We start from the raw sequence: 144,179 nt of genomic DNA, 5'->3' as shown, positions 1-144,179 counted from the left end.
ATAGGAAATTATCGAGACGCAGGTGAGAGTGATCGTAGGCTAAGGGGATAGCGATTTGATAACCATCGAGAAAGTGATAGGTCAGCTTCGTTAATCGACCTCATTATAGTTAAATTTAGACTCGGTGGAGGTATACCGTAAGAAGGGCAACACTAACTAGCATACAAGGTATGCAGAACATGAGAAGGAAAAGTTTCAAAGAAAGAGAAAGTTTACATGAAGTAACAGGGAAAAAGCAAGAAAGAGGAAAACAGACTCGAGGAAGACATTACGACAAAAGAAAAATAGGAGGGCTTAAAAACCTGGAGGATGGTTGCTCTGAACCGTCCGATCGAGGGCTTTGGAAAATGGGGATTCATCATGACTGTTGAATTCGAAAAGGTTGTTGTCACATTAAGCCTAAAAGGCCATCTGTCACATCACTCATGCGACGACATGTAAAGGTGGCATGTGGCATTTGGTTACAGATGACATTAATATGAATCAGAAAAAGCATGATTACAGAGCATGACCAAGCATGATTGACATTAATGGGTGAAGATGTGAATGATTTTCAAGAAATTAGGGTGATATCAGTAACAATTAGAAGACATTATAGTCAAGGCAGATATCAGCAAAAAGTCAAGAAAATTGGCTAAGTGTGGCACGCGACATAGCCGAACAACAACTATAAAACTGTTTGTGGTCTTCACTAACAGCTGGACGGTAGCTATAAACCCTTGAGTTAAAAAACATTGAAGCCGAACGACTGCTATAAATCCTAGAACACCTGGTCAGGAAGAAAAGAACTCCCTGATATACTAAGTGTCTAGTCAGTTGGACTTACAACCTCATTCGATTAGATTTGAGGGGAAGACTTGTGATGCAGGGATGAAGGGGGGGCACCAGTGGGTCAAAATAAAAGAAAAGCAGCAGATGTGGAGGTCAAAGTTAGAGCAGTCAAAGGCCCCAACCTAGGAAGCAAACTAATTAAGCTGAGCGGCGACATTGTCTGTCCGGCCGAGTGCGACCACCTGGTCGGCCCCAGTCGTGCCCGAATGGCCGCTCTGGGAAAGCTCATGATTAAAGCTGATAGCTAAGCAACAACTCCCCCAGACCGCTGCCCCCAAGCGGGAGGCATGTTTGGTCAGATAAAGGGCAACCCTCTGACAGCAGTATAGCCGAATAGAATGTAGGACAATGGTTATGTGCATTATGTTCGGACAAGGACTACTCGACCGAGCAATGGTCGGTCGACTGCATGTGGACCTACTAACTATCTCATCATATCCTTTTAGGAGTTTATGTCGTTGACAACAAAGCATGTCCACTAGACAAATTGTACTTTAAAAGCTTCTAGGCTATCACATCAGAAAGTTACATGGTTGCTTAAAAAATGGCGCCAGAGACACTTTTTGACTTATCTTTTCCTAGGACATCTAGGAAAACATGCCTACGCTTTGAGATACGTGCACAAACACTACAATGACACTATAAAAGGGGGTTTTCATCTACAGATGGAGGTGTGCGCAAATTTATTTTCTACATGCTCTTGTTATTGTTCTTTATTTTTCCACTCACCTGAAACTGACTTGAGCATCGGAGGGTCATCGTCGAAACCCCTTCCCGGTTTGGCACTAACGCCTCCCTGTTGTAGGTATACGTGGAGTCCTCGTCTCTTCAACTTTCCAGCCACATTCCCAGCTTTTCATCATCTCCGTTTTTGGACAGGATCAAATAGAAACCTGCAATCATATTGTTCAATCATTCCTAATATATTATCTCTAAGGTATTAACGTCGTGGAAGGATGTTAAGTTGTCACCAAGATATTCGTAGTTCAATCCTCAGTTACGATGCATTTGTAGAGATTTTTCTTCAAATAGGACGTGCAACCATGAGATGCTGGACTTCTGGGCCAACTATCATTAACGCTTTCCGATTTACCCTAACGAAGGATGGAAAACTTTCTTGGAACTAAACCAATCATCCCAAGTTTGATGCTAACTTGGTCATCGATTTTTCTAAGGTATTAGTGCCAACACTCTGAGATGAGATGTCATAACAAAAAAATTGTCATTTAGCGATGAAATTAGAGACGAAATTATACTTCCGTCTCTAATTAGAGACGAAATTATACTTCCGTCTCTATTTTGGCCGTTTTAAATTTTAAAATGAGTGAATCCGTAAAGATTAGCGCCGAGAATAAATTATCCGTCTCTAAATAGAGACGGACATTTTGATTCCGTCTCTAATTAGTGATGGAATATTTATTCTATCGCTATTCAGACAGGGAATTAAGCCCCGCTGAGCGAGAATATAGAGACGGAATTATACTTTCGTCTCTAATTAGAGATGAAACTAATAGTTCCATCTCTAACTAGCGACGAAACTCTTACCTCCATCGCTAGGTTCGGGATTTAGGGCACAGAACCCGTCTTTGACCTCTCCACTTCGGCATCCTCTCTGTCTCTAGCATTTCTCTCCGTCTCCTCCGACGTCCTCTCCTCCAGCACTAGAACAATTGTCGGTGCTGGACTCTGTCTCAGCTCGACATAGTCTTTTCGTCATCCTCGCCAACGAGCTTCTTTCTTGCAGAGTGTGCTCCCTCGCTAGTGATTTCTTTTTTCTCCTCAATCTCTCTTTTCCTTTGTTGTTTCTTCTCTTTTTCCAGATCTAGATCTATTTTTTCCCTCTTATTGCCTGTTAATCAATTTCGAATCATCTCCTCTATCTTTCGTCTGGGAAGATCATGTGTTGTTGCCCGACGCATTGGATATGGTCCTACACTTCGACAAATCATGCGATCCATTCGACTCTTGGTGAATCAAAGTCGAGTCGGTAGGCATACAGATATCAGAGGATTTGAGAGTTTTGGTATAGTTACTTGTGGGATTAGCAGCAGTCTGTTTTGACGACAAAAATTGAATTTTTCTCTCTTGATCCTTGTCCATGTTGGTCACTAGGTCATAACCTGACAATCCTGTATACTTGGTCTCGGGGATGGCATGACATTGTTTAAATGCGACATATATTCTATTGTTAGAAGAGTTCAAAGAAAACACTAGTGAACCTGATAAAAAATGATTTAATTGATTGAATATTATATATGATTTTCTTGCATAGAGCCCAATGGAAGAACATGATTCATGTAGCTTAGCAAAATATTTAAGATGAACATGATTTTTTTTTTGGGTTGTGCTTTGCCTAGTGGGCAAAGAGGATACTCACTCTCGCTCAAGACTCTCAATATAAGATAATATTTTAGAAAAAAAAAATAAATGAGTCCCTAAAAGAAAGAAATAATGACCATTATGATTAGTAATTAACATCAATCTAGGGTAGAACTTGTAGTTTTAGGTTAGAATAATTGATTTCTTGTGAAACATAACTACTTTAGACTCCTAGCATGGACCTAGTAGTTAAGGGATAGTTGTAATAGTTTTGACGAAAATTACTCTAACATGGAGTGATTTGGTCAAAATTTTTACAAAACTTAAAGATTATGAAAATGGACCAAGGACTTTGAAAATGACATACCTTATCTTAGGGAGCCATAAGATGGTCTTTCTTGTAAAAACAAAACCAGTTTAGCTACTACAGAAAGATCCTATAGACATTTTTAATCAATTATTAATTTCTATAGGACCTAATACACATATGATTCTATTCGGGTTCATTTTAACATAGTTTAGCTAGTTGTAGAATTTTAGCCTAGTATGATTGCTTTAAAAGGACAACTTCTTAATTATATACTTAATATTTTATATTCATGGTATGATTTTTGAATACATTGAATCATATGTGCAGTACCTCTATTATATTAATTGTATATTACTAAGTAATCAATCTTATGTTTATTAGGATACAATGTACATGAACAAAGATTGAATGTACAATAGATTAGAAAATAGATTTATCCGAGATGAATATTTTGCTGGAGTTGAAGAGTTTGTGAACTTTACGAAGAGTCATCCAGAATGTATGGATGGTGTCACATTATGTTGTCCGTGTAATCATTCTAAATGTAAAAATAAAGCTTTCCATGATGAGGATACTATCAAAGTACATCTATGTAAAAAAGGATTTGTTCCAAATTACTACAACCAGTACTGTCATGGAGAACTTTATTTGTCTCACCGTATTGAAACTTCGGTTGCTTCTTCATCAGGCACAACTCCTTTAGAGAAATCATCATCTAATGAGAATGCAATGCAATCAATTGTTTATGATGCTATGAATGTTATTGATCATTCAAATATAGATGATGTACCAACACTTGAAGTTCAGCAAATGTATGACATGCTAAAGGCTAGTTAAAAAAAAGTGTGGAAAGGGATTTCGTCTGGTCATTCCCAATTATCAGCTATTGCAAGATTATTGAACATAAAGGTAGAACATCATTTTTCAGAAAGATGTTACGATGACATCTGTTAATTGATGTATGAGTTACTTCTTGCTAATAACATAATGCATGATAGCTTCTATAATACAAAAAAGTTGGTGAGAGGTTTAGGTTTTTCGGTAGAGAAGATTGATTGTTGCATTAATAACTGTATGATATTTTGGAAAGAAGACAGTGAACTGATTGAATGCAGAATCTGTACTCACCCTCATTGATCCGGCGGTAAGAATGGGGGACCCATTTTTTGAAGGGTCTCAGCTTGAGGACCGATGAAGGGCTGACTAAGCGGTTAATGGCCACGTCGAGCAGCTGAGTAAGTCCGAGCGGAGCTAGACATAACTCATCCAAGGGTTTGGATTTCCGAGGCCAAGGCAGGAGGATCGAAGGGCCGAGCGGGATGCCGCTCGGCTGGAACCGAAGGGCCGAGCGGGTCGTCCGTTCGGCCAAGATAAGGGCGAGGGTACAAAGGGGGCCGAGCGGCCTATGCGCTCGGCTCGGGATATGGGATATCAGCTAAAGCATGTCTGATGATTAGGCCGTACACAAGATCGCACGATGGAAGACCTTGCCGTCACATCATGGAAAGGTTGATACAGTAGCAGTATGGCCTCATGGACATCTTCCTGACATATCCATATCTGGGCATGGCCCTTCTGACAGACCCATACCTGGGCATGGTCAAAGGCAGGTGGTTACTTTGATTGGTGCGCCCAGGCTTCTTCGGGAGGTCTATATAAGGCCTCCATTTCTTCACCGGAGGTATGAAAAATCTTGATCTGGAGACCACCTTCTTGTTATTCCTCGCCTGACTTGAGCGTCGGAGGGCCGTCGCCGGGACACCCCTCCCGGCTCGGTTTTGCTGCAGGTTCACCGGAGCACTCGAGGACCCAGCAAGGAGCGCCACATCCCCAGCGTTGGTTGACCCTTGGTTCGAACAGGATCAAATTGGCGCCGTCTGTGGGAACGCACCTGCATTCGAACAGGAACAATGGACGAGGCTGGACGACAACACACCGTGACGCTTTCAACAGAAGAACTCGATGCTCTAGTCGAGATGAGGGCCACCAAACTTATGGAGCAAAAACAAAAAGCATCAGCCGAACGGCCGGAGCAACAAGCAACATCTGCGTCTGGTGGCCGAGCGGAAGCACCTCAAGCCACCGTCGCATTCCATCGGGCCTTATTTCGCACCCCTGAAGCCGCACCAGCTCGAAGAGATAGAGGCTCTTCTTCAGACGAAATGCCAAGGCGGGATGACAGGAAGGGGAAAGCTCCCCGAGCGGACTCATCTCCCGAGCGGATCAATCGTCAATTCTCGGAGGTTATTCTGCGAGACCCTCTACCCAAGCACTACGTGCCTCCGACGATCGGCGAGTACAACGGAACAACGGACCCGGATGATCATCTGGGTAAGTTTGATAACACGGCTACGCTCCATCAATATACAGATGGAGTAAAGTGTCGCGTCTTCCTTACAACTCTCTCGGGATCGGCTCAACGGTGGTTTCGGAGGTTGCCGGACGGATCCATCACTAGCTTCAAGGACTTCCGAACGGCCTTCCTCCACCACTTCGCTAGCAGTCGGCGTTATCAGAAGACAAGTGTCAGCTTGTTTGCCATCAAGCAAGAGTCGAGAGAATCGCGAGCCTACATCCGCGATTCAACCAAGTGGCGATGGATATCCCACCACATCGGAGGCGATGATGAATGCCTTCACGGCCTTGTGGATGGGGACTTCTTCGGTCGCTCATCCAAAGCCGCCCGAGATTATGATCATATGCTACATCGCCACGAATACATAAACGTGGAAGAAGCCAAGCGGAAAAAAACTCCCACCGAGCGGGCACCTATTAACGCCGAGCGGCAAGACGCCGCTCAGCCCACCTAGAGGACCGAAGTCAAGCAATCCGATCCCCACGCCGGTCGCACGTCAAGAAGTGGCCGCCTCAAGCCAAAAAGAGGTGGACCCCTATGTTCGCTCCTTCCACACGAATCGCACAACACGAAGGATTGTCAAGTCTTCCTTCGTGGCCAATCCGCTCCGGAATGCGAACGGTCTCCTCCCATCGACAGGAGACAAAGGACCCATGAAGCTGACCGGACCCGCACTAAAAGGCGACATCAACAGATACCCGATCGACACCGATCTCCGAGACAGGAGAATCGCCGGGCGTCCAGAGAACGGTCACGACCGTCCGCTCGGGAAGAGGAAAACAGAAGCAATACTTCCCGGGGCGAGATTAACGTTATCGCTGGCGGGCCGACCGGAGGAGACTCCAACCGAGCCAGAAAGGCGGGCGTCCGACAGCTACAGATCCACGCAGTTGGTTGTAGCCAAGAGCGGACAAGTGGACCGGAAATCACTTTCGGGCCCGGAGACTTAGAAGGAATAGACGTGCCCCACGACGACGCTCTGCTCATCAAAGCGGTAATAGCAAATTACACTATTCATCGCGTATTTGTTGACACAGGGAGCTCGGTCAATATTATATTCAAGAAGGCGTTCGATCAGCTGCAAATTGATCGAGCCGAGTTGCTGCCCATGATAACGCTGCTCTACGGGTTCACGGGTAACGAAGTGCAGCCGGTCGGACAAATACGGCTGGCTATCTCATTAGGGGAAGAGCCGCTCAGGAGGACGCGAACAGCAAATTTCGTGGTGGTGGACTCTCCCTCATTATACAACGTCATTTTGGGACGACCGGCGCTCAGTGAGTTCCAGGCGGTCGTCTCCACCTTCCACCAGAAGATAAAGTTCCCCGTGGAGGACAAAGTGGGAGAAGTACGGGGTGATCAGTTAGCAGCTCGGCGATGCTATATCGAGATGGTCCGAGCAGAATCCAACTCTGCTCAGAAGGCACCCCGAATCGAGGTAAATGCCATCACTGAAAAGCCGCCCTCTTTAATTTATGAAGAAAAAGAGGAAGTACAGATTCACCCGACCCGATCGGAGGCTACAACTTTTATTGCCTCTGATCTGGAGGAGGAACAGAAGGAGGAACTGATCCAATGTCTCCAACGAAATCATGATATCTTCGTCTGGTCGACACATGAGTTGCCCGGGGTTTCGGCAAGCCTAGCACAGCATGAATTGCATGTCCGACCGGATGCTCGGCCAGTGAAGCAGAGAAAAAGGGATTTCAGTGCCGAGCAGAATGCTATAATCCGGGCGGAAGTAGAAAAACTTCTGGAGGCCGGCCACATACGCGAGGTGCAGTTCCCGAGCTGGCTGGCCAACGTGGTATTGGTCTCCAAGCCGGGCGGCAAGTGGAGATCCTCTGCCCCGGATAGATCAGCTGGTGGACTCTACGGCCGGCTGCGAATTAATTTGCATGCTTGACGCCTATCAAGGATATCATCAAGTGCCGCTTGCCCGGGAAGATCAAGAAAAAGTAAGCTTCGTAACGGCCGACGGCACATATTGCTATAATGTGATGCCGTTCGGATTGAAAAATGCCGGGGCCACCTATCAACGCTTGATGAACAAGGTGTTCAAGGAGCAGATCGGGCGTAATCTGGAAGTCTATGTAGACGACATTCTTATCAAATCCGTCCGAGCGGCCGATCTCTTCGAGGACATGGAAGAAACCTTCCGAACGCTTCGCAAATATGGAGTCAAGCTAAATCCCCAAAAGTGCCTCTTCGGAGCAAAAGGAGGGCGTTTCTTGGGATATATAGTGACCGAGCGGGGAATTGAAGCCAACCCCAGCAAGGTGAAAGCTCTGCAAGACATGCTTCCTCCCAGAAACACAAGGGAAGTGCAGCGGTTGACCGGCCGGATAACTGCTTTGTCCAGATTCATCTCCAAAACCGCCGACCGGAGCCTTCCATTCTTCAAGATCCTGCGCAAGGCTACTAAATTCCAGTGGGATGAAGAATGTGACCGAGCTTTCGGAGAATTGAAGACATATCTTAATTCTCTGCCAGTGCTAGCCAAGCCGATCGGGGGTGAGTCACTGTATATTTATTTGTCGTCAACTGAGCATGCTGTAGGCTCAGCACTTGTGAGGGCAAGCGGCGAAGAGCAGCCGGTGTATTTTCTAAGCCACATTTTAAAAGATGCTGAATCTCGTTACACCGGGCTCGAGAAGTTGGCCTTTGCTTTAGTTCTAGCCGCTCGGCGCCTTCGACCGTATTTCTTGGCTCACACCATCATTGTCCGGACGAACAGTCCACTCGGAAGAGTACTGTTAAATCCAGAAGCGTCCGGACGGCTCATCAAGTGGACGACAGAATTAAGTGAATTTGACATCCAATATCAACCCCGCTCGGCGATCAACGACCCCTCCTTGGCTGATTTTGTGACCGAAGTGCAAAGGCCAGAGCCGGAAGCTATGTGGAGAATATATGTGGATGGATCCTCTACTCGGCTCGGAAGCGGGATTGGAATATTGCTGCTCTCACCTCAAGAAGAAAAGATGCACCTATCCGTCCGGCTGGATTACAAAGCTACCAACAACGAAGCAGAGTATGAGGCCCTCATAACCGGATTGCAGGCAGCCCGGCATGTGGGTGCGGTCGGTGACTCTCTGGACTCACTTGGCTCAACAACTGCACCTTTGAAATCAAGGTGTTAAACTTTACGTTGAGGCCTTTGAAAACTCAAAGCTACTTTCCGAGAGGTTCTTATGAAGATCCCGAGGAGAACCAGGCCACGAGTTAGCCAAACTGCAAGTTCAATAACACCTTGCCATTCGAACCAATTGAAAAAACTGGTGGCACACGTCGATCGGATGCAGGCCTCACGTTTCAGCGAGGAGGACACCTATTATAGAATTCCTCCGTCCACCACACCTCCGATGAATATGCAGCCCGACTCCTCAGGATAAGAGCCGGTCGGTTGACACTCATGGGAGATCAGCTGTACAAGAAAGCGTTCTCGCGCCCATTGCTGAAATGTGTAAGCTCGGAGGACTCAGCTTACATCCTCCAGGAAGTACATCAAGGATCATGAGGGGGTCATCCGGGCGGGCGCTCATTGGTCAAGAAAATCCTCTTGGCCGGATACTTTTGGCCAACTTTACAAACAGACGCTCGGACAGATCTACCTTTCATGCAGTATCACAACTTCTCCCACCGAGAAGAAATGAAGGCCGTCATGCCTTCGACCAATGGGGAATGGATATTGTCGTCCATTTCCGATGCGGACAAAGGAAATTTTACTAGTGGCGGTCGACTATTTCTCCAAATGGGTGGAAGCCGAGCAAAGATCATGAACAAATGGTTAAAAATTCATCGCAACACATCATTTGTCGGTTTGGCATCCCTCGTCGACTAGTGTCCAACAACGGCAGTTCGGAAGATGTTAGAGGATTGGTGCAAGAGCTACGGCATTGAGCAACATTTCACATCCGTGGCCTATCCTCGAGCAACGGTCAAGCCAAGGGAAATTCTCGTATCCTGCGCTCGGCTCGACCACTTGGGAGGAAGTTGGCGATGAAGTGCCGAGCATTTTATGGGCCATCCGAACAACTTAAAAAGGCGTTACACCTTTTCATCGTGTACGGAGGTGAAGCGGTCATTCGGTTGAGGTCGCGAGTCCATCCGGTCAGTTATGATGAAGGCAATGCCGAGCGGAGATATGGAGTGGATTTGGTCGACGAAGAGCGTGCCAAGGCATCCGCGTGATGGCGTACCATCAACGGATGAAGCAAAACTACAACCGGCGCGTCATCCCCCGATCATTCCAGGTCGGCGACCTTGTCTGGAAGAAAGTCACGCCGGTCGGCGACGTCGGCAAGCTTGAAGCTCCATGGGCAGGTCCCTTCAAAATCATCGAAAAGCTCCGCTCGGGCGCGTATTATTTGGAGGATGAGGACGGTCGGCAGTTAGATAGGCCGTGGAGCGCGAACCACCTCCAGCCTTACCGGGCGGGGTGAAAGGTGTGCCAATGTAAATCATCCTATGTACTTTTTTCAACTAATACTGGAAATGCAGAAATGAAGAATCAAGAGAACAAATATAAGGCATTGGCAAGAAACGAAGGCCACGAGCCGCTTAGCCGGAGGTAAATGGGTCGAGCCAAGCGCTCGAGGATCAAAGACCCAGTACCTTCCGGATGGAGATAAATTATCCGAGCCAAAATGCTCGAAGCAGACCCTGAGCCGTTCGGCCAGGAGTACGTTCTCCAAGCTGGGTAAAAGGGGCATATGGATTATCCGAGCCAAGCACCCGAATAAGTGAAGGCCTCCCAGCCGATTAGGTTCGCAAGCAAATGACCCATGCCGTTCGGCCGGGCACAAAGACTGTTCAAGAGCGAGATAAGTTATGAAGGCCAAGGTCGCTCGACCTGGTAAGGAGTTAGCCTTGAAGGCCGTCTAGCCCAGACGTTAAACCGTAGAGCCGCGCCGATCGGCTATAAACATCCGCGCCGACGAGCACCGTCGTTAAAGATCGAGAGCCGCGCCGATCGGCTATAAACATCCGCGCCGACGAGCACCGTCGTTAAAGATCGAGAGCCGCGCCGATCGGCTATAAACATCCGCGCCGACGAGCACCGTCGTTAAAGATCGAGAGCCGCGTCGATCGACTATAAACATCCGCGCCGACGAGCACCGTCGTTAAAGATCGAGAGCTGCGCCGATCGGCTATAAACATCCGCGCCGACGAGCACCGTCGTTAAAGATCGAGAGCCGCGCCGATCGGCTATCAACATCCGCGCCGACGAGCACCGTCGTTAAAGATCGAGAGCCGCGCCGATCGGCTATAAACATCCGCGCCGACGAGCGCCGTCGTTAAAGATCGAGAGCCGCGCCGATCGGCTATAAACATCCGCGCCGACGAGCACCGTCGTTAAAGATCGAGAGCCGCGCCGATCGGCTATAAACATCCGCGCCGACGAGCACCGTCGTTAAAGATCGAGAGCCGCGCCGATCGGCTATAAACATCCGCGCCGACGAGCACCGTCGTTAAAGATCGAGAGCCGCGCCGATCGGCTATAAACATCCGCACCGACGAGCACCGTCGTTAAAGATCGAGAGCCGCGCCGATCGGCTATAAACATCCGCGCCGACGAGCACCGTCGTTAAAGATCGAGAGCCGCGCCGATCGACTATAAACATCCGCGCCGACGAGCTCATGATCGTTCACAAGTACCAGATTGATTAATGTCGGTCGGCCGTCGGTTTGCCAATACTTCGCGTGCACTGAATGCCAGCAGTATGGTTAAGCGCTAAGTGCAAACAATATGGTTAAGCGCTAAGTGATTTTGAGGAAGCGAGTCAATTGATTAACCCGATCGGTCGTTTAGTAGGAAACCCGGGGAGCCCAACAGATTATGCGAATGAGCAGCAACGCATTAAAAAGGGGCAATGAAAGGCAAACAAAAAATACAAGGCGCATAAGGGAGCCGAACGGCACGTACAATAAAGTTTTTGCATCCGCCGAGCGGATGAAATACAAAAAGCACTTGCAAGAACTCGCCTCACTACGGGTCTTCAAAATTAAAAAAGGCGTCCGGGATGTCATCAATCATGGCCGCCAGGTCGGAGGCGGGAATATGCATTCCCTCGGGAAGGTGGCCACCCTTCTTCAGGTATGCCAGGGTGACCTTGACCGCTTCGGCGAATGTAGAAGAGACATTGTCGCCGAATTTCGCGTCGAACCGCTCCGAGTGGAGATATTCTTGGCGCGCCGCTGCTAAGCGACTCGGCTCTCCCTCCTTATACCTTTTAAGCACCGCCCGGGAGGCAATTAGGGAATCTTGGACTGCCTTCAAGTCCATCGCAGCTTTTGTGTGTTCGGCCGAACGGATCTCCCGCTCGGCATTCAGCTCGGCCTCTAGCTTTTTAGATTGCTGATCTAAGGCCCGGACTTCAACTTTCATTTTATCCAGATCAGCAATCGCCCGTCTCTTCCGGCCACTGGCGCGTTTCACGTCCCCGTCCCGCTTCTTCACCAAGTCTTCGAGTCGGGCCACCTCTGCAGCCAGATCAGCAGCCTTCTTCTGTTCGGCCTCGAAAGTTTGTTTCTCCCGCTCGGCCGATGGACCCCCTGATACTTGGAGTTTTTCCAGGAGATCCTCCAGCTCGGCCAACCGGTGGCTGGTGGCGATTTGCTCAGCCCAACGCTGTAAGGAAATAATAAAATCAGGAGTCAAACAATAGCATGGCACATGAAGAAAGATGAATTTACCTGTGTGGCCTGCTGCATATTGTTATCGCCGAGCTGCTTGGGCGTCATGAGGGCCACCTGGATCTGGGCGTCCTCGAAGAGCTTGGCGAGCGGACCAGTCAGGGTTATTTCGTGGGCCGGGCTCGATGGCCGGTCGGCAGACAGTAAATATTCCTCCGATGGGAATCGGAGGGTGGTCTTGATGGTCGGATGGCCGGACGGCGCTTCTTCAGTTGCCGCCGCTTGTTGCGAAGACTCCCCTATGGTGGAAGTTTCACCCAACCGACGTAAACGACGACGAGTCCGGGGAGGAGAGCCGGAAGGCTGTGCGGTAGGCGAGGCCGCTGGAGTCCCGATCTGTGATGGCGTGCGAGCAGGCGAAGTTACGCCGATCGGCACCTGTGGTGCTCCCTCTTGTGGCGGCGGAAGGCTGGAGTCTCTTCGACGCTTTCGCCGAACTTCCAGTGGTGGATCCCCGACCCGAGGGACCCCCAGCTCGGCGGGGGCTGAGGAAACAGGATCCGCCTCAACCTCTGTTGAAGCGGATGGGGCAGCATCTGTTTCAGGGGCGGACTGCGCCCCCCCCTCTCCCGCGTCTGCCGGGCGGCTGGGAATGAGACCCCGCTCGGCGAGCTCCTTTTTGGTGGCCGCCTCAATTTCCACGGCCTTCAGTTTCAAATGAGCGGTAGCCTTAGAGCGCCACATGACTTCAGCTGCAGTAAACGAAATTAAAATCAATTAGACAAAAAAGACTAAGAGAGTAAAGAATCCTTACTCATGCGGACGGGGAGATTTGCCCGAACGGGAGACAATCCGAAAATATACAACACCCCCTTGAGCAGCAGCTGATCGATCTTGTATCGCTGACCGGACAACCAGTTCGCCGCATGAAGATAGGTTGGATTTGCCGAGCTCCGGCTGAGTCGGCACAGCGGTCTGCCATTTGGTTCGGAATGCTGGCCGCTCGGGAAGTCGGATATAAAAGAAAAACTCCTTCCAGTGTTTGTTGGAGGTCGGCATATTGTCAAAAAATTTAAAGCCTATTCTACTTTGGAAAATAAAAGTCCCCAGCTCGGATTATTTGGGGTAGAAGAAGAAGTGGAATATTTTATGGTCAAGAGGGATACTGTGCAGCTTGAAGAGGACGACCATCCCGCTCAGCAGCCTAAAGGAATTCGGCACAAGTTGGCCGAGCGGGATGCGAAAATAGTTGCAAACCTCTAAAATAAAGGGATGGGTAGGAAATCTAAGGCTGCCCTGGAATTGGTCTAGAAAAAAACAAATGGTGCCGATCGGGGGGTCATGGGGCCGGTCAGTCGGGTTAGCTACAACTATTTCATAGTTATCGGGAATCCCATATGTCCGAACAAGGCGCCGAGCACCCTCCTCATCAAACCGACTCTCCATGGTCAGGTACCAAGGGCCGTGAACACCAACAGCGGGTTCGGAGGAGCTTGCCATCTCGAAGGAGCAAAAAGACAGCGAGAAATCGAAGGAATGGGAACAAAGGAGGCAGAACAAGTTGGGAAGGCCTTGTAAGGGAAGGGAGAAGCTTACTGAGGGAAGGTAGACAGAAAGGATCACCAAAGAGCCGAAGACCACCAAGAGGAGAGAGCTGGGACGGCCGGAATGATGCAGCAGCAGCGGGCACCTTCGACGGAGAATACGCGATGAAACAGAAAATGCGGCGTAAAAGGCGAAGACGAGGGCTTTATACAAACGAGGCTGGTCAGCCTCGTCCGTCGGATGCAGGTCACGGAAGACGAAGTCATCATCTAGCCGTCCGTTTCAAAATGACCAGCGTCCCATCGTACGGATCATCACCGCCACGCGAGAAGAGCCACGTGACGCTCTGTCGCCAGGCACAATTAATGCGCCCATACCGCGCATGCTTCGACTTAATGGAGAAGATTCGCGTGATTTTCGAGAAGATCTAGATAAGCAAACATCCATGTTGAGCGACAAGACAACCGGAATGAAGAGCCGAAGAATTTGTGAAGGTCGAGCGTGGATATTATAAGCTACGGAGGCGGCGCCGCTCGGACACATATAGTCTCCGGACTCCGCCTCCTTCGACTAGACTTGAAGGGAAGGCAAGTGATCCCGTAAGAATGGGACCCATTTTTTGAAGGGTCTCTGAGGACGATGAAGGGACTAGCGGTTAATGGCCCGCGAAAGAGTAAGTCCGGAGCTAGACATAACCCATCAAGGGTTTGGGTTTGCCTGGCGGGAGGATCGAGGGCGGCGGGATGCCGCTTGAACCGGGGCGGCGGTCGTCCGTTCGCCAAGATAAGCGGGGTACAAAGGGGGCCGAGCGGCCTATGCGCTCGGCTCGGGATATGGGATATCAGCTAAAGCATGTCTGATGATTAGGCCGTACACAAGATCGCACGATGGAGGACCTTGCCGTCACATAATGGAAAGGTTGATACAGTAGCAGTATGACCTCATGGACATCTTCCTGACATATCCATATCTGGGCATGGCCCTTCTGACAGACACATACCTGGGCATGGTCAAAGGCAGGTGGTTACTTTGATTGGTGCGCCCAGGCTTCTTCGGGAGGTCTATATAAGGCCTCCATTTCTTCACCGGAGATATGAAAAATCTTGATCTGGAGACCACCTTCTTGTTATTCCTCGCCTGACTTGAGCGTCGGAGGGCCGTCGCCGGGACACCCCTCCCGGCTCGGTTTTGCTGCAGGTTCACCGGAGCACTCGAGGACCCAGCAAGGAGCGCCACATCCCCAGCGTTTGTTGACCCTTGGTTCGAACAGGATCACTCATTATAAGCATAGTAGTCGAACACCAGGGAAGAAAAAATAAAAAGATTGCATGGAAAGTTATTGTAACGACCCGGCCCCTCGGCCCCTTGGACGACCCAATTAGGGGCCCATTTGGTGGCCCCTTGGCGGTCCCTTGGGTGGCCCAACTAGCGGCCCAACTGGTGACCCCTTATGTCGTCAACCGACGACCCTCGGCCGTGTCGTTACTCACTAGGTCTTCCCACCCCTGGCCAGTGGATTTTTGTCTTCCCCAGGATTCGAACTCTAGACCTCCAGGCTAAGTACTAGAGTTTATGAATCCTGGTAGCCAAGTGGCGCTCACTTGGCTACCAGGATTCATAAACTCTAGTACTTAGCCTGGAGGTCTAGAGTTCGAATCCTGGGGAAGACAAAAATCCACTGGTCAGGGGTGGAAAGACCTAGTGAGTTTCGGCACATTTTTATTGTAACGACCCGACCCCTTGGGCCGCCCAACTGGCGGCCCATTTGGTGGTCCCTTGGGCGGCCCAACTAGTGACCCCTTATGTCGTCGACCGACGACCCTCGATCGTGCCGTTACTCACTAAGTCTTCCCACCCCTGACCAGTGGATTTTTGCCTTCCCCAGGATTCAAACTCTAGACCTTCAGGCTAAGTACTAGAGTTTATGAATCCTGGTAGCCAAGTGAGCGGCGCTCACTTGGCTACCAAGATTCATAAAATCTAGTACTTAGCCTGAAGGTCTAGAGTTTGAATCCTGGGGAAGGCAAAAATCCACTGGCCAAGGGTGGGAAGACCTAGTGAGTAACGGCACGATCGAGAGTCGTCAGTCGACGACATAAGGGGTCGCCAGTTGGGCCACCCAAGGGACCACCAAGGGGCCGCCAAATGGGCCGCCAGTTGGGTCGCCCAAGGGGCCGAGGGGCCGGGTCGTTACAGTTATGTATTATTTTCTGTTAACTACTAGACTCCAACGCTTGTATGCATCTACTGCAACAACAAGCTACATGAGGTAACATCATAAACATGTGCACGAAGAAGGTATAATGTGTCATCCTTGTGACTCACTTGCATGGAAACATCTTGATACAACATTTTCCTCATTTGCAATGGAACCACGTAATGTGAGACTCGGACTTTCTGCAGATGGATTTCAACCATTTGGTCAGTCTGGATAGCAATATTCATCTTGGCCAGTTATAATAACATCTTACAACTTACCGCCATGGATGTGTATGAAAGATGAATTCATGTTCCTTGCTGTACTTATTCCAGGACCAATTAATCCAAAAGAGAAGATTGATATTTTCTTGCAACCTCTGATTGCCTAGTTGAATGAATTATTGAATATAGGGTCAGTGACTTATGAGTTACAAACAAAACTAATTTTAGATTGCGTGCTGCATTATTATGGACGATCAGTGATTTTTCAGTATACTCAATGTTGTCGGGATGTAACACAACTGGTAAACTAGCATGCCCACACTGTATGACAGAGTCTGATGTATTTTTATTACCCTGCAGCGAGAAGGGTAATGATTATCTATCATTTTAGTAAATATCTGATGATATTTTTTTTTATGTAAATAGGAACAAATTGCTATTAGGATTGCACAGGCGTCTCAACCTAGTTTAGAGGGAGGTGAGGAGTAGACTTTATCCACTGACCAGATAAATGAAATTTATTATGATGTGGTTGGTGGAAGGAAAAAGACCTCCACCCTCTATGGTCTTGGGGCCCAGGCGAGAGTTGTATATGATCAGGCGATGACTCCCAGGACCAGGGGTCGTCCCAGCACATCATCGAGTGCATCTGAATCATCTGCTAGAGTAGATGCCATAGAGCAAGAAAACGCAGATTTGAAGATCCGACTCTTGAGCCTGGAGGTAGAATTTTGAGCGGAGTGGCAATCACGATTGGATCTTGAGCAAATTGGGCGGGATATGCAGGCCTTCTTGGCTCAGATGAGTGCAACGCCGCATCGTTTTGCCTCTCAGGAGACTCAAGACCCTAATAACCCCCCTGATCCGTAGATTGCCATAGGTATCTTGACATTTAACTTTTTTTTATATTTTTTTTGTTCAATAATGAAACTATCTCTAACATGGTATTATATTTTTTCAGGAACTTTGATATCTATACAATACCATCATTATATATCCAAACTAACATTCAGGTATGTAAAATAAATTCATAATATTAAATTTAATATGTTACTCATAATTGTGAATTAGTTTGTTATTTGTTTTATTAATAATCTATCGTATTAAAATTTTTGCAGGATTGATTACTACTCGCTAGCTTAGGATTAGATTTTCTTTGCTATAAGGTGTTGTATTATGTTTTAAATTTCAGATGTTGTAGTACTATACATTCATGTGTTTATGGTTGGAGATGTTTAGATATTTATCTTTGTTTTTTGATTGTATATTTAGTTTTAGTTTTAGTTTTGTGCTTGGATTATTGTTGTTGGAGATGTTGTGGTATTATATTTATGGTTGGTTCGATATTTACATTCATATGTTATTTTGTATTGTCATTGTCATGTGAATGTAGTGTTGTTTGAAAACCATTGTATGTGATGGTTTAGATTGATATGAAATGTAAACAGGGACGAATGCAGAAATAAAATTTAGCTACCGGAATTTTTAGGTATTAGAGATGGAATTTTAATATTCCGTCTCTAATTAGCGACGGAATATTAAAGGTCCGTCACTAATTTGTCCCCGGAAATTACTGGTATAACAATAACTAGCGACGGAACTTTAATTTTCCATCGCAAATTAGAGACGGAATATCATTGAAGCATTTTATATCTACTGGAGCATTTTATATCTACTGAGAATGGATCACATGATGTATTGGAACAACCATATCAAGAGCATTGTCGTGTTAACTTTGTAGTAAAAGGTGGAATCTGCCACTCCAACGACCCTTTACGATTGACCCCACGACCATCTGTGAAGAGGTAAATTAAGAAGTTATAGTTGGCCACTATGGAGAGGGTTGTTTGATCGACTTTATCGAGAATTGACTCCAACCTATTATAACAAATTCTACCATCCAATTCGTTTGCAAACGTTTATAGTTTAAATCGTTCAATGAGTCGATAGGGTTGTAAATGAATCAAATATTTATGAACAAATTTGGAGTTCGACTCGATAAGAGTTTATTTATGTTCATTTAATATACATAAGATCAATTAAATAAATAAATTTGAACAACTCATTAAACTAAACAAACAAACTTGAACATATATGTATTCATCTAGTTAATGTTAGTGAACAATATTCATGAACCATGTACATGAATAAAATTCTATGTTAAATAAATAAAAAATAAAATAAATAAATAAATAAAATTTAATTATAAAATTTAATAACTAATCAAATAAATAAAACTTTTAAAAAATCAAATAGACTTAAATTAAGAGTATTAGCATCTAAACTAACCAAAATCCAACTGGCTTTCAAACTGTTCGACAAATGCACACGTCAGTAAATGTAAAAATACATATGCATAATTCAAAGACCGATGGGTATAGTTAATTAGGATGAAAGCAGAAACAGTAAACCAAGATGACATCGAAGCACACGTACGTACATATATCCATATTATATTAAAGCACACTGAGAGATCGATGGATGGATCGATCGCCGTTTTTTGATTTTGAGGATGAAGACGGGGAAAGAGATCGATATATATATATATATATATATATATATATCATTCAGAAGTTTAGGTTTGATATATCTAGCTAGACAGGAACAGGAACTGTGCGTTGCTTTTCGTTATAGCCGTCGTCGTGGGCGTCGTCGTCCAGCTCCTGGGCCATCTCCTCGAGCGAGATGCCCTTGGACTCGGGCACCAGCAGCGAGAAGGCGAGTCCGACGAAATTGGTGGCGGCGAGCATGATGAGGGCCTTCCTGACTCCGAATCCCGCGGAGTAGCCCGGGTCCCTTTCCGAAGCGTGGGGGCTCTGCGAGGCGTAGAGGAAACCGATGGAGCCCACGATGGCCCCCAGCTTGCCGCAGGCGGCCGAGATGCCGTGGCACGTCGACCGCAGCCGGGCTGGGAAGATCTCCGCAGGCACGATGAAGGTGGTGCTGTTGGGCCCGAAGTTGGCGAAGAAGAAGGTGAAGGCGTACATGATGATGAAGCCGGCGTGGTTGCCGGAAGTGGTCCAGTGGTGGTACGGTATGGAGATGCCGAGCATGAAGACGGTCATGAAGAAGAAGCCCATGATCTGGATCCAGAAGCGACCCAGCACGTCAATGAAGGCGACGGTGAACCAGTAGCCTGGCACGGTGCCGCAGAGCGCGATGATGGTCTGCGCCCGCGCCACCTTGAACGCCTCCTCCAGCGCGCTCAGCGTCCTCGCCTTGGGGATCCACCCCACCGCGCTGAATATGTCCTTCTGGAACAGGTTCTGGCTGTAGAAGGCGATGTCGAGGAAGAACCAGGTGGTGGTCGTCGCCAGCAGGTGGATCCCGTGCCGCCTCAAGAACTCCTTCGAGAACAAACCGAACTCCGGCTTCTGCTTCTTCATCACCCGCGCCGCTTCCTCCTCGTCCACGTCCATGTTAAGCACCTACATACTCACGTATATACATATTTCAATTAATTCGGTCTATAAATTAATTAATAAAAATAATCAAAAATTATTTAAATATTAATTAACTAAATTAAATCTAAATTTTACTTAAATCAAATTTATTGAAAAATAATAAAAAAAATTATATAAAATTAATATTAAATTAATCGAATTAACTAAATGATCACCAACCTTGGACATGTCGGCGGCGGCCTTCTTGGCGTTCTTCTCAATGAGGGCGGTGTAGCGGGCGGTCTCTGGCATCTTCATGCGCCAGTAGTAGGTAATGGCGGCGGGGACGGCGCCGAGCATGAGGATGATGCGCCACACGTAGTCCGCCTGCGCCGGCAATGATCCCACAGGGTCGACTTCGTAGGGCGGACGCGGGTACTTGTTGTTGTAGGACGAGGTGACGATGAGGGAGACGATACCTCCGACGAGGATGCCGAACCCCTGCATCGAAAACACGGCGGCGATGAAGGCTCCCCTGGTCTTCTTGTTGGCGTACTCCGACATGATGGTGGCGGAGAGCGGGTAGTCGCCGCCTATGCCGAAACCGAGCCAGAAGCGGAAGAAGCAGAGCGTGGTCATGGTGGTCTTGGCCCTGTGGCCGAAGGATAGGCCGGAGCAGACGGAGCACAGCACCATCAGTATGAGGGTGACTCCGTAGACCGACTTCCGGCCGAGCTTGTCGCCCAGCCAGCCGAAGAAGAGCTGGCCGGCTAAGGTGCCGCAGAGGGCGACGCAGGTCACGGCGGCGTAGACGTTCGCCGGCAGTATCCCCGGTTTAGGAGAAGTGTAATCCGTGTAGTAGATCCTCCCGAGCAACTTCGTCAGGAGCGAGATGCTGAACAAGTCGTAGGCGTCGGTGAAGAACCCCATGCCGGCGACGATGATCGCCGTGAAGTGGTACCATTGCGTCTTCGCGAGATCGAGGGTCTGCAGCAGGTTGTTTCCCTTAGGCTCCCCCATGAATTAATATATATCGCTTAATTAATTAATTCCACTTATTCCTCTGCAAGACAACAGCTTGAGGCACTGCTCCATCTTATAGCCCGAAATATCTCCGAGAATATGCTTTATCCGATCCTCTTCTGATAAAAATCCACGTCGCATTCGCAGCTTTCATTATACAGTCAGAATCGCTTGCGGATATATTGGGGAAACCGAAAAAGAGACAGTTGCAAAGTCAAATGATATTGTATTGGATGGTGGTTCGGTTGGGGATCTAAATCTGAGCTGGTGAAGATTTAATATGACAGAAATGACAGCTGATGATTCGTCGACGTGTGTGCTTGCAACTCTGCAGATGGAGACTGTGAATTGGACTCTGCATTGCGTTGAACATGTGGAAGTATTATTTTAATGATGATAATTGATAAATAACAAAGTCGTCGCACCGTTATATATATATATTATTCACAAAAGTTTGTGGTTTAATTTGATTGCATTACATGGACATTTCGGTTTTGGCATCTGTATATATATATAACAATATATATGCCTTACGTAATGCATGAGATGATTATTGTCTCCATTTTCGAAGTGATTGTCCAATGCTAATTAGGGTAACTTCTACCTGGAAAATGATTTCAATGGGTAGTGCAAGATCTCTTTTTTCTATCTATAGTCATTGATGTGGGGAAAGTTACAACCTCCACTTGTTTGCCATGAGTGTCAAGATATATGTCCACGTGGAAGGTAAAGGTGAGGATAGCTCCAGGGTTGTCTAGATTCCCTAAGGCCTAGGGAAAAAAAATTAAAAAACTTTTAATATATTTTAAAATTATTTTTCAAGTTTTTTTTTTTGAATTTGGGATTGATAATGATTGATTTAAAAATAATATTTTTTTTTAAAAAAAATAAAATAGTATTTTTATATTAAATTTATTTTTCTCATTAATATTTAGAGTTTTTTTACAATATTATTAAATTATTTAATCTTTTGTAAGACCTTATCGGACTTAAATGAAATTTTATTAATTTTAATTTTAAAAAATTCTGCGCAAGCATTTTACTTTGTGTTATATGAATAAAAAAATATCTGGTTTATATTATTATCGAAGAAAAAAAAGAAAGAGCGAGAGAAATATTATCAATGAGAAAGAAGAAGGGATTCTCTGAGAATATCAGAGGCGAGAGGACATAAATGTATAAAATTATTGATGAAAAAAGAAAAGAACACGGAGTATTGATGAGAGAAAGACTAGGATTTCTTTTAGAGATACTGAGAAAAGAGTTTATTAAATTTTATAAGATATATAATTAAATAAAATAAAATCTTAGTTAATTGTAATTAGGAGGATATAAGTGTAAGGTCATATGATGTAATTAATGAGTTAGCACATTTATTAACATGTATGCTATAATTAATTAATAGTAAGGACCTAATTTAATTTTTTAAATGTCTTTACTTAATTATTTAATTAATGGGCCTCCATAAAATTAGGGTGTCCCAAGACTATGGTGTCATGATAGGACATCCAATTAGTTGTCTCCCAAATACTTACGGTTTAATCTCTAGTTATAGCGTATTTATAAAAATTTCAGGACGTACAACCAAAGGATGCTGACTTCTAGGTTGTCTGTCGCGTGTGCTTCTCGATTTATCCTGGTGGCCAGTGGAAAAATTCCGTAGGATCAGACCAGTCACCCCAGAAATAGCCCATGAAACTAACTGGGAACATTATTTTTTTCAATAAAATTCGAATTCTAGACATAAGCTTTTGTGGCCTATGCCTTGAGTCGAATCTGGATAGCTCAGTTATATAGGATGAGATCATAGGACTACTTCGGCTAAACACTTCCGACCAGCCATGCTCGCCCGAGTATCACTCGAGCATGGCGCTAGGGGCAATGGCACTCACGACCGATTGTGCATGCCTGGGTATCACCTGAGTAAGGCGCCAAGAACAATGTCACTCACTATCACCTGAGTAAGGCACCAAGAACATCACTCCTGACCGATTGTGCCCATCCAAGCATCACTTAATCATTTGGACATCACTTAAGATAGACCAATCGAAAGAGACTTCATTTGAAAGATATGAAAGGGCAAGGATATAAGGCCTAGGATCATCCGAACGTTAATTACTAAAGTCATATACCTAGTTTTTCTATTGGTTATACAATACTTATGAGATATTTTCTCAATATCTCACACACGATAACATTATATGTCTCAACCATTGTATTATTCCGAGATTATCAAAATATCCACTATCAATACATTAAAGAAAGTAAACCATTAGAAGATAAAAACAAAATCGCGTCTAATGATTATTCATCATTAATACCGGCCGACAATTATTAGACTCTGTGCTTGCAAGTTGCAACTCTGCAGATGGAGACTGTGAATTGGACCCTGCATTACGTTGACCATTTGGAAGTATATATTAATTTAATGATGATAAATAACAAGTCGTCGCATCGTTTTATATATTTAATTCACAAAAGTTTGTGGCTAATTCGATTGCATTACATAGACATTTCGGTTTTGGCATCTATATATATAACAATATATATATGCCTTACGTAATTTTATGATTATTGTCTACCATTTTGGATGTGATCGTCCAATGCAAGGACGGATTTAGAAATTAGAATGGTACTGGACTATAACTTTAAATAGAATTTTTGTCCTAATAATGATACAATATATATATAATTTAATTATTTATTCACATATAAAAATAATTTAAAGTCATAAAAAAAAGATAAATACACTCCCTTATTATATGGGTAGAATTATCCTAAAGATTTGTCTACTATCGATTTTTTTTAGTTCATAAATAACATGAGTAATTAATTAAATAATTTAAATAATTTAATTTTATTATTATTAAATCATTTACAATTTACATTCTTAATTACTTCACAACTTAAATTCATATTTTATTTTATTTTTAATTATCAATGAATTAAAATTATAATCAATCAATCAAAATTTTTCTTCGAGCTTTTGAATTACAATATTTAATTAATTAATTTGTACTTTTTTTCTTTCTTTTTCTTTAGAACCAATAAAAATTAATTCGTACTCATTTTTAATTAAACTTTTCTTCTTCCCCCTTAGTTTTCTCCATCGCAATGCAAACTAGTGGAAACTCTTGTTGCTTTTTTATTTTCACTTCATCTTCTCCCTCAACAGAACTTCAGAACCTTGGAGGAAGGAAAACTTCTGTTACTTTGTCTTCTTTCCCCTTCGTATTCTCCCTTGCGATGCAAAACTAATAGAAATTTCAAAACCTCAGAGGATGAAAAATTTCTGTTGCTTTTTCTTCTTTTCCTTTCATCCTCTTCCATGTCTTGACCGGCGCTGATCGCTCAATAGAGGCAACCAAGGGTCGTCTCCAGAAAATTGGATCGGAGGCCTGGCTAATTTTTATATGACAGTCTTATATAATATTTTTTAATTAAATATAAAAATATTACATATGAGCTGATAATTAAATGTATATTATTATTATCAATATTCAATATGCTACATAAATTTATTAAATTAAAAAATGACATATATAGATTAAATGACAATTTCAAATTGTGAATTGATTAAAATTAATAAAAAGGATATATTAATAATAATAATAAAAAGACTTGTTTAAGATTTTTTTTGCAGAACAATTAAAAATAAAATATTTTTTGGCCTGTCAAAAAAATTGATCCATTATCAAATTTAATAAAACCCTCAAATATAAATATAAAATTTTAATAATATGGAGGCCCCTAGAATAGGAAGACCCTAGGTAACTGCCTAGACTACCTCCCCTAGAGTCGGTCCTGCAACTAAGGAATGATCTAAAAAGGACTAGGCTATAGCCTAGGACAACCCTTGCTTGAATCCGTCTTGGTCCAATGCTAATTACGATAACTTCTACCTGACAAATGATTTCAATGCATGGGTAGTGCAAGATCTCTAATCATATAGTCTGTTTATAACTAATTAAGCACTTGAGTTAGCTTAACTCATCATTATAGAGTACTCGTGCATTTGTATGTTTGAATTGGATCTTGGTGGATATAATTTGATATGGTGAGAATAAGATGGGACTCTTGAAGTTAGGTTCGACGTCAAAAAAGTAGGTTGATATGATGGTTAAAGTTAAGAAGGAGTCAATCCTCGGGGCTAGAACAGTCGCATATCTTGGTCGATTGGGCTGGCCGGTTGGATCGCTGGTCCAGTCGAATCCCAATTCCCTCAGAGTTAGCTAAACCTCAGGTCGTATTAGTGCCAAGCCAAAATGAGTTAAGTGTTACTGTCAAGTGCTCTGGCCAATCAGACCAAAGGTCTAATCGAACACGCTAGACAAATTGCTCAGTTGAACCGAACTCTATATTCAAGTGTAGTGCCCAAGTGCAAGATGAATACCTAACATAAGGTCTAACTAGACATCTTATCCGAGCGGATGTCGAATCTCCAACATAAACCCGGATGGACTTAGCGTCGGTTGGACTTACAGGGCCCAATGCCCCACTTCTTCAGTGTAAAACTCTCAACATAAATCCAGGTGGACTTAGCACGGATCGGACCTACGGAGCCTAGCTCCCCACTTCACAGAGGCAGGGCTCCCAATCTACAGCCGGTTGGCCCTAGAGTCGGGTGGACTTACAGGGTCCAATTCCCCACTTCTCCAATGTAGATCCCCCAGCATAGCATCCGGTCAACCTTAGAGTAGGTCGGATCCCTTATAGGAGATAACATTATCAGGGAATCACAACAACCTGTCAGAGAATTAAAGTAATATTCCCTATGCCAATTGTATGGCAGAAATAGTGAAAACTTCTATCCTCTCGGACTTAGAAATTGTGGGTATATTTTAAGAAATGTGCTAGAGCATCATAATGGTTTGTCCATTTTTGGAAATACATTGATATTCGTGGACAAAGGAATCATAACACTATAAAAGAGGATTTCCATATACAAGTGCAGGTACGTGAGGTCTCGCTATCATAGTTCATCACTCGTTATTACTGTTCTTCATCTTCTCCATCCGTTATCTGACTTGAGTGTTAGAGTGTCTGTGTCGAGGAACCCCTCCCTGGCCCGGTGACTAGCGCTCTCTTCTTCAAGTTCTTGTCTTTGCTGCGCAGGTTCTTCCTGTTGGTGCAGCGGGGCTGGCAAGAGGGGAGAGGTGAATTGCCTGCAAAATAAAAACTACTCTCCTCGTGCTTTCAACTCAAAAATAGCAACAATAATAAAATAAAAAGAACTAAAGCAGAGAAGAGAAGACTCAGGATTTTACTTGGTTACAACTTAGATGGTTGTTAATCCAAGACGGTTGAACAACTCAGTCAGAATCTCCTTCACTGAAGGTGGAGAAGTCTTTTACACACTAAAAGCTTTAATTAGTTGCTAGGAATTGAATACAGAGTTGATTGAATAATTTCCTAGCTCCAAGGACCTTTATATAGCTCCTGGAAATCCTATCTCGAGGCTTGAGGGTGCCTTCAAAGGGGTTGAGAGTGCCTCCAAAGGGATAAACGGATAAAACTTTATCCGCGCTCAAACGATCATGTTGACCCAGTTGAAGGTGCCCTCAAGGACATTGAGGGTTCCCTCAATGCAACTGAGGGCACCCTCACTCTAGTGAGGGTGGAGGCGCCTCAACAGTTGTTGAGGGCGCCTCCAGCTGCTTTTCCAGCACTTCTTCGTCTTCACTTTAGTTTCTGAAGTCCCGATAGCTTGGGTGATTGCGGCCAATCAAAATAGGGCTCACCCAAATCCAATTTTCGGCCTTCTTCTCGAGCAAACTTCCGATCCAGCTTCTCGTCCCTCGAATGTCGCACACATTCTTCTCATCCACCGGTGTACTCTTCCGCAGCTCTTTTGTCCTTCGGACGCACTGAGCCCGTCGGCTCCCTTCCCGTGCCGTCCTTCTCGCTAGCTGCATCTTCCACTCGACTTCCTGCGCTCATAAGCTCCTGCACTTAGACACAGGGATCAAAACCAAACATGACCTAACCTAACTTGGTTGATCACATCAAAACAACCACGGAGACCAACAATCTTCACCTTTTTTGATGTGCATCAACCCAAGTTTAAGTTAGGGAAAAAAACAGACAAGAAGTAATTTAAAGAAATTACTAAACTAACATTTTAAGCATAAGGATTGCAATAATAAAATTTGCAACACAAAAAAAAAAAATAAGTAATAATTAAAAAAAATATTAACTCCCCCTAAACTTGTTCCTATCTCTTCCCCTTTGATCACAACAAAAAAAACGGGGTAGGAATTTTTCAAAATAAATTCTAAGTTAACAAAGAACTCTAACAAAGTATTTTAGGCAATTTAAACAAAGTATTTTTTGAGAAATTTCCAACAAATGTTTAAAAAACTTGTTAAATCATTGTTTAATTCCTATTTTCATGCTTTATCAGTAAGTTAATTAAATATTTTATTTCAATATTTTGACTTCCAAGCAGTGGCGAAACACTAGGCCTTCTTGGTTATTAGAGCAGCAACCACTTTTTTAGACAAAGCCTCATAAAAAAAATTAACTGTTTAATTTTTCTGGTTGAAAGCGCTAACTTGCAAAAATTTAATCTAGAACAGATTTTGGAACCCAGTATAGGTTCCTTCCTACTATGTTAGTTAAAAACTTAGGGAGTACATAACTTTTTGGTATCCTTCTTAGTTGTCCTTGATATTGTTTAATATACCAATTTAATTTACCATAAATTCTTTGATTTTTGAAATTTATTTAAGCATGCATGATCATTTTTCAATTTTTCAATTTCTAATTTTAACTTTTCATTTTCTAAGTTCAAATTATCTAACATTATTTTAAATCAGTAATTTCTTTTTCTGATTTGACTAAGTCTTTAGTAAGTACTTTGATAAAGCGAAAAGACTGTTTAGGGGTTAGCGCGCGTACCTGACTCCGATGCTCCCTCTTCATCGTAGCTTTCTTCTTCTGATGATCCTCCCCCTTCATCTATGCTCATCTCTGAGCTGGTTTCTCCCTCCGATTGATGGTTAGCCATTAGTGCTAGTCCCGAGAAGGATTCAACTTTTGATTCGAAGGATGATGATTCATCCCATATAGCCTTCAGACTCTTGCGTTTAGAGGACGCCAGTCTTTAAGACTTCTCCTTGTCCATTTTCTTTAATTTTGGGCAGTCATCCTTGATGTGCCCTTTCTCGTTGCAGTTGTAGCATCGGACCATCCTTTTCTTGCGTTGATGTTTTCTAGTCTGTGATCTAAATTTATTAGTTTTAATAAACTTATTTAACTTTCTTACCAATAGCACCGCTTCAGTTTCGTCGATTGACGCTTTAGAGTCGGGATCGTCTTTCTTAGCTTTTAGGGCAACATTGAGATTTGACTTCTCTATTTGTTTAGGTCCTGCAATTCAAGATTCGTGAAGTTCAAATGTAGAAAATAAATTTTCTAACGTACTTACCTCAAAGTACCTAGAGATGTAGTATGCATCTACTAAGGACGCTCATTCTGAAGTTCTTGGGAAGGAGTTGAGCACATACCGTATTGAGTCTCAATTTGTTACCATTTCTCCGAGATTGTTTAGTTGAGTTATCAGTTCCTTAGTTCTCGCTTGTAGTTACGGTACCTTTTCGTCGTTGTTCATCCGGAGATTTGTCAGCTGAGTCCGGAGAATGTCGTGCTTTGCTAACTTTGCTTCTGAGGTGCCTTTGTAGAGCTCCAGGAATTTTTCCCAGAGGTCTTTGGCGGAGTCGTAGCTTCCGATCCGACTTACCTCCTGGGGTGGCAGGACGTTGAACAGATGGAACTCTGCCTTTCCATTGGCCACGGGGACCTAACCTAACTTAGTTGATCACATCAAAACAACCACGGGGACCAACACTTCCATGCCACTAGGATTTTAGTTTTCTCACGATGAACATCAGAGCCACCTAGCCAATGCCCCATCTCCCCTACTTTTAAATATGATTAAATTTGGAGTTGTCTATGGAAACTTCGCCTGAATCTAAAACATGGAGACGAAAGAGGTTTGACAATTCACCACAGTTACTTTGTCTCAAAAAGATTTGGAGTTGCAAGTAATTGCCCAAGTGTAGAAGTTAGTGCAGTAGTAACAAACAACAATCAAGGGTCCTTGATAAACCCTAATTTTGTCGCAAAATGGGTATCAAAAGAATTAAGTGACCGAATTCATTCTACACTAATGTAGCATAAAGATGACTCGGGTCGTCTCCCAACGAATGTAAACGGTAAAATGATAGTCTTAGGATCAATTATTTTTGGCTTGGGTTTTCTGGATAAATTGGAGATTTCGGAATTAACTTTTGAACAAAGAAAAGAAATAAGGACCTAAAACTATGCTACATTTGTAAATTCAACTCATGAAAATTAACAAACAAAGAAGCTAACTAATCTAAACTACTGCATTGAAAGAAATGACAAACAAGAATAACCTAATGCAACAATTAAGCAAATCTAAATTGTGTAGAATCAAGAATCAAGAATCAAGAATAGTGGCCTTAACCAAAGGTTTCAAAACAATAGCAAGGGAATTCGAATCAACTATGCATCGATCAGCTACAACAAAACTAAAATTCAAATAGAGATGAAGAAACTAGCATTCATAGGATTCAAACTAATCAATTGGAGAAACCCTAGCTTGGATTTGGTGTGCATCGGATGAAAAACTCGGCGATGAAGACAAACAGAGTAACTCGGCATTGTTGATGATCGACAAAGCTTCAATCAGAGATAGGTGCGGAGCTTCAAGAGAGGAAGATAACCGGCCGGAGACAAAGGAATCGGCTCAAACCACCGAATTGCTTCTCCTTCTTTGCTTCTTCTTCCTCGCACGAAGTCACGGTAGAAATTGGTGTTCAAATGATTGAGATGGCGTCACCGGCTGGAAGATGGATGATGACCGGAGGAAGGGACGCCCTTGACCTCTCTTAACCGCCGGCGGTGGAATGGATCGAGGAAGAAAGATCGCCGGAGCGAGCTTGCACTCCCCTGTGGCTCGGATGCGAGGACTGTAGCAAAATTGACGATCTCCCTGTAGCTTCTCCTTTCCCATTTAAATCAGATCTGAAATATATGATGGACGACTATGATTTCTCCGGATCGATCCAATAGTGGAAATTGCTCCAAATCTATTCCAAATCTTCAGATCTTGATCAATCGTCGTGATCTACTCCCCTGTGGCTCGGATGGGCTGGATCATGATAGATGGCTCAGATCTCCTCAAGTCTTGAATGAACGATCCATATTACTCCAAAGCTTGATCTCTTCATTTAAGCCCTAGATTTGAACCCAAATTTGGTCTGATCTGATCTAATCTTTTCCCTTTTGATACCTACAAAGAATATATCAAAACATTAGCATCAAATACCGCAATTATAAAATAATTTGTAATTAAGTCCACAAATGAATACAACTCATGAAATATGATATGAATGTGGAATTAACACATGAGAAGATCAAATGACATGCTTATATGAATCAAAATATCAATACAAAATGATGGTTATCAGTCCTCTACTGCATGACCTGGTTACGTCAATGACAAGCTCTCACACCAAGTGAGGGACCTGAGTAGAAGGCTTAACTGGGTTCCAACGTAACTGATTCCTCCTCCCCCAGCTGGATTCATGCAAGCACTTGTACAACTGATCTACCTTTTGTCCATGCCCCCATACCCGATCGCGTATCACCGGGCATTGTTCCACACACCATTTGATGATATGGGTCGAGCATAAAGGCCCCAAGGATTATTTTCTGGGGATGCACCCATTCAAGATTCCCGAAAGGGAAAGGATTAGGTTCCTAGTGGTTCTCTCGAGCGGATAAGCATATTGTTCTCTCAAGAAATTTTGGAGGACAAATTGTCGAGTCACTTCCAACCATTAGCAATCAGAGAATAGAGGATCGACCGACCTAAAAGATCATCTACTTAAATTTGAAAACACAGTCATCCTTCATCAATACACAGATGCCATCAGGTGCAGAGTGTTGGTATAGTTAGCACTAATGGTCAAACTCAGATTTTGTTGAATGATAAATGGTTTAAAATTAGATGTTGTGTTTGTCTAACCTCTTTATCATGTGTACAAGAATTGACGGGTCTAGAGGACCTAACACTAGGTTGAAGTCTAGATGTGTAATTCTGGTAGGAAGTCTAGCTGATACCTGACAGCTGGCTGAAGTCTAATTAGGATGTTTGATTCCAGACGATTGGTTAAAGTCTAGATATGCAATACCAGCAGGAAGATCTGGTGGGTCAAGAAGTAAGTCAAGAGACTGCAAATGGTAAGTTAGGTAAGTCAACCAGAGGAGAGTGATCCAGTGACGACGAGCCCCAGTGGAACTATAGCGCTAGTGTTAGTTAGAGCCCTAGAGTCAATCATTTGATGATTGTATGGACTCATTGTATCATATTCTTGTATATTAATAAAGGCATTTGTTTGGTTATTGTACTTATTTGTATTAGTGCCAAATAGACTAAGTATAATAGCGTCATTGAGTAGAAGGTTCATACCTATATCAATCGATTAGTTGAATCGATAGTGAGATGATATAGGGAACACTACTCTAAATCATTTCTAGTCGAGTATTAACATTCAGGGACAATGTTAATACAATAAGACTAGCATGTAGGTCAGCTCGATGACTTGATCTCACAAGTCATGGATATAGAGATATCAAGTTGACACATGGGTATGCATTAGAGAATGCATACTGAATGACCCGCCATGAGAAAGTATCATGGATCGTTATATGAGTGTCATATACTTTCTCATGTGGCTATTAGTATGACTATTAGTCCTTAGACCTGAAGTCACCATGGATCCCTACATAAGGAGTTATGTACTTTGGTTTCGTCAAACGTCACCCGTAACAGGGTGGACTATAAAGGCGATTACTGGGTATGTAACAAATTATGCAGAGGGATGTGAGTGATGTAGATGGGATCTATCCCTCCCATATGGCGGGAGCGACATCAATATTCTTGATAGAGTTAGACCACGAAGTGCATGGTCATACCCAAATGAGTCAACATTAGATGTTGAGCTCATTTGATCGAGTGAGTCTACTTGGAATTCAAGATTTAGATTGATTAGAGGATGACACGGTCTATGCCTCATATTGATCAATCTAGATGTCTAGGATAGAAGGACAATGTCACATATATTGTGAGGAGTCACAATTAGTAGTCACAAGGTGATGTCGGATCTCGACATTCTTGTAACTTGGGTAGTAATGATGTGTTGCTAGATACCGCTCATTACTTATGCTCCTAAATGGGTTTAGGGCATTGCCAACGTTACAAGAACCTATAGGGTCACACACTAAGGACAATTAGATGGAGATTTGGTTCATATGATGAACTAAGAGGATTAGATTCATTTGATGAATCATATTGGATTAAGAGTAATCCAAATTGGGCTAATTGAGTTGGACTCAAGTTGATTCATGTATTCAATGAGTCTAATTTAGATTATGACTCATTAAATCAACTTAATTTAATGAATTAGATTCATTATATTAAGTTGGCTTGAATCATATGGTTGGATTAGATCAACCATGAGAGAGATTTGATCAAGTTTGACTTGATTTGAGAGGAAGAGAAAAAGTCATGTTTGACTTGACTTCTTTCCACATCACTAGTGAGTTGGCAAGATATGGACCAATAGGATTGCTCCACATCATCAATGTGTGCCACCTCATGGAGGTTACAAGCCTCCATAGCATTTAATGTGGCCGGCCCACATTAAATGAGGAGGTTACACTTGTTGCTATGTCATTTAGTGAGGTGGCAAGATGTGGACCAATAGTGTTGATCCACATCATCCTAGAGTGCCACCTCATGGGGGTTACAACTCTTAATGGTCTCCACATTAATTGGAATTAATGTGGGGGTTACACCTCCTAGAGTGGCCGGCCACTTGATGGCTAAGGGGTTGTTTTGAATTTCCTTTCATTGATTTGATTTCACTCTTCTTCTCCCTTGGGTGCTCTCTCTTCTCCTTCTCCCATTCCTTGGCCGAACACTCCATTGGTGCTAGCACACCTTGTGTTTTGGTCATCTCCTTCTACTTGTGTCCGTGTGGATACATATAGAGGTTGTCTACTTTAACAACTAGAGATCCGGCGACATCTTGGATAAGCGGGAACGCGAAGGGCTTCGCTACAAGGGTAATGATCTTAACTTTAGTGTAGATCTAAAGTTTTTACAAACTCGTACAAGAAAAAGGTTTTTCAATAATTTTGTTTACGAATCTTTACACGAGATCCATGGCTTTGGGTGACTCGGGGTTTCCGCGACGTGAAAAAGCTGTTTTCGTGGCCCGAAGAACCCAACAGCTAGTCCAACTTAGATCCATTTTGGAAGTCTGTGTTGAGAACATGACTAGACTTTGGTCTTGGTAAGATAGGATTTAACTCATAAATAAATTATTTGTGTATATATTTTTTAACTCTGTGTTGTAGATGTTAGGATCGATGTACTCGGCTAGAGAGGGGGGTGTGAATAGCCGCCCCAAATTCTTCGCGTTTCTTCCTATGATTAGGGTTAGCGCAGCGGAAATAACTAAATACAAACGCAAAAAGGAAAGATCAAACCTCAAACTCGAACTCGACGATGTAACGAGGTTCGGAGATGAAACTCCTACTCCTCGGCGTGTCCGTAAGGTGGACGAAGCCTACCAATCCGTCGGTGGATGAGACCCCGGAGAACCGGCTAATGAACACTCCTTCTGGGTGGAGAAACCTCGCCACAAACTTTGCAACAGCAAGCAGAAGTACAAGTACAGCAAGAAGCTAAGAACATAAATGTAACAACACTAGCTTGCCTTCTTCTCTTCGACTGGATGAAGCAGCAGCTTCACAAGACGCATACAATAGCAGGAACCAGCCGATGAAGCTCGCACGAAGCTTCAAGCAGAAGCGAGCTTAGCAAAGCTCAAATCACAACAGCGAAGAAGAAGAAGCAGAAGCTTCGAACCAGAAGAAGAGAGATACTGCTGTAGAAGCCCTTGATCTCCTTTTATATCCTGCACTGCAAAGAAGACAGCGAAGAAGACGGAGATAGCCGTTGTCTCTCAACGGATATACCTGGACCGATCAGGACATATCCTGATCGGTCCAGGAAGACCCTGATCGGTCCTGGGGACCGATCAGAGCTTCCTCTGATCGGTCCAGGGACCGATCAGCATGCATGTCCCTTCCTTTTCTCCTCTTCTGATCGTTGTTTCCTGATCGGTCTGCAGACCGATCAGATAACACTCAGTAGGCTACTGTTTGGTTACTGATCGGTTACTAGACCGATCCAGATACCCAGTGTATCACTGGATCAATCCACTGATCGATCCAGAGCTTGGTTTTTGCCCAAACCAAGTCCCAAGCCTTCCAAACCAACACCGGTCAACCTTGACCTGTTGGTACATCATGCTTAGCATCCGGTCACTCCCTTGACCTGCTAAGACTCCCCACCAAGTGTCCGGTCAATCCCTTTGACCCACTTGGACTTTTCTCTTCGTGTCAAGTATCCGGTCACTCCCTTGACCTACTTGACCTTCTCAACACCAGATGTCCGATCACCCTTGATCCATCTGGATTTTCCCTTGCCCGGCTTCACTCACCAGGACTTTCACCTAGCTTCACTCACTAGGATTTTCACCTGGCTTCACTCACCGTGATTTTTCTCCTGCCTAGCTCAGGACTTTCCCACTGCCTGGCTTCACTCACCAGGACTTTCACCTAGCTTCACTCACTAGGGTTTTCACAACTGCCTGGCTTCACTCACCAGGACTTTCCCACTGCCTGACTTCACTCACCAGGACTTTCCACATCCGGTCCAGAGAACGAGCTACCGAGCCCTCTCTGACCACAGTTCGGGGAACGAGCTACCGAGCCCTCTCCGACTTCCCATGTGCCAAGCTTCCATACTTGGACTTCTCCGTGCCAAGTCTCCATATTTGGACTTTTCCTGTGCCAAGCTCCCTGCTTGGACTTTTCACCATGCCAAACTCCCTGCTTGGACTTTTCACCATGTCAAACTCCCTGCTTGGACTTTTCCCATGCCAAGCTCCCTGCTTAGACTTTTCCCGTGCCAAGCTCCCTGCTTGGACTTTTCCGAGTCAGGTCAACCAGGTCAACGTTGACCACGGGTTGCACCCACAATCTCCCAAGCTTGTATCCTTGTAAAACATCAAGATACAACTTTTCTGTTCACGTCAAACATTGTCAAACATAACTCGTCAAACATCAAAACACAACTCGAGTCAAGTCAACTCGAGTCTGGTCAACCAGGTCAACCTTGACCTAAGGTTGCACCAACTACCAATTGTAGGATTGAAAAGAATTTAGATATCTCCACAATAGCATGATATTGTCCACTTTGGGCCTAAACCCTCATGACTTTGCTCTTGGGCTCTCCCCAAAAGGTCTCATGCTAATGGAGATATCTTTTCTCTTATAAACCCATGATCTTTCCCATGTGTTTCCAATATGGGACTATGTTTGCAACCTTGCAACCCCAACAATCCCCCCCTCAAACAAAGGACCATAGGCTTCCCACATCCGATCCTCGACCCACCAGGTCTTCCTGCCCCTCGGTCCACCCGACCTACTAGGACTTCCTTGCCTAGTCGCAACTAAGACTTCCTGCCTGGTGTTTGGTCCTCTTGATCCGAACATAGGAGCCCCCACTTTCTTTGTTCGAGGTCAATATTGTACCCACATGGCTCAATCAGACCATAGCTCTTGTGCACAGTCGGCGGTTAAACCTTCTGGCAGTCCGAGCTCTGATACCAATTGTAGGATCGAAAAGAATTTAGATATCTCCACAATAGCATGATATTGTCCACTTTGGGCCTAAGCCCTCATGGCTTTGCTCTTGGGCTCTCCCCAAAAGGCCTCATGCTAATAGAGATATCTTTTCTCTTATAAACTCATGATCTTTCCCATGTGTTTCCAATATGGGACTATGTTTGCAACCTTGCAACCCCAACAGTAGATACATATGTATATCTTCAAATTCTAAACGCATGGCCACTAACAGAGCTTGATTTTGAGTCTAGAGTAAAAAGATATAGCTTCTAGAAGATTGTTGTGTTGAATAGTGATTAGAGACGCCTCAAGTGGATAAAGTGAATTGAACCAGACCAGACTAAACCAAAACAAACCAAACCAAATTAGATCGAACCGAAGCAATGGATAAGATCTGAATTATTTAATTAGTTTTCCCTACAAAATTATCCATAAGATTTGAAGTTGGAAAGTTTATCCTAAATTCAATGGATCTGATAAGAATAGCTTCATCTATAAAAGGATGTTAAATGTCCAAGAAAAAAAATATTTCTACACAATTCCTCGACTGTCTAGTTGCTCCGACTTCATACTACTACTGTGCTGCGACACTGCTACACCTGATTACTATAGATAGACCAACACTAACGCACGAGTGCATTCAGATCTCTGTCTTAGTATTGGTAATAATTTTGATTTAAAGTTAATTATTGCTTAAAAAAAGTGTAAGTGTTGTTACACTTTCTTCTTTACCTGTGTATTCTTAGAGTAGGAGTCTTTGAAGACTTTGAATCAAGTAAAAATAATCGTGTTATGTTTCTTTCTATTTTTCTTACTTAGTTTACTTTTTCGTTGTGCACTCGTTTTAAAAAAATGAAAAGAAAGTTTAAAATATATGTGATCTCCCCTTCATGTGCAATTAATTCTACAAGTGGTATCAGAGCAGGGACACTCTAATTCGGTGCAACTATTGATTAGAGAAATTGATTTCTTTTCGAGAGTTTTTATATTGTTCAATTTTTTTCTTTCCACACTATCTTGGGAATTTGCTTTAACAGTTATCGTGCAAAAACATGGAGCAAAAAGAAATACTCGGGCGAAATGTCAACAAACCACCACCATACGATGAAGAAGATTTAAACTACTGGAGGTGAACAATGGAATTGTTCTTAGGAAGTTTAAATTTCGACAATTTGTTGATATTGAAAAAGTCATCTCGGAACTCAGAATTGAATAAAAAGGTAAGTATGTCAATTTATAATATTTTACCTAACAATGTTTTATGCAGATTAGAAAAGTATAAGAATGCATACGAGCTTTGGACCTAGTTGATTAAGCTTCATGAGGAGTCGTTAGGCTAGAGGATCAAGTCAAAAGTGAATCGAGACTCGAGTCTAACCCAATGAAAAAGTTTACTGTTGCATTTAAGGTTAGTACAATTTACTAAAATACCTCTCTAATTAGAGAATTAAATAATATGCGTGATAATTTAGATAATTATTAAATTACCCCTAATATTTTACATGATAAAATTATTTTTTCTTGTGATAATTTAGATTTACATGATTTAGTGAATCTGAATAAATTAAATTTAATTAAAAATTTAGAATTAAATCATAATTTATTTAATAATAATAATTTTATTTTGAAAAAGTTAATTTTAATTAAAAAAATGAATTTGAATAATAATTTAATTAATAATTCAAATTCAAATAATTTAATTAATAATCTAAAATTAGATAATTATTTAATTAATAAAAATAAATATAATTTGAATAATTCAATCATTAATAATTTAAAATTAATTAATAAATTTAATCAAGAAAATAATCAAGTTAATCTAGATCTAGATAAAATTAATTATAATCTTTATAAAGTTTTCTCTTTATTTGACAAAGATAAATTCAAATTGAATAATTCATATCTAATTAATCTTCATTCATACTTAATTAACTATCAAAATAAATCTAATATGCATAAATCAAACTTAACTAATCTAAATCTTAGTAATATTTCAAATTTAAATAAATCTAAAAATTTAAATATTAATAAAAATTCAAGTAATAAAATATCAAATTTAAATAAATCTGAAAAATCAAATATTAATAAAAATTCAAGTAATAGAAAATTAAACTGAAATAATTCTAAAAATTCAAATATTAATTCAAATAATTCTGAAATTAATAAAAATTCAACTTTAATTAATTCTAAAATGAATAAATATACAACTTTAATTAATTCAGAAATTTTATACTTAAATAATTTAAATTTAAAAAATTCAAACTTAATTAAACAAGATAAATTTCTTAACTAATTCAAATCTTATCCTTAATAATTTAATTCATTTAAACATTAAAATAAATATATGAATTTGAAACTTAAAAATGATAAAATAGTTTTAGATAAAATTAATAAATACCTAATTAATATAATAGCATCAAGCTAGAAGTTTCTAACCAAAACGATGATTTAATTAATAAAAATTTAAATCTTAAGGATGATCATATGATAAAATTAATCTAATAAATTAAACTAATAATATAAACCTAAAAGATAAAGAAAATACAAACAAAAGGAAAAATTCAAAAACTATGATAAAATCAAAATAAAATCTTATAAATTCAAAATTAAAAATTAATAAAAATGTAAACATTAAAGATAAATTTTTAAATAAAGATAATTGGAATAATTTAATAAATTTTAAATTAAAAATTAATAAAAAGTTAAATATTAAAGATAATATTTTAAATAAACATAATTTAACAAATTAAAAATTAAAAGAAAATTTAAATCTTAAATTTTTTAAAGAAAGATAATTTAACAACTTAATTAATTCAAAATTAAAAAGTTAAATTGAACTTAAACTATAATTAATTAAAGCTTAATCAAAACTTAATTAAGATTAATTAAAGTTAATAAAATATAGATTCTATGATTTAGGAGAGGCTAAATTAATTGACACCTAAAAGTATAGGTAATCCATCTAGGTAGTTAGGACTAGAATGAAAAAAATAATTGGACTCTTTTCCAACCTTATACCATAGTGGGGTGGGATGATAATAGGTTAGAAAACTTGGTCTACTTAGCTAAGTGGAACTAACCAAAGTTATCTTATCACAATCCTAGATTAGTTAGACCAAAATTTATCAATAGAAAAATTAAATGTCTAATTTTTTAAAAAGACTTTGTCTAGAAGTGGTTGTTGCTCCGATACCCAAGAAGACCCCCGTGCCTTGTCACAAGCTGGAAGCTGATTTTTGAAATGTACATTTAATTGACTAACGGTTAAATCTGAATCTAATATAAAGTGAAATGATTTTCAATAATAAAATTTGTAACTAATCATCTTACAAAATTATAGGATACCCTTAGACATAGATCGGCTGAGATGAACAAAGTAATTTAACTTTAAAATTTTATTAATTAAACTTAACTTTAAGATTAAATAAATTAAACTTTTAATTTAAGTTTTTAAAAATTATTTTAAATACCCCTCTAAAAATTATTTTATTTTTTTTAAAATAAATTAAATCCTAAATTAATTAACTTTTAATTAAAATTTAACACTGAAGTAAATTAAAATTTAATTAAATTAAAGAATCTGAAATTCAATAATCATAATTTACCCTATCAATTCGAAATCTATCTTAATTAATCCTAACTAACTTAATTAAATCTGAATTAATTTAATTAAAGTCATAATTACTAATCAATTAACTTAAATCTTAATTAATAACTAAGTATTATTAATCCCAAGCAAATAATTAATTTAATTATTCCAAAAATTAATTAATCAAATCATATTTAAATTAATTATAACGTAATCTTTAACTTAACTTAAATTAAAATATAATTAAACTAACTTAATATAATTAAAATTAATTAAATTTTAAATTAATTCAATTAGACTTTAATAAAGCTTAATTAATCTAAATTTAAGTTAATTAACTCTAATTTAATTAATCAAATAAATACTAAATTATTAAATTGAGTTAAATAAATAATAGTTAATCGATATTAATAATAACCAATTCAATTTATTTTTTTAAGTAAACTATCAATCCAAAAATAAACTTATTTGTTAATCTAAATTAAATGTACTTAATTAGAACTTAAGAATTTGAACTTAAAAATTTAAACTTAATTAGAATTTAAGAATTTGAACTTAACTTATTCTTAACTTACTAATAAAACATTAGTAACTAATTATTTCAATTAGCCTAAAATTTAATTAACTTAATCTGAGATTGTTTTTTAATAAGTAATTGATTAATGATTAATTTAAATAATTTTATTTTAATCAAACTTAATTAACAATTAGAATGAGTGAATAAAAAATACTAGTTTTTCAAAACAATATACTTTTTGAAAATCAGTATTTCCAATACTAAGTCCCTTAAACACTTAGATAGAGGTCATTGTAGCTAACAAGGATAACCAGAGGTATCTGGTTAAGAGAGAGCATTAACTTAAGGGGGCGTGTCAAATTAAGGGGGAGAATATATGGGAAAAGTATTTGTTTGAAAAACATTGCTGTAAAAATTATTTATTTTGTAAAATATTTTGATAAGTATTTTGAAAATTGCTTTCCAAATGTTTTGAAATTGACCATGAAAAACTTCTTTAAAAATACTTTAAAAAATATTTTGTAAAATACTTGCAAAGTTTTGTTTGAAATTTTTTGTGAAAAATACTTGTAAATTACTTGAAAAATATTTTGAAAAATCCTTACAGTTTTTTATATCTTAAAAAACATGTTGCAAAATTCCTCTTAAAATATTAATAAAAATTTCTTTGAAAAGTCCCTTGAAAAATTACTTGAAAATACTTACCTGAGAAATTTTCTTTAAACTTAGTGGAAACTTTTACAAACTCTCCCTGATATAAACCTGAAAAGAATTAGTGTATTTGTTAGCTTACTTGATTTATTTGCTTATCTTACACTTTTGGCTTAACTTATTTGCGTGTCCATTTTTTTATGAATGTCAAATGAGGAGGATAAGAGTTTAAGATAAGAAAAATCATAACCCAAAAATAATGTGAAGAGAATAAATTGAAATGATTTTGTCATAAATGATAGTATTGTTTTTTGTTTTTGTAAATTTTTTTAACTTTAACTCAGGTTGTCATTGCATCAAAAAGGGGAGATTGTTGGTACAGTTAACACTAATGATCAAACTTAGATTTTGATAAATGATAAATGGTTTAAAGTTAGATGTTGTGTTTGTCTAACCTCTTTACAGAGTGTGTAGGAATTAACGGGTCTAGATGATCTAACACTAGGTTGAAGTACAATTCTGGTAGTAAGTCCAACTGGGTTTATAGGACTTGATAGCCGGCTGAAGTCCAGTCGAGATGTTTGATTCCAGACGATTGGTTGAAGTCTATATGTGTGATTCCAGTAGGAAGACCTGGTGGATCAAGAGGCAAGTCAAGAGACTGCAAATGGTAAGTGAGGTAAGTCAATTAGAGGAGAGTGATCCAGTAAGGATGAGTCCCAATGGGACTATAGGCGCTAGTCTATCTTAGATCTATTTTGGAAGTCTAAACTGAGACGATGACTAGCTCCTGATCTTGGTATGATAGGATCTAACTCATAAATAAACTATTTGTGTATATATTTTTCTAACTTTGTGTTATAGATACATATGTAGATCTTCAAATTCTGAAAGCGTGGCCACTAACAGAGCCTAATTCTGAGTTTGGAATCAAAAAATATGGCTTATGGAAGATTATTGTGTTGAATAGTGATTGGAGTCGCCTCCAGTGGATGATGTTAATCGAACTAGACTGGACCAGACTGGACCGACCCAAAACAAATCGTATTGAAGCAATGGATAAGATCTAATTATTTAATTAGTTTTTTCTACAGAATTATCTGTAAGATCTGAAGTCGAAAAATTTATCCTGAATTCAATGGGTCTGATAAGAATAGGTTCATCTACAAAAAGAGGCTAGATGTCCAAGAAAAAAAAAATATTTCTACACGATCCCTCGATTGTCTGGATGCTCCGACTTCATACTATTGCTGTGCTGTGACACTGCTACACCCAACTATTATAGATAGACCAACACTAATGCACGAGCACATTTAGATTTTCATTTAAGTATTGGGTAATAGTTTTGGTTTAAAGTTAATTAGTGCTTAAAGAAAGTGTAGGTGTTGTTACACATTCTTCTTTGTTTGTGTATTCAATTATGATTAATTAGTGGATTATCCGTCGAAAAGGTTCAAAGGGTCTGTGTCTTGGAGTAGGAGTTATCAAAGGCTCCTAACCAAGTAAAAATAATCGTGTTCTGTTTCTTTCTATTTTTCTTACTTAGATTTTTTCGTTGTGCACTCGTTTAAAAAAAAATTGAAAAAAAAAATAAAATACACATGATTCACCCCCCTCTCACGTGCAATTGATTTGACAAGCTGAGTGTTCCTTACCACTCTTTCCAGCTCGATACAAAGAAGGTTCAACCAACTTCCTACCAAGTCCATTGGTTGCTTCAAAGATTTTTACAAATCCTTCCTGCACCACTTTACCAGCAACAGGAGGTATCAAAAGACTACGCTGAGTTTGTTCACGCTTGATACGGTGATGAAAAGAGGCCCTACAGAAGATGGGTCAAAGTAGGAAAGAACGGCAGGCGTAGAGGTTAAAGTAAAGATAGTCGAAGCACAGGTCCCCAGGCCTGGCGTAGTGGGCCAAATGGGCTACATAGCCGGTCGGACATGGTTGTTCGTGTTGGTGCAGCGGGCCCGGTAGGAGGGGGGTAAATTGCCTAAAATAGAAAAATAAAACTCTTCCTCGATCTTCAACTCAGATTAGTAGCACACTTATATAAATGACGTTAAGCAACTAATAAATAAAAAAAGACACAAAGGAATTACTTGGTTACAACCTAGATGGTTGTTAATCCAAGGCAAAGGAAAGCGCTACAAGATCTCCTTCGTGTAGGCGGAGAAGCCTATTACACTTTTCAAAAGCTTAGGAATGTGCTAGGAAATGAGAACTAGAGTTGATGTGTATTTCCTAGGTCTAGGGGTCTTTTAATAGCCCTTGAAAAATCTTATCCGTAGCTTGAGGGTGCCTCCAAAGGGCTTGGAGGGCACCTCCAACGAGGCGCAGTGGATAAAGCTTTACCCACTGCGAATGACTACTTTGACTGGCCGAAGGCACCTCCAGCAATCTTCATCAGTTTCTTTCACTCTTTCGCTGCTCCGATCGCTTGGCTGATTTGGCCAATCGAAATAGGGCTCACCCAAACCCAATTTCCAACCTTCTCCTTGAGCAGACTTCTGCTCCGGCTTCTCGTCCCTCAATGTCGCGTACATTCTTCTCATCCATCGGTGTACTCTTCCGCAGCACCTCGTCTCTCGGATGTACCGATCTCGTTGGCTCCATTCCTGTGCCATCCTTCTCGCTAGCTGCATCTTCCACTCGACTTCCTGTGCTCCTAAGCTCCTACACACTTAGACACAGGGATCAAAATAAAATAGGACCTAACTTAACTTGGTTGATCACACCAAAACAACCACGGGGTCCAACAATCTCCAACTTTTTTACGTGCGTCAACCCAAATTCAAGTTAACGTAATAACGAACAAGATGCAATAAAAGAAATTGCAAAACAAATATTTTAAGCATAAAGTTGCAATAAAAGAAATTGTAACATCAAGTATAATTCAAATTAATTTATCAAAATTTAGACTGATAAAATAGAGTTAACAAAATTTAAAATTTGATAAAAGTTTAAAAATGCTAACTCCCTCTAAACTTGTATTAACTTGTACCTATTCCTCTCCCTTTGATCATATCAAAAAAATAGGGAACAAAAATAAAAAAATAAGTTTAGAAATTTTTGAAATTTAAATTTTAGGGATAAAAAAAAACTTGATTTAAAAAAAAATTAAAACAATTTCTAAGTTATGAAGTAAACAATTGACAAAGATTGAAAGTATTATCTTAATTAGTTTCACAAGCTTATAAGTTTGTCAATTAAATATTCAATTCAGTAATTGGTTTCCAGGCTATGGCGATGCATTAGGCTTTTTTGGTTATTGGATCATCAATCACTTCTGGACAAAGCCTCTTAAAGAATTTAAACATTTAATTTTTCTAAAACCCTTAGATCTAAAAAATATTTAATCTAAATACAATTTTGGAACCCAGTATAGGTTCCTTCCTGCTGGGTTAGCTAAGAATCTAGGGGGGTATATATTTTCTAGGAATTCTTCTAAGTTGCTCCTGATGTTTTCTAATATACCAGTTTAACTTTCCATAAATTTTAAGTTTTGGCTTTTGAAAGTTATTTGGTTTTAAGCATGTATCTTTTTTCAAACTTTCGATTTGTATTTTCAATTTATTATTTTCTAACTTTAAATTGTTAAATAATTCTAAAGGACATGCCTTTGCTAAGTTTAATTTTAACTCAGTATTTTCTTTTTCTAATTTGACTAAATCTTTAGAAAGAATCTTAATAAACTAAAAAGATTACTTGGGAGATAGAATATGTACCTCACTTACCTCATGTTCTGATGCTCCCCCTTCATCACAGCTTTTTTCTTCTGATTCTCTCCCTTCATCGATGCTCATCTCTGAGCTGGTTTCATCTTCTACTTGGTTGTTGACCACTAAAGCTAGTCCGGAGAAAGCTTCGACCTCAGAATCGGAGGATGATGATTCATCTCATGTGACCTTCAGATTCTTGTGTTTAGAAGATGTTGGTCTTTTAGACTTATCTTTCTCCTTGTCCCTCTTCTTTAATTTTGGGTAGTTATCCTTGATGTGCCCTTCTTCATTGCAGTTGTAGCATCGGACCTTCCTTTTGTTTCGGTAATCCCTCTTTGTCTGTGATTTAAATTTATTAGATTGAATAAATTTATTGAACTTCCTTACCATTAGGGCTACTTCGCTTTCATCAATTAATTCTTCGAAGTCTGAATCATTTGTTCTTGCCTTCAGGGCAACGTTCTGACTCAGTCTTTTTCTTTGTCCTGCACACCGAGATTCATATAATTCGAAAGTAGAGAAAAGATTTTCTAATGTACTTACTTTGAGATCCTTGGATATATAGTAGGAGTCTACTATAGAAGTCCATTCAAGTGTTCTTGGAAACACATTTAATGCATATCTTTGTGCATCCTGGTCCGTTACCATTTCTCCGAGGTTTAATAATCCGGTGATTAGCTCCTTGAGTCTTCTGTGTAGTTGTGCTACTGGCTCTCCTTCTTCTATCCGCCAAGGCTGCAAAATTCTAGTCGAATTCGGAGAAGTCCTCCCACTAGAAAAATGGAATGACGAAATAAAGAAGAAGATCCAAATTGATTCAAAGATGCTCAACACGCTCCAGTGCGGACTAACAAAGGAAGATCTCAACTGAGTTGGTCCATACGACAACGCCAAAGATCTATTGGATCGATTAGTTGAGCAACATGAGGGAACTAACAAAACCAAGGTAACCAAACGAGACCTTATATTGAATCAATTACTTAACATTCAAATGAAGGAAGGTGAGACTGCAAATCAACTCTACACAAGGATCAAGTACATCCTCAACGATCTACATCTCATCGGACACCAAATCGACAACCACAACTTAATAAGGTATGTACTAAACTCGTTCCCTCTAAATCTTTTATGGACATCTATGGTGGATGCCTATAAAGTTTCAAGGGATCTTTCCAAAATTTATTTAGATGAACTTTTTTATGAACTTGGACTACATAAGCAATCTAACTCAAGTCAAACTGAGAAAGGTATTGCTCTTATCGTATGACCAAGCAAGGAGCCAAAATCAAAAGTCTGATTCGAGCATGAGTCTGAAGATGAATATGACTCTGACTCAATCAAAGAACAAATAGTAAACATGGTAAGAAAAATATTTACTAAAAAGAAGAAAAGATTTTCAAAGAATGATCTCAAAAAGGTACAATCCACACCAACCAAGTCGCTATCCAAGGTGATATGCTATGAATGCAACAAAAAGGGCACTACAAGTCTGATTGCCCAAATAACAATGAAGAAACTCCATATCAAGAAGGAAGCCACTAACGGCAACCTGATGAATCATCATCAGAGGAATCAGACACAAAAAAACCAAGACAAAAAATTTCTTGGCTCTAATGGCAAGAAAGTAACTCGACGAATCTGAGTCGGAATACGAGTCAAAATCAAGTTAAGAAGACGAGTCTGATAAAGAATCAAGCCACAAATCTGTATCTATTTTCGAAGGTTCCCAAAAGGTAACATCTAATTTGGAAATCAAATTTCTTTAAAATTATCGCATGCTTAAATAGAAAACCATTTAAATCTGAAAAAAATAAGTAGAATTGCTCCTTCAGGAAGTTAACAGTCTTAAGGAGAAAATTAACCCTAAAGTCTCAATTAACCAAGTTCAAAATGGGAACCCAAATCATGTTACAAGATTTGAGGAGGAAAATTCTATATATATTTCAGAGATGGTTCCATCTAGTTGCTCACCAATGAAAATATAACCCTTAGAAGTCTTAGAATACTTTATAAAGATACACTTCTTACCTCTGGGTCCTAATTTTCTATGTTTATGAGTCTTATCATAAATGTAAGCAGCTGACCCCCAAGGTCTCAGATTACTCAAATTTAATTTTCTGCCTATCCAGCGTTCATATGGAGTAGATAGAATAGATTTAGAAGGCACTCAGTTATGTATATAGGTTGCAACTAATAAAACATCTCCCCAATAGGAAATAGACAATTTAACTTGAGTTATCATAGACCTAATCATATCTAGAAGAGTTCGACTTCTTCTTTTAACAACCCCATTTTATTGTGAAGTTCTACGGATAGTTACTGTTGGTGCAATATCTCTCAGGTCAAGGCTGACCTGGTTGACCAAGCTTGAGTCTTGGTTTGGGTTTCGATGTTTGACAATGCAGTTGTTCATTTGGGGAGATTGTTTGGTGTAATTCCCCTCTGATCAAGGTCTGATCAGGTTGGTTGAAGAAGAGTCAAGTAGCTCAAGGTTGACCGGATACTTGACTGGGAAGTCCTAACTGGGATGTTAGGCAGTAAGGAAATCTTGGTGAGTGAAGCCAGGTGAAAGACCTGGTGAGTGAAGCCAGGCAGAGGAAAGTCCTAGTGAGTGAAGCTAAGCAGTTGGAAGTCCTAGTGAGTGAAGCTAGGCAGTTGGAAGTCCTGGTGAGTGAAGCAAGGCACGGAGAAAAACCAGATGGGTCAAGGTTGACCAGAAATCTGGTGAAAGTCCAAGTAGGTCAAAGGGATTGACCGGATACTTGGCAAGAGGAGAAAAGTCCAAGTGGGTCAAAGGGATTGACCAGACACTTGGTGAGAGAGTCCTAGCTGGTCAAGGGTGACCGGATGCTAGGTTTTATGTACCAACAAGTCATGGTTGACTGGATGTTGGTTTAGGGGGCTTTGGACTTGGTTTTGGGCAAAAACCAAGATCTGGATTGATCCAGCAGATTTGGATCGATCAGCCGATCGATTGGATCATGCCCAATCGATCAGCTGATCGATCGGGTGAGTCCCCGCGAACAGAACCTCTTTGGATCGATCCGTGGATCGATTGGGAGCTGCTGTTTGTGCGCGATAAGCCCTGGATCGATCAGCCGATCGATCCAGGCTATTCCAGAGAGCACAGAGGCGCTCTTGATCGATCGGTTGATCGATTCAAAGTCTCCCTGATCGATTGGGAGCAATCCAAATCCGATCGTTGGCGTCGTATTTAGCTGCAGGCGAACGTTTCCTTCAGTAGAACTTCACCGATTCACTCCAGATACTCTCTAGCACCTCCATAGCTCTCTCCAAGCTCCAGATCGCCAGTTCTTGAAGATTCTTGGAGGCTCTTCCAAGTCAAGAGGTGGATCAAAAACAAGAAGAAGAAGTTAGGGTTAGGGTTTTTATTGTACATCTTGTAAGCTTTTGCTTATCTTGTATTTCCCTTTCTTCTTCTTGTATTGAGAGTGTTGTAGGGCTTCTCCGCCTTTGGTAGTTACCATAAAGGAGTGTTATTCATAGTGGAGGGTGCGTGAGTAGGTGTGGATCCTTGGACTAGTCACCTCTTGTGAGGTGGATACCAAGTAAACCATCCTTGTTAGCGTTGTATGCTTTTGTTTCTTATATTTTCGCTGCATATCTCTGAAAAAACGAGCAACGCCGACGACGAGCACGCGAAGAGCTATTCACCCGCTCCCTCTAGCTACTTTTCGGTCCCAACAGTTACATGTCGAATAATCTCTTTCTTATTACACATTGTCTTGAACTGATCAGACAAGTATTCACCTCCACGGACAGTGCACAAGATTTTAACCTTATGTCTTAATTGATTTTCAACTTCATTCAAGTAACGATTAAATCAATCTAACGCTTCAGATTTGTGAGAAATCAAATACACATGACTAAAACTTGTGAAGTCATTAATAAATGTAATGAAATAAGAACTTTCATTTCTAGTCTTCACATTCATTGTACCATAAATTTTCAAATGAATTAATTGTAATAGTGATTCATCTCTAATAACCTTACCAAATAGTTTCCTTGTTGCTTTTTCAGCAAGACAATGCTCATATATAGACAAGTTAACTTTAGCATGAGTGTCGAGCAGACCCTCTTTAGCTAATCTATTCATTCGTTCTTATCCTATATGTTCTAGTCTAACATGCTAAACTTCATCATTAATATCAACATCACTAGTAAGAGTAATGTTTGAAAAACAACCATCATTTCTATAATTATTATTTGGTTCTACATCAAAAATCATGAAACCATTTGTTACAGAACCATTCCTAATTAACACAGAGTTAATACGATGTTCCACATAATGACTATAAAAGTTTACACAATAACCTAAATCAAGAGGACTAGTAACAGAAACAAGATTTCGTCAAATCTCAAGAGCATATAGGGCATCATGAAAAAATAAGGTATGCCCACCACGTAGTTTGAGTTTACAAATGTCAATTCCTTTGACTTCAATTCTTGCATTGTTTCCCACATATATTTATTTGTTGCCAATTAGTACCTGACGGTACTCCACATATGTAGCTCGATCATGAGCTACATGGTTCATTGCTCTTGAATCTATAATCTACAAAGGATAAGAATTAGCTAACAACACTGAACTTGCAACATAATGCTCATGGAAAGAAGATAAAGATGGATTTACCTTTTTTGGCTCAGTACAATCCCGAGCAAAATGACCCTTCTTGCCACAGTTATAGCAAGTCAGCTTGCTCTTATGTTTTTATTTATATTTCTTTCCTTTCTTTTTGATTTGGTCTTGCCCGACAATAGCACCAGCTTCTTTTCTCTTTCCTCTCTTAAGCTATCTTTTCTTATTCTTGGAACCAAAACCTTCAACTACAAAAGCTTGACCAAAAATCCTTATTGATTCTATTCTCTCTGTGTCAAGATTTACATGGCATAAGACATTAGTGAAAGTCTTGATACTTTCATTGTGTGTAAGGTTATGTTTCATTATTTTCCAAGAATTAGGAAGGGAACAAATGACTGCTTGAACCTGTTGTTCATCAGTCAACTTATGACCAATAGTCTTTAGCTCCTGGATCATATTCACCATTTTCCTCAGATGTTGGGTCATGGTGACATTTGGGCACTTTTGCATCTGTCAAACTTAATTATCAGCTGACGAAGCTTACGAAGCTTAATTGTCATCTCTCTAAGGGCTGCCCAAACAACATGAGTTGATGGTAATGGCTCATACTCAAATACCAGGTCATCCACCATTGAACTAATCAATATTCCATTAGCAGTGAAGTCCTTCCTATTAGAGCAATCTGGGTACCCTAGGTTTTGATGTTTGGGTAAAGGTTTAAGTTAGGTTTATTGTTGTATTTGATATGCATTGTGAGTGTGCAGGATACAGGTACAACAAGAAAAGTCTAAGTGTGATCTTGGAAAAGGAGAAAAGTCCAAGGATGAGTCTTGGCGGTGTAAGTCCAAGCATGTAGTCTTGACAACGTAAGTCCAAGTGTGACTTGGCAATGGACGAAGTCCCAGAGGTGCGACCTCTTGGCAAATGAAGACACGACAACAATGACAAGGCCGATGGAAGCTCCAGAAGACAAGACGTGAAGGATGGGGAGGCATCCGAGGGACGCAAGGCTGATGGAGGAGGCTAGAAGGCTAGGTCTAGGTTGGTCGGGTGAGAATGAGTGCTGGGTGAATGTACTCGGGGTAAAATCCTAGAATTAGGGTTTACTGTAGTGCTACTGTAGCGTTACTGTAGCAGTCGACTGGTGGTTTCATCAGTCGATTAGTGCAGTAGACTGGGAGAGAATAGAGTCTGGTATCGAGCCGTTGGGCTGCAACTGTCGAATTTCCATGAAGGGCAGTCGACTGCATGTTTTGGCAGTCGACTGCATGTTTTGGCAGTCGACTGGTAGGCGGGGTTTTTCAACCCGTGACCTATATAACTAAGCATTAGAAGTTTGGTTAAAGTTGACGAAATTAGTGGTGGTTAACCCTAATTAGAGTCTCCTAGTGCTCAAGTGATCTAGCATACTTGTACAAGGTTGTGGCGAGGTTTCTGTTAGAGTGTATACTAAAAGCCTAGCTTTTGGTATAAACATTTATCTAGAAATAAGAATCACATTGGTCAAATGTCTACATTTATGATAAATGTAGTTGTTCAATTAATTTATATTGTAGATAACATGGTGTGTGGTGTCACACACAGAGGATCATGTTATCAGTACCTTATAAATTATAAACAGTAACTCACGACCATAATGGAAAGGAACAAACCATTGGAAGGTCGTAGTGTAATTAGGTATTAGTTTATCTTAACTATATAATTACACTAGTACACTTAGAGTGTATTGAGTAGGACCATTAGAGGTCGTTTCTTTTATACTGACTTTATAAAGAAATAAAGACCTCAGTTATTATGGAAGTGTGTGCTCTTAATCCTAATATAATAACAAGCACATATATTTGATATTTATTTCTTTAATTTATCAATGGGTGAGATTTAGTTCGATGAATCAATAAGCCCGATAAGTTGGGAAATGATATCACTTATAGTGTGTATTGTTGATTATAGAAGGAAACTGTGTCCTAGTGATCTAGGTTGAGAATGTCCTCAAGAGGAGCTCATAAGGATTGTCATGTTAAACCCTGCAGGTGGACTTAGTCCGACATGACGATAAGGTTGAGTGGTACTACTCTTGGACTAAGATATTAATTAAATGAGTTGTCAGTAGCTCGCTTAATTAATGGACATTTGACATCTTAAACACAGGGAGACTAACACACTCATAATAAGAAGGAGCCCAAAATGTAATTTGGGATTGGTGCGGTAGTTCAATAATAGTTCTTTAGTGGAATGAATTATTATTGATGGAATTAAGTTGTGTGTTCGGGGCGAACACGGGAAGCTTAATTTCATCGGGAGACCAAAACCAATTCCTCCTCTCGGTCCCTATCGTAGCCTCTTGTATATAGAGATTTATACCCACCACATACCCACCTTCTTACCCAACCAATAGGGGCCGGCCAAGCTAAGCTTGAAGCTCAAGCTTAGGGCCGGCCAAGCCTAAAGGTTGGCCTTAAGGTGGTCGGCCAATAGCTTGGAGCCCAAGCTTAGGTGGTCGGCCACATCATATTAAAAATGATTTTTTATTAAAATTATTTCTTATGTGGATATCATAGTTTTAAAAGAGAGTTTAAAAATTAAATCTTTCCTTTTAAAGCTTTCTACAAAAGATTAAGAAAAGATTTGAAATCTTTCCTTATTTGTAGATTGAAAGGAGATTTTATTTTTAAGAAAAACTTTCCTTTTTGACCATGATAATAATTTAAAAGAGAAGTTTAAAAATTAAATATTCTCTTTTATTAGTTTCTACAAAAGATTAAGAAAAGATTTGATATCTTTCCTTATTTGTAGATTGAAAAGATATTTTAATTTTTAGAGATAACTTTCCTTTTGGAAATTATCCACATGTTTAAAAGAAGAATTTTAATTTATAAAATTTCCTTTTTATTAACCAATCATGAAGGGATAAAAATTATTGGAGAAATTTTTATAAATTTCTAGAAACAAATTAGGAAGTTTTAATTCTTGTGTGAATTAAATTTTCCTTGTTTTGGGGAATTAGAAGTGGCCGGCCATTATTATTAAAAGAAGAAAATTGTTTTTTAATTAAAATAATTTTTCTTTTTTATGACAAAAGAATTAAGGAATTTTTTATTAAAATTTCCTTATTTGTCAAGACCAAGGATTATAAAAGAGGGGGTAGAGGTGTCTTCACGGGTGATCAACTCTATTATTCTTCTCCTCTCTTTTCCTCCTTGGTGGCCGGCCCTAGCTTCTTCCTCTTCTCTTCTTCTTATGGCCGGTGGCAACCTCTCTTGGAGCTCTTGATGGTGGCCGGTTCTAGCTAGGAGAAGAAGGAGAGAAAGGTGGTTTTGTTTCTTGCATCCCTTAGAGCTTGGTGGTGGTGGCCGGACCTCTACTTCTCTTGGAGAATTGTGGTGGCCGAAACTTGCAAGGAAGAAGAAGGTGTTTGGTGGTTCTCATCTCGGAAGATCGTTGCCCACACAACGTCCGAGGTTAGAAGAGGAATACGGTAGAAGATCAAGAGGTTTTTTTTAGAAGGTATAACTAGTAATTTTTCCTTTCCGCATCATGCTAGTTATTTATGGAAATAATACCAAATACAAGAGGCTTACGATTCTAGTATTTCGAATATGTTTTTCGAAGTTGTGTTCTTTTATTTTTCTTTTCCTTGTGATTTGATTGTTCTTTTTGGTTGACTTAAAGTTATTTTAGGAAATTAAATATTAGCTTTCCATAAAAGGTTTTGTCTAGTCGGTGGTGGTTGTTCCCATATCCAAGAAGGCCATGTGCCTCGCCACGTCAGTACTGGGAACCAATTATGGAAATTAATATTTAATGGAATTAATAACTTAGGTGATTTGGATCAAACGTGTTAAGTTCCGCAGGAGATCCAAGTCTAAACCTTAAAGAACAAATAGATTAAGTTTTGGATCAAACGTGTTAAGTTCCGCAGGCGATCCAAAATTTAATTTAAAAGAACACATGGTAGCTAGGAAAAGGTTCAGACCTTTGTACAAAATTTTTGTACAGTGGAACCTCTAGGTTTTCCGAGTAGCAACCAACAGTTTCTCCACCCACAAGGAGCTACGCGAGTTAGCCGGAGGTTTTTCGGGGAGTTATCCACCGACGGATCGGGATCGTCCACCTTACAGACAACCGTGGAGTAGGAGCTTCATCTTCGAACCACGTTACACAACGTGTCATTGGGTTTGCTTCTTGTTTATTGTTTTCTAGGGTTAGTTTTCCTTTTGTTTGTTAGTATTTTTGTTTCCGCTGTGCACTAACAAATGTAGGAAGCAACGATTTGGGTGAGACGCTATTCACCACCCTCTAGCGAACGTCAAGGTCCCAACTTTTCCATGTATTATAGGCATCAAAGTCATGTCTGTGTTGTGCTGTAGAACCATCAGCCGATTCTTCCATGAACTGATTTACAGTCTTTAGAACTTTTTATTCCTTAAGAACGTATTGTATCTTGAGATGTCAAATTTTATAGTTATCCTCATATAATTTCTCTTCCTTATTGAGTTCAGGTATGATATTTTTACTTGTCATAATCTATAAATAAGCATATTATTTAGTTATTCAGTGTAATTTATATGCATGCAATTAGCAATTGACACTATGTAATTTGAGTTGGTTTACAAAATCAAGTGATAATCACATTTCCACTAATCAATTGTATGATCCAATTTAATCAACATTGATCAATTCCATTACATACATCCCATCAAATGAACTAATCAAAAATAAAATGAACTAATCATTTTCACATAAACTAATCATTAAATATGAACTAATAATAAACTATGAACTAATCATAAGAAAGTTAACACATAATATAACTATTTTTCATAAAATTAGCATTGTTCGTACAAAACAACAGTTTCCACTACATTATTTTCAGAAAAACTAAATGAACTAAAATTATTCGTACATAATGACAGTAATAGAACACTAATAACATAAATAAGCTTGCACCACTCCCATTAAAAAAAATACTAGTGCAGTGGGCAATACTATCCCGTTCATCCCAGACTCGATGAAGGTAAGATCAACCTTAGAATTATCTATCAGATCCATATTTAGATCCATTTTCGGATCCTCCACATACTCTTCCGGATCCTCCTTTAATTCTTCAAGATATTCTTGTGAATCTTCCTCAAATTCTTCGGGATCCATTTCTAGATCTTCCACAGATTCTTCGGGGTTAGAATCTTTAGAATCCTCCTCTAGATCCTCTTCTAATTTTTCAGGATCTCATGCTAAATGAAGTAAATTCTTGCACATCTCTGAATATGAGATGCGTCCTTTAGAACGATCTCATAGTTGGTGTGCTATATCACTAAGTTGTCCCGACAGTGACTGAACTAGAGCCCATCTTCTGTGTTTGTCCTAGGCTGGAAACTCTTATCGCTCGAGTTTCTAGAACAACCGATCAAGCCGACCAATAAGTCATCTAACTCCATGAACTAGGTCATAATCAAGCTTCTTAATTTCCTCCCAAAGCTTATGTTGTCATATATTGTGACTAGTCATTGTGTATATTAATTGTCTGTGATATCTGGAATTGAAAATAATAATGTTGGTACAAAACTAATAAATCAGTAACAAAATCGGTCAAATTCAATTTTAACATATGCATGGAACAAATATATACAGAATACATAAGCAAATAAGAAAAATAAATTTTCTAAATTTGGGGAGTTTCAGTTGACTGACTCATTAGATCGATCGATTGGAAAACTAGATCCTAAGGCCATTGTCCTTATTAGATCTAATCTAATTGGGGCGTTCACTTGTTATGTTTAACCTAAGCCCATTTAAGTCTAACTCAGACTAATTGATCAAACCAAGACTTATTTGATCAATTCTGGCTGAATCAATTTTGATTTGGATCAAACTAGTATAGTTAAACCAACTAATAATTTACATTAGATTGAATCTTCTTGAACCAAAATTGGTTCAAACTAAATTGGTTTCAACCAAACCAGTTAAAGAAGAGAAAAAAAACTTATTTTAAAAAAAACTTTTTTTCCACATGAGAAAAACTTCTCACGCTTTCTCAGTTTTTCTTTTCTTTTTGATTTTTTAAAATCAAACTTAGACATTGATTTTGACGAACAAAGTTACTGTTATCCTTTCTTCACTTTTCATGATTTCACTATCGCAACTTCTTTACTGCAACAAACATGGTTGTCGCGTCGCTGCTATCGATCGTCAGCCTCCCAACCTGGTCGTCGGTGCTCTCCGGCCATGAAAGTCAATCGCTAGCCACCCGACGTGGTCGCTGACACTTGAAACACACGCATCTGCGAGACCCAGCCGTGACCTTCTCTACCAAGACGAACATGGATTCTGGTCTTTGGCTCGATTGCAGGCTCGCAACGCGGTCGCTAGTGCAGAATTGTGAATATGGAAAGCACAACATTGTCACAATTTCTCGACGTTATGCAAATCTGCTGCTTGGGCAGAAATCACAACAACCATCGTGATTTCTCAGTTCTATTCCTCCGGTTTCATGCTTCCAGAACTACCATCGCTCTAATACCATTGTTGTTTCTGAAACATGAAATACAAAAATATGAAATCTATAAAACTCACAGTGATCTCCCGTTGTAGATCTTAATCTTCACGTTTCATTGGAAGAACGATCATGAATGAATCAGAAGTCTATTTAAGATTCATAAACTAAATCTCATTGAGGTATGTTCTTCTTCGCTGATTACTTGCTCACGCCTTCTTCCCTTTCGATTCCTTGGACGCCTCTTATATAAAGGAAAGCGACAACAATGTTGCTTATTGATCTTGTCTGAAAGCGTAACGTGATGAAGAGTTGGAGGCGACGGGCAAAGATTTTAAGGAGTAAGCAGATGACGGCTTCGGAGAAGAGAAACCACTGCGGATCTGAGAAAACCAAAGCAGATCCCGAAGAAATATAACTAAAAAATACCTCCCGGCGAAAAGAATAGCACGTCGGAGCTAGATCGGAGAAACCCAAAGCCGATCTAGGGAAGACTCCGACGAATTAGAACGCTGTGACGAAGGAAACCCAGCTCACGACCCCGACGAACATTATCGTCTCCTACACACCACGCAGCCAATCAACCAGACGTCAGTGACCTAAGATCGAGGTGGGAATCCCTGGCTAGGCCTTCCGACGCTCAAGTTAGTTCCATCTGCTCCAGGTGGAAGGAAGAAAAATACAGTGAAACTGGAATGAAACTAGGGTTTCAGTGCTGACATGATGTGCACGTACCTGGTCAACGAAGGATTTTCCTTTTTATACCAGTTCATATAACCTCCGTAGTCATGAAGTAGACCTCGGTTTGTTAAAGTTTGTTATAAGATGATGTAAGTACCTGCAATAATAGTTTAAGGAATCTTTTTTTACCTCAGATGTACCTTCCTTGTCGTTTAGCTAACCTGCAGAAGCTTCCAAAAACTACTTCCCACCAAATTAGTACGGCTATCATATGATCACATATTACATTTATATTATTCATACTCACATGTAGGATTCTACCTCATATCTAACCGGTTGATCACGCTCGACTGGTTACTCATACTTTGTCGGTAATACATACTTGGCCGACCTTTACTTGCCGAATGTATGCGAACCCTTTTACTTAACTCTACCTATTGATCCCGCTCACCCAGTGTTAACCTTCCAGGCGTATTCAAGCTTTCGGGATCACATAAGGCTAAGGGCCTTTACGCTTGGTTGGTCCTTTATGCTCGATCGACTATATTTGTCCGGTCGGTCTCTACCTACTCGGTCGGTCTCTATTTACCGCATGGGATGTATCTTCGTTTTGCATAGAGCTAAGTACTTCTATATTCGACTGACTATTTATACTCGGTCGATCTTTGTCTGCCAAACTCATGTGCTCAGTTGGTCTCTACATACTCAGTCGGTCTCTACTTGCCACACGCGACGTATCTTCGTTTTGAATAGAGTTAAGTACTTCTATATTCGGCCGACTATTTATACTCGGTCGATCTTTGCCTGTCAAACTCATGTGCTCGGTCGGTCTATTGCACATGACCAATTTCTGTTTGTCGAGCGTAAGGTAACACTCTTACCTAGTCATGTCTTTTTTCGGGCAGCTCATTATATCCAATCAATTTTTACTCCCTGAGTGTGCCACTGTACCTTCTACCTGCTCTTTTTGACCTTCCTTGTTCTATTACCCTGTTCCCTCTTTGCTACCAGGGATCCACTCATCATAACCCATATCACTTATAAAGGAGGAAGATGAAGAGTTATTCATAAAGGAGGAAGATGAAGGGGAAGAAGTACCCTTTCATCTTCATAACTCCTATAGGGGACCCCCTCCCTGCCTGGTGACTAATGCTCTATTCTCTCAGCTCCTGTCTTTGCTATACAGGTTCTTCCAGGCCACTAGGATTTTAGTTTTCTCATGGTCAACAACAAAACCACTTCATTAGTACACTGATTCTATCCGAAAGTTGAGTCAGACGAAGGTCGATGAAGGTGGCGTCGGCGTTGATTGAGCGACGACTTTAACACACCCTGTATGAGTGCATCGGACACTTGGACTCCTGCGTGGAACCAGAGGCCTATGATAATGGAATCGGCGGTGCTTGGGTTCTACACACACCCAGATAAGCACACGGAGCGTTAGAGATAAAAAACCAGGGAAAGGGTCCCTAGTGCAGGGCCTCTGACGCTCAAGTCAGATCCTTTTTCATGTGAAGACGTGTACGAAGGAAGGAAGAAAAAGAATTACTGAAGATGCGTGTGGATGTGCTCATACCTGACAAATGAAGATGACCTTCCTTTTTATATGATTCTGCTTGCCTTTTGAGTCTGTGCGCTATCAGATAATATCGTGTGTCAGGGTGTGTGGGGTGAAGAAGGATGTCTGATGGCCTCCCATTAGTAGAAGGAAGGTTCCAGTTTTAGTGTGTGGCAGAACACTGGAATATTCCCTAACTCACAGTAGAATTGTTCTATGACAGGAGGTTACGATTCTTTGACACTGTTGTCATTTAGTGTTATCCGTCCTGCCCAGGTTAACCTGTAGACAGCTTGAGGTGATCGCTTAAATGCGGTGCAAGGACTGAGCCTGGCATGCCCTGGCCCATGTATAGCTAGCTAGGGGCTATCAAGGGATCACGCTTGATCGAGATAAAGAGAATGAACTATGCATAATTGGTTGGGAATCACCTGAGATGGTAACCGAGGACTAAGCCTGCATGACCTAACCAGGGCAGAGTCGGTTGGTGATTTCTTGGCATATATGCTAGGGCCATACATAGAGACTGAGCTGCCTGAACTTGGATAACCTGAGCAGTAGGTAGCTGGCCAGGAACTAGTTATAATCCTGGCTCGAGGATCAGCCCTGAGGACTCGACCTGTTTGTGTTCGACTGGGAATTATACGGAGGGTGAAACGAGATAACTGAACCGTCACCTTCCCTTACTGTTGACTGTCATGTCCTCTTGACCATTGACTTTATGACATTATCAAATCCTTTATTTATACACCGTATCATACACCATCTTCTCCACTTTAAGATAGAATCATAATGATTAGACTTTCAGATAGCGTTATAATTATTAGTGCTTTTACGGAGACTTCTTCTCTTTTTAAGAACATCAACTAACAACATTATAAGAAAATTAGTCTATTGTGATATTATCTTAACGACATTTATTTATAAGTATCATAATAAATACCTTATAGTGACATTTATCAAAAACTAAAAAAATAAAAATTAAATAACAAATTAGACCCTTTCTCATGACATTTTTAATAAATGTCATTATTGATATATGAACAATTAGTTTAATTTATAAGTATGAGTTAATGTAACTTAATTAAAACCCTTCTCCATCTATTTTTCTATGCCGATCTTTTTTCTCACGCCGCACACGCGCGGCTAGGTTTCTTTTTCGCACAAAACCTTTGTTCTTCTTCGATCGAGCTCATTCTCCTTCTATCAATGTCCTCTTTTCCCTACGCCACACGGTTCTGTTCTTCACACGCCGCAAGTCGCCACTTGCATATACCTCTTTCTCCTGCGTCGAACTTCTTTCTCACACCGCACACGACTAGGTTTTGCTTTTTCGCACACCACCTCATTCTCCATAGATTTCCTCTTTTCCCTACGCCACACCTCTCGCTCACGGGTTCTATTTTTTGCACGCAACCGCATTTCTTTCTCACGCCGCAAGCCGCCGCTCACACAAACCTTTGCTGCCTTTTCCAGGAATGTGCCGAATCCACCCTTCATCTTCTTAGGTTTGTGTATGTGCTAATCCTCTCTTGTTTCTAGGTTTTGCAGATCTTTTTTTTTGTTTTGCTTAGTGTTACATTTATGTGTAAGTAGAGTAGTCTGTTTTGCTAAAACATGTTCAATTTTTCCCTCCTATTTTTCATTTATTTTAGGAGAATTCTAAATCCACCACCATAATGTTATTATCTTCTGAATTTGGTTCCAACTAACCTGCATTCATGCATGTAAACATCTTGATTTAGTTGTATTTTGTTCTTCTCTAATGCACTTATTTGTGTTGGTTTTAACCTTTTGCCTACTATCTATGTGAATGGTATCTTCCTGTGTCTATGACAATAATTTCTTTTGTTGTGTTTTGGATATCTTTGTTACCCAATCGGAAGTCAAATTTATATTTTTTGTTTGAATCTGTTTGCTATATTTAGAACAGTAAAAATCTAGCTCATTGCATTTAGTCTACCTTCAACTTATTGCCAATTTTAATTGTTGTCTTAACTATCACTGCCATAAGCAACATTTGCACTTTGGCTTGAAATTTCACTTCTCATGTTGTAGTTTATGGTAGATCAGCTTGTAAGTGCTTTAATATCTAGTTTTTTCTCCTCTATTATCTGAATACAGAACATTATTCTGTTATCTTTTTCTTGGCTTATGAGCATTCTGGATATCAAGGATAAATTATATGGATCCTTTGACAAAATCACTAATTGATTTATTACTAATCCTCTCTTGTTTCTCCCTCTCTTTCTAACAATTAGGATAATAATTCTTTGATAGAGTTCTAGGTTTTTTATATCTTAATTTTTTTGTTTTGTTTTGCTTATACCATTAACTAGCAAAATATCACTTTAATAATGTGCTTGAGTAATATAAGTGATAAAGTTGGATTAATTACAATGTTTTAATTTTGATTCGTTTGGTTGTGGTAATTATATTAGGAAATGTAATATATTCTCTAAAATTAATGGTTCTTCAATTTTACTTCACCTTGAAATGTAATATCCTCTCTTGGCCTAGAACCAGAAGAGAGTTTGATTAGATCTTATGATCTTTTATAGAAATTTGAGGATACAATTGGAGGAATGATAGTCTGGCCTTATCATCTGGTATAATTTTAACTTTTCATTAAAATATTATTAATTTTTATATTTATCATGTTATTATAATTTTTAAAAAAATATGAAATGTATTTGCAGTTAACAGTAAGTGAAGATTACTATTAGATGAATATGAAATGATACTTTACATCTTCTGTTTTGGTATGATATTCAATCTTTATCATTATTTCTATTAACTTTTTGTCTGTAATATTGTTTTATTTCACTAATACAAATATATTCATTGTATTTTATAGGTGATGGGTACTTGGATTTTTGTGAATCAATATGACGGTTGAAGATGATTTATTTAGTTGAATTTTTATTTTATAAGACTTTGTTAGTTCTAAAATTTAATATTTGAGTATAGTGTGTAATTAGTTTTGGATGTAAAGAACTTGTCATTAGTTTGCATTTGTAACTTTGACTCAAATATTTGTTGAATGAATTTAAATTATCTATTTGCGCTTTAAATTGTATTTTATAATTTTTCTATTCTAAATGGTGAATAGATTGCAATAATGTGTAAAATTAAATTTATGTTATATATTCTAAATACATATTATTGATCATTTTAAATGTATTTATAAATTATTATAATGATATTTATTAATATCATTATAGATTAGTTAAGGTGACATATAAATGGTCTTATAAATTATCTTTATTGACACTTTTTATTGTCCTTATAAAAAAAATAAATGTCATAATAAATGAGTTTTGGTAACATTTAACTTTGTCATTATTATTATTATGATGATAACACGACAAATATAAATATCCTTAAAAAAATATTTCCTAATATTATAGAATGTCATTATATCTTTAAATTGTGACACTTTTGATGTTAATATTGATATTGTATAACGATTTTATAAAATATCAAGAAATGAAGGAGGTCTAAGACGACATCACTTTATAGAATATTTTTGGTAGATGTCATCAAAACATTAGTATCATCATGTTAGTAGGAGATGAAGGGGGTATAAGATAACATCATTTTATAGAAGGATAATTATGCATGTCATAATAGACTAATTTTTTTAGTGTTCCAAGATCTTTTATACATGCATATATATATTTTATGCATATATGAGTACATATCAGTTTAACACAGCTGATAACTTAACTGATCAAGTCCCGTGAATACATACGGATTAAACGTATCTATAGCATATTCCTGCAGATAATTAGATCATCAAACCCTAATTACTTAATTATTTGGTGAAGGTCCTATAGTACTTTGCGTGCCGCCGATCCACCCTGCTGCATCCTTAGAATGATGATAGCTCATGTCCATGTCCTTCTTGCCACCCACTGCCGATCCATCTCCAGTACTGCTCGCCTTACCAAACTCGTTTACTGCTCTGACACCGTTGTTAACGTTGCTCTTCTTCTCCAGAAGCTGATCGCGGTTGGTGTTTGCAGTAACTGCATCGCCCTTCTGCTGCTTTGGGATGTCGCCGAGGTTGATCTTGCGATGAGAGAAGACTGTGGCTGATGACGTTGTCTTGATGGATGTTGCAAGAGTGAGAAAGAGGAGGATGGAGAGTAGATGGAGGAGCTTCATGGCGCCGTCGCCTGATGGATTGTTTTTCGATTTCTGAGGTAGAAGAACTGAATCAGGTTGCTCATTTATAAGCAAGAGCGAGAGAAAATTGTTAGGTGATTAATGAATAGTGACATGATAAACATGTGAAATTCTTTTATTTTAGTTGGAAATTAACTCCAATATTTAGTTAGATAAATTGTTAGTGATAATAATTGAGGGCTAAAGCCATATATAACAGTTTAAAAATTTTAAGAGGAATTTTCATTATTTTAAAATCTCAAAGAGGAGTTTTAGAGACAAAGTGAAATTTATCTTCTTCTTTTTTTGCCTTTATGTTTTTTGTAAAAGCGAATAGAGAAACAGCCACTTCGTTGTGTTTGTGGTGGATGCAATTAATGGCGTGGTTAGTGGAAGGAAAGGAATTATGAGAGCTATAGTTGTGAAAGATTCATTGGCAATATATGTAGGTTTTAGGATTGCATTTATAGATTTGAATATTTAGAAAACAAGATTAATATTTATGCTTTTAACTAGTGAATTGTTTTGTGCACAAGTGGGGGAAGGCACTAATTGAGAGTGGCAAATGTGTGGGTTGTGGGTCATTGTATCCATATATATTTGCCGGATCATAATTTTGCAATTCATAATTAATGTGGTCTAATTATATAAGAGTTGAGATATCGGCTTTTCTATTTCTAATTATTTTTTGTTTTTAGAATTCATTTATCTTTTTAAATTAAGATCATAATTAAAATGATTGCATTGATACAAGTGATAATAGTAGGATCAAAACGAATAAAAAACTGGAGGTGATGAATCTCGTATTTATTTTTTGTCTTTTAAATTTTTTTCTAAACATTAAGTACGCAATGAAAAATAAAAATATATTTATTTTTATTTGGTTCGTAGTCTCACGACTACTATTTCAAAATCTATGATCTCTTAGACCGTTTTGATTGAGCAATCTACTAAAATCTCTTTCGAAAAATCTTTAGACAGAGAGGTTGAATACGAATGAGGAAAGTGTAACACCCTACACTTTTCTATGCAAGTAATAAATAGGAAAGTAACACTTAAATTTTACTAACACTTGTAGTAGTTGAAGATCGTAGCTCAAGCTCGGTATCATAGAGTCGTAGCACAATAGTTGCATAGAGACGACGTAGCAGAATCAACTTGAAAGCTTGTAAAGAAGTGATGTACATGAGCTATAGTCGAACCCTCCTTTTATAGTTGATACAAGTGATAATTGTAGGATCGGAGTGATGAATCTCGATTTTTTTTAAAACAGTGTCTTTTAAAATCTTTTCAGAAAACTAAGTATGCAACGAAAAATAAAAAAATGTTTATTTTTACTTGGCTTGTAGTCTCACGATTATTATTCCAAGACTTATGATCCCTTAAATCGTTTCGATTGGACAATCTATTAAAATCTCTCCCGAAAAACCTTCAAACAGAGAGGTCGAATATACGAATGAGGAAAGTATAACACCTTATATTTTTCTATGCAAGTAATAAATAATAAAGCAACACTTAAATTTTACTACACTTATAGTAGTTGAAGATCGTAGCTCAAGGTCAATATCAGAGTCATAGTACATCAGTTGCATAGAGATAACACAGCAGAATCAACTTGAAAGTTTGTAAAGAAGTAATGTATAGAGCTATGGTCGAACCCTCCTTTAACAGTTACATGAAAGGCGCCTCAATTCATCCGAAGTGCCTCCATCAACTTTGATTCGATTTGAGAAGTTTGACTTTTATTCACTTGGGGTGCCTCTAACCTCTTACTTAGGGTACCCTCCAATCAATTAAGGCACCTCAAGTAGTGTTCATCTGAACTTCATTTTTGCTCTAAGTTTCTACAAAGCATGTTAGTCCAAACTAGCAAAACATATTTGCAAAACAGAGACTCATCAAGACTAGAATCTAATTTTGGCCTAAGATATTTTCAAAATGGATCTAAATTGGATTAGCGCTTACAATCCCATTGAAACTCATCCTCACTCGATCTCTTTCCTCCGATTACTTACTTAACTTACCATTTGCAAAATCACTTAACATCTGATACACTAGTCTTCCTGCCAGATACTCCATCTGGACTTCAGCCAGTTGTCAGGTCATGCTGACCCAACTAGACTTCTTATTGGGTATCAGATCCTCTCTGATTTATTTGGACTTCCTACCAATTATTTAATCTTTCTGATCTAACTAGACTTCAGTATAGTATTTGATCCTTTAAACTCATCAAATCTTTCAGTATGCACATTTGATAATATATTAAAACATAATAAGACTTAATTTTAAATGTTTGATAACATCAAAATATATAGATTCGGATTCTGGTACTCTCTACCCAACAATAACTACCTCATCCCAAACCAGCATGTTTTGTCTGGCCTACTTTATATAATTAGCATATCACTTGTTCTAAAATCTCGGGCTGAAAGGTTGACGTCTCAGGCTAAGTCGGATCTAGTCATATATGTGCCGATGGGAACAATATTTAGTTGAATAGTTGGATGGCAAGCTTTTATAACATTAGAAGTCCGATCAATGAGAGAATGAATTCATGTGATTGCTGAGTTGACATGTTACTGACCTGCACTAGGCGTTGGACGTTGATCTTGACTCCATTGGGTGGGTTCTCCACCACAATGAATTGTGTGATGATGCTTGTCACCTGCATATGCACAGTCACACACGTATTGGCCAAGTGCAGCTGATCAGTGATGTGCTTAATTCTTTGGTGCCCCCACACACTTTGCTATAATTGTTTGGTAAGGGAAGTCCTCCAAGTTCAAGTTCCATGGTTGTCCTGTCCCGTGGATATCTTATAAAAGAAAAATGAAATACTGTTAATATCTTATAAAATAAATAAAATAGAATATTTGTAAAAAATTTAGAGAGAATTTAAAATTTATAAAGAATGATCAAAATTTAGAAGAACGAACATGACTTGATTGACAGGAGACAGCGGATAAAGATCAGTTTTATTATGTCACTGAAGGTTTCAAGTAAATAGCCAGACACATTCTATCATTTTACAATAAATGTGGCTAGCCATAGTTTAATTTGATGGCACACGGGGTTTTTGTTGTTGCAAAGTATTCAAAATCATTTAGAATTGTCAAAAAAACAACTCAAAAACACATTAATTTACATCAAATAAAATTTAAACCGACTAAGATACAGGAATGACGAACAAAAATGGGAGCCTCCAAAACTTGATTTGTTTGGTGTCGTATCATTGCTTTAATCTGTCAACGATCTTTGAGACGGAAGAGATTGTGCCACAGATGGAAGAAACCACTCCAATTGTGATGATGAAAATGCACAGCAAACTCTACAGGTGAAGTGATTAAAGTTAATCAATAATTAAATTTTATAACTCGACAAGCAGTATTTGCAAGGTCATCCATAACTCATCATGAAAAGGAATTACAAATAACCTGAATGTCATAATCATGGTAAATTGACTACATCTATCAAAAGTTAGTGAATAGTTAGTCAAATATATTAAATAGTGTAGACAAATTGAGATGTTTTAGATTGCCAATGGTCGATAAGGAAATAATTGAAGGATATTACAGACATGGATTTTATGGTGGTTTTCTCGCACCCACTTTAGTCCTATAGCATATCTTGGTTAAAATTCATGATATATAAAAGCCTTTGGTAAAGAACAACTTTTAAGAGAACACAGTTAGTCTCAATTAATCAAACAATTGGGTTACCTGAATCCTTGTAACTTTGTCCCGCAGAATGCTCAAGAAGCAAAGACATGGAAGAATCAAAGACTGCGAGAATGTAAGATTTAAATAGAGAATAAATATTTACGGTCTTATATGATAAAATGAAGTGCATTATTTAGTAATGTAAAACAAATTATAACTTACTACAAGCATGGTGAGCAAAGACCCAATCAAAGCCATCACCAATCCTAATGACAATATAAGTTCAATCCACTTAAAAATAGAGTACAAATTTAAAGGAACTGAAATCCTTATCTGAGCATAGAATAGAAGCAAGGACTATAAAGATGATTGGTTTGAAGTAAATTTGTAGGATTTCATGAGAATTTTGAATATCTAGTTTGATTATATTTATTAATATTAATATGACTACATAAATGCAAGCAGCATCATTTTATTTTTGCCAATGTTGTTTAATTAATGTAAAGCCAATATAAATAATATTGTTTTATATTATGTTGCAAAATATAACATATACTTGTCGATGCGATAAAATCCACCTTAAGTCTATAACAACATGTCATTTGACATTTAACTGAACAATACCTTTAGAAATATATGCACGTTCTTAAGAAACAATAGTCAATATAATGTAAGTTTAAGAAAAAGAAAAAGAAGATTGTTAAAGAGGAATACAAACTCACCAAAAAATGGGACCGAGAGTGCCACACATAGCGTAGAAATAACTAGCATCGTTCTTATCATAATTGGATACAAATGTGTCTTCATATGGTTCGATGGGAGAAATTCCTCCAAACTCATGGCCAAAGGGGTAAGAGTTAATGCATATGTATTCATTAGTTAAGGGATATAAAGATAGAATAGATTAGAATACCCCAATACATATGATTTAGTGACAACTTTTTTAGATATTAAACTACTAACAAGCTCCAATATGTTTACTACATGATAGAAATCAACATTTCAATAGAATAGCTTCTTGTAGAAAAAATGGCACCTTACAAACTCTTCTTATGACCCCATGTATAGTTGATCTAGTATTTACCATTTGAAAATTGAACAATGATAGATTTGGACAAGATCATTGGATAGACTACTAGAAATCAAAACCCATGAAACTGAAATCAAAGCTAGTAACGAACAACAAAAACTCAATGTTTGGTCAAAGGATATTTGGTAATTGGATTCACCACCTGAAAACAAGGCCAAAAAGATGACATTAGTGTCTAGTTGATAATTTCTAAAGATTATTAAATTAAAACCATGTTATAAACATCTCAGATATTAATAATTATGCCCATAAGAAATATAACAGAAGTGCTTTAATTAAGTTGAACATCACATCAAAAATTCTTAGGAGCAATTGTGTGAGACATCTAGATCTATATCTGTATATACTCATATACTCGAGTTCAAGTAGCATAGATTGGCATTAGGCCAAGTTTTGCTCTTTTTTGACCTAATGACTCCTTTGATGATCATATGTGTTATCTAAACGGTCCCATAAGAGTTGCTTTCATATATTAACACAAATTTTATTTTTTTTCTCATACGCTTCTATTTTTCTTATAAAATATTCTCAAGAAAAGTATTGTACCATTAACTGTGCTTGCCTATTATACAGTTGGATATGACAACCTTTGGTTAATAGTAAGTGCTTGTTTACTTCATAGTGAAAGATAAGTGGACGGAAAATTGCACCCTTAATTAATATGATGAATATATATAAAGGATGGGAAAAAGCCACAAATTCCCATCATTTTGCTTCCACATGAATGATGCGAAAATGGAAGAAAAATATTGATGTATCCAAATCCCAATTACAAGCAAAAAAATAACCTTCTAGACTTCCTTTCAAGTAAAGGAAAGAAAAAAGATAATCCAAGATGGTTGGCTTTTCTACCAAGCAACTACATCGCTAAAAAATTCAGAATCCCACTTAGCATTTCTAGTTGGAATCTCTTTTTTTTTATTCATTATACTTTCTATCCCTTAATTAACTCCAAATAATTGGGAAAAAAACATAGCATAATAGTGATGGTGATGATGATGCTAGGTAATGAACAAAGAGCACAATGGGAAACAGAGTAAACCCACAGCTCATATAAGTTTATTCTGGTGCTATTTCTTTCAAGTCATTAACAACACCCCTCAACCAACCTGTTTGTTTATATACATCAGCAACACTAAAAATTCAACTCAATTGCAAATATAAATAGCTTTCTTGCCACTGCTATCTCATAATTCTGATTTAATCCTATGGTTTCTTAGACTATGATTTGTAAATATTTGATTTAAAATCTTCCCTCACATATAATGAAACATTCTCCATTGAGGACAACATAGATGATAATCTGTTTCAAAAGCCAAAATAGATTATGTAATTCAATTTTTAATACCTAGTGTATCAATTACAGATGTTTTGGCCAAGACGCATATGGATACTTCATATACTATTTAAAATTAAACAAGTTAAATTTCAACAATGGGTAGACATGGGGGATTACCGTTGTCCAAACAGCAATTTTGGAGGCCACAAGATTCTGTGGCATGTTTAGTGTGAACTGTGACATAGTTGACTCCCCAAACATAGTGAAACCCATCACAGCAGCCCCAGCAAACATTAAGGTGCAAATTGCAAAACTGCATATGCATTATTAACCAAACCTAGTTCTATTAGTTTCTATATGACTAAAAAATATTAACAAACAACTAAGAATGTTTTAAGATCTACTCACCATGTAAAGAGAATAATTGGGAATTGACTAGGTTTCTTCAGTGAGGAATATATGTTTGGGAAAACAGCATGACCAGAATAGCAGTAGCCATATATACCAATAGCAATTGGAATACCTTGCAGATTTAATGGAGTTCCAGTATTTTCAAAACCAACTTTATCAAATGCACCCACCCAAAATAAGCACAAGATTGCGAGCACAGACGCAATGACTCCTCCAACTGCAAAATATTGACAGAATTAGTTGTAAGAAAGGAGTTAGCATGTTTATTCAAAAATAGTTCCCATTTTTTGCTTCTCTTTTTAATAGTTTCTCAAACATGCATTTTGAATGTTTCGAAAATTGGACATAAAAGTATAATATGATTTTGCGCTGGTGTGCAGGAGTTCTTTTGCACCAATAGGGCATTCATGCGGTGGTAAAGAACCACATTAACATCATTCTCATAATCAAATGAACTTCATGTAGAATATTAAAACTAAAATAGTTTTATGAGCAAGATATGTCCTGCAGTTTCTTCCAGGTATTTTACATGAGAAAGCTCATATTCTAGCATATGTATAAGCATTGCGTATTACTGTGCTTCTAATTTCGAAATTTGGCTGCTACAAGCACCTAAAAGGTGAATATACCACATTCACAATTAACAAATGCAAATCGAAGGAAATAAATTTATAATCACCTGATAGGTAACTAAGAACACTTAAATCTCGAAGCCATGTTGTGGGAAGTACTAGAAGAGTGGTTAAAATGGCAAAGAGAAGAGGAGAGTCCATATGTAGCCCACCTAATTCCAACTGTGCATTTGGAAACAAAGAAGACAAGTTATCCCTCTCTAAAATGATATACTCAACACAGCAAGCCTGCAAAATATACAAAAATCAGTAAATAAGAAATACTAAATATTTAGTTAAAAAATAGAACTACCCACGAAGCTTAAATATGAATTTGTTTTCATTACTTACATACAACTCCAGGTAGAGAACAATCTGCAATACACGGATTAAATAGCCAAGGTTAATTAGCTCATCAGGTCTCTTATTAATAGGTAAAAAGGGATGAGCAATTGATATGCCCTATACGTACAGAGATGGCAAATCGGCCTGTGGTGCCAAAGGCTGCCTGTCCGATATCAGGGTATGTCTCAAGTCCTTCCTCGCTGTCCAAGCAGTAGCGCAGCAGAATGCCAGTATACCAAGCAAGCACAGAAAATATTAGAAGTATGGATAGGCCGAGCCACCCCCCTTCTTTGACAGCATAAGGAGTTGAAAGGATCCCAACCCCACATAGGACATTAATTCCTAAGACATAGAACACAAGTTTTAGTATACTTATTAAATAATTTTAAAATGAGCTATTCATTCACCATGTAAAAAGTAAGGGAAATTTGAAAACTATTGAACATCTAACATAAAAAGATTTCATACCCTTAAAAATATCTTCTTATTATATAGGAGACAAGTGGACCTAATAATAACCTAGGACCAATTTTTTTTAGTCAATATTATCATACCCCTAAAAATATCTAAATGAAAAAGGAAATTCGGTTGAACATGCATACCATTGAGCACTGCTTGTCCATAGGAACAATTTTTGGAAATGAGAAATTCAACAGAGGTCTTCTCTTGTATCTTTTCCAAGGATGGCTTTCTTGAGGGCAGTAGTAATGATTGTGAGCTCTGACTTGTTTCTACTTCTACTTCTTGTTGATCAACGACAGTGGTGGGTAACAAAGGTCTTATAAGTGATGTGATGATTTCTGGTGTGTGTTTCACAGACCGAAAGGAAGAAGAAATGAAGGAACTAGATAATCTGCTAAGCGTTGGAGTCCCCAAGAATCCTATGTTTGGCGATGTTATGCTACTATACATGTCCATGGATTGCCTGAAATATTAAAAACAATGGATATTAATTATAAGTCTAAACAAAATCATATTCCTCAGTAGATAACAATAGTAAAATAAACAATTCAATTATAGTAAACATATACATATACCTACACCATCACTGACTGTGCTCCAATACTGATACAATAAATATCAATTCAACTATCTAAACTATAGTGATAGTTTAACGATCTTTGACTAGCTAAGATCCTTTATTTTGATCAACTTGCTGTAGAGAAGCTTACAAATTTTTTTCCATTGAAGAAAGACTTTAGTGACCTTAACATGGTTTAAAAAATTTCTTCTTTAATTGAGCATCCATTTTGGAAAATGAAAATTAACACCTTAGTATTTGGTAGGGTATATGATATTTTTTGCTCTGCAAATAAACAAATCAAATAAATAAATGTTTAAAATTTGGCATGAAAATAATGTATTGCCATATTTAAATGTCAAAATAAGACCAGAAATAATCATGTTCATATGAGTACCTGAAGTAACTAATGAATCTAAGTCAGGACAATCAGATCCATAGTAGCTAAGAGTCAAAATCAGAATTTCCTTTACTCATGAATAGTTAGGGTATTTTATGTTACAGCATAATCACAGCATACGTTAGCAAATAAAGCAGATGAAATTTTTTATAGCGTCATCAAAAACTAAAAGAAAAGCAAAATTCTCATAACTTACCAATAACATTTTAGGGTACCAGCAGATTTCTATAAATTTAAGTAATTCCAGTTTAAACTTTGTTTTTTTGAGTTTTGGAATTAAATGAAAAAATCTAAAATATCTGATCCAAATTTAATTGAAAATAACTAAAATATATGATTTACTATGAACAAATATATGATTCACTATAAACATGTATAAACCAACTATGATAGACTAAATATTATAACTGAAACTAATTTAATATAGACCAAAGTGATAATCTACAAAAACTTGAGTGCATAAGTACTTGAAATGCGTGTAGATATTCACATACAAGAAAATCAAGAAATTTGAAACTTAAACTAACTCCAGGATAAGGAAGTGAGAAATGAACCAACCACAATCTGACCAAAGTCATTTTTTGTTTTTGAAAAAAAAAAAAAGAAAAGGAAATCAATATGATCATTTTGTCCCACCCCTGGTGGTAAGATTGTTACAAACTCCATTTTAAAGGAATTTCAATATATTGATTCATCATATGGTCATTTTATAGTGATAAAAAAAAGTAGTTTTTGGATAAAGAACTTAATCCTTTAATTAATTTATCATCCATATGGATTAGGGCCCTTTTCACTTGTTCAAATGAGGTACCGATACATGAGTGACTGTATATCTTATTTAAACAACATGATTTCAGGCAGTATTCCAGGAAGCTTCTATTTATTGAATGTGGCATCTTAAACAGATGCCACGTGTCTATTCAGAGAAATAGTAAAGTCACAATCTAAATAAAACAAGTAAATAAACTCAAGGAACCATGGCTGCCAATTTTTTTAAATGTCATTTCAACGATAAAAAAAAATAAAAGAGGTTTAGAAGTGAACTACTTCTATGATTAAAAATAATTTTTTAAAATTATATACAAAGAAATCAACCATAATTTTATTATGGATAAAAATTTATAAACCATTTAAAGATATTTATTATTCAGTTCAAACTATAAATAAATAAATTAGAAGATATATTTTATTTATTTTTTAAAAAATCAATTTTATCTATGGTGAAATTATTATGTTATTTATTTAAAGTGCATGATTAGGTAAACTTCCTAGTAAACTCTCCTTATTCAAGGCAGTTCTTTTGACTAGGGATGTCACATGGCGTGTCTAGTGGAGAGAAGTCATGGATTTCAAATGCCTTTAAGACAGAATTATGGGTGGCTTCCATAAAGACCGATAAAAAAAATTTTAAAACAAGATCTAAACTTATCTCAACTTCTATAATTTAAAAAAAAAAATTGCAGAAGATAAATAAATAACTTAAGATATATATAAATGATAGATCAACAACAAACGATGTCACTACCCAAGTCCCACCAATCACTCCTGCAACATTCCTTTCTCTTCCCATAGGACTTCCACCTCCACAATTCATTTTATCAGTTTAGTGAAAAAAAAACAAAAACAATTTGAAATATTTTGATTTGTAAAATCCAAACCAAAACCATTTCAATTCAGTTTAAAACCAAATTGAAAATTTTCAATTAGGTTCAATTTGAAACCATTAATAAAAATATAAATATAAATTAATTAAAAATCATTTAAAAACTAGTCTATACCCAAACAATCCAGTTAAAATTAATTAACAAATATTATAATTTTCACAATATTGATTAGGGAACATAAAAATAAAATAACAACAAGAAATTGTAATAATTAACTTACTAATTTTTTTGTGGATAAGTACTATAAAAATTTTAACAGTTGGATTTGATTTTAACGGTTTAGGGAAAGCTCAAATAAAAACAAATTAAACCTGATAATTCTACCAAATATCCAAACTAAAATCAAATAAAAAGAAAAAAAAATATCATGATAAATCTTTACTTATATTTATACTCTAAAAACCTTAATGGTTGGATTCAAATTTAACGATTTGTTCAAGTTCAAACCAAAATTAAATCACAACTAAAACCAAATTGAAACCCATAATTTTATCAAATATCCAATCTGAAACTATTTTGTTAAAATGATAAACTATCCTTTTGATTTAGTTCAATTTGGTTTATCAAGTTCAAGTTATAAATGTCTACCACTATCAGTGGCACATTTGTTGACGATTCTTCTCTCTAAGAGAGCATCTTCAACACCCTCCTTCACATTCCTTTGACGATCTCCTCCACTTGACCATGTCTCCAGCATTACATGTCTTACCCAGCTTACTACATCAAACCCGTATGACGTCTAGAAGAGCCTTTGCTATATGTTGGAGTTCCCATATCTTATTAATTTCGCTAATCCTTTCAAATTAATAATTAATTAACTCAAAAAATTATCTTTTATTATTTTAAATAAAAATTCACTAAATTATTGGGACTTTTTTAGCTTCCACCTTGTTAAGTTTAAAGGGTGTTAGCCAAGGCACACTATTCCTCTGTTCGTGACTCACATGACACGAGTGTTTGTTTCTCTTTGATGACTTACCCCGGCAGCTGATTTAAGCCTCAACCACCGGGTCCAATTCAAGCCTTCTAAGTCATAATAATCCCTTTGGTATCGTAGTAGGTTTTGATGGCTAACATGTAGAACATGCGCCCCACCACCGATCAGCCTGTCAACCACAACTCTGTCCAATCGCCTGGATCTTCCCACACTACAGTGTGAATTAAATAAGTAGAACACGACAGATTAAGTTGTCGCTACCTGCCTCTCCAACTGTTTTCCCCTTAGAAAACTATTCAGAATGGATTCCCAATATTCCGATAACTCTCCTAGCATTTGTTTCAATTATTGCAGAGCTACATCATCAAACAGAAATAAGACAAAACTTCTGTGTGTTTTTTTGTTGTTGTTGTCTGGCTTGAATTATGTTATGAAATCAGAAAAGATGATAATAGTTTTTCCCTCGAATCTATTAATGTTTGAGTATTTTTTGAAAACAAAAAATAAATAACGATGACTCTTCGACGACTAACAATCGTAGTAACGATGAGATGGTCGTTGATCAAACAAACCAATGAAGTGTTCGACTAGTCAAATTGCATAAATCATCAAGAATGAAGATATTCCATGCTTAATGATCCTCCTTCAATTTGGATCCAGATCCCACGGCAAAAAACTAAATCCTCCCAACCGTCAGATCTCGACCGCAAGGCAGGCATACGTGGATGCGAAAAAGATGTTTACCTGTAACTTTGGGGCCAATTGGTGGAGTACGAGTTGGGCCTGCTATGCGGCGCGCCGTCCCCATCCTCCGAAGACGAATCGGAGGCGTCGGAATACTCTCCGGCAGCTGAGTGCTGCGCTTTCCGTCCTTCCTCCTGGTTGATGCCGTCATCCTCCTCCTCGCTCTCGATGAAGAGATTCCGATCCGACACGGAGTTCCTCATCTCACCCCCTTCAACCCAGCACAAAGCAGTACCTCCAGATCAGTCAACGATCGATATAGAGCTTGTAAGCAAAAGATATACGTAGAAACCCCAGAGATCGAGAACACGAGGCCGAGAATCGAGCTTACTGGCAATGGAATGAAAGACCAGTTGAAACGTCGATCGGAGGCGAGCAGAGGCAGCAGAGCGGCGAAGCGAGTGACTAATTGGAAGGAGTGCATTCGGTTGACACAATACTTAAAACACAGGTCAGCGAGAGCCAAATTTCAAAATTGCCCTTGGTTTCTTTAACACTTTCTTACAATTTATGAGGGGACAATAAATTTTGGAAATTAGAAAACTTTATTATGAAATACAATAAACAATAATTTTAAAAACTATAATGGACTGTCTGATGCAAATTCCAACAAATTCCGGGTTGATATGTAAATGTTTTTAAAAATTAAATTTGATTGTTTTGTATTTAAATTGTTTTAATTATCAAAGTGCATTTTAATACAGCAAGAACCGCAAGAAAGAAGGAGAGTGTATTTTAATTATTACTTCCCTAGTTGAAGCAGGTTTCCAAACACATCCTCAAATTTTTGAAAGAATTACAAAACACTCTAATAGAACAATTTTCATTTTTTTTGCCTGATTTAGTAAGATGGATGCAATTGGGAATTTATGTTAAGCGCCGTAAATAGTGCGATCCTATATTAAATTTATTTAATTATATTCTAGAATTATTGGCTTATTTCCTCATTATATTAAAATCCTAAGCTCATATGGTAGGTTATAAGAGAGAGTTTTTAAAAAGCAAGGTAAATTTATTTTTTTAAATATTTATTTAAATAACCTTTTTACTCAATTAAAATTTTCTAATAAATGAACAATGTTTTTTAAGTCTTAAATAAGTAGAGAGAAATAATTTAAAATGAGTCGGCAAAAGCAAGCAAATCTTAGGGCGACTAATAGTCAATTAAAAAATCATAATAAAAATGCATACAATCGTGAAGGGGACTCCATTCAATGAATTGAATCGCATACAATTATTTTATTAATAAAACAGTTTGGCTTGATAGAGATGGAAATAATAATTTTGCCACTAGAAGTGGATAAGCATGAATTCTGAATTGTTGACCTACAATTTTTGTGGACTATTTTGTTCAAATGAAATCCATTTTTTTTTATCAACACAGTTAAAAATGATTGAAATAGTAATAGTATTATGCCATATTCATAAACTAGTTAATACCACATGACTAAAAATAAACAAAATCCTCAAGAGCAGAAGACTAATATAACACTAGAAATTGATATCTGAGACTGGATAGGAAATTATTTAATAGTAGCCCACAGCACTTCAATCCACTAAAATAAAATCTTGCAAATCTCGCCAATTAAGATGTTCGAGGAAGCCTCTTTACAATCTCCTGAAATAAGAACGATTTGATCAGGGTGGACTTGTTAAATCGTGGAAATTTTGTTATGTAATTGTACATAGTGGAAGATATCATTTCATCACACGATTAGAAGCTGTAAAAAGAAGTTTATAGTAGAAAAGGAATGAATGAACAAGCATAAAAAGTTATTGAAACAGCAGGTATAATTGAAAACTGTTTCCATGATAAATGGATTTGGGAAGTAATACGCATTGTGGCTTCAAATGCCATCAACGTTATTGCTAGTGTCAAATAATTTCAGTGGTATCAACTGAGACATGTCATGTCTTGACTGGTTCAGTAATTCATTGTGAAGATCTTAATCAGGAAGAGCTTAATCGGAGCACTAACAGTGGTAACAAGAAGGAATGATATTAAACTCAGAAAATCAAATGCATCATAAGTTGTACTTATGTTCTGTTCCAGCTATAACTGTGTGTACAATAAACCGAAATATATTTAAAGAAACGTAGAGAAACCAATTCTAATACAAAATTATAATGTTATAGGAACCATTGGTCTCATTCAATGTAGACAATCAATAACTACTCTAGTTAGGCGATGTGAAATTATGATAAATCTGTACATCAAACGAGGAAGATAAAAAAAGATTTGGTTAATAATAATAAAATAAAATAAAATTTATTTAAGTATTGATAATGATATAGTAGGGGATAAAGTCCAAAGGTGTAGAATAATTCATATAGCCGTAGACCTAGTTGTTGTTATTATAGTTATATATATTTCTTTTACTCTCTATAAGTATATATATATTCAGAGACAAGCAACTATGGAAGAGAATTATAAAATTAGAATTAATTTGCATCCATCTATTATGATGTACATCAAGGCATACGAAAATTATAGCTTTTCATAGGAAGACAAAAAGTCTAAGTTCATTCAAATGTAAATTTGCAGGAACTTTATGCCATTGTCCTCATTTCACAACAAATGGTCTGTGGGCTTTTAATGATATTTTTCCACATGAAACATAGTTATTGTGCATGAACTCTTATTGTACAGGACAACACATGAACTCTTATTGTACAGGACAATTTCCATACCAGGTGGATTTTTGAATCCTCCAACTCTGATTGCAAGGAACAAAACACTCATAGAAGTCAAATTAGTCACACAAGCTTACATCCAAGAGAACGGTCCTTTGGACCTGTGAAATTTGGGCTAGATTCAAAAATGAACTAGCTTGAAGATCTCTAAAGGAGGTTGATGATAAAGCACATGAGGGTTTCACAAATGTATGTTAAACAATACTATAAGTTAAGCTATGCTTAACTTTGTCATTCACAAGAGAGGGTTTTCTGTTGTTTGATTGCAGAGCAAAGTGTGCATGTGTTTCTCTTTGAGATGCTTGAGAAATTTGAAATTCCTCAAAAAAAAAAAAAAATGATACTTTGTGCAGCTAAATTATCTTTCAAGTAAACATATGTATCAATGATTAATGTAGGAAAAGAAGGACGCACCTCAATATGCCACAGCGTTGACCCTCACAAGAACCACGGACGAACCAATAATGTCTAGCCCATGGCTCTTCCTGCACTCGTAGTAGAACACGGTGTACACCGCCATGGTGTACAAGTTCCAGGCCGCATCCACCACAGCCACGACGCACCCCATCCAGGTCTGCTTCGTCGGATCCGAGGCCATCAGCAGCCCAATTAACAATGCGCCGTAGATGGCCACCTTCATCGTCACCATCATGGCGGTGAGCGCAACACCTCGTTTCTTGTTCCCCAAGCAGAGGTTCACCGCCCAGGAGAGCGCGCCGATCCCCCACGTCTCCTCCACGGTCGCTATCACGAGACTCATCCGCCACCGCGTCGACAGGTAGAGGTACAAGAAGGTCACGTGGAAGGCTAGGAAGATTGAGTAGGGAAGGGATACGAGGGCGACGGAAGCGATGGCGAACGAGGAGAGGAGGGCGATGCCGACGGCGAGGAAGACCGCATAGAGCCGCGTCACCATAGTCTCGTACCAGCGGCGGGCGATCCGGTGTAGGAGGCCGTTGGGGGTCAAATCGGTGTCGGTGTAGGCGGCGGCGAAGGTGTGGATGGAGGAGAGAGAGAGGAAGAGGGAGGACAAGAAGGAGAAGAGGGCGATGACGGACGCGAATGCGGAGAAGGATTTGAGGTCGTTGACGATGGACGGGAGGAGGTTTGGCGGGCGGTGCTTGGTTTCCTTGAGGAGGATGGAGATCTTGTCAGCGAGGTCGAGGGGGATTGGGGCGATGGAGTAGTAAAAGGAGAAGAGGATGGAGGAGGAGAGGACGGAGAGGAGGAAGATGGGGAGGAGAAGCTGGCCGGCCTTGAGGAAGAGGAGGATGGATTGGCATAGGATTTGGGGAATGCCCAGGGGACTCGTCGATTGGAAGGTCAAGGCCATGGCGGTGTGCTGTTGCGAGCGTTGGCGGTGCCGGTGGCGGAGCGGGTTCAGATCAAGCAGCCAAATTTTTAAAATAAGCCTGAATAGTAAAATTATTATAAAGAATAGGTAAAAATAAATTTTTTTAGGTAAGATGAATTCATATCCGATCCTAATAATTATTATTTTTTATTTGCTTCCTTATATTCTTGATTTAAATTCCTAAATCTTCTAATTACCCCCAATAACTTTTTGCAGTTTTATTTTTTTTAAAAAAAAATAATTATAATTATTGATTTGGTACTGAGTCGCATGTGCTATGGTTAATTATTATTACAAAGCTAAAGTCTCTCCACGCGGCTTCATGTAAAACGAAATCAAATTCTTAATGAATTTGTAGTGGAAATTCCGCTGACATGCAACGAGTAGAAATCACGCTGACATGCAGACATGTCACGGGAATCCTACTGATATATAATGGGCAGGAATCCTGCTGATATACCGGATTCATTAATTGAGCAATCTCTTTCTGTCATTAATTGACATGCAGCGAGATCAATTCTCTATATAAACGTGTAATGAATAAATTGTGGGACCGACCATGCACTTTCAGCTATGTACCTGTGTAATGAATAAATTGTGAGAAGTGATGCTGTGAAGGGAAAGCTTTCAAAGTAATTGAGGTTGCGAATGAGCTAGGAAGAGCAAAATTGTAATAAAACAGGTAAATTTTTTTTTATCTCAACAATATTTCTTCAAGTAGATTAAAGATTTATTTATCTTTCGATATCGGTTGCTTAAATTCCAAAAAAAATGAATTAAATAATTCAAATAGATATGATCAATCTTCTTTAAGTTAGTTTCATTTTTTTAAAAAAAAAATAATTATAATTATTGATTTTGTGAGAGCTTGAAAACGTGATAATTACATGAAATAATATGATCAGTCTATTTTGAAGTATATATATAAAATCAAAATTTTTTCTTATTGTAATTAAGAAAATCACTCTGTATTATTCCTTTGCGCATATGGCCTGTGTACATGCATGAACCTCCCTCCATGCGCCTATGGCCTGTGTATCTACATAAACCTCCCTCCATATCCGTGGGCCGGCACTAAGGGGGTCATTAAGATAGCGGATCTATCTTTTTTTTTTTACATGATTACAAACTAAATGTGCAACTTACTTCTGTCGTTTGAAAGTAGAATTAATCGTAATTAAAAAAATTAATTAGTAAGTAAAATTTTAAATTTTATTATTACGCAGCTAGTAAGTGAAATGAATTTATTAGTATTTAATATTAATTAAGAAAAATTTAGTCTATAATTTTAAACTTGAGATTTTTCATGAGAGATTTTTTAATTTAGTAATATTAAATATTGTATTATAACTCATTAGTAATTTAGTTTATAGGTTTTTACTTTTTTAAAGTATTATTAAGCATAATGTAATTAGTACATTTAGTTTATTATTAAATAAAATTTTGATGTGTTTAAAATGACCTTATCTAGTTACTCACTTTCCAAGGTATTAAGACAATAAATTTGAATTTTAAACTAATGAAAAATATTAATTTAAGAGATGTGAAAATAAAAAATAATTATTTAATTAGTTTAATTAAAAAACGTGTTATGATATTTTGTTTGTTGAGAATTTTTTTATGTTTACAAATTATGGTTTATTCAAAATTTGGTGTATCATTACTTATTTATTGTAAAATGATTTCAAGAATAAGAGTCCTTATTAACTATGGAGGTAGGGCCGTTGAGGGTGAACACGGTGTAGATTATGAAAGAGGGTCGCATCAGGTAGTGTTTTGCAAGAGAGCTTTGAGCATAGTGACCTTATTGAGTCCATAAGCCAGAAATTGGAACTCCGATCAGATAATGTTATATCTGATATAATATATAGATTGCCTTGTATATCAAATGAAGTCATCCATTATTATTGTATGGAGGCCAAAGATGGTGATGATATACGTGCCCTTGTTGATAGTATTGTTGTTGTTGAAAGTACAAGTTATCCTCAGCTATATATGAAAACTAGAAAATATTGAGTTAAGGGTAAGAGAAGTGTATGCACTCAAGAGACAGAGCTGGGTGGTAGACGAAATTTTTGTAATCGTAGTTCAGGTCTTTTGCATGAACCTGTTATGCAAAGTGGTAGACATAGTGTATATGCGCCTACTTCAAAGCCAATTGGTGATCCTTTTATACTGTCTGGTCGTCATAGTGTATATGCTCCAAGTTCTCAACCGTTTGGTGATTCAACTCTACAATGTGGTCGACGAAGTGTGTATGTTCCGAATCAGGCATTGTCTGAAGCTTCATTCGAACCAAGTCTCAGCGCAAGTATTTATGATGAGGCTGACCCATCACATGAAGTTATGGAGTCTTTTCGTGTATTGAACCATTCAGATATCCCACTACCTAAGAGCATTGACATATCGATAGCAACAAATGACTGTCAGTCCAACCCCTCATTAGAGGAAGATAGTGATGGGCTACTCGGTCAACACGATTGTGAGGAAGAGGCAATGATCGAAGTGCCTGAAGCATTTCAATTTACTGTAGGAGACAACTACCCTGTTTCAGCGAATTGGATCGGATTAGTGGGTACCACAGTTGGAATGGTAGTTGGTATAGAATTTGATACAACATTGGAGTTTCAAGAGAAGGAAGGTGTAATTAATGCAGTTAAACAGTATTCCTTGAATTGCAGTTGAGAATATGAAGTTGCTTAGTCAAGTTTGCATGTTTGATCAGTCGTATGCAAGAACACTAAATATGAGTGTAGTTGGCAGTTACGTTCAGCAAGGCTAAAGAAACGTGGTGGAGGATGGGGCATAACACGATATAAAGATCCACACACATGTGTTGCGAGGGCTATATCGCTTGATCACAGACAATTGGACTCAAACTTTATATGCAACTGTATATTGGAAGGGGTAAACAAAGATCCGTCCAAGTCAGTTGGAAGTATTATCGTTGAAATTCACAATTGGTTGCATTTCAAACCCTCCTATAGGAAAGCATGGGAGGCTAAACAGAAGGCTATAGTCAGAATTTGGGGTGATTGGGATGAATCATAACGTCTACCACATTTCTTTGCAGCTCTGCAACAGACAAATCCTAGAAGTGTTGTATGGTGGGCATTCGATGATCACATTCATGTCAGGCATCGTGCAGTTGAATTCAGCAAAAAAAATTTACGTCGACTGTTTTGGTCATTCAAACCAGCTATCGATAGTATCAAGTTCACAAAGGAGTGATCCAAATTGATGAAACTTTCCTTTATGGTAACTATAAACATTCACTCTTAATTACAACAACTATTGATGGAGATAACTCTATGATTCCACTGGCTTATGCGCTGTTAGAGTCCGAGAATGTGGACAGTTGGGGATGGTTCATGGCGCTCCTTTGAACACATGTAGTAAGGTGTGATGGTATATGTGTCAGTTCTGATAGACATATTGGAATTATGCAAACAATGAATAACCAATATCTCGGTTAGGATGAAATTCATGCAAAATATCGCTCTTGCCTCCGTCACATGGCCAGCAATTTTAACACACGCTTCAAAAATGTTGGACTCAAGAATTTACTCATAAAGGCTGGTACGGTTACAAAACCTCGCAATGCTATTAATACATATGTATACATGTTTTATATACAACATCTAACCGATGTCACATTATAGGGAGGACGTGTCAAGTAAGAAAGTGTGAGCGAATTTTGGAGCGGATAAAAGAGAGGAATGATAAGACATAGAACTGGATTACATCGCTCCCAATAGAAAAATGGTCAATGTCTCATGATGGGGTCACAGATATGGGCATGCGAATACAAATGTAGCCGAATGTGTTAATTCAGTTTTGAAAGATACACGTTGTTTACCTGTTGCTGCCCTTATTGAGCACATATTTTATAGCATGGTCAAGTACTTTGATAGCAGAAGAAATGTATACTCTGATCAAATGGCCAATGACAAAGTGTACACCTCACAGTGCCTCAAATTGCTTGATAGACGTTTGAAAGTTGCATGCACCCATCAGGTAATCTCTTTCAATCGTGAAGATGGAGTTTTTGAAGTGAAGACTGGATACTCCTGTGAAATGTGAAAAGGAGGTAATAAGCAAATGGTACATCTTCACCTTCAACATTGCAGTTGTGGAAAATTTCAGGGGACGAAGATACCTTGTTCGCATGCAATAGCAGCATGTATGGCAACTGGAAGAGATTATTTTATCTATATAGATATTGTGTATTTATTATCAACTGCAATCAAATGCTATAGAAGTAGTTTTCATCCCTTAAGTAATGAGGCCTACTAGCCAATTATGGAAGGTGATGATGGTCGATGCCTAATACCTGACCCAGACACGAAGAGAAAAAAGGGTAAGCCATCGGGAAGAAGAAGAAATGAGATGGGCGTTGGACCATCCACAAGCGGAGTGCAACATTGTTGACAGTGTGGCTAACCTGGACATAATAGAAAAACTTGTCTACATGTTTGATTCTTTTTGTTTATGTGTAACTTCAAATATTTTGTAACTTTGTAAGACATGCGTTTTTTAATTAACTTTGTAAGACATTATTGATATTATGTATGTCATACTTATATTGACAAAGATTATTTGTGTAAGTATGATATAATATTTGATATACATATATTCATTTGAGTCTGTGTATAGATATAGACTACAGGCCTGGACGTGCTGATTACCTTAGACATCCAGCTCCAGTTGACGGTGAGTTATTATATCGGCAGACATCGCATAGATCCAAAATAGTATGAGATAATGTAGTAATAAAATAAATTGTGTCGTTAATTTCTTTGCCATTGTATTTGTGCACATATGTTATGATCATGATAAAATTAATTTGTTGTATAATATTTTTTCAGGTTAGAGCAAGTCACGGTGAGTCATATGACGTCAGTTACCTTGAACCTTTGCTTGTGAAGTGAACCAGTCTACATTAAAATGAGTATAATATTCAAAATGATCGTTTTATTTATTGGATGAGCGTAGCGGGATTCTTAGGGGGGTTCATTGTTGGATATTGTTGTATTGATGGAGCACTTAATTACTGCTCTTCTTGAGAGATGAAGGTCGGAAACACATTCATTTCACATGCCTGAATGAGAGATGATAGTAACTTTGCAAGATGTTGCAGTTCTGTTGGGACTACCTATTCATGGGTCGGCGATATCTTGTAGAGCGAATGTTGACATATATGACTATTGTTTAAGGTTCCTTGATCAAGTTCTACACCCCTCTAATATGAAGCCGAGACGTATTTCAATTGGGTGGCTGGCTAAAACCTTCGATCTAACGAAACTTCCCGCCAATGCAACCGACGAAACTATACAGTGTTATGTCTGTGCCACTATATTGCGAATGATAGGTGATGATCTAATGGACTCTAAAATAGAGGGTTATGTGCACGACATGCTCTTTCAATTTGTTAAGGATTTACATCGCATGCAAGAGTATAGATGGGGTAGCGCATGCCTTGCATACTTATACCATAATTTGTGTAATGTTGTTGACCCATATATTAATCAGATATCGAGTCCCTTATTACTTCTGCAGCTATGGGCATGGGAGTGATTCACTCAATACCATCCTATTATTAGGGGTAGGATAGAACACACACTCATGCTTCCGCTCGGGACTAGGTGCAATAGTTATTTGTTCATATCATTTCAGATTAAAGTATTATATGCTCATTCACTTGATAAAATTATGATTTCAGGTGGGCAGGTAAGAAAGAAGCGCGACAATCACCGTGATTCTCTTTGCAGGGATGGAGATATGAATTCGACGTTCAAACACACCACCAAGTAAGATCTTTGTTATTTTAACTTTTGTTGTTTACAATGTTAGCTATATTAATGTAAAGACTAATTGTTATCACCTTATGTAGATCTCTTGGGAGCCATATGCCTAATTTATTCGCCAGTTAGATCCGATTTGTCTATCCGGGCAGGACATTTGGACGACTCGAGTACCCTTGATATGCTTCAATGTCGTCGAATGGTATTATCCAGATAGGGTACGACGGTAATTCGGCTAGCTCCAGTTTATCCCTGTTGCTCCTTTTCGTCATTGTGGTTATCATTCAACTAGTCAAAAGGAAAAGTACGAAGCTGATTGGAGAGTTGAATGGGCAAAGGAGCTTAACATCTGGAATAACCGTCAACAATTGGTGGTTCATAGTAATACCAATTTATTGACCCAACACTATCATAGTCAGTATGCAAACTGGTATAGACGAGTAAGCGAAGATTTATGACAATCGAGGGGGGCACTCATGTAGAAGTGTAAGATATCACCAAATTATCTAATTGTTTCACAAATTAATATTCAATTGCACTTTAACAACCATTATATTTATTTTTTTCATTCTTCTACTAGATTGATACTCACGAGAGAGCATGAATCTCATCATGCTCAGATAATGCTCTGATCGGACGACAACATAACTGGATGGCTGGGGCTATTCTTGAAGCTTTCGGAGAGCAGCGAAGATACATGGACTACCCAAGTGAGTATATCATTCAGGACGATATGCATATTCCTGATTATGGGTTCACTCCTACCGCTAATGCACAAACAGGTAGAGGTCCGAGAACTCGTCAACCAAGGCAAAGGTATGTCGATCCTCCTCGTATGAGCTGTGATACTATTTCTAAACCGCCAGTCTGGAGAGACTTATCAATGCAAGCTGGCTCATCTTCATTCACACAACCCCGAACAAGTTTTGGTGGTTATCCCACATTAGGTGGGTTTGGCCACTACTCCGATCCCCAATCATCTTCAGAGCCATTTTCGGGTCCATCATCGTTGTTAACCGATAGAGATTTTGGCCACCCGACCATTTTAGAATTTCAATGTTTGAATCAGACTCTCATTTTCAGGGTAGTTTGGGACTTGATTATTTTACTCCTTCTATAAATATTTTTGCTCTATTTCAAATGGAACGCATATCCGCAATGTCTAACCTCTAATCAGTAGATATATCTATTATACGTTCCCGTTTATCTGAAGCTAATGATGATGATCCACAAGAGAACAATCATGGGGATGATGAAGAGGCTAGAAATGATGCACATAACGATACTATAGTCCAACAATCATATGAGCGGAATACGGGTGGTAGAATTCCTTTTCTCAGACGATTCCTTCCACATCGAAATCGTAGATGTCCGAGATGTGGTACCAATTGAATATAATTTGTAGCATATTTGATAAATATTTTTATATTTAGACATGACAATCTTTCTGTCAATAATATAAATGTCGATTTTCCTTATATTTAGACGTGATAATTTTAAATATATTTGCTAAATCTCAGAATTTTTTTTGTTTTCAGTTTATTGAAATTATTTGCTAATATAACTTATGATATATTTAATAAATATAAATATAATTTATTATTATTATTTAAACATATGTTAATAAAATAATTTAGCTTTGTAAAAGAAATTATAAAAATTTATTAGGAATTTATTTTTTTTAAAATAAAACTTAAGCAAATAAAAAATGAAATAGTATATAAAAAATAAAAAAAATTACCGGGATTTAAATCCCGGTAATTAAAAGGTGCCGGGATTTAAATTCCGAAATATGAGAAAACAAATAAAAAATAATAATTATTGGGATTTAAATCTTGGATATGAATTCATCTCACATAAATTTGTAAAAAGTTTTATTTTTATCTATTTTTATAATAATTTTACTATTCATGCTTATTTTAAAATTTTCCCAGAGTCTTGAACCTCAGAAATTGACTGTACGACACATTACAGAAGAAAATTTCATTTTGGCCCTCCCTCTCTTCGTAAATTTCTATCTTCCTTGCGCTTTAAATTTTCTAAAGCATTATTGTATTTTTTTTAAAAATTAATTTATTATAAAAAACTAATTTTTAGAATCACAAATACAGACACTCAGGAGTTGCTTGTCTAGTAAAGGAAATGAGAATAGAAATAAGAATAATATTAGTGGAGAATGATAATGGATATTATTAATTTAATGAGGCGATTTAGTAAGGGGAATGAGTATCATTAGTAATGGGGAGCCTTTTTAAGGAATGAGTTTCAAACCGTTGGTTTAATAAGGAATAAATGATTCTAACAATTAAGGAATGAAACTATTATGAAAATATGAAACCCTCAAACCAAGTACATATATTTCATTCCTTTCTCATTCCCTATTTATCAAACCCTCTAAACTCATATTATTTAATTTTAAAGTCATTAATATAGGAAAGTGTTAGGACCCCGTGGTTGTTTTGATATGATCAACCAAGTTAGGTTAGGTCCTGCTTGTTATTTGATCTCTGTGTCTAAGTGTACAGGAGCTTAGGAGCGCAGGAAGTCGAGCGGAAGATGCAGCTAGCGAGAAGGACGGCACAGGAAAGGAGCCGACGTGCTCGGTGCGCCCGAAGGACGAGAGAGCTGCGGAAGAGTACACCGGTCGACGAGAAGAACGTGCACGGCGTTTGAGGAATGAGAAGATGGGTCGGAAGCCTGCTCAAGGAGAAAGCCAGAAATTAGATTTGGGTGAGCCCTATTTCGATTAGCCGCAATCACCCAAGCAATGGAGCTTCAGAAGAAGAAAAGGAGTCAAAAGTGTTGGTGCAATATCCCTCAGGTCAAGGTTGACCTAGTTGACCAAGCTTGAGTTTTGGTCTGGGTTTCGATGTTTGACAATACAAGGTTGATTGAAGAAGAGTCAAGTAGGTCAAGGATGACTGGATACTTGACTGGGAAGTCCTAACTGGGATGTTAGGCAGAAGGAAAGACCTGGTGTGTGAAGCCAGGCAGATGAAAGACCTGGTGAGTGAAGCTAGGCAGAAGAGAAATCCTAGTGAGTGAAGCTAGGTGAAAGACCTGGTGAGTGAAGCCAGGCAGAAGAGAAGTCCTAGTGAGTGAAGCTAGGCAGATTGGAAATCCTAGTGAGTGAAGCTAGGTGAAAGACCTGGTGAGTGAAGCCAGGCAGAAGAGAAGTTCTAGTGAGTGAAGCTAGGCAGATTGAAAGTCCTGGTGAGTGAAGCCAGGCACAGGGAAAATCCAGATGGATCAAGGATGATCGGACATCTGGTGTTGGGAAGTCCAAGTAGGTCAAAGGATTGACTGGATACTTGGCATGAGGAAATCCAGATCGGTCAAGATTGACCAGACATCTGGTGGAAGTCCAAGTAGGTTAAGGGAGTGACCGGATACTTGGCACGAAGAGAAAAGTCCAAGTGAGTCAAAGGGATTGACCCGACACTTGGTGCGAAGTCCTAGCAGGTCAAAGGAGTGACCAGATGCTAGGCATGATGTACCAACAGGTCAAGGTTGACCGGATGTTGGTTTGAGAGGCTTGGGCCTTGGTTTGGACAAAAACCAAGAGTTGGATCGATCCATGGATCGATCCAGGAGCTGGATCGATCAGTGGATCGATCCAGGCTTTTCCCAGCGAACAGAAAGCCTCTGGATCGATCAGTGGATCGATCCAGGTTTTTCCCAGCGAACAGAAAGCCTCTGGATCGATCAGTGGATCGATCCAAAGGTCCCAATCGATTAGTGGATCGATTGGGACGCTGCTGCTTCGCACGATAAGCGTTGGATCGATCCAGGCGTTTTTCCAGAGCACAGAGGCGCTCTGGATCGATCCGTGGATCGATCCAAAGCCTCCCCGATCGATTGGGAATAATTGAATCGATCGGGATCCGACCGTTGCGTCGTATTTGAGTTGCAGGCGTGCGATGGCTGCGGTATCTCTTCACCGACTCATCTCAGATCTTCACCAGCTTCTCCACAGCTCTTCTCAAGCTCGAGATCGCCAGTTCTTGAAGGCTCTTGGAGGTTCTTCCAAGTCAAGAGGCGGATCAAAGCAAGAAAAAGAAACTAGGGTTAGAGTTTTTGCTCTCATTGTAAGCTTGTATTTCATTACCTTTCCCTTTCTTCTTATATTGAGTCTTGTAGGGCTTCTCCGGCCTTGGTAGTTACCATAAAGGAGAGTTTTATTAGTGGAGGGTGTGTGTGTAGGTGTGGATCCTTGGACTAGTCACCTCTTGTGAGGTGGATACCAAGTAAACCAACCTTGTTAGCGTTGTGTGATTTGTTTCTGTATTTTCCGCTGCGCATCTTTGAAGAAACAAGCAACGCCGAGCAACGAGCATGCGACGAGCTATTCCCCCCCCCCCCCCCCCTCTAGCCACTTTTGGTCCTAACAAAAAGGAGCTGAAAAAGCTAGCTGGAGGCGCCTTCAATGAAGTGCTGAAGGTGCCTGCGCTGACTGCAGCCTTGGAGGCGCCTCAAGGGCATTGGAGGCGTCTCAGACCCAATCAAGATGGTCGTTTGCGAAGCAGATAAGGTTTTATCCGGTCAAATCCATTGGAGGCGCCCTCAACCCTCTTAGAAGCGCCTTCAAGACCCGAGATAGAATTTCGAGAGCTATATAAAGGCCCCTGGAGCTATGAATTAATTAATCAACTCTGTATTAAGTTCCTAGCAACTTCTGAGCGTTCTTAGTGTGTAAAAAAGGCTTCTCTGCCTACAGTGAAGGAGACATTCTAGTGGAGCTGTTCGACTGTCTTGGATTAACAACCCCCTGGGTTGTAACCAAGTTAAATTCCCTATCTCCCTTTTATTTCTGTTTAGTTTTGATTTTATTGTTGCTATTTTTTGAGTTGAAAGTTTGAGGAGGGTATTTTTTTTATTTTCAGGCAATTCACCCCTCCCCTCTTGCAGGCACCGCTGCACCAACAAGTGGTATCAGAGCTAGACCGCCTCAGAAAGACTAACCGCCGACTGAAGCATAAAGATTAAGATGATGGCCGGAACAAGCATTCAACCCCCAAAATTCGATGGAGACTTCGTTACATAGAGAAGAAGAATGATGATATTTTTTAAAACGGATTTTGATATTCTTCTAACTATGAAATTTGGTTTTACAGCTCCAAAAGACAAAGAAGAGTATCAGTGGATGAAGAAGGAGTAAGCCGATTTCGTGGCCAACGGAAAGGCGAAATTTCACCCGCTCAACGTTCTGCCGCCTCAAGAGGTAAGTCAGATCGGAAGCTACGACTCTGCCAAAGACCTCTAGGAAAAATTCCTGGAGCTCCACGAAGGCACATCAAAAGCGAAGTTAGCAAAGCGGGACATCCTTCGGACTCAGTTAACGAATCTCTGGATGAACAACAGCGAGAAGGTAGCGCAACTCCAAGCGAGAACCAAAGAGCTGATAACTCAGCTAAACAATCTCGGAGAATCGGTAACAAACTAAGACTCGATCCGGTACGCACTCAACGCTTTCCCAAGATCTCCAGAATGAGCGTCCTTAGCAGATACATACTACATCTCTAACGACCTTGAGGTAAGTAGTTTAGAAAGTTTGTTTTCTACATTTGAACTTCACGAATCTTGAATTGCAGAGCCTAAACAAGTAGAAAAGTCAAATCTCAACATTGCCCTATAAGTCGAAAGGACGATCCCGACTCTGAAGCGTCGATCGACGAGTCTGAAGCGGCTCTATTGGTAAGGAAGCTAAATAAATTTATTAAAACTAATAAATTTAGATCGCAGTAAAAAATGCATCAACGCAGCAAAAGGACGGTTCGTTGCTACAACTACAATGAGAAAGGGCACATCAAAGATGACTGCCCAAGACTGAAGAAAAAGGATAAGGAGAAGTTTCAAAAGCCGATGTCCTCGAAGCGCAAAAGTCTAAAGGCTACATGCGATGAATCATCATCCTCGGAATCAGAAGTCGAAGCCTTCTCGGGATTAGCACTGATGACCAACCATCTTTTCGAAGAAACAAGCTCGGGGGGAGGATCATCAGAAAAAGAAAGCTGCAATGAATGGGGAGCATCACCAAGTGAGGTAAGTAAGGTACGTGCTCTCACCCCTACTCAGTTTTTTCAATTTATCAAAGTGCTTACGAAAGATCTAGCAACATTAGGAAAAGAAAATGCTGAATTGAAATTGAAATTAGAAAAATCATGTCCCTTAGAGTTATTTAACAACTTAAAATCAGAGAATGACAATTTGAAAATGCAAATTGAAAATTTGAAAACTGCTGCATGTTCAAAAACAGATGTGTTCAAAAATCAAAACTTAAAATTTATGGAAAACTAAATTGGTATATAAGAAAACATCAGGGACAACTTAGAAAGATTCTCAAGACTTATGTACCGAGCTAACCCTATAGCAAGGAACCTATACTGAGTTCCAAAATCTTTACTAGATTAAAATTCTTTAAGTTAAGACTTTCAGAACAAATTAAACAGTGAGTTTCTTTATGAGGTTTTGTTTAAAAAAGTAGTTATTGCTCCAATAACCAAGAAGGCCTAGTACCTCGTCACGACCTGGAAGCCAAAATATTGAAATAAAATGTTTAATTAACTTTCTGATAAAACATTAAAATTAGAATTAAATAATGCTTTAAAAAAATTTCAAACATTTTTTAAACAATTTTTCTCAAAAACTAATATTTCCTAAGGTAAAATTTCTTCTAAAATTAGAAATTTTTTGCTTAATTTATTATTATTATTTTACCTAAGTTTAACTTAGAAAATTTTCAGATTGTTTTGAAAAAATATTTATGTTTACCTAAGTTAAAATTTTTTTTTGCAATTATTTTTAAACTTAGAAAATGATTTCTTTTGACCCCCATTTTTTACTGTGATCAAAGGGGGAGAGATAGGAACAAGTTAAGGAGAGTTTAAAATTAATATTTCTTAATGTTGCAAATTATATTATTGCAATCTTTATGCTTAAACTGTTAGTTAAGTAATTTCTATAAATTACTATTTGTCTATTTTTTCCCTAACTTGAAACTTGGGTTGATGCACATCAAAAAGGGGGAGATTGTTAGGACCCAGTGGTTGTTTTGATGTGATCAACCAAGTTAGGTTAGGTCCTACTTGTTATTTGATTTCTGTGTCTAAGTGTGCAGGAGCTTAGGAGCGCAAGAAGTCGAGTGGAAGACGCAGCTAGCGAGAAAGACGACACTGGAAAGGAGCCGATGGGCTCGGTGCGTCCGAAGGACGAGAGAGCTGCGGAAGAGTACACCGGTGGACAAGAAAAACGTGCGCGACGTTCGAGGGACGAGAAGCCGGGTCGGAAGCCTGCTCGAGGAGAAGGCCGAAAATTGGGTTCGGATGAGCCCTATTTCGGTTGACCGCAATCACCCAAGCAATTGGAGTTTCAGAAGAAGAAAATGAGTCAAAAGGAGCTGAAAAAGTTAGCTGGAGGCGCCTTCAACGAAGTGCTGAAGGCACCTGCGCTGACTACAGCTTTGGAGGTGACTCAAGGGCATTGGAGACGCCTCAGACCTTGCCCGAGGTGCCTCAAGGGCATTGGAGGCGCCTCAGACCCAGTCAAGATGGTCGTTTGCGAAGCAGATAAGGTTTTATCCGGTCAAATCCATTGGAGGCGCCCTCAACCCTCTTGGAGGCGCCTTCAAGACCCGAGATAAAATTTCCAGGAGCTATATAAAGGCCCCTGGAGCTAGAAATTAATTAATCAACTCTGTATTAAATTTCTAGCAACTTCTGAGCGTTCTTAGGATGTAAAAAAGACTTCTCCGCCTACAGTGAAAGAGACATTCTAGTGGAGCTGTTCGACTGCCTTGGATTAACAACCCTCTGGATTGTAACCAAGTTAAATTCTCTATCTCCCTTTTATTTCTATTTAGTTTTGATTCTATTGTTGTTATTTTTTGAGTTGAAAGTTCGAGGAAGATAATTTTTTTTAGGTAATTCAACCCCCCCCTCTTGCCGACCCCGTTGCACCCCACAAAAAGTTCATTATTTTTTTTTTTCAGATTTTAGTCTCTAAATTTTGTATTTAAGTTGCTCTTACCCTTCATTCATGATTCACTTAGTCTCACAGAAATTGCAGAGAACAACCTAGCACCATAAGTGATTCAAGTATGGCATGTGTTTATTTGCACTACATAAGAATTTAACTCATTGTTTGTAAAACTCATCTGTCTGTCGCACTAAGCCCCGAGGGCTAAATTTTGGCTTCGTTATTCTATATTTTGATGGATCAGCCAAACAATAATGTGAATGATCGCATATTGATGTGTGTATTATTGAACTGTGGACGAACTTTAAATAGGAATGTAGTGCACTTGGAGTTGGAGGTGTGTGATTGTGCTGAGCTGTACTGACTTGGACATCCTGATGAAAAACACAAAAAAAAAAAAAAAAAAAAAAAAAAGAATTAAGAATTCTCCTTTTTGACCTTTGCGTTTTTGCACTCTTTAAAGTCACAATTTTCCAACATCTCCAAATATACAATGAATTAGCATGTGTACATATTATATCCATTCACCATGAGTGGCAGCAACGAAGAACTAACTATAATAATAGAATTTGATACTTAAGATTGCATGAGATACGATTCAAACATTTTTTGGCCGTGACACTAAAATAAAATCTTGCAGATCTGCACAATTAAGATGCCTGAGGAAGCCTCTTCGCAATCTCCTGAAATGAAAACATTTTGCCAAGGGGATAGCATATTATGAATGCATTTTATGACTTGGGAAACATTTTGACCTTGTTGAATTATTGAAAATTATATGCGAGTGTAAATAGTGGAGGATAGCATTCACCACACCAGGAGTTGAAGATGTAGAAAGAATTTTATATTAGCTTTAAGGATTAAATGAAGCAGCATAATAAAATTTTTAAACAGCAGGTCAAACTGTCTTCCTGATAAATAGATTTGGAAAGTCACACTCATTTACCTTTTTTTCATGATTTTGAGTGTCAATCAATTGACAACGGCAAAAATATATCGTATTGGCCGTTGATCAATTTTGCTGTTGTGTAACATGAGAGTTTCAAGGGTATCAACCAAGACAGAGCATGTCTCAGCTAGTCAGCAAGTCATCCTTGATTTTATTTGTTGTCAGGACAAGTTGAAACATTACGAACAGATATGAAAGGAGAAGAGAAGCACCGATCATAACACCAGCAAAAACAAAGAGTAAAGTTAAAATTGAGATATATCCATATCTTATGCAGATGTTTATTTCAATTCAAGCTGTTTTACTTCAAGTCTAACTCAATATAAAGATATGTGAAAAAATTATCTCAAATCTAAGATGTCCTGAAAGCATTATTTAAGTTGAGACTTGAAATTCTATATAGTTAGCCATACTATAATGCTACAAGAACCAATGCAGAATCCATAATGAAAAGTTATTCTGGTAGTAGATCATTAAACGCGATTTTTTTTAAAAAAAATGTAATTTAGTGCTTTAAATTGTAATAAAGTTGATTTATAATTGCAATAGACATTCATTTGGAGTGAAAGTTGGTCTCTACATGCTTTGAAATATGCCTAAAAGTGTTGCCAACGTGGCATGAAATCAAAATTGTATCATTCAATGTATGTATCTCTAACATACATTGAAGCTTGGTTATACTTAACGTTTAGAATCTCAAACCATGTCATAGTGAAAAATAATGAAAAATGAAGAATATGAGAAAATGTAAGAGGGTTATAGGTTTGGAACAAGAAATGAAAGATCAAAAACTATATTAGATTTTATGATAGCATATGATCTTATACTAGCTAATATATTTTTTTTAAGAAAAAAGAACACTTGATCACATTCAAAAATAAGAATAATAAATCGCAAATTAACTTTCTTATGGTTAGGAAGAGAGATATAAAGATTTGCAAAGATTACAAGGTTATCCCTAGAGAAAACTTAACTATTCAATATAGGTTAGTAGTGTTGGATATACACCTCAATTGTAGTATCAATAGAAGAAAAATATACACAACTCCTAGAATTAAGTGGTGGAAGTTAAATGATGGGAAGCAAAATATATTTAAGAAGAAGGTAGAAGTACAAACATTAGGTGAAATATACAGTGACTAATATGATAGCAAAAAAAAAGAGAAATTACGAAAGCAGTGAATGAAGCAAAAAATGAAATTTTTGAATGGTTATATCAAAAATATAATATAAAAGAAGAGGAAATAGACATTTATAGAACGACTAAAGTGAAAGAGAGCAAGACAAGAGATTTTATCTAACAAGATGTATTAAAAATGAATGTAATTAGTGCTAGTAAATGATGGAGAAATAAAAGAGCGGTGGAAGAGGTGCTTTCATCAACTTTTTAATAAACGTTTGAATGACCAACTTAACTTACGTAATTTAAGGAGGTCAAATGAGTATACAAATTTAAATTTTTATCGTTGAATTCAAACTTTCAAACAAGCTTGAAATGGAATGCAAATGGAAAAATTGTTGGTCGAGATGATATTTCAATAAAGGTATGAAAGTGACTAGGGAAACAAGGTATTGAATGACTTATAAAAACATTTAACATGATATTGAAAATGAAACTTAAGAGTACAAGGGAGACGTACAAAATTTTACAAACTATAGGAGTATTAAATTAATAAGTCATACCATGAAACTTTAAAAAAGAATAATAGAAAAAAGATTAAGGAGACCACAGTGATCGAAAATCAATTTTGGTTCATGCTTGGAAGGTTCTCAAGCAACTAATTAAAAAGTATTGGAGCAAAAGCAAGATCTGCACATGATATTCGTTGACTTAAAAAAAAATTTATGATAGAGTCCCAAGAGAAATTATATGAATAAATTTAGAAAAGAGAGGTGTTAACGTAATATATATTGAACTAATTAAGGATATATATGAGAATGTAATGACCGGAGTGAAAACTTCAGACAGATTGACTGAAGTTTTTCCGATAAAAATAAGATTACATCAAAGATTGACTGCAAGTCTCTATCTTTTTTACTAAACATGGACGAACTCACTGAACACATTGACATGTTAATTGTAGATGATATTGTTTTGGTAGACGAGATAAATGAAGGAGTAAATGCTAAACTAGAATCTTAGCAGGAAATACTAGAAGTAAAAGGTTTTAAACTTAGTGAAGTAAAGACAGAATACATGGAATTTAAGTTTAGTAATATTAAACGTAATGAGATAATTATTAAGATAGCAGATGACAAGTTGTCTAAAACCGAGAGCTTAAGTATTTAGAATCAATTTTATAAAACAATAGAATAGTTGAAATAGAGAGGGCGTTGGGTGTTTTATGTGATCATAAAGTACCTCTAAAACTTAAAGAGAAATTCTACAAAACGGCAGTTAGACCTAGTATGTTATATGACGTTGAATGTTGGATTATGACTCGAGCATATGAGCAAAAGATGAGAGTTACAGAGATGAGAATATTAAGGTGGATCTATGGACATACGAGAATGGACAAAATAAGAAATGAGAGCATTAGAGAAAGTCAGAGTTGCATCTATTGAGGAAAAACTCCGAGAGACACATTTAAGATGTTACGGACATGTACTTAAACAACCAATAAATACTCTACTTAGGCGATGTGAAACTATGACAAATATATACATCAAACGAGGAAGACCAAAAAAGACTTGGTTAACAATAAGAAAATAAGATAAAATTTATTTAAGTATAGATGATGATATAGTAGGGGATAGAGCTCAAAGGCGTAGAATAATCCATATTGCCGACCCCATATAGTAGAATAAAACTTGGTTGTTGTTATTATTGTTATATATATATTTTTTACTCTCTGTAAGTATATATTCAGAGACAAGCAAGTGTGGATGAGAATTATAAAATTAGAATTAATTTGCATCATCTATTATGATGTACATCAAGGTATACAAAAATTATAGCTTTTCATAGGAAGACAAAAAGTCTAAGTTCATTCAAATGTAAATTTGCAGGAACTTTATGTCATTGTCCTCATTTCACAACAAATGGCCTGTGGGGTTTTAATGATATTTTTCCACATGAAACATAGTTAGTGTGCATGAACTCTTATTGTACAGGACAATTTCCATACCAGCTGGATTTTTGAATCCTCCAACTCTGATTGCAAGGAACAAAACACTCATAGAAGTCAAATTGGTCATACAAGCTTACATCCAACAGAAAGGTCATTTGGGCCTGTGAAATTTGGGCTAGATTCAAAAATGAACTAGCTTGAAGATCTCTAAAGGAGGTTGATCATAAAACAGAAGCACATGAGGGTTTCACAAACGTATGTTAAACAATACTATAAGTTAAGCTATGCTTAAATTTGTCATTCACAAGAGAGGGTTTTCTGTTGTTTGATTGCAGAGCAAAGTGTGTGTTTCTCTTTGAGATGCTTGAGGAAATTTCAAATTCCTCAACAAAAAAAAAAAATGATACTTTGTGCAGCTAAATTATCTTTCAAGTAAACATATTTATCAATGATTAATGTAGGAAAAGAAGGACGCACCTCAATATGCCACAGCGTTGACCCTCACAAGAACCGCGGACGAACCAATGCTGTCTAGCCCATGGCTCTTCCTGCACTCGTAGTAGAACACGGTGTACACCGCCATGGTGTACAAGTTCCAGGCCGCATCCACCACAGCCACGACGCACTCCATGCACATCCGGGTCTGCTTCGTCGGATCCGAGGCCATCACCAGCCCAATTAACAATGCGCCGTAGATGGCCACCTTCATCGTCACCATCATGGCGGTGAGCGCAACACCTCGTTTCTTGTTCCCCAAGTAGAGGTTCACCGCCCAGGAGAGCGCGCCGATCCCCCACGTCTCCTCCACGGTCGCTATCACGAGACTCATCCGCCACCGCGTCGACAGGTAGAGGTACAAGAAGGTCACGAGGAAGGCTAGGAAGATTGAGTCGGAGAGGGATCCGAGGGCGACGGAAACAAGGGCGAACGAGGAGAGGAGGGCGATGCCGACGGCGAGGAGGACCGCATAGAGCCGCGTCACCATAGTCTGGTACCAGCGGCGGGCGATCCGGTGTAGGAGGCCGTCGGGGGTCAAATCGGTGTCGGTGTAGGCGGCGGCGAAGGTGTAGATGGAGGAGAGAGAGAGGAAGAGGGAGGAGAAGAAGGAGAAGAGGGCGATGGGGGGCGCTAATGCGGCGAAGGATTTGAGGTCGTTGACGATGGACGGGACGAGGTTCGGCGGGCGGTGCTTGGTTTCCTTGAGGAGGATGGAGATCTTGTCAGCGAGGTCGAGGGGGATTGGGGCGATGGAGTAGTAACAGTAGAAGAGGAGGGAGGAGGAGAGGACGGAGAGGAGGAAGATGGGGAGGAGAAGCTGGCCGGCCTTGAGGAAGAGGAGGATGGATTGGCATAAGATTTGGGGAATGCCCAGGGGACTCGTCGATCTGAAGGTCAAGGCCATGGCGGCGTGCTGTTGTGACCGTCAGCGTCGGCGGTGCCGGTGGCGGAGCGGGTTCAGATCACAGCAGCCAAATAATAACCGAAGAGTCTTGAACCTCAGAAACTGACTGTTACGACACATTACAAGAGAAATTTTCATTTTGGCCCTCCCTCTCCTCGTAAATTCCTGTCTTCCTTGCGTTTTAAAATTTCTAAATCATTATTGTATTTTTTTTAAAAAAATTAATTTGTTATCGAAAAAATAATTTTTAGAATCACAAATACAGAAGGAAATGAGAATAGAAATAGGAATAATATTAATGGGAATGGGTATCATTAGTAATGGGGAGCCTTTTTAAGGAATAAGTTTCAAACCACTTATTTTAATAGGGAACAAATGATTCTAACAAATAAAGAATGAAACTCTTATAAAAGTATGAAACCCTCAAACCAAGTACATATATTTCGTTCCTTTTCCAGTCCTATTTATCAAACCCTCTAAACTCATATTATTTAATTTTAAAGCCATTAACATAGGAAAGTTCATTATTATTATTATTATTATTATTATTTTACTTTTTAGTCTCTAAATTTTGTATTTAAGTTGCTTTTACATGGTGCTTAGATATTTCTATCCTAAATATTTCTACCCTTCATTCATGATTCACTTAGTCTCACAAAAGTTTTCCATCTACCGTTACATGTGGATCACAAAGAACAACCTACCACCATAAGTGATTCAAGTATCGCATGTGTTTATTTGCACTGCATAAGAGTTTAACTCTCATTGTTGGTAAAACTCATCTGTCTGTCGCACTAAGCCCCGAGGGCTAAATTTTGGCTTCGTTATTCTATATTTTGATGGGTCAGCCAAACAATAATGTGAATGATAGCATATTGATGTGTGTATTATTGAACTCTGGTGGACGAACTTTAAATAGGAATGTAGTGCACTTGGAGTTGGAGGTGTATGATTGTGTTGAGCTGTACTGACTTGGACATCCTGATGAAAAACACAAACCAAAAAAAAAAAAGTTAAGAATTCTCCTTTTTGACCTTTGCGTTTTTGCACTCTTTAAAGTCACAATTTTCCAACATCTCCAAATATACAATGAATTAGCATGTGTACATATTATGCACTATATCCATTCACCATGAGTGGCAGCAATAATAGAATTTGATACTTAAGATTGCATGAGATACGATTCAAACATTTTTTGGCCGTGACACTAAAATAAAATCTTGCAGATCTGCACAATTAAGATGCCTGAGGAAGCCTCTTCGCAATCTCCTGAAATGAAAACATTTTGCCAAGGGGATAGCATATTATGAATGCATTTTATGACTTGGGAAACATTTTGACCTTGTTGAATTATTGAAAATTATATGCGAGTGTAAATAGTGGAGGATAGCATTCACCACACCAGGAGTTGAAGATGTAGAAAGAATTTTATATTAGATTTAAGGATTAAATGAAGCAGCATAATAAAATTTTTAAACAGCAGGTAAAACTGTCTTCCTGATAAATAGATTTGGAAAGTCACACTCATTTAACTTTTTTTCATGATTTTGAATGATCGATTTTGCTGTTGTGTAACATGAGAGTTTCAAGGGTATCAACCAAGACAGCATGTCTCAGCTAGTCAGCAAGTCATCGTTGATTTTATTTGTTGTCATGACAAGTTGAAACAATACGAACAGATATGAAAGGAGAAGACAAGCACCGATCATAACACCAGCAATAACAAAGAGGAGTAGAGTTAGAATTGAGATATATCCATATCTTATGCAGATGTTTATTTCAATTCAAGCTGTTTTACTATAAGTCTAACTCAATTTAAAGATATGTGAAAAATTTATCTCAAATCTAAGATGTCCTGAAAGCATTATTTAAGTTGAGACTTGAAATTCTATATAGTTGGTCATACTATAATGCTACAAGAACCAATGCAGAATCCATAATGAAAAGTTATTCTGGTAGTAGATCGTTAAACGATATTTTTTTTTAAAAAAAAATGTAATTTAGTGCTTTAAATTGTAATAAAATTGATTTATAATTGCAATAGACTTTCATTTGGAGTGAAAGTTGGTCTCTGCATGCTTTGAAATATGCCTAAAAGTGTTGTCAACGTGGCATGAAATCAAAATTGTATCATTCAATGTATGTATCTCTAACATACATTGAAGCTTGGTTATACTTAACGTTTAGAATCTCAAACCATGTCGGAGTTTCAATATTTAACTAGAACAGTCTTGTTTCAGTATCAATGATCAACACAATGACACAAGCAACATTGCCTATGTCAAGCAATACTACGTTTGAGAAATTTATCAAAATAATATATTTTGACTGTGTTACCACTTACCCTCAGTGTAATATTTTAAACCATGGTTTATTTTATTATTTTTCAAACAGGACAATAATAATCGCAAACAACTGGGCTTCAAATATCAATTTGCTGTTAGATTTTGGCTTCTTTATGTGATGGTTCTTTCCAGTTTTACAGCAAATGGACTATGGCTGTTATTGAAGGGTTGAAATGAAATGCTAATGCAGAAAACAAGGTTAAAGTGCATGAACCGTATATAATAACAACTGGCTTAACATAAGATTCTTATCAAAACCCTTAGTTGCTATGGTAATATCTCAAGGAACAACATAAAAACTGATTGGCGATGCTAAAAGCAAACAAAGTGGTTCTTTCATCATAAATAGCTACCTGATTGACATTAGATATATTCTTTTTTTTTAAAAAAAAAAAAAAGAGAATGTGGCATTCAAATGCGGAAATAGTTTGCTCTGCATGAATGTGTACCTCAAATAGTTCATTGATATTGTTATCTGTCTTTGCCGAAGTCTCCATGAAGAACATGCCATTTCTCTCTGCATACTCCATGGCATCCTTCAATGAATGAACTATAAGGACAGAGCTACTGATCAAGGCCAAAAAGAAACAAAATCAATCAGATGGCATTGCAAACCTGAGATGAGACAACCCTATTTTCTTGCAAGTCAGCCTTGTTACCAACCAATGCCATGACAATACCAGGAGTCGCGTGCTTCTGAAGTTCCTGTTCAACATATAATTATATACCTATAAATTTGACAGTTCAGGCTGACGAATTAATCAAGATTGAATCAGCTTAACTGCAGTTGCAAAAACAAACCTTTTCTTATGTAACCTAATATACTTCACTCACATGATTCATTTGTACATGTAATACATTATAGTTACCTTTCAAATACTCAAGTCAAATTAAACTTCGCAAAATATTTTTGTTTACCAAAACACCCCATAAAACCCAGGATGATGAGATAACTAACATAATTGAAGAATGTAAGCATCATAGCATTCTCAGTTATTACATGTTATATTTATCAAAGTACAGTAAGATGGTACTTCAACCACAAAAGCATGTCAGAGTAACTAATGAAAGCTTGAGCCTGAAATTTATATTTATTTTAGGATGTTAGTCAAGAGCATGATTCAGCCTAGCTGATGTTGACGAGGAAAACAAGATTATAAATCACAATCATTTAGGATTTGACTCCCTTACATGAGAGCTCTGAAAACTTATAAGAAATAAACTGACAAAAATAACTTCATGAAAAGAGAAGCCAAACAAAAAAACTCCTTTTCATTGTTTTTTTCTTCTGACTCAAGGAGAACTATTTTTCTTCCCAGAAACTTGCTGAGAAAAAATAAAAACTAACAACACCACCTAGAAAAAAAAGTCCTTGTAAGGATCATTATCTGTCAAGTATGGAAAGCAATGGCATAGCAAAGTCAGCTGTCTTACTATATCAATTACACATTTTATTATTTCAACACTATTGAAGATCATGAATATAAATTTGTGTAGAGGAAATAAAGCTCCAACTTATGAGTTCTATCAGGCACCCATAGGCTGCAAGATGAAAGCTCAAATCTGTGTGACATCTCACCAACTAGAACTTGATGACAACATATAGAAAGCAGTAAAATATTCCATCCAGAAAGTTCAGTCAAAGAATCAAGTCAAAGGATGAATGATACCTTCACCCAATATTGTGCTTTTCTGAATGTTTCTTCACTTGTTATATCGTACACTACAACTGCAACAGCAGCTCCTCGGTAGTAAAGAGGAGCCAGTGAGGCGTACCTACAGTTGGTACATCAAAACAAGAGACATTACTCATAGAATCTTGAGGATTGACAAAGTGTACATCAAAACATGAGACATTACTCATAGAATCTTGAGGATTGACAAAGACACACAAAGCACAATCACCCTTAAAATAAAAGAAACAGAAATTTCATCCTATACATATTGTAGCCAAGAAATACTACAAGACCACAACAATTTAATAAGGAGCATTATACAACAAGAAATATAATTTCAGCTTTAATAATTCCATCATTCACCTCTCTTGTCCAGCTGTATCCCATATTTCAAACTTAACCGTCGTGGAATTTTGCAAGGCTAATGTTTGAGATAAGAAGGATGCGCCAACAGTTACCTAAGTAAATCAAATAAAAATCATCAAATATCTGAAGTAGAAAAAAACAAGGTATAAGAGAGGACACTAAATAGAGAAGCAGGGACTGTAGCACAATAAACTGAAATTATATTTGCTTAGTTCAACAATTTTGCTTAATGGCAAAAAATTGTCGAGTGCTGGAATCTTTCTAGCTTTCTTGGCTTCCTCTCTAGTACTTCCTACTTCCTATTATCTAGGTGAGGCTCTTAAAAACACTATATGGGTGGGGTGCATGTGAAACACTCCAAGTATTGTTTCTTCAGTCTATACTAATAATACTAGACTATTTAGCATATAATGCTTCTTAAATTATCTGAATTATAACCTCCAAACAGATTATCAAGCTTTTCACCCGATCAAAGAGATAGAACTTCTTTGATCAAGCAGCAGGTTTTATCCTAATGCTATTAATGTTGTATTATGTAAATGGGATCATTGTAAATATACGAAGAAGTGTTCTAACTCATACCAACACTACAATTGTTAGATTGCTTAGATAAAGCATTACCTTTGAAGTAGGGTCAAATTGACCACGGACAAAGCGGAGAACTATGCAGCTTTTACCAACACCAGAATCACCTAACAATACCAACTGTAAAGATGAAATATCATTAGCATCAAAATCAATCAGTTTGTTTAATTATGCTGTGAAATCATTATTAGAAAATGAATGCATCTCGGGAAAAAAAAGTTTGGTGATCTTTATTGGGCAATTGTTGAAAGATAATACTAAACGGAAACAATTAACTCTAAACAAGTGAATCTAATATTTGTCAATCCAGCACTCCCTTTGCTTTATATGGCCCTCTTTTTACAAACTAAAACTATATCTTTCAGATAGCCTTAGAAATTCAACTAAATAAACTAAAAAAGTGATATGAACAACAAAGATATGATGACAAAATGTGAACTGATTATTGCATACAAACTTGAGCATGTATTAGCAAATACAACTGGAAACGGCATGACTCTGGAAGTATCCCGTGATAGTTTTGATGTGATCAACCAAGTTAAATTAGATCATGTTGTATTTAATCTTTGTGTCTAAGTTGGCAAGAGCTTAAGAACATAAGAAGTCGAGCGGAAGACGCAGCTAGTGAGAAAGATGGTACGGGAAATGAGCCGACTGGCTCGGTACATCCAAAAGACAAGATGTTGTGGAAGAGTACACTGGTAGACAAGAAGGACGTGTGCGGCGTTCAGGGACGAGAAGCCATGGAGAAAGTCTGCTCGAGGAGAAGGTCGGAGTTGGGTTCGAGTGAGCTCAACTTCGGTTAGCCAGAGAATCACCCAAGTGAAGAGATCAGCTACTAAAAGGCTGATCTGCCACTTGGAAGGCACCTTCGATGAACAGTACATGCACCTTCCAGCCCTTGAAAGCGCCTTCCCTAGCTGTTACCCGAGGATAAAGTTTTATCCTCGGGAGATAGAATTTATCCGATGGAAGGCACCTTGGACCACCTTGAAGGCACCTTCAAGCTACGGATAACATTTTCTAAGGCTATAAAAAGACCTGAACCTAGGAAATATTCAACAACTTCAGTATCAACTTTCCTAGTCATTTCTGAGTTGTCAAAGTGTGTAAAAGGTTTCTTCGCCTTCAACGAAGGAGTTTTTTTAGCGCGCTTTTTAACGCCTTGGATTAACAATCACCTAGGTTGTAACCAAGTAAAACTCTCGCCTTTTACCTAATCTTTTAAATTGTTTTCATTAATGTTTATTGTCTATATATTTGCTTAATTTAATTATGCATCCTTGCTAAGCAAAGCAAGAGATTCTTTTTAACTTTGATCGTAGGTAATTTACTCCCCTCTTGCTGGCCCCGTTGCACCAACAAGTGGTATCGGAGTCAGAACGTCTCAGAAGGAGTAACCGCCGACTAAAGAGCCAAGACGATGGCCGGACTCAGCATCTACCCATCGAAGTTCGAGGGAGAATTCGCGACATGGAAGAAAGCATGGGGGTATACTTTAAAACAGACTTTGAATTGCTTTTAATTATTAAATATGATTTTGTAGCTCTCAAAGACCCACAAGGAAATGAAAAAGAAGAATACCAATAAACCAAGAAAGAGCAAGCTTACTTCATAGCAAAAATGGACGAGAAGAATTCTCGTGCTGCCTCCGCAAGAAGTCAGTAGAATTGGCGCCTACGAATCAACAAAGGAACTTTTGGAGAAGTTCCTAGAGTTACACGAAGGTACGTCCGAAGCCAAACTCACAAAACGGGATCTGCTCCGGAACCAACTGACCAACCTCTCGATGAAAGAAGGCGAGTCAGTAGCACAACTGCACACCAAGCTGAAGGAGTTAACAACCAGACTTACGAATCTCGGAGAACAAGTAACAAACCGGGATTCGTTAAAGTATGCCTTAAATGTTTTCCCTAGGACACAAGATTGGGCGTTTATAATAAACTCTTATTATATTTCAAAAGATTCAGAAGTGAGTACTTTAGAGAGTTTATTTTCTACTTTAGAACTTCATGAATCGTAAGAATAGATGATCAAGACTCCGAAGCATCCATCGACGAAGATGAAGCGGTGTTATTAGTAAGAAAATTTAATAAGCTTATTAAATCTAATAAATTTAAGTCGCAGACGAAAAAGCACTTTCGGAGCAAAAGGAAGGTCCGATGCTATAACTGCAACGAAGAAGGGTACATTAAGGATGATTGCCCAAAGCTAAAGACGAAGGAGAAGAAGAAAGAACCAACTAAACCAAGGCACAAAAACTTGGACCACCAAGGAGAAGATAAAAGCAACTCAGAGTTGAACATCGATGAAGGGGGAGGATCCTTAGAAGAAAGTTGTGATAAAGATGGAGCATCATAGCACAAGGTATGTGAGGTACATGCTTTATCTTTTGAACAATCTTACGAGTTTATAAAAATGTTTTCTAAAAATATGTGTAAATTAGAAAAAGAAAATGTTGATTTGAGAAGACAATTAGCTAATGTATGTCCACTAGAATTGTTTGATAATTTAAAATTAGAAATCGAAAATTTGAAAACACAAATAGAAAAATTGAAAGATAACCATGCATGTTCTAACTACTTTCAAAAATCAAAGTTTAGAAAGTATGGTAGAATTAACTGGTATATTAGGAATCAGGACAAATCAGGAAAATCCCTAAGAATTATGTACCACCGAAATTTTTAGCGAATCCAATCGAAAAGATGGTTCCAAAATCTTTTTTTGGTTAATTTTGGATAAAGTAAGTTTTGAGTAATTTTTTTCTTCTTTTTTGATTATATATTCTTTACTCAAAATCTTATATATGCTTTAATTTATTGAATTTAGTCATCTTTATAAAATCATTTATTTCGTTAATCTTTCGATTGTAATTTTTTGCTAAAATTTTTTCTGTGCAAAAATGGAAATATGATCTACAAAAAGGATTTTTTTCCGTTGATTTATTTTCTACAAAATTATTAACGAAAATCGTATTTTGAAAGTTAAAAATAACTTTTAGACTTATTTTTGAAATCTTTTATTTTTCTGTCTTAAATCATGATATTCTCTATCTTGACAAAAATTGTCGAATTTTTTCAAATATTATCTAAATTATTATAAATTATTTTATGAAAAGTAAATTTTTAATATTAAAAATTCAGAAAAATAGAAATCGAGAACTTTGATTTTTCTGGGATTAAACTATCACTTTTACATATCCAGAAAAATTAGCAGAATTTTTAAAATAAAAAAAAAATATTTTTTAAAGATTTATTATCAAAAATTAGTTGCTTTACTGAAATGAATCATTTCTCTTAAATTACATAATATCGAAATTTTTTGTCCTGATCTAACTTATTATCTTTAAATTTGACAAGAAGTTTCAAGATTTCTCGAAACCAAAAAGTAATTTCAAAAGTATTTTTAGTCAAAACAGAGGATTAATCAGTAAAACTCGAATATTTTTTTAAAAATAATTTCAGAAAAAGGTTATTTTACTGGATATTCTTTTAATGAACCCCAAGAAAATTTCTCAATTTTTTTTCATATCTTTCCCATTTTTTTGACGTGATCAAAGAGGGAAAAATATGCAAAAGTTAAGAGGGATTAAGGGAGAGTTAGGATAATTTTTAATTATTATCCTTGTACTTATTTTACAAATTTTATTAACTTGTTTAAATTCATTTATCATGTTATTACTTTCTGTTTAACCCTAACTTTAAGCTGGGTTGATGTACATCAAAAAGGGAAACATTGTAAATATCCCGTGGTAGTTTTGATGTGGTTAGTCAAGTTAAATTAGGTCTTGTATTTAATCTTTGTGTCTAAGTGTGCATGAGCTTAAGAACACAAGAAGTCGAGCGGAAGACGCAGCTAGCGAGAAGAATGGCATGGGAAAGGAGCCGACGGGCTCGGTACATCCGAAAAACGAGATGCTGCGAAAAAGTACATCGGTGGACGAGAAAGACGTGCGACGTTCGAGGGACAAGAAGCCGGGGAGGAAGTCTGCTCGAGGAGAAGGTTGGAGTTGGGTTCGGGTGAGCTCAACTCCGGTTAGCCGGAGAATCACCTAAGTGAAGAGATCGGCTACTAAAGAGCTAATCTGCTACTTGGAAGGCGCCTTCGATGAACAGTACGAAGGTGCCTTCCAGCTCTTGAAGGCGCCTTTCCTAGCTGTTACCCAAGATATAATTTTATCCTCGGGAGATAGAATTTATCTGATGGAAGGTGCCTTTGACCACCTTGAACGCGCCTTCAAGCTGCAGATAACATTTTCCAAGGGAGCCCTAGACCTAAGAAATATTCAATAACTTCAGTATTGACTTTCCTAGTCATTTCTGAGCTGTCAAAGTGTGTAAAAGGCTTCTTCTTCAACGAAGGAGTTTTTTAGTGAGCTTTTCAACGCCTTAGATTAACAACCACCTTGGTTGTTAGTTGTTTTCATTAATGTTTATTGTCTATATATTTGCTTAATTTAATTGTGCATCCTTGCTAAGCAAATCAAGAGATTCTTTTTAACTTTGATGGTAGGCAATTCGCCCCCCTCTTGCCGGCCCCGCTGCGCCAACAGACTCTACTTCATTCTCCAACTTCTGTTAAGAAATATCCTACATTTGCATGCATAAAGATCACTGATACAGTAGTAAAGCTATGCACACTGAATCAGAACAGAAACTAAAAAGTGAAGCCCAGGACACTCAAGGAGCGCTAAAAAAAATAGCGTGGAATAATTATTCAACTGAATATGAAACTGAACTACAAAAGAATTGAGCCTAATAGATTTCTAGAAAGTACATATTAAATTGACAAATGATAAATCTTCTTCAGGAAGAGATAGATTTTGCAATAAATTGGCATCAAGGTTGAAGTTCATGTTGTAGAATAGGAAAGACAAACGACATACCTTGACACGCAAGTTTTTTGGGTCTGTGGCCATTGAATTTTCAGCATTCAAACCACCCAAACTTCCAGCATTTCTGTCTGATAATTGCCAAGGACACTTAATTAGATTATTTTATTTCTAAATCAAAGGAACAATCATTTGATTTTCCATTGACAGTAATTGAATATGATAATCATGATGCAATAATTAAATATATGAATAAAATATTGGAAATGCAAAGTGCTACTGACATTCATGTATTTGTGGAGTGATGGAAGAATGAGACAGATTAAATTTTCTTGCAAAATGAGTTCATTTAGCAGCTTATCGATCAAACTACCATAAGCTAACCACAAAATTGCCAATTATCTGGGCAAGTAAAAAAAACATCGGTACAGGGAAGAAAAGCTGTTATTCACCTCCACAATGAGAAATATGATTACACATTTTACAGGGTCAAAAACCCTTCTCGTATGTTCTCTTCTTATATTGCTAGAAAACATATATGAGGAATAAAAAACATGTAGTATTGAAGAGTTTACCGACAAAAATTAATAACTGAACAAAATCTCATTCCTTTATGATTTATCCTTACTTATTAAATAGGAAAGTAAAAAAGGGGAAACATATGCAAAATCCTGAAGTCCTAAAAGAAACTGAAAGGCATGCCCCTACATGTTAGATACTCTGGTTTAATATTCAAGATTCAAAGGAGTTCCATCTATTATTGCTCCTAAATTACCAAGTTGTTGCACATAAAGGGACTCTAGAGAAAAAGGGAAATCATCTAGTTTTTCTCAACTTGTGGCAAATATATGACAAGCAAAAAAACTCTAAAGAACAACTTGACCATATTTTGATTGCATCAACAAAACCAAATTCCAGCTTATTTAATAAGCATTCTTCCCATAAAATATAATAATTTTAATGTCTTGCAAACTCACAAACAGAAACAGAATATATTTAAATTAATCTTTTGAATTGTAAATTCCTTGATAAATATAGAAATGCTACTATAAAAAAATGTTGCTTATGCCTATTCACTTAAGTATCATCTTACTGTCAATTGGATTGAATACCCTCACAATGAGAGTTCTTCTCATTGCAGCCATAGATCCAAGTTAATTAATATTATAGTTCTCAATATATTGTAATTAGTAGTATATCTGTAACTTCCTTATTAATATTATAGCTGTAAATATATTGTAATTAGTAGTTCCTTATTTAGACAGATGTAATTATTAGAAATATTCCCAGAGCCAAGATCTAGACTTCACAAGAAGACACTCTAAAATTCTAAATTAAAGCTCAAATATCATGTCACTTACTTGGAGACAATATAATTGAAGGGGAGGGAAGTGAATGGGAGGGAAGAAGGGAACTAGAATTATTGATTAGTTGGGATCATAGCATGGAAGGATGAACCCTTCTTTTTCATCCCTTTCCTTGATTATGTGATAAGAAATATGAACAAAAGACAGCCAAAAGTAACCCTCATTAAAATACAGCTTACTAGTCATAGTTCCCTCTCCTGTTCTATGAAGGGAAGATGTGATCCTTCATCTGTTCAAAATAAAGCTGTTGTAGCCACAAAGGAAGCTTGTCAGTTGACTCTCTCGAATTAGGTTACGATATTTCCAATTGGAGATAAGGGGATCACAAGGAAAAAGATGCAATTTTTAGGGCTACCTAAAGGAACAGTAGATTTTTGACATAGATATCCTGATTCCTTCCCTACTTCTGCGCAATATTGGGTGCACAATTGTCTTCCTTCCTCCATGGATTGGTTATCTTACCTGGCAAATACTCAGGTCCCAAGTCTGCTCCTCATTTTTCGCCAACAACAGCAGTGATCATAGCAACTTTTACAAAACTCACCGGCCATTTCATCACTTGTAAACTGGGATACAATTTATTTGCTAGCTAGACTTTTAATACCTATATTTTTTCCATTTTCTCTTTTCCTAATACCTATTCTGAACACATAACTCCCTCCTTTGTAGTTCAATCCACATTCTTCACTGTCAAAAGATGCTTGACAACGGAACATGAACCCAAATCATCACAAATTGAATCCATAATCCCACCAAATCTATGGATTCATTCTAAAATATCTAAATACACAGTATATATGATTTAAATTCGCACTCTAGTTGTCAAGGCCTACGTAACTCTCAATCTTTCACATCCAAACTTGGGATTGCCATCAGTGACTTGAGTTGTTATAATCATAAGCAGTGCGTAGAGTTCAATGGATGGATAAGATCCATATAACCGTTTCAAATAGTTGAGATTAACACCTGCTGCAGCGTCGTTCTTGTTGTACTTATATCATCTTAAAATACAAAACTTATTTCACCCAATCCCAAAGACAAGCCATGCTTCTTAAACAATAGGTGTTAACCTCCATTAGCGTCCAACAACATTACACGCAAAGCATGACCAATTTCTACACCACCAGGGAGCTCCTATCACACGCCGATCGATAAAAAACTTGAAGCCAAAAGGCAATTTTTTTTTCTCCCAGTATTTCAAGGAACATCGATCGAAAAGCCATTCGCCCTTAAGCATACATGAATAGCCTCAATGCAGAATTCGACAAGCGCAAATTCGAAAGGCGCAAGGTTTCATATGGTAAATTATCTGCACAACCCACTCCTAACGTTTCTACAACCAGGAGAAAAGAACAATTCTCACAAAAAGAAACACAGACCTACCTGTGAATTGGAGAATCGGGAGGATTGAAAGGTACAGAGATCAGAAAGGGGAAAAGCTGTATCAAAACGCAAAAGAGAAGAGAAGATGGAGGGGAACCTGGAAGAGAGGAGGAGCAACCCATCTGCGGGAGAGGCGACGCGTGGTCGCCCGAGTTCGACGGGGAGGAGAGGAGATCCCAGCGGCCAAGGTCGGCGATCGAATTGGTTCGGGCGAGTCGAGCGCGAGCTAGAGTCCGATCGGGGAAAGGGAGGGAGGAGAAATCGAACGCGTGATGCAATAGGTTGAAGATTCGCGATACGTGTCAAACTTTGCCTACCATACACAAATCATAATATATAATAGGGTAAATTTTTTATAAAAAAAAACATTTTTATTTTTATATTATTTAAATTTTGTCCTATTATTTTTATGTCCTTGTACTACTATTATATCAAAATTACTTAAATAACTATTTGTTCATTTTGCTAATTAATAATGTTTACGATGTTAATTAGATAGGAGTAAAAAAAAGGTACGGCCATCCTAATTACTTTAATAATCAAGATGTGTACAACTTGTGCTAATGTTAACCAGTGATTTCCTTTCTTGTTAGTGCAAGGACCCATGGTATGACGTTAATCAGATTCTCTAATATCCACATAATTAAAAAATATTTAATTTTTCTTGTCATATAATTTTCGCACCTACGGTCATCTACATATACGTCGAAATAGAAATTAAATTGGTATAAATACAAGCTCAGAGAACATCTGATGCATGCTTCGTACGTGCAGTTCACATGCATGCATGCATGCATGCGGCGCTGTTGAAGTGAAGGTTGCGTCTCGTCGGTTCTGAGGGCTACTCTTCCATCCCCATTCCCCTATTTCTCCTTTCTTGTCCTGTTCATTAATTTCCCGCGATTTAAATTACTTATCGACTAACGTCATCCCTGAACATGTCGTCAAGCAGCATGTCCCACCCTCCATTTAAATACCATCCATGTCACTTGTCCCTGCCAGTGCTGGCTGCTCGCAACAGATATGTAGACTTTCTGATACTGCATGAAAAAATGTATAGATATATTTTGCATCCAATCCATAGTACAAGTTTACAGGGAATGGCCTTGATGGTAAGTGTTTTGGGGAGGTTGAAAGAAGTGATGGAAATCAGAGCAGGGTAACCTTTGACTTTCTCAATTCCTTACTCCCTAGCTAGCTCCTCCTCATATTTATTCAGCTCAATCTCTCTCTTTGTTTGCTCTTCTATATAATTCCTCCAAGGCACCATTTAAACATTGTAGTACCTCATGGGGAGAGCTCCTTGCTGTGACAAGGCCAATGTGAAGAAGGGCCCATGGTCCCCTGAGGAAGACACCAAGCTCAAGGAATTCATTGACAAAAATGGCACTGGTGGGAATTGGATTGCTCTCCCTCAAAAAGCAGGTAGCTTAATCTTTGTGGATATGTTTGTTTTGATGTAATTAATTACTCTCTAGATGTTGAGTGTGTGTGTGTGTGTGTGTCACAGGGTTGAAGAGATGTGGAAAGAGTTGCAGACTGAGATGGCTCAACTATCTGAGGCCCAATCTGAAGCATGGGGAGTTCTCTGAAGAAGAAGACAGGATCATATGCAACCTCTTTGCTGCCATCGGAAGCAGGTGATAAGATATATATATATATATCATGTGTACATGTTTGATGCAAACATAAAGAATCCTTGCACATATGATCTCCTGATCGATGTTCTTGCATGCGCAGGTGGTCCATCATTGCTTCTCAGCTACCGGGAAGAACAGACAACGACATCAAGAACTACTGGAACACCAAGCTCAAGAAGAAGCTCCTGGGAATCACTTCCACTTCCCAGAGGAAGACGAAGCCACAACAGCCAGCTGATCCAGACCAGCATCTGCTCTTCCCTTCAATAACTCATCAAGAAATCCATCTTCCAACAGTTGGTTCTCAATCCTTGGCTCCTCTCATCCCTGATCAACACCCCTTGCAGCATCTCCCATACCATGGGACGAGGGAGAGCAATGGCAGCATGATCACCTTCGGCATCGATCAAGGCTGCAGCTCCTCCGAAGGAAACTGCAGTACTACTCAGCTCAACTACGGCAATTATGGCGGTATGAAGGACGACAGGTTGATTTTTAGTGGCGGAGGGTTTGAAATCGAGAGCACTGAACTGGAGTACAACTACGAAGAAGAACTCAAGCAGTTACTGATATCCAACACAACAATCTCGCCTTGGATTCTAAGCCTCAACAGTATTACTGACTACAAGAACTGAAAGGATCATAAAGGCAGGCATGAAAGCTAATTATATTGAGTCGATGTACCATTAACATTGGTAATCTGAACATGGAGTAATAGTGCCCAGTACTATATATCAGTTTATCACTACTGTCTGGTAATCTCACATCAAGTCAAGACAAGTGAAATTTGTATTTATGCTTTATAGTAATTGTACCTCTGTCTGCATAACACTCTGTGCAGTTTCTTTTATTTATTTTTTTTATAGATTTGGTTGAGACAAAGGGGCCGCTTTGTAGTAGTTTAAAGAGTGCTTAATTTGGAGGGTAGCAGAGGGCAGAGGTTGAGGACCGCTAAAACAAAACAAAAACAAAAACAAAAAAAATCGACATTTTACGATGATTTAAAAAAATCGTCATAAAAATAAATGTTTGGCTAAATATGTGATGAATTTTTTTTTCATTAAATTATGTGATGAAATAATATATATTCATCGTAAAGCAACGAATTTATTTTTATCATAAAATTCGTTACAAATTTATGACAAAAAAGAATTCGTCGTGAAAATTTATGATCTCAAATTTATGGCGAAAAGGGATATTCGTCGCAAATCTACGACGAAAAAATAGTTTGTTAGATTTGCGATGAAAACATAGTTCGTCACATATTTGCGACGAATAATGATTTGTCGTAAATTTGTGATAATCTAGAGTTCGTTTGCAGATTTAGAAAATCTGTGATAGAAAAAAAAAATTCATTATCATAGTCATTGTAAAATTATGTGGAAAAAAATATCAAATCTGCGACGAAAGGAGTTATTCGTTGCAAAATATGTGACGAACAAGGGATTTTGTTGCAAATTCTATGACAAATAACTCTTTTTGTTCGTCGCAAAAAAAGGAATTTCATCGTAGAATTGCAATAACATTACGATAAATTTGCGATAAAAAATCTCGTTATAAAATTCATCAAAAAATATAATTTTTTTCCACAAAACCTACCATTTATGCATTTTATTGTGTATATAAATCATATTTAAACATGTTTCTATATAAACAAAAACTAAGCATTCCAACACATCCTACGCAACCATTAAACAATCAACACATCCTATATACACAATTCATCCTAACAAATCATATTCATATTTAATCCAATACGTCCTACATATATAATTCATCAAAGCAAGTCATATTCATACAAGTCCAAATATCCAAAATGAAATCATGCATAAACAAATCAAACAAACATATTCATATAAGTCATATGCTTAAAAAAGGACGGAAAGATCCATAGATATACAAATATCATAGTTCAACATGTTTCATACTAAACGGTATCAAAAGGACAAAAAAGATACAAATAAAAATCATCATCCCCTTCTAGGTCGACGCATTTCCTTCTTCTTCCATTCTTCTTCTTTTCCTATTTTAGAAAATAAACAAATTAAAAATAACATTTATATCTAATTTATCAATTGTATCTATGTGTCAACAAACAAAACTTAATTTGTATCTATGTGTTTTGATACATAACAAATTAACCTTATGATTCTAGTAAGATGTAAATAAATTTACAATAACAATATTTTAGAAATGCATATAATCTTAATTAAATACTAGTGTGATCGTGCACAGGCGTTGCGTGTGTAATATAATAATATATAAATTATTTGGATCTTTGAAAATCAGAATTGTATGAATTTTCTAGCGTCACCCTTATAAATCAAGAATTAATTATTTGGGTAAAATTTGTCAGACCATATAACAAACTTCCCTATGCAAAAAATTATTTTAATTTAATATTATACTTGTTTTAGTAAAAAAAACTAAGAAAAGTATATTTTTTAACATCGTCGGCCTAAAATATTTATAGAAGCTTCTTTGATCATAGTATTGTCAAATTTAAGATATGAGACTAAAGAGAATTATATTTTTTTTATATAAAACAATCAGAGAAAATTAATGATGAGAAAAATTCATAATAATACGCTGTAGCTGAGTCTCGAACTCTAGATCACTGATTGTTTCGCTTGTGGAATTACTAATAAACTTTAAAATTATTTTTAGTGTAAATAGAAAAAAGGACATTAACGTAAATGCATTTTAGGCTTCACCAAAGTTAGTTAGTAAAGGGGGAAGATTTTTAATAAAATAGTAAGATAATATAGACACATATAATATAAATTTAGAGTAAATTGATAATTAATAGAATCTAAGTTATAAATTAAGATCTAAGATTAATCCAAATGTTAATTGATTTAGCTCTATCTCCACTTCAAGTCCTGTCTTTTTTTTTTATATAACCAATAGAATTTAAGTTATAAATTAAGATCTAAGATTAATCCAAATGTTAATTGATTTAGCTCTATCTAATATCCATGAATGCAGGTTCCTTCCCTATTTCCTTGGTCTAAACAAATACTGTTAAAAATAATGAAATAGTCTGAAATAGATTAAAAAATTAATGGAAGAGATAAAAAATTACCAATCTATATCTATGCTCATCAATATTGATAAAATCTCCCGTATATGTCGTAAAAGAATCTCCAGAATTATAAGCTTGATTTATTTTATTCTATTGACTCATTTATTTACTCTCCTTAGTTGCCTAAAAATTAGAGATCCTAGTCTAATTTTCCTCGATGATGCAAGGTTCCCTCTAGTCTTAGCATGATTCAATACATGTCGGATATGATTGCCACATTTTTCTTTTAAAACCCTCTTTATTTCTAATTCATGGCTAGGGTCCTAAGTGAATAACCACTACAATGAAAAAAAATAATTGATTATGCATTCACTTTAATTTTAGATATAAAATAAATCATTTATACCTTAAACTCACTCCACCAAAATTCTTTTGTGAGCACTAGAGTGCTTGTATAAGTCATTGAATCCCCTCTCCAATATTTATTCACGATTCTATTAATCTTGTGAATAACACGTACATAATTCTCAAATCTATCATAAAATTACATACAAACAATGTTAAATAATTAAGATAGTTGAAAAATAAAATACTTTTTTGGTACATACGAATCTTTGTAAGGGACTAAAGACTCTTGAGTGTCTTGCATTTTAGCAACCAAGTGTCTGGAAGGACCTTGTGTGGGTACTAGTGACTGGACCGATAAAGGTACTGATGAAGGTGAATGCGAAGGCCCTACCTGATTAGGAGGGGCATAAGTATAGTACTTAGATGTTGAATCAAACTCACCATGAGAACTCTGTCTACGACCACCCAATCAAAAGATTTTATGAAAATTTAAAGAAAAAAAAAGATAAAGTAAATAAAAATTTGATACATAATGAAGAACATGAAAAAACTTACCATATTTGCAAAAAGATAGTGTACGAAACCTATGACGATGAAATATCACCTGTAATGACCTATAGAAAAAAATACAAAACATTAACAGATAAAATATATAAATTTAAAAATGAGACAATATATAGACAACTAATTGAGCTACGAGTTTTATAAATTTACAGATTAAAACTAAATTTACTCATAAAAAAGTAGCACCATATATGAAAATAAAATATCATAATTTTTGTTATATTAAGATAACAAAACTTACCTCTCATAAAAAAACAAAATCTTTATTGTCATTATCATTCTCATCCTCCTCCTCCTCCTTCTCCTCATCATTACTCGCATTAATTTCACTTATATCTATGTTTATCACTACTCTGATGGAATCTCGTTTTGTTAGAATAATATATTCCTCGGTCTGAAATGTATTAAAACTTCCTCTTGCTGATATGTAATGTCTTCCCAACGTTCCTCAATTTGTTTTCTGTGTTTTCATTTTACAAACATCCCACCAATCAATTTTATCTGTTTCAAACTAGGATATAAAGTATAAAATACTTAAATCACTTGTTATGCTAGCAAACATGGTTCGTATCTCTTATACAATCTCCTATGATTTATTTCAACCAAATTATATTGTAGATACACCTTCATCCCTCTGATAGGGTTAAACCAACGACACATGAATAAAATAGCTCATATTTTTATGCCAAGGTATTCTATAGAATCGATGTGCTAGAAGGGGGTGAATAACGCTCGTGACTTTTCACATTTTTCGAAAAACAATCGATAGAGAAAGTACAGCAGAATAATAGTAAAGGAAATCAATCGCTAACACTTTAATTTACTTGATTCGGAGCCTGTGACAACTCCTACTCCAAGGTCCACGATTATCGATCACTTTCATTAGGCAATCCACTAATAGGTCCGAATAGATTTATAATTTTAGTACACAGACTATTAAGTAGAGATTACAAGAAAAATTAAAGTTGCTGACAACTTTGAAATAGGAGCTTTGTGCGTAATCGTCATCGAGGGAGCATTTCGATGTCGTGCAGTTGTCTCTCGAGCAGCATGCAAGAGCGGAAGTTGTTCAAATTGTTGTCTTCAAGGTGTTGGTCGAACTTCTTGGATTGTGAGAACATGGGAGGGGAGGAGGGAGGGGTGAATCATGTGATTTTGAAAATATTTTTTTCTTTTTAAAATACTGAGTTCATGGCGGAAATAAAACTAAGGAAAAAGAAGCAAGATGAAAATAGAAAGCAAGCGCTAACACAAGTAATTTTTTACTTGGTTTGGAGTATTCGATGACTCCTACTCCAAGGCACGCACTCATTGAGTGCTTTCATTGGGCAATCCACTAATAGTTGGAATATTACAGAATTGAAGTACAAGTGATATAAGAACTATAAAGAAAAGGTTACCAACAACAAAGAAAATTAGCAACGTCGTAGGAGCCTTTTCGGAAGAGCGTTATAGCGTCGTAAGAGCATTTTCAAAGTAGCGCGCAAGAATGAAAGTCGGAGTAGTTGTTGTCTTCAAGCAGTTGGTCGAACCCTCCTTTATAGCCCTATCCAGGCGCCTAGACTATGTTGACATGGCAAGCTCTCGTCGAAACTTCATCCTCGAAGTTTATCCACATCCGAGCGCCTAGACCGCTGACATGGGTCGACCACTCGTCACACTCTAACTCAGCTTTTGGATGAACTTTGCTGGTCCAGGCACCTGGACATGCTCCGGGCGCTCGGGTGCCTGCTGTGCTACTCAGGTGCTGCTTCAAGATGCTTGACCCGAGCGCCTAGAGCATATCCGGGTGCTCGGACAAGTTCCAAGCGCCTAGATGCTTATTTTCCAACAATCTTTATCCTACATCACAGGTTAATCCAAGCAAAAATAATATCTAAAGTAAGGTAAATTTTGATAGTCACTGGACTGTACGATCTCGACTTTGAGTTTTGCTGAAACTCTAGATCGGACCGATGCCTGCTATTCCCTCAACCGGGAACGCATCATCATTGGATCTCTCCTCTAGTTGCTTACCTCCACTTACCAATCGTAGAATTCCTTGATGTTAGGTCCCTTGACCCACCAGAATTTCCTACCAAATCTCAATCAATTTGGACTTTAGCCAGTTATCAACCCAACTGGGCTTCTTTCTGTTAGATCTCAACTAATATGGACTTCGTGTCAGTTATCAACCTAGTTAGACTTTAGCCTGATGTTTCGGTCATCTAGACCCATCAAGTTCATATCCTGCACACTTAGTAGATAGATTAGACAAACCTAACATTTAATTTAATCCATATGTCATTCATCAAAACTTAGGTTTGATCATTTGTACCAACTGCATTAACATAACCCTCCTTTTATAGCCCTCTTCGGGTGCTTGGAACCTCCACAGAGCTTGTAGGAGCGCGGAGACCGGCAAGAGGGGGGGTGAATTGCTGAAAACAAAAAAATAAAAATACCCTCCTCGGATTTCAACTCAGAAATAAATGCAGTAATAAAATAATAGCAACTAAATTAAGGAAACAGAAAAAGAAATAGGAACAGAAGAGACTCAAGGATTTAACCTGGTTACAACCAAGGAGGTTGTTAATCCAGGACAGTAGAAAAAGCGCAGTAAGATAAATCTCCTTTTCTGAAGGCGGAGAAGCCTTTTACACTTTAGAAGCTCACTAGTTGCTTAGGAATTGCTTACAGATTGATTGCTTGAGTTGTTATTGAATTCCTAACTCTAGGGGTCTTTTTATAGCTCCTGGAAAGTCTATCCCGAGGGTCCAAGGTGCCTCCAACAAGGTTCAAGGCGCCTCCAACCAAGTCAACAGATAGAACTCTATCCGCGCACAAACGGTCATTTTGACCTGTTGAAGGCGCCTTCAAGCTGGAGGCGCCTCCAAGCTGGCAGCTCCATTTTCAGCTTGGTTTCTTCAGCTTCCGACGCTCCGTTCTTTTGGGTGATTGCGGCCAACCGGAATAGGGCTCACCCGAACCCAATTCCCGGCCTTCTCCTCGAGCAGCCTTCCGTCCCGGCTTAACGTCCCTCGAACGCCGCGCACGCTCTTCATGCCCACTGGAGTACTCTTCCGCAGCTCTCTCGTCCTTCGAACGAACCGAGCCCGTCGGCTCCCTTCCCGTGCCGTCCTTCTCGCTAGCTGCGTCTTCCGCTCGACTTCCTGTGTTCCTAAGCTCCTGCACACTCAGACATAGGGATCAAATACAGCAGGACCTAACCAACTTGGTTGATCACATCAAAACTACCACGGGGTCCAACAATCTCCCCCTTTTTGATGTGCATCAACCCAAGTTCAAGTTAGGGTTAAAATAGACATAAAAAGTAATTTAAAGAAAAATTACTAAACTAACAAGTTAAGCATAATTTTTGTAATTAGTAAAATTGAAACAAAAAATATAAGAAAATTTTTAAATTTTTTCTAACTCCCCCTAAACTTGTACGTTTCTCTCCCCCTTTGATCACAGCAAAAATGGGGTCTTAAGTAAGAAAAATTTTCAAGTAAGATTGAAGTTTCGAAAAATTTTCTAAGTAAAAATGAATTTTTAAAAAAAAATTGAAGTTAAATTGAATTTTCCAAAAAAAATTTCTAAGTCAATAAAAAAATCCTAAGTAAACTTTTTAAATGTTCCAAAAAAAACAGTCTAAGTCAAATGAAGTTTTCCAGAAAAAAAAATTCTAAGGATTTTTTTTTATTTTAACAAATATTTGAGAAACTTTCAAAGCATTATTTAATTCTTGTTTAATGCTTTTTCAGAAAGTTAATTAAATATTTTCTTTCAATATTTTAGCTTCCAGGTCGTGGCGAGGCACTAGGCCTTCTTGGTTATTAGAGCAACAACCACTTCCTTAGACAAAGCTTCCATAAAGAATTTCAATGTTTAATTTTCTCACTGTAAGCTTTTAACTAAAAGAGAATTTTAAACCAGCAAAGATTTTGGAACCCAATAAAGGTTCCTTTCTACAGGATTAGTCAAAAACTTAGGGGGTATATAATCCTTAGGAATTTTCCTAAGTTGACCCTGATGTTTCCTTATATACCAATTTAATTTTTCATAAATTTTAAGTTTTGATTTTGGAAAAACATTTATCTTTAAGCATGCATCAGTTTTAAATTTTTCAATTTCAAATTTTAAATTTTCATTTTCTGATTTCAAATTTTCATTTTCTTTTTCTAATTCGAATAAATATTTAGAAAGTGATTTAATAAATCGAAATGACTGAGACGGGGTTAGATTGCGTACCTTACTTACTTGATCTGGTGACGCTTCCCCTTCACTGCTGCTTTCTTCTGACGTTCCTCCCCCTTCGTCGATGCTCATTTCTGAGCTGGACGTTTCTTCTAGCTGATGGCTGGCCATCAGTACTAGTCCCGAGAATTCTTCGACTTCCGATTCGAAGGATGACGAATCATCCCACGTGGCCTTCAGATTCTTGTGCTTGGAGAGTTCTGGTTTCTTGTATTTTGACTTTTCTTTTTCTTTCTCCTTTCTCTTTAGCTTTGGGCAGTCATCTTTGATGTGCCCCTCTTCGTTGCAGTTGTAGCAACGAACCATCCTCTTCTTTCGATGATGCCTCTGCGATTTAAATTTGTTAGTACTGAAAAACTTATTGAAGCGTCTTACCAGTAGTGCCGCTTCGGATTCGTCGACTGAGGCTTCGGAGTCAGAACTGTTCATCTTTGCCTTTAAGGCAATATTCTGACTTGTCTTCTCTGCTCCGTTGGGTTCTGAAACTCGAGACTCGTGAAGTTCAAAAGTGGAAAATAATTGTTCTAAAGTACTTACCTTGAGGTCCTTAGAGATGTAATACACATCTACTAAGGAAGCCCACTCTGGAGTTCTCGGGAAGGCATTGAGCGCGTATCGGATAGAATCCCGGTTGGTTACCTCTTCTCCAAGGTTCGTTAGTTGCGTTATCAGCTCCTTGATTCTCGCTTGGAGTTGCGCTACCTTCTCGCCTTGGTTCATCCGGAGGTTCGTTAACTGGTTCCGGAGGATGTCGCGCTTTGCTAGCTTCACTTCGGAAGTACCTTCGTGAAGCTCCAGGAATTTTTCCCAGAGATCTTTCGCGGAGTCGTAGCTTCCGATCTGATTTACCTCCTGCAGCGGTAGAACGCTGAGTAGGTGGAACTCAGCCTTTCTGTTGGCGACGAAATCTGCTTGCTCCTTTTTTGTCCAGGTATTTTCCTCCTTATCTTTTGGAACTGCATAGCCATATTTCATTATTAACAGAATGTCAAATTCAGTTTTAAAAAATACCTCCATTTTACGCTTCCATGTGACGAAGTCTCCGTCGAACTTCGGGGGATGGATGTTCGCTCCGGCCATCGTCTTGATCGTAGTGCTTCAGTTGGCGGTTAGTCTTTCTGAGGCGATCAGGCTCTGATACCAATTGTAGGAGCAGCCGAGACCGGCAAGAGGGGGGTGAATTGCTGAAAATAAAAAAAATAAAAATACCCTCCTCGGATTTCAACTCAGAAATAAATGCAGCAATAAAATAATAGCAACTAAATTAAGGAAACAGAAAAAGAAATAGGAACATAAGAGACTCAAGGATTTAACCTGGTTACAACCAAGGAGGTTGTTAATCCAGGACAGTAGAAAAAGCGCAGTAAGAAAAATCTCCTTCTCTGAAGGTGGAAAAACCTTTTACACTTTAGAAGCTCACTAGTTGCTTAGGAATTGCTTACAGATTGATTGCTTGAGTTGTTATTGAATTCCTAACTCCAGGGGCCTTTTTATAGCTCCTAGAAAGTCTATCCCGAGGGTCCAAGGCGCCTCCAACAAGGTTCAAGGCGCCTCCAACCAAGTCAACGGATAGAACTCTATCCACTCACAAATGGTCATTTTGACCTGTTGAAGGCACCTTCAAGCTGGAGGCGCCTCCAAGCCTGATGGAGGCGCCTCCAAGCTGGCAGCTCCATTTTCAGCTTGGTTTCTTCAGCTTCCGACGCTCCGTTCTTTTGGGTGATTGCGGCCAACCGGAATAGGGCTCACCCGAACTCAATTCCCGGCCTTCTCCTCGAGCAGCCTTCCATCCCGGCTTAACGCCCCTCGAACGCCGCACACGCTCTTCATGCCCACCGGAGTACTCTTCCGCAGCTCTCTCGTCCTTCGGACGCACCGAGCCCGTCGACTCCCTTCTCGTGCCATCCTTCTCGCTAGTTGTGTCTTCCGCTCGACTTCCTGTGTTCCTAAGCTCCTGCACACTCAGACACAGGGATCAAACACAGCAGGACCTTGTTGGATCGAGACGCGCTAGAGGGGGGGTGAATAGCGCTCGCGGCTATTTCGTTCGATTATCGGAATCGTAAAAACTCGTTCAGAAATTAAAGCAGCAGAAATGAAATAAAGAGATACAGACACGAAGGATTTTACTTCGTTCGGAACCTGTGACGACTCCTACTCGAAGGCCCACGATCCTTGATCGCTTTCGATGGGCAACAACTATAAGCACGATTATTACAAACTAAGTATTACAATAAGTGCGTTAAATAAATCTATACCGACGACGGAAAATGAGATCTCGGAGCTCTGGGTCGTCGGGCACGAGTAGCAGCACTTCGAAACGTCTTTTGGAGCAGTACGTGGCAAGAGAATCACTTGTTATCAGATGTATTGAGGTGCTGCTCGAAACCCCCTTATAAAGGGTGTTCAAGGCGCCTTGGAAGCCTCCGAAGGCGCCTCCATACTGCCGAGTCACCCGCGTGGATCAAGCTTGAACTGGTCGAAGTTCATCTGCTCATGGCGCCTTATGCCCCATTCAAGGCGCCTTCCCAGGCACCTTATGACTCCTTCAAGGCGCCTCCCAAGTTGCTTCGCAACCAGCTCCAGCTTTGCACCCGAGGCGCCTCCAAGCTCCATGGAGAAGACTTTATTATTTTGTACCTGCAAGACATGTTAGTCCCAAACAATATCCTGCAACACAAAGTTAGCACATAAAGTCATAAATAAGGTAACAAAATATTATCGATAGTCATCAGACTATCTGGGTCTGACTTCGGATTTCCGTCCGGAAATCCTAGGTCGACCCGACGCCTACTATTCCCTCTACGGGGAACGCGTCCTCACCTACTCCACTCAAGATATTTACCTGTTGCCAGTGCGATCCTCCAGATCGACTGGACTTTTGCTCAGCACTCGATGCTTTCGGACTTTCTGCTGGACATCCGCTTCCCGGCTAGTCCAGTCTTTCACCTGGTTCGCGACACCAGGACTTTCCACCTAGGGTTACCACCCCCTAGGACTTTTACCTGAAGCCTTCGACCTGCCAAAACTTTCCGCATAGGGTTACCACCCCCTATGACCTAGGGTTACCGCCCCCCTAGGGTTTTCCCTTTGCCTAACCGCAGCTAGGACTTTTCTCCACCTAGGGTTACCACCCCCTAGGACCTAGGGTTACCACCCCCTAGGGTTTTCACCTGCCTAACCGCAGTTAGGACTTTCCTGAAACACTCATTTAACATGTTAGATAACAAAGAATCTTAACTTTGAATCCCTTTGCCATTATCAAAACTTAGGTTCGATCGTCGGATGCTTCCCGCACCAACAGACCTAACCAACTTGGTTGATCACATCAAAACTACCACGGGGTCCAACAGAGCTGACGTGGCATGCTCTTGTCGAAGCTTCATCTAGTAAATTTTATTTATCTCCAAGCGCCTGGACCTATCCCGGGCGCTTGGACTGTGACATAGGCCAGCAAATCAACGTGCGCCACCTAAACTCCTGAGTTAACCCACTTAGTCTGATCCCGAGCGATTGGACAACCTTTTTCTAGCCAACTGTCACTTTCAATCGCATGCACCATAGAGTTATAAATACAAGCAATAATATGAAAGTAAAGTGAATTTTGACAGCCTCCAGACTGTATGGTCCTGACTTTGAGTTTCGCTGAAACTTTGGGTCAGGACCGACGCCTATTGTTCCCTCTACGAGGAACGCATCCTCACTTACTCTTCTCATGAAAGTTTACATTTTGCCAAACTGGTCCTCCAGACCATTTGGACTTTTGCTCAGCATCCGAGATTTCAATACTTTCACCTAGTGTCCTCGACCTTAGGATTTCCCGCCTGATATCTACGACCCACAGGACTTTCACCTAATGTCCTCGACCCTAGGATTTCATCCAACATTCTCGACCTGCCAAGACTTTACCCAATTACATGGACCAAGACTTTATTGCCTAGTCACAACTAGGACTTTCCCCTTGCACAGTGTCCACTAGGACTTCTTTACCTAACCTCAACTAGGACTTTGATGCATATTCAAGTAAGTTTATTAGATAATAATTAACCTTACCTTTGAATATTTGTCAATCATCAAAACCAGGTTCGATTATTTAGTGCTCTATGTACCAACATATTCTGCCTCTATAATTTCATCCAGTAAATCATAAAAATCATTGTTTGTACCTCCATTATTAGATGACTGAATACAAATAACACTATTTATTATAGTCCACTGCAAGAATAGTAACCTATTATAACATATATAAATGTTCTTATGGTGTATCTATAGTGGCATTAACCTTTTAGTGGCATTTCCAAAAAAAACGTCATATAAAGTGATAACGTTTTAGACTATACTCACATTCCTGATATTTTATAACGTCATTATAGAATATCAATACTCACATCAAAAGTGTTTCAATTTAAAGATATAACAACACTCTAAAATGTCAGGAAAAAACTTTTAAATGATACTTATGTATGTCGTATTATCATCATAACGATATTTATGATATTTATATTTTTTTATAAGGACAACAAAAAATGTCATAAGATCATTTTAAAATGTCACCTTAACTAATCTATAATGACATTAATAAATATCACTATAATAATTATAAATATATTTAAAATGATCATTAATATTTATTTTGAATATATAACATAAATTCAATATTTATACATTATCATAATTTATCTATCATTTAAAATAATATATATATATATATATTATCATAATTTATCTATCATTTAAAATAAAAAATATATATAAAATAAAATTTAAAGTGTAAATAAATAATCTAAATTTATCTAACAAATAATTTGAGTCAAAATTACAAATGCAAACTAACGACGAGCGCTTTATATTCAAAACTAAATACATACTACACTCAAAATATTAAATTATAGAACTAATAAAATTTTATAAAATAAAAACTCAATTAGGTAGGTCATCTTCAACTATCCTATTGATTCACTAAAAATCTAAGTATCTATCATCTAAACAATAATGAATATATTTATATTAATGAAATAAAATAATACATATAAAAATTAATAAAAATAATGATATCATACCAAACTAGAAAATGCAAACGAATCATCAAGATGAGAAAGCAAACACACTGTAAAGTTTTTTTTCCTGGATCAATCTAAAAGTAGGTCCTTTTAATTTCCTACTCATCTTAACAAAAAATGAAAATGTGAACAATACAGAAATATATTACAGGCACCTAGCTGAAATCTAACTTATAATTCATTTTCAAGTATGAGTGCATCAAAGCAGCCAGTGGATATAAGCTTATAATTTAAACTAGGGATCACTAAAGAACTTAATTACAATATTGGTGCCATCAATAGGTGCACACCGAGACGGTGACACGGAAGAGTCGGGGGAGCTATCGCTGGAGCAGAGCACGGACGTGATGAGCTTCCCGGCCTAGAGACAAGGCCGAGAAGCCACCTAGGGCTCTAGCGGGAGGTGGAGGCGCCGGGAGGGCGAGCGGAGGAGGGTACGCGTAGGGGGTGGGTCGCGCCTCCCGGCCTCCTCACCGGTCGAGGAAGATCTTCCCACTTGATCCACCCTCCTCCTACGCCTCGCGGCGAGCCCTAAACAAGGACACAATGGCGAAGGGAGAGGGAGAGGCGGAGGCGTGGAGAAGCTATCGGAGGGCGAAGTGCAGGCGATCGCTCGATCATAAGAGCGTAGGCGCAGTGCTGTGTGTGCGGAAAAGGGCAAAATTTCGTGCTAACCTCTGTCCGCTGGGTTCTTAATGGTGGGATTTGATGAACCCTGTCCCTATAATAGATAGGGTCCTTAGATCTCACTTATGTTCATAAAGTCATCCATTCTTTGGATCGTATTTTGTGAATCAGATGATCTGGCCTGTGGAAAACAGGAGAAGGGGAAGGGAACTGATTAGATTTAATTAATTATATAATTTTTATTAATAGATTAATACTAATATTTATTATATATGTTAGGATAAAGTCTAATTTAATATTTATTTTTTTTTAAAAAAAATAATTTTTGATAAGTGTCGTATTTAACATAATACTTTAAATTAAGTACAGTAAAAGTAATATCACAATGGATTAATTTTCTTATAATATGTTCCTTATTCCATATTTTTTACTATGAAAATTATATCAATTTATATAATAGGTTGATCAAGTACATATCAATGCTTTTGGATCCCGTGGTGACTGATGGATTAACAAATCATGTTCAAGCTTGATTATCATGAATCTAAACTTAAATACGTCAATTGTTAAAAGTCTGCATATGTGTAAACCAAAATTAGATTGCCTATTTACATATGATTTGAATCAAATTTAGATTGTGTACTTCCATAATCATATGTATCATGCGACTCTTCAATAACAAATAAAAAGTTAAATACTCTGAACCAAATATGTTCACCTATTAATCTCAATGACAGAAGTGTTCTCTCAATTCTATTCTTAGTGAATTTATCTTTATTCTTTTTAGAATTATGATTTAGTGATAAAAATTATCTATAATAATCAAAATAACTCGATTTTTTTCCATGTTTTAATCTGATTGACTTTGATCTCTCCATACATATTAGGTATCCTATGATCCTAGCGGTACTCCAACTCGATAGCATACTATAAGCCGAAAAGTCATTTATCATCTAAAGAAGAGTAGCCTTCATTACAAACATCTGATTAGTATGAATATCGTATGTAAGAAAATCTTCATCTCATAGTTGTTTCAGCTATGCAATCAGTGGTTGCATATAAACATTTATTAACTTATTCGACTTTCGTGGGTCATACACAACCAATGTTAAAAATATATAGAGTGTTTTAATGCACATCTCAGGTGAAAGATTATACAGAGTTAAGATAACTAGCCAACAAGAATAATTTCTTCCTGATTTTTCAAATGGAACAAATCTATCGGCATAGATACCTAATCTAATATTTCGACTCTCCTTTAAAAATTCTAAATATGTTCTATCAAAATTTTTCCACGCAGCTACATCTAATGGATGATACATTAGCCCCTCTTTTGTTTGATAATTTGCATGCCTAAGTCATGCGTTCAACAATTACCTTTGATGTATAAAACCTTTGTAACTTAGGAGTTAAAGGCAAATAAAATAACTGACTATATGATTCACGTCGTTGTTGACTCCTTCTAGTGCTCGTGCACCTAGCTTGATTACAAAATTTGCAAATATATGTATCTTCATTATCTCCCCAATATAACATACAACTATCTCTATAAACATTAATTCTTTCCATCGAAAGACCTAATTCTTTCACAAGTTTGTTCATACTGTAAAAATTATTGGACAATATGTGATCATGCAACAATGCCTCTACAATAACTTGAACAAAATCATTAAAACAATCTTCAAACACATTATACTTTGCCTTGGCATTCAATAGTCTTGCGGTAACAGCTAATTTAATTAGTGTGATTGTCACAACCAGCAAATACTGGTTCATCTGCAACACTCAACACTTCCTAAAATTGAAGATATACTTTATTATTTGCATTTTTCATCAACACTTGGTACTTTTACCTCCTCCAACGGTGATGCATAAGTAATAAACATTTGTTCAACTATTGAAAGATAACTAGAACTTACACAACTCGGTTAAGAAATAAAATTCTGACCCGCTGCATCAATTACCATCCTCTGATATGAGTTTAATTTATCACAATAACTCTGATCCACACTAACTGAGACTTGTATGTTTTATCCATAATCTTCATCAGATATGAACGGTTCACCATGACATGTCCAATTATAGTAATTCGGTATAAAATCAAATCTACAAAGATGCTCTAAATTTTATCGTAGTATACAAATTTATCATTGTGACATCTTCTCCACAAACACCTTATCTTATTGTCATCCATATACTCAACATTACTACACGCAAAATTCAAAAATTAGTTCAACCTAGTCATAAATTCATTAGTTAAATCCCGACGATCAAATAATTTTTTTTATATATCTAACTTCTTTCATTTTACATTTGACCTTTTTCCAATTTATTATAACATTAATAAAAACTATTACACTTAAAAACTAGACAGTACACTAATAGTCAATATGTACTTAATTCACATACAAACAGAGAGAAAATTTAACAAATAAAATAGAAACATAAGATAAACACTAACACTATCATTATTAAAGTAACTCGAGTGTAGGTATACCTAACAAAGGTCAACAAAAAAGAGTGTCTCTCCAAACATGTCAAATATAGACCTACACAAATACTATTACAAAGTTAACAATCAAATATAAAGGTCAACAAACAAATATAGCCTCGTGACCATCGACATACCATATCCTTTGGGCAGCTCGTGGCCACCAACCAGCCGAGGATGGCCACAGACATCTCTTGCCAACCATGGACAGCTAAGGCAAGCCAGGGTCAGCCAAGGCAAGCCAGGGTCGGCCAAGGCAAGCCGCGGTCGGCCATGGCAAGCCAAGGCAAGCCGCGGTCGGCCAAGGCAAGCTACGGTCGGCCAAGGCTAGCCAAGGCAAGCCGCGGTAGGCCAAGGGAAGTCGCGGCCACCCAATGCAAGCCTCGGCTAGCCACAGCTAGCCAAGGTCGGTTGCCCGTCGGAGAGGAGGGAAAAGGGTAAGGGGAGAGAGAGGGAGCTTACTAGCTAGAGATTGTCGCTGTAGGAGAGGAATTGTCGTCACTGGCACCGAAGGAAAAGAGGGTTACGGTAGGGTGGAATTGGGTGACTTGAATGTTTTTATGGATTTTTTTGCGACAGAAATATTTTCATCGTCAAATTTATCGTAATTTGGCTACAAAAATATATTTCGTCGCCAAATTACCAATGAAACAGTGTTTTACATGTCGTAGATTTGGCGATGAATACATGAATTCATCGTAAATTGGCAGAAAATCTATGGATTCATCACATAATTGGTGACGAATCTATGGATTCATCGAAGAAAAAATAAATGTGTCTAAAATGACAGATAGACCTAGAAAGCTCAAAATGACATAAAAATAGTTCTTATGTATTTGTTTAATTCTCTTGATTATATAAATACTCTCAAATATCAATTTAACCAAATATATTGAGAGTATTGATTTTTGGAACGTGAATTATATTTTTTGATAGCTAAAGGCTAGCCAAGGCCTGCCAAGGACATCCATGGCCAACTGTGGCTAACCAAGGTCGACCGTAGCTAGGCAAGGCCGCCTGACCGTTAGAGAGGAGAGAAAAGGGTAAGGGAGAGAGAGGGAGCTTACCAGCCAGAGATCATTGCCGTAGAAGAGGAATCATTACAACCGCCGCCGTTGAAGGAAAAGAGGGCTAGGGTAGAGGGAATCGGGTGACTTGAGTGTTTTTATGATTTTTTGGCGACAAAAATATTTTTGTCACCAAATTAGTCGCAATTTGGCTATGAAAACGTGTTTCATCACTAAATTGCCAACTCAACAATATTTTACATATCGCAGATTTGGCGATGAATCCACGGATTCATCGTAGAATGGTCAAAAATTTAAAAATAAAAATAAATTTGTTCGAAATCGACTAATGGCTTAAAATTTTAGAATGATATGAAACCAATTTCTATATATTCGTTTAACTCTCTTGATTATATATATGCTATTAAACATCAATTTGACCTAATATATTGAGATTAGTGATTTTTTAAACATAAATGTGTTAAAAAAAATCTAATTTGTATTTAAAAAATAACTGCTCTCAATATATTAGGTTAAATTAATGTTTGAAAGTATTTATATAATCAAGAGAACTAGACGAACATATAGAAACTGATTTCATGTTATTCCCAGTTCTCTAGATATATCTATCGTTTCATACACATTTTTTTTATTTTTGACCATTCTGCGATGAATCCATAGATTCGTTGTAAAATTGGTGCTGAATCTATGGATTCGTCACAAAATAGTCAAAATTTAAAAATAAAAATAAATGTATTTGAAACTGGCTATTGGACCTGAAGAGCTCGGAATGATATGAACTAGTTCCTCTATGTTCATCTAGTTTTTCTGATTATATGCATGTTCTCAAATATTAATTTAATCTAATATATTGAAAATAATAATTTTTTAATATCAAAATGACTCTAACATGTTCAATCAGTAACTCTTTTTAATATTTTTACTAAGTCAACCATCGATTAAAGTTTATCTATTTGACTAAGCTATGAAAAAATATATAGAGTTAAATTGATGTTTTAGAATATTTATATAATCAGGAGAATTAAATAAATATATAGAAATTTACTTCATGTCATTTGGAACTTTCTAAATCTATCAACCGAATTTGAACATTTTTATTTTTATTTTTTTTGACCATTCTGCGATGATTCCATGGATTCATCATAGAATTGACTTACAGTCGGTAAAGTCATTTCAAGACTTCAGCTTGAATTCATCGTAGTATTTGCAATGAATATCGATTTCGTTGCAAAATTTATAATAAATCTAAAATTTATCGCAAAGATCGCAACAAATATTGAATTTCATTGTTAATTGCCAATAAATTTAAGGACAAAATATAATTTGTTATTAAATTACAACGAAACTCTTTCTTTATTTTAGTGGACAGTGGCATGGGCTCATGGCTGTCATGAAGAATATTTTAGAGCTTGGACCGAAAACAGTGAGAAAGTGAGACTAGATTCTTTTTGGACTTCGCACTCTGTCTCTATTTATATAAGAGTGTGTACAGAGGGCATTGAATTTTGTATAAGAAATCAGGACTGATGTCATTGACTGATCACTGTTATTTTTTATTTTTTTTAAAAAAAAATTGTATGATTGGGGTTGCTTGTTCATGTAAATCATGCATATATAAACACTCACATTGGGTTGATCTACTAATAGAATAAACGAATTTTAAGTTACTTTGGCAAAAATAAAAAGGGCATTTGATTTTTTTAAATAATGAAAAGAACCTAAAAGGGAATAGAATTTTAAAGTTAAGTATATATTTTAAATTGTTGGTTTTCTAAAATGATTCTAAACTCAATGCAACACTATTATATATATATATATATACACACACACGAAAATATTACCCTGCGACACACATCCGCTGATCAATTAAGCCCTACTAGATCGATTAGTGGATCGATCCAGCAGGCGCAAGAAGACGAAGCGGGGTTGAATCGATCAATGGATCAATTCAGCCCTATTTGCTGATCTTCTTGCGTGCGATGGATCGATCCAGCAGGGGCTAGATCAATTCAACTCTCGTCTTCTCACACCCGTCTCATGATCATGAACAATTTTGACCGCAATCCAACCCCAACAGTTGCCGGAACTCCTTGGATTCATCTTCCCCTCCGGTTATAGTAAAGTTCGGGGGCAGGCGACCGGAGGCCGCCGACGGTGAGAGGGCGCGACTTGCACCACGTGCGCGAGAAGACAAACGGAGCTAAATTGACTCACTGATCGATCCAGTAGGCACGAGAAGACGAAGCGGGGCTGAATCGATCAGTGGATCGATTCGGCCCTGTTAGATCGATCAGTGAAACGATCCAGTACTAATTTTGGTGCGTGCCGCACCAAACTATACGGAGCGTGCCGCAGGGTAGCTTTTCTCATAGATCCGGCCGGAATCCGGCCGCGATCCGGCCGACGGTGGCCGGGCGTCCAGTGGAAGGTCGGCAGTCGGTGGTTTGGCGAAGTCGGCGAAGAAGACGAGAAGAGAGATGATGCCGCGTTTTTTTTTTTTTTTTTTTTTTGGCTTTGACGTGGAATGCCAACTCATCTCTACCGCACCAAACCACAAGAATTACACCGCAGGAGAACATTTCTATATATATATATATATATATATATATATATATATATATATTATATATGATGTTTTTTTGAAAATTAAACTAAAAATATTAAAATAAAGGATGTTTTTCATTTTCTATGCCAATTGTATAAAATATTTTGGCAAAAAATTATTTTTTAAAAACCTTTAGAAATATGATTAAAGACCTGATATTTATATTATGTATAAAATTTATAAAAAAAAAGCAAGCATAAAATCAAATTTTATTTCCCTAACAAGATGGATAAGCAAATTTATTCCCAATCTTGGCATATATAATAATTAACATTGACAATGACAAAGTCGATGATCCATTCTCAGTTCGCATTCTCTTCCTTTGCATATAGATGAACACCAAGTGTTGCAATTTTCAGTGTCTTTGGCATCACAACTTGGTCCGCCCAATTTGCGATAATCCCGACAACAATTAGCAGCATCAGAGACATCTTAAATTTTAAACACAAAAGAATAATCAATATTGATAAACATATATGGACAATACATAATAAATAAATTCAATAAATTAACATAAAATATATAAATAACAATGTCGACTTACTTGCAAGGTAAAATGTAGTAAAGATGAGAAAGGCACAAAGAATTATAGCTCGTGACATTGTGTAGTAGTAATTCTCTGCAAAGTTGTGTACGCTATGTATGTATTTGGATTGTAGTGTAAAATGAGTATATATATTATTAAGAAAGGAATAAAAGGAAATATAACAAATTATAATTAAATGCTATTAAGTTTATAAGGTATAATTATATATTAAATTTCTTCCAAGAAAACTTCAAATTACCAAATAGTAGAGGCAACGAATCATTAATTATTATATTAAAAACTATTTCAAAGTTTGTAATTAAATTATGGTGTAAAATGAGTATATATTTATATTGTTGCTAAAAACAAAATATAACAAATAAAGTAATTAGACAAATTAATCGTGCAATCTTTAATTTAAATGCTATAAAATTTATAAGTAGTAATTATATATTAGATTTCTTCAATTACAATTTTAAAGAAGGAAATTTCAAATACAAATTAGTAAAAAATTCATTAATTACTCAAATCGATTGAAAAATTATATATACACACCACCGATAGAGAGAGAAAAATAATAGCTTACACATCATTTAATTAGCTAGAGTGGATGACATCCGAGGTGGACACTTAATATGACCAAATCTTAATTTTTTTAATCTCTCTATATGTAACAAATCTCTTCTCTATTTGATTTTTAAAAACTAATACTAGGATGGTGCATATGAGAGATTTTTTAATTTAATTTAATAAGAAAAAAAAAAAGTTGTTAAATGCATATGAGAGAGATTAAAAAAATTAAATTTTGATCGTGCCATATCATTCACGTCAAATGTGTATGTGTATATGATGCGGTGATGATGAGGGGCCCCACCTCGCTGCCACGGTGAAGGTCAATAGAGGTCAAAGTTAAGACGGTCAATGGATGAATGTTCTTGGCCAGTCGGATGGACGGTTTTGGCCGGTTGGGCGAGGCATATTCCGACCATGGGTTAAGCACCGACCCACCGTCTCCCACACGGAGTAATCAAATCGACGCTCAAGGGGCGCGCAGAAGCCGAGCCGAGCGGCTTATCCGCTCGGCCAAGCAGCATACTCGACATCAGCCGAGCATGCAGATAGTGAACTGCCCGCCGAGCGGCTATCCCGCTCGCCCATGCAATAGAGCATGTGGACAGTGGGCTTCCGGTCGAGCGACCATCCTGCTTAGCCTAGCAATGGACGACACTTGGATAGGGGTTCAGCCGAGCAGCTATCCCGTTCGGTGTGGCAGCGGACGCAAGGATATCAGAATCCTGGCCGAGCGACTATTCCGCTTGACCGAGCAACAGACACAGCGGGATATCTTTCGACATCCTTTTGGGAGCTAGTGCTGCTGATATGCGGCATAGTCAGACAAAGGATCATACAGCGGAAGCTTCCACTGTCACTTCAGAGATATGCTCGGCCCGTTAAGGTACTGTGTCAGGGACACTTTACTGACATGTCTCTTCAAGGAAAGCTTGGGATAATGTGCCCGCTTAAAGAAGCGTGCACACACGCTACAAGAGACATATAAAGGGGGATCCATGCATTGGCGGAGGTATGCTTTTTTCACGATTTCTACTATTGCACTAAAGTTCTCTTTGCTTTTTTTATCTCCGCGGGAGACTAACTTGAGCGTCGGAGGGCCATCGCTAGGGACCCCTTCCCTGGCTCGGCATTGACGCTGCTTGTGTTGCAGGCGGGAGCGAAGTCCATTAGAGGTCAGCGAAAGCGCCACATCCCCAACATCTGTCTCCCTGACTTTCGGACAGTATCATATTTAGCGCTGTCTGTGGGAACGTCACCTGAATCTGAGTTGAGAAGATAGAAGACGCTGGACGACTTACCACTGTGACGCTCACTCAAGAGGAGCTGGAGATGCTCGTGCAAGTACGGGCAGTAAAAATGATGGAGCAGCAACAATAACAAGCGATATCTGATCGACCAGCACTGCAACCTGCAACCTCGGTGGTCGATAGGCGAGTGGGGCAAGAAGACCGAGCGAAGCAACTCTCCGTATGGGGGCAGAACCGAAGGCCGACCGACACCCAAGGTGAAGCGTCGCCCGCACCAATCACCTTCTATCGAGCTCTGTTCCAAATTTCCTCGGAGATAGCCCAAGCGCATCAGGAGCGGGGATCATCTTCCGATGAGGCGCCCGTTCGAGATGCGCGGAAAGGAAAAGCACCCCGAAGCACCGCGCCCCCCAAATGGATCAACAGACAGTTCTCAGAGGAGATCTTACAAGACCCTCTATCACGACACTACACCCCGTTGGCGATCGGGACGTACAACGGGATGACCGACCCAGATGATCATCTGGATCGGTTCGACAATGAAGCTATGCTGCACCAGTAGACAAACAGAGTAAAGTGCAGAGTCTTTCTCACGACTCTTCGGATTGGCGCAGCGCTGGTTCAAAAGACTGCCAGACGGCTTGATAAGAAGTTTCAAAGACTTCCGAGCCGCCTTCCAGCACCACTTCGCCAGCAGCCGACGCTACCAGAAGACATGTGCTTCAACCAAGGGCCCAAGGAAGCACTCCGAGCATACATCCAGCGCTTCAACCAAGTGGCCATAGATATCCCCTCGGTCTCGTCCGAGACCATGATGAACGCTTCACCTAGGGGCTCGCCGAACGGAACTTCTTTCGGTCACTTATCAGGACGCCGCCCCGGGACTTCGATCACATTCTGAAAAAGGCCAACGAATATATCAATGTGGAAGAAGCTCAGGCGACCAGAAGAAAGAAGGCGCTGACCGAGCGTCAACTGGCTAGCAGCCATCTGTCGCCCAAGGGGCCGAGGGCTGAAGGAGCACGACCACACCAAGAGACTAGGGCACACGTCGTACAGCATGTGACGTCCGGTAGGCCCAAGGTGTCAAAGGGCAAGGCATGGACGCCCATGTTTTGTTTATTCCACCAGTCGACGATGCACAACACACTGGATTGCCGATGATTGACGTCAATCGTCAGCCGACCGGCCCCCAGGGGATATCGCCATCACTCCCAGTCTCCCGATCGACGGGATCGTCACTGCTCAACCGAGCGACGAGAAGAGTGAAGGGAGCTCGAGCACCATCACCACCAACGGAGGGAGGAAACCGATCCCTCCAGGATCCCCGCTGAGCGAAATAGGTCGTCTGCCCGGGAAGAAGAAAATAGGAACAACACTTCCCGGGGAGAGATAGGCATGATCACCGGAGGGCCGACCGGCGACAACTCCAACCGGGCTAGAAAGTCGTACGCTCGGCGGTTGGAGATCCATGCCGTAGCATACAGCAAGGAGAAGGCCGAAGGGCCTCAGATCAGCTTCGGCCCCAGCGATCTAGAAGTGGTCGAAATCCCTCATGATGATGCTTTGATCATCCGAGCGGTGATCGCCAACTATACCATTCACCGGACCTTCGTCGACACGGGGAGTTCGGTGAACATCATTTTTAAGAAGGCATTCGATCAGCTGCAGATCAATCACAGCGAGTTACTACCCATGGCGACCCCGCTTCACGGATTTACAGGCAATGAGGTTTTGCCTATCGACCAAGCAAGATTGGCCATCTCGCTGGGAGAGGAGCCGTTGAGGAGGACCCGAACCACCAACTTCATAGTTGTGGACGCACCATCGGCATACAACGTTATTTTGGGTCAACCGACCCTCAATGAATTCCGGGTGACAATATCCACTTACTGCCAGAAGATAAAGTTTCCAGTGGATGACCAGGTGGGTGAGGTCAAGGGCGACTAACTGGCCGCTCGACGCTGATATGTGGAAATGGTCAAAATCGAGGCCAAGGCCGCTCGGAAGACTCCACGGCTAGAGGTAAATGCTATCACTGAAAAACCTCCCACTTTGGTATATGAAGAAAAAGGAGGAGGTTCAAATCCACCCGAGCCGATCGGAAGCCACGACCTTCGTTGCTGCCGACCTGGAAGAAGAAAAGAAGGCATAGCTGATCGCCTGCCTCAAACAGAATCACGATGTGTTCGCTTGGTAGACACATGAGCTGCCCGGCATCTCCCTAGGCGTCGCCCAACACGAGCTTCACGTCCGACCGGATGCTCGGCCAGTCAAACAAAGAAAAAGGGATTTCATTGCAAAGCAGAACGTGATCATCCGGGCGGAGATAGAAAATCTATTGGAGGCCGGCCACATCAGGGAAGTCCAATTCCCGAGCTAGCTAGACAATGTGGTACTAGTCTACAAGTCGGGCAATAAATGGTGGGTCTGCATCGACTTCCATAACTTAAACAAGGCATGCCCGAAGGACTTCTATCCGTTGCCCAAGATAGATTAACTAGTGGACTCGACGACGGGTTGCGAGCTGATATAAATGCTCGACGCGTATAAAGGATACCATTAAGTGTCGCTCGCCCGCAAGGACCAAGAAAATGTCAGCTTCATCACGGCCGACGGAATATACTGATACAATGTCATGTCGTTCGGACTGAAGTGTTGGTTGCTACTGGGAATATCGTACCGGTTCTCCTGTATAAAAATTTTGTACAAGTCCTGAACATTTCCTAACAACCTATTGTGTTCTTTAGAAATTAAACTTGGAATCGCAAACAGAATTTAACATTATTGATTCCAAATTTAATTTATCTGTTCTTAGAGGTTTAGATTTGGATCGCAAACGATACTTAACATTATTGATCCAAATCCACCCATGTTACAAATTTAATTAAATATTTATTTCAGAGATGGACTCCCAGGTCAAAAATGGCGAGGCACTAGGCCTTCTTGGGTATGAGATCATCCACCACTGCCTCGACAAAGCCTTTCAAAGAAATTCAATATTTAATCTCCTTATAGTAACCCTAGGTTTAACTATTAAGAACAATCGAATCACAAGATCGAAAAAACAAAAGAAACACAATTCGAATCATAAATCTGAAACCTAGAATCACTAGCCTCTTGTGTTTGGTATTTCAAGATCTAAACAAAAGGATGAACTAGTTATGATGCGGAAACTAACAACTAGTTATACCTTTTGTAGCTTATAGATCTCACGATCTTCTATCGTATTCCTCTTCTTATCTCGGACGTCATGTGGGCGATGATTTACCGAGATGAGAATCCATCCAAGCTTCCTTCTTCTCCTTGCAAGTTTCGGCCAATTAACAAACTCCTAGAGATGAAGAACTTCGGCCACCAACCAAGCTCCAAGGGATGCTAAGAAACAAAGCCTCCTATCTCTCCTTCTTCCTCTAACAAGATCCGACCACTACCAAGCTCCTTGAGATGAGATGCCGCTGGCCACCAAGGAAGAAGAATAGGAGAAGATGAAGGATGAGAGGGCCGACCACACCACCAAGGAATACATGAGAGGAATACTAGATTATGTGTTATGAGGTAAGACACCTCTATCCTTTCTTTTATATTCCTTAGTCTTGGCAAATAGAAAAGTTTTATAAATAAAATTTCCTTATATTCCTTGCCAATGTTTAAGAATTTAATTAAAATTTCCTTATCAAACCTCTAATGGTCGGCCACCTTATTCCCTCCAAACAAGGAAAGTTTTAATCACAAAATTAAAACTTCCTAATTTGTTTCCAGAAATTTTAAAATAAAAATTTCTCTTTAAAAATTCCCTTCATGGTTGGTTATAAAAGGAAACTTTTATAAATTAAAATCCCTCTTTTAAAACATGTGGATGATTACAAAAAGGAAAGTTTTCTCAAAATTAAAATCTTCCTTTTCAATCTACAAATAAGGAAATATATCAAATCTTTCTTTTAATCTTTTGTAGAAAGCTATAAAAAGGAAATTTTAAATTTTAAAACTCTCTTTTAAAATCATGAGGATGGTTACAAAAAAGGAAAGTTTTATCAAAAATTAAAATATTCCTTTTAACTACAAATAAGGAAAGATATCATACCTTTTTCTTAATCTTTTATAAAAAATTATAAAAGGAAAGATTTAAAATTTAAACTCTCTTTTAAAACCATGGCTTCCACATAAGAAAAGATTTTAAAAAATAAAATCTTTTTTATTTTATTGTGGCCAGCCACACCAAGCTTGGGTTCAAGCTAGGGTCGACCACCTCTTTAAACCATCTCATCTTGGTTTGGCCGGCCCTATCTTGGGCTCCAAGCTAGGCTTGGCCGACCACCTTAAGGTGGGTAAGAAGGTGGGTATAACACTTTATAAATAAGAGGCTACGACAGGGACCGAGAGGAGGAATTGGTTTTGGTCTCCCGATGAACTTGAGCTTCCCGTGTTCGCCCCGAACACCTAACTCGAGTTCATCAATAATATCTCATTCCACTAAAGAGTTATTATTAAACTACCGCACCAATCCCATATTACTATATGAGCTCCTTCTTATCATGAGTATATTAGTCTCCCTGTATTTAAGATATAGAATGTCCACTAATTAAATGAGTTACTGACAAATCAATTAATATCTAGCTCCAAGAGTAGTACCACTCAACTTCATCATCATGTCGAACTAAGTCCACCTGCAGGGTTTACATGACAATGCTTATGAGCTCCTCTTGGGGACATTATCAACCTAGATTACTAGGACACAGTTTCATTTTATAATCAACAACACACCATATAAATAATATCATTTCCCAACTTATCGGGCCTCTTGATTTATCGAATTAAATCTCACCTTTTGATAAATCAAAGAAATGAATATTAAGTATATGTGCTTGTTATTATATCATGATTAAGAGCACATAATTCCATAATAACAAAGATCTTGTTCTTTTATTTAGTCGGTATAAAAAAGAACTTACCTTAAATGGTCCAGCTCAATACACTCTGAGTTTACTAGTGTAATTTTATAGTCAAGATAAACTAATACTAAATTACATTACGACTATTCCAATGGTTTGTTCCTATATATCCATCTTAGTCGTGAGTAACTGTTTATAATTTATAAAGAACTGATAACATGATCTTCTGTGTGTGACACCACACACCATGTTATCTACAATATAAATTAATTGAACAACTACACTTACCTTATAAATGTAGATATTTGACCAATATGATTCTTATTTCTATGTAAATGTTTATACAAAAAGTTAGGCTTTTAGTATACATTCCAACATGAAGAACGTCGGAGCCACTTACCAAAGGCTAATGAATAAAGTGTTCCGACGACAGATAGGCCGACTGTAATATGGAGGTATACGTCGATGACATACTCATCAAATCCCTCCAAGCTGCTGACTTATGCACAAATATCAACAAGACTTGCCGGACGCTAAGGGCATATAGAATAAAGTTGAACTCGAGCAAGTGTCTGTTCAACGCAAAGAGTGGTCGCGTCCTAGGCTACATCATCACCAAGCGGGGCATCGAAGCCAATCCCAACAAGTCCATGCTTTGCAGAACATGTCTCCGCCTCGAAATTTGAAGGAAGCTCAGAGGCTGACCGGTCAGATCACGGCATTATCCCGGTTCATATCTAAGTCATCCAATCGGAGCCTGCCATTTTTCAAGATTCTACACTGAGCCACAAAATTCTAATGGGACGCCGAGTGTGACCGAGCGCTGGAGGAGCTAAAGGAGCATCTGAGCTTACTACCTATGTTAGTCAAGCCAGTCACGGGTGAGCCGCTCTGGATATATTTGTCATCCAACGAACATGTCATTGGATCGGCTCTGGTCAGGCAGAATGACCAAGATCAACAACCTATATATTTTCTTATCTATATATTGAAGGATGCTGAATCTCGCTACATCAGTCTCGAAAAGTTGGCATATGTACTGGTACTCGCCGAGAGGAGGCTTCACCCGTACTTTCTAGCGCACTCAATAATAGTGATGACTAACAGTGCTCTGGGAAGAGTCCTCCTCAATCCAGAGGCGTCCGGATGGCTAATCAAGTGGACGACCAAACTTAGCGAGTTCGACATCCAATATCAACCCCGAGCGGCGATCAAGGCTCAAGCCCTGGCGGATTTTGTTATAGAAGTCCAGAGTGATGAGTCAGGAAGATATATGTGGACGTCTCGCCCACTTGGCAAGGCAGCGGGATCGGCTTAATCCTCATCTTACCTCGGGAAGACCGGATGCAGCTGTCTGTCCGGTTGGATTACCGAGCTACTAACAACGAAGCAGAGTATGAGACATTAATAGCTGGCCTGCAAGCAGCTCGGCACGTGGGAGCGGATAAAATCCTCATTCACTCAGATTCCCGTTCACCACCCAGCAACTATCCGGGGCTCTGAAATAAGCAGCACACGGCTAAGGCTCTATGCAGAGGCTTTTGAAAGGCTGAAGGCTAACATCCAAGAAGTGATTATACAGAAGATCCCCCGATGAGAGAACCAAGCGGCGGACGAGCTAGCGAACCTGGCTAGCTCGTTAACATCGATCGTCATAGGTCAGCCGATCGAGCAAGTCTCACTGGTGGCCCACATCGAGCGTATAGAGAGAATCACCTTCCCGAACGACTGAAGGGCGACCCTGATAGAGTTCTTACGTTTGGGAACTACACCTGCCGATCCGGAGGATGCTCACTTGATACGACCAGTTCACATTGATTGACGACCAACTCTATAAGAAAGCCTTCTCTCGACCCCTACTTAAATGTGTCGGAACAGAAGACGTCGATTACATCCTAAATGAGGTGCACCAAGGCTCTTGCGGAGGTCATTCGGGCGGCAGCGCATTGGCCCGAAAAATACTCCTGGTTGGATACTTTTGGCTGACCCTCCAGGAGGATGCTGCTCAGACGGTGGCAACTTGCCTGTCTTGCCAGAAGTACCACAACATGTCACATCAACCGACCAAGGAGATGAAAGCGTCCACTGTATCGTGCTTGTTCGACCAATAGGGCATGGACATCATGGGGTGTTTCCCTATGACAATCGGTCAGCGAAAGTTTCTACCGGTGGCGGTGGACTACTTCTTAAAGTGGGTAGAGGCCGAGCCGCTTGCAAGAATTACTGAGCGGATGGTCACTAAATTTATTTGGTAGAATATTATCTGTCGGTTTGGAATCCTGCGCTGACTAGTGTCTGACATGTTGGTCGTTACTCGGAATTCCGTTCTGTTTCCCCTGTACAAAAATTTATACAAGCACAAAACTTTCCTAACAACCTATGTGTTCCTCATGAGTTAAACTTGAATTGGAAACAAAACTTAACATTTTTACTTCAAGTTCAACTCATGTGTTCTTAAGTAATTAAAACTTGGATTGCAAACGATATTTAGCAAACGATACTTAACATTATTAATCCAAGTTCATCCAATGTTACAGAAGTTGATTCAATATCTATTTCAAGAATTGACTTCAGGTTAAACATGGCGAGACACTTGGCCTTCTTGGGTATAGGATCATCCACCACTTCCTAGACAAAGTCTTTCAAAGAAATTGGATATTTAAACTTCTTACAAAAACCATAGGTTTAACTACAGAGACCTCAATAGAGGCACAAGATCAAAACACTAAATCGAAACAAAAAAATGAAACACGAAATCGCTAGCCTCTTGTGTTGGTATTTCAGGATTCATACAAAGAAAAACTAGTTTCGCTGCGGAATTAAGAACTAGTTATACCTTTTTTTGTAAACAAAGACCTCTTGATCTTCTGCTGTATTCCTCTCCTCCTCTTGGATGTCATGTAGGCGATGATATACCAAGATGAAATCCACCCGAACCACTTCTTCTCCTCCAAGAAATTCCAGCCACCAAGGAATGCCAAAATAGGAAACTTTCTTCTCTTCTTCTTCCCCTCCCAGCAAACCAGCCACAAGAAGATGGAGCTTGTTGTGCCGCCGGCCTTAAGAGAAGAAAACAAAGGGAGAAGGGAAAGAGAGAAGGGTCGGCCACCAAGGAATCAAAGAACCACAGACCACCAAGGATATATAAAGTAGAGTCCCTCCTTCTCTTCTTCTTCTCCTTCAAACAACCGGCCACCAATGGAATCAAAAGTGTGCCACCGACCCTAAGCTTTAGAAGAAAAGAGAGGAGCCGACCACCAAGGATAGAACAAGAGAGGAATCATGTAGATAATTATTCTTCCTCTAAGGCACCATCTATCCTCTTTTATAATCCTTGATAATGGCTAAAAAGGAAAATTTTAAACATAATTAAAACTTCCTTTTAATTCCAATGATGGCAAAAGAGGAAATTTTAATAATAATTAAAATATCTCTTTTTTAAATTTCCTATTTGTGATGGCTACAAAATGAAAGTTGTAAAATTAATCTCTCTCTTTTAAACAATGTAGAAGGCTACAAAAAAAGGAAAGATTAAAATTAAAACTTCTCTTTTAAATCATGGTTACAAAAAAGAAAGTTTTGTCAAAATTAAAATCTCTTTTTTTAAATATTATAGATAACTACAAAAAAGAAATATTAAAATCTCTCTTTTAAACCTTTGTAGATAGCTTATAAAAGGAAATATTTTAAAATTTAAAACTCTCTTTTAAAACTATGTGGATGACTATAAAAGGAAAGATTTATAATTAAAATCTCTCTTTTAAATCCTTTTAAGGATGGCTATAAAAGGAAAGATTTTTACAATTAAAATCTCTCTTTTAAATCCCTTTAAGGATGACTATAAAAGGAAAGATTTTAAAAACTAAAACTCCCTTTTAATTCCCTTATGGCTGACCCCTTGCTTGGGCACCAAGTAAGGCTTGGCCGACCACATTTTGGAGACCAAGATGTGCTTGGGCGACCCTAACATGGACTAGAAAATGGACTTGGGTGGATACAAGACTTTATATATAGATGCTACAATAGGGACCGAGAAGAGGAATTAGTTTTGACCTCCCAATGAGCTTGAGCTTCCTGTGTTCGATCCGAACACCCAACTCAAGTTTATTAATAATAACTCATACTACTAAAGAGTTATTATTGAACTACCGCACCAATCCCATATTACATTATGGGCTCATTCTTATCATGAGTGCATTAATCTCCCTGTGTTTAAGATATCAAATATCCATTAATTAAATGAGTTACTGACAACTCACTTAATTAATATCTAGCTAGAAGAGTAGTACCACTCAACTTCATTGTCATGTCGGACTAAGTCCACCTGCAGGGTTTACATGACAATCCTTATGAGCTCCTCAAGAGGACATCATCAACCTAGATAACTAGGACACAGTTTCCTTCTGTAATCAACAACACGCCATATAAATAATATTATTTCTTAACTTATCAGGCCTATTGATTTAATGAATAAATCTCATCCATGATAAATTAAAGAAATAAATATTAAGTATATGTGCTTGTTATTATATCGAGATTAAGAGTATGCACATCCATAATAATAGAGGTTATGTTCTTTTATGCAGTCAGTATAAAAAGAAACAACCTCAAATGGTCCTGCTCAATACACACATAGTGTACTAGTATAATTTTATAGTTAAGATAAAGTAATACCAAATTACACTACAACCATTCCAATGGTTTATCCCAATCCATCTTGGTTGTGAGCTACTATTTATAATTTATAATGAACTGATAACATTATCTTCTGTTTGACACCATACACCATGTTATCTACAATGTAAATTAAATGGGCAACTGCATTTTACTAAATGCAGATATTTGACCAATGTGATTCTTATTTCAAAATAAATATTCATACAAAAAGTTAGACTTTTAGTATACATCCTAACTTGACAATGGGAGGCAGTTCATCGGTCGGGAGCTTAAAGGATGGTGTGAAGGCTATGACATCCAACAATCCTTCACCTCGGTGGCCTACCCTTAAGGCAATGGGCAAGTGGAAGTCACCAATCGGGAGATCCTCAGAGTCTTGCGTGCTCGGCTCAACCACATGGGAGGTAGCTGGGTCGATGAGCTCCCCAGTATGCTATAGGCTCTTCGCACGACTTCAAAAGAGGCGACCCGCGTAACCCCATTTCAATTGGTATACAGCGGCGAAGTAGTTGTCCCCGTGGAGGTCGGGGTAGAATCCGATCGGGTACAACACTACGACGATGGGAACGCTGAACGGAGGTTGATGGAGATTGACTTGGTGGACGAAGCAAGGGTAAAAGTCGTCGTTCGAATGCGGCCTACTGACAACAGATGAAGAAAAATTACAATCGACGAGTGATCCCGAGGTCCTTCCAGGTCGACGACCTCGTCTGGAAGAAAATGAAGTCGGTCGGTGATGTCGCCAAGCTCGAGGCACCATGGGCGGGACAGTTCAGGGTCGTGCTTAAGCTCCGTTCGGGTACCTACTATTTGGAGGATGAAGAAGGGAGGCAGTTTGAGAGGCCTTACAGCACGAACCATCTTCAATCCTACAGGGCTGGATGAGAAGTGTGCAAGTGAATCCTGTATTGCGTAGCTATTGTATGTTTGCCGGATGCAGGGTAAAGTTCGAATAAAAAAGCAAAGGTCTCTTTAAGTACGTCTCCAACAACGGTCAAGCGATGACCTTAAACCCGGGTGCGAATATATATCAATCGTCGAACGACAACATTAAACGCGTGTCTCCAACAACCG

General features: G+C 38.2%; 6 protein-coding genes across 9 annotated transcripts; 1 reads left to right on the top strand and 5 right to left on the bottom strand.

The window, feature by feature from the left end:
- Window positions 1–18,781: 18,781 nt before the first annotated feature.
- LOC122025595 (inorganic phosphate transporter 1-1-like) lies at window positions 18,782–20,881 on the bottom strand. The gene is made up of 2 exons (XM_042584429.1): window positions 20,045–20,881; window positions 18,782–19,849 (listed from the first exon to the last, which is right to left on the bottom strand). Exons 1-2 carry the CDS (start codon window positions 20,822–20,824, stop codon window positions 19,016–19,018), a joined length of 1,614 nt encoding a protein of 537 aa, XP_042440363.1. The 5' UTR covers window positions 20,825–20,881; the 3' UTR covers window positions 18,782–19,015.
- A 42,722-nt stretch (window positions 20,882–63,603) lies between these two features.
- LOC122023631 (amino acid transporter AVT1C-like) lies at window positions 63,604–74,210 on the bottom strand. 3 transcript variants are annotated; one of them, XM_042581858.1, is made up of 14 exons: window positions 74,094–74,210; window positions 73,763–73,973; window positions 69,599–69,921; window positions 69,124–69,338; window positions 69,003–69,026; window positions 68,720–68,900; window positions 68,038–68,257; window positions 67,807–67,942; window positions 66,473–66,492; window positions 65,983–66,128; window positions 65,483–65,526; window positions 65,321–65,383; window positions 64,790–64,929; window positions 63,604–64,416 (listed from the first exon to the last, which is right to left on the bottom strand). In XM_042581858.1, the coding sequence occupies exons 2-13, from the start codon at window positions 73,963–73,965 to the stop codon at window positions 64,831–64,833; spliced, it is 1,674 nt and encodes a 557-aa protein (XP_042437792.1). In that variant the 5' UTR covers window positions 73,966–73,973; window positions 74,094–74,210; the 3' UTR covers window positions 63,604–64,416; window positions 64,790–64,830. The 3 variants fall into 3 exon arrangements, with proteins under 3 accessions (XP_042437792.1, XP_042437791.1, XP_042437793.1); XM_042581857.1 differs by lacking the exon at window positions 63,604–64,416 and having other exon boundaries at window positions 64,553–64,929; XM_042581859.1 differs by lacking the exon at window positions 63,604–64,416 and having other exon boundaries at window positions 64,553–64,929; window positions 73,763–73,997; window positions 74,094–74,207.
- A 975-nt stretch (window positions 74,211–75,185) lies between these two features.
- On the bottom strand, window positions 75,186–77,868 carry LOC122024994. The gene is made up of 2 exons (XM_042583747.1): window positions 76,871–77,868; window positions 75,186–75,380 (listed from the first exon to the last, which is right to left on the bottom strand). Exon 1 carries the CDS (start codon window positions 77,787–77,789, stop codon window positions 76,872–76,874), a length of 918 nt encoding a protein of 305 aa, XP_042439681.1. The 5' UTR covers window positions 77,790–77,868; the 3' UTR covers window positions 75,186–75,380; window position 76,871.
- A 14,275-nt stretch (window positions 77,869–92,143) lies between these two features.
- Window positions 92,144–97,290, bottom strand: LOC122022402. The gene is made up of 2 exons (XM_042580391.1): window positions 96,086–97,290; window positions 92,144–92,271 (listed from the first exon to the last, which is right to left on the bottom strand). The coding sequence occupies exon 1, from the start codon at window positions 97,008–97,010 to the stop codon at window positions 96,087–96,089; it is 924 nt and encodes a 307-aa protein (XP_042436325.1). The 5' UTR covers window positions 97,011–97,290; the 3' UTR covers window positions 92,144–92,271; window position 96,086.
- Window positions 97,291–97,481: 191 nt separating this feature from the next.
- LOC122022403 (ras-related protein RABF1-like) lies at window positions 97,482–109,866 on the bottom strand. Of its 2 annotated transcripts, none has more exons than XM_042580392.1 (8): window positions 109,661–109,866; window positions 106,868–106,944; window positions 102,019–102,102; window positions 101,395–101,489; window positions 101,026–101,131; window positions 99,971–100,060; window positions 99,805–99,891; window positions 97,482–97,991 (listed from the first exon to the last, which is right to left on the bottom strand). In XM_042580392.1, exons 1-8 carry the CDS (start codon window positions 109,683–109,685, stop codon window positions 97,773–97,775), a joined length of 783 nt encoding a protein of 260 aa, XP_042436326.1. In that variant the 5' UTR covers window positions 109,686–109,866; the 3' UTR covers window positions 97,482–97,772. The 2 variants fall into 2 exon arrangements, with proteins under 2 accessions (XP_042436326.1, XP_042436327.1); XM_042580393.1 differs by lacking the exon at window positions 97,482–97,991 and adding an exon at window positions 98,024–98,279.
- Window positions 109,867–110,692: 826 nt separating this feature from the next.
- LOC122024837 (transcription factor MYB36-like) lies at window positions 110,693–112,032 on the top strand. Its single transcript, XM_042583555.1, has 3 exons — window positions 110,693–110,988; window positions 111,074–111,203; window positions 111,304–112,032. The coding sequence occupies exons 1-3, from the start codon at window positions 110,853–110,855 to the stop codon at window positions 111,836–111,838; spliced, it is 801 nt and encodes a 266-aa protein (XP_042439489.1). The 5' UTR covers window positions 110,693–110,852; the 3' UTR covers window positions 111,839–112,032.
- Window positions 112,033–144,179: the final 32,147 nt, after the last annotated feature.

Source organism: Zingiber officinale, chromosome 9B, assembly GCF_018446385.1.
Source record: "Zingiber officinale cultivar Zhangliang chromosome 9B, Zo_v1.1, whole genome shotgun sequence".
NCBI classification, from domain to species: Eukaryota; Viridiplantae; Streptophyta; class Magnoliopsida; order Zingiberales; family Zingiberaceae; genus Zingiber; species Zingiber officinale.
The sequence above is the reverse complement of the archived record's forward strand: the minus strand, read 5'-3'. Positions and strand labels throughout refer to the sequence as shown.

What these genes read in the sequence shown, in the direction of transcription:
- LOC122025595 (XM_042584429.1), bottom strand. Translation starts at nt 20,824, where the DNA reads ATGGGGGAGCCTAAGGGAAACAACCTGCTGCAGACCCTCGATCTCGCG. An exon ending in CCGCCGCCGACATGTCCAAG is followed by an intron (nt 19,850 to 20,044) that starts GTTGGTGATCAT and finishes GTGAGTATGTAG; the next exon opens with GTGCTTAACATGGACGTGGA.
- LOC122023631 (XM_042581858.1), bottom strand. Translation starts at nt 73,965, where the DNA reads ATGAGGAACTCCGTGTCGGATCGGAATCTCTTCATCGAGAGCGAGGAG. An exon ending in AAATTGCTGTTTGGACAACG is followed by an intron (nt 66,493 to 67,806) that starts GTAATCCCCCAT and finishes CCTTGTTTTCAG; the next exon opens with GTGGTGAATCCAATTACCAA. An exon ending in CTTTGCTCACCATGCTTGTA is followed by an intron (nt 65,384 to 65,482) that starts GTAAGTTATAAT and finishes ACATTCTCGCAG; the next exon opens with TCTTTGATTCTTCCATGTCT.
- LOC122024994 (XM_042583747.1), bottom strand. Translation starts at nt 77,789, where the DNA reads ATGGCCTTGACCTTCCAATCGACGAGTCCCCTGGGCATTCCCCAAATC.
- LOC122022402 (XM_042580391.1), bottom strand. Translation starts at nt 97,010, where the DNA reads ATGGCCTTGACCTTCAGATCGACGAGTCCCCTGGGCATTCCCCAAATC.
- LOC122022403 (XM_042580392.1), bottom strand. Translation starts at nt 109,685, where the DNA reads ATGGGTTGCTCCTCCTCTCTTCCAG. An exon ending in AATTTGACCCTACTTCAAAG is followed by an intron (nt 101,490 to 102,018) that starts GTAATGCTTTAT and finishes TGATTTACTTAG; the next exon opens with GTAACTGTTGGCGCATCCTT. An exon ending in ATAGGGTTGTCTCATCTCAG is followed by an intron (nt 99,892 to 99,970) that starts GTTTGCAATGCC and finishes CATTCATTGAAG; the next exon opens with GATGCCATGGAGTATGCAGA.
- LOC122024837 (XM_042583555.1), top strand. Translation starts at nt 110,853, where the DNA reads ATGGGGAGAGCTCCTTGCTGTGACAAGGCCAATGTGAAGAAGGGCCCA. An exon ending in TGCTCTCCCTCAAAAAGCAG is followed by an intron (nt 110,989 to 111,073) that starts GTAGCTTAATCT and finishes TGTGTGTCACAG; the next exon opens with GGTTGAAGAGATGTGGAAAG. An exon ending in TTTGCTGCCATCGGAAGCAG is followed by an intron (nt 111,204 to 111,303) that starts GTGATAAGATAT and finishes TTGCATGCGCAG; the next exon opens with GTGGTCCATCATTGCTTCTC.